The sequence below is a fragment of the Pseudopodoces humilis genome, chromosome 4 (genome assembly GCF_049639895.1).
Source record: "Pseudopodoces humilis isolate 2021_Gansu_Grassland_sample_001 chromosome 4, ASM4963989v1, whole genome shotgun sequence".
In the NCBI taxonomy this organism is placed as follows: domain Eukaryota; kingdom Metazoa; phylum Chordata; class Aves; order Passeriformes; family Paridae; genus Pseudopodoces; species Pseudopodoces humilis.
The window spans coordinates 36,347,683-36,491,861 of record NC_142203.1 but is presented as its reverse complement, the minus strand read 5'-3'; the positions used below and the strand labels follow the sequence as shown (position 1 = coordinate 36,491,861).

The window sequence follows — 144,179 nt, the reverse complement described above, 5'->3', positions numbered from 1 at the left end:
TGTAAAATGAGTTGATAAAGCACATATTCCTTTTGCAAACAGTTTTTGAGTCAGGACTGAAGAGACTTCCTGTTAAAGGCTTTGTTATGTTTTATTACTGTTGTTTGAATGAGTTGTTTCAGCTCTTGAGAATAGATGGTCTGAATTTCCACTGAGAGATTTCTGCTGTTTATGGAAGTAGTTTAAAATTTATTTATTTAAAATTTGTCCTCTCCTAATTACCTTGGTCCTAATAATGTGCTGCCAGATACATTCAATGTTTCACCACTCCAATGAAATACTCTATTTCCCAGCACTTATTCTCTTAATCACTTATTCACTTATTACAACAATAGCTGGAATTAAATACCAGCATTAGAATCAACCAAGCTTTTGTACAGAAAATTTTGTCCAACAAATATGCAAACTTAAAAGCCAGTTCTTTTTTCCTTCATTACTTTGAGTTCAGTTGTTTAACCTCTTTTCTAGAGTTCTTACATGTTTCTTCTCTATTCTTCTTTTAACCAACGACAGCCAAGTAAAAGACGGGCCTCCATACTTTTGCCTGAATGACTCCACCAATAAACGCCAACTAAGAATGCATACAGAGTTTGTAAGAAGAAGCAAGAAAAAAATGATCTTTCACTAGCTGCAGAGTCACAATAAATATCCAACAATTTAACAGTATTTGTACGTGAATCACGGTCAGATTCAGCTTAGCTCATCTTAGCTGTATTAAGTCCGTAAGATTTATAAGAATAAGCAGTAGAGGACCTGCTTACGAGGACAAGCTCAAAGCTCATTCCACTACTAGAAGAGAATATCCAATTAGAAATTTAATCTAGTTTTACTTAAATTCTTTGACTGCTTATGGTTAGTTAATTCTTTAGTTGATTCAGGTCTGTTCCTGACCTTTTCAGCTTGGAGGTGTATCTTAGTGAATGTAGCACGTTACATACATTTTCTAAGATGCCACTTTCTATAATTGCTTGATGATTAATCCCTCAACACATATCTAAGACTCCAAACTGCCTCCGAGTGGTCAGGAAAAAAAATTAATTGTAAAAACTGCAAACAAATCCTTGTAATAGTCTTATCATAAATAAACATCTATTTCAGAATAGCAAATTGAGTAACTTTCAGGGTAAATATGGACTTCAGCAAAGTATGTAAACAGCTCTGATGCAGAGATTTCAATAAATATTAAAATTAATATTTTTAGAACTTGGTCTATATTTAAAGCGAATACAGTATCAATAATCATATACTTGTGATATGATACCATTTACAGATTCTGTCTGTATTGTTCATTAACTTAACCTCAGCAAGTACATTTCCATGGCTCTATACCCTTCTTGTGGGCTTTTTTGTACACATACATTGTGGTACAATTTCTAACCACTTTTCCCATATCCTAACTTGCTAGTTTGGCGGTTTCTTAATTCACATTTGCAATTTTTCTATTAATTTGTGAACAATTTCGTTCAAGCAACATTGTTAGGCCATTAGCTATACACTCATCAATGCTGGAGTTCAATTTTCAGACCACATTTACAAAAATAACCCTTACTTGTGCAGCTTCAGACTTGCATTGGATCTGTTCTGGGAACCCCCTGCCAATGATCTGAAATGTGGTTATGTCTCTTCCTTGGGATATCAAAAGACATTCAGTGCAGCAATAGAAGAAAGAGGTTTTCGATTTCCCTCAGAAGTTCAACTCTTCAGGTACAAACATTCACTGATTACCATACACCACACAAGAAAAACTTAGCCAAATTAATGTGGACTGGGATACTTAGGACCAGATATTCAAATAGGAAATGCCTACACTTTACAGCGTTTCTTGCTGCCTACTAAACAGAAAAGTAAGTGGAATACAATGTAGAGAAAGACATCAACTCAAATGGGAATCTGCTTCCAAGACATTTCATCAGAAAAGTGACATTTCTCAGACATGGACTATGTTTTCATCTGCTAAATCATGGGCAGAACTATTAAACTAAATAGATACTAGGCTGTTTATTAATTTTTGCAATCTTTTATTTTTAAAACATGAATTGCACAGGATCCTCAGAAAGAAAAAAAAATCCAAAACAAAGCCTGGCTCAAAGCCAAGTTGAAGAATGACAAGAAAAAAAGAGAGCAAAATCCATAAACTAAGGGTAAACTTTTTCCAAACGAGGTTGTACAGCTGTGGGTATAACTGCACATTCCACTTGAATCCTTTTCATATGTGTTTTGAACACAGTTCTTACTGTAAAACAATTTTCTTTTTTTCTTGAACACTGCATACCAACATGATACACAGCCTCTATTATCTAAATACTCCAGGGAACTGTTAGAACAATTTACTGACTGCTTGTTCTGAGTAACAGTTTTAATTGTTTTCAAATATTACACTTGGGTTTTTATTCAACTTCTTAGCTATGTTTTGTGGACATGGAGGAATGGAACAGTTGCATAAATACTAAGCACATTTTTTTTCACCATAGCTTTACTTGAGGCCTAATTTATTATTATGAAACTCCCACACTAGGAACTGAACCAAAACCAAGTTTGTTTTGTAGAAAGATAAGAACCCCCTTTTTCTTCTATCGCTTTATTAGTTGCATATATTCAAAATATTTGAATTGGCCCATGTGAAGTGAGGCTTCCGTATCATTACTAAGACACCTTTCTTTTATCACAGTAAAGGCAGACACAGCCTTCTGCATTTATAATGAGGAAAGGCACTTCAAGATGAGACTTGGGTGGTTCCCCTTCTCACAAGATCAGCAAATGAAGAAATGGTCTTTTTTTCAGACAGAAGCAGAACTTGGGCTAGAGGAGAGGGTTGGCAGTGCCATCATAGCTGCTGTCCTTCACCACTCCCTGATGGGTCTCAGATGCTACACCACCCACCTATAGATTTCTGCAAACCCTTCTTCAGCCTTTTGGGTTTTGGCATGAGAGGCATCTGGTGAAAGAAAAAAGCTTCCTGAGAGTCAAGTGCATTCTGAAGGAGCATCCTCTCTTTGACAGTGGGTTTACACACAGGAACTTAAACTGAGACAGTACCGTTCCCATCACCAAGATGTCATGCTGATCCACAAATAAGTCTCCTTCTGAGTTTCTTCAGATGTGACTGATTTACTGGATCTGTGATTCAACAGAAAACAAGGACAAAATACACTGGCTGACACTTTAGATTGCAAGGAGAGTCACAATTACAAACTCATATTCCAGCATAAACAAAGAGAGTCTTTAGGTTAACTGCTCTGTCCTGAATTACAAAAACAGTGCATAGGACAAACAACCACATGCCTACGGTCTTGAATCCTTCCCAGCCTCCCTCATTCAGTCTTTCAACAGTGGGAAGTCACAACCCTCCCCTAGGAGACAGCAGGGGAGGAGTAAAGACCTGGTTGTGTTTGGCCTGACAAGTGCCTGTACTTTCTGGTGACAGGAGACAGGATTGTTCCCATCCTGTAAACACAGCTGTCTCATGATGGTGAGCTATCTGCTTCTGAAGATGAGGAAGCGCTCTTTCTTGGCAAGCCTGAATGTACCTGGGTGGTTGAGCGGGGCTGGACAGAAAAGGAGCTATCCGTACATTTATTGTCCCGTTACAGTATGCAACCTGGAACACTGTGCAACACTGGTAGGGAAAGAAAAGGACTGCAATCTTCTCAGCTCCTGGTAAATCCACTGTGAGTCCTGGTAATCACACTAAAGTAAACTAATCACCCTAAGGTAAAATTTTCTGTCTCTCAAAGGCACATGAGGAAAGACTGCTCCCCTGCAAAACCAGAACTGAATTATCCATTCTTTTGTGTTTCTTTGCACAGGGCATGCTCAACATTACAACTCTGCCACTTGACTGTGTAGGTTAATTTTGTGAAGTTCTGTCTCTGGGTATTTTTGAGGCTTTTTCTTTGGGTTTGTTGCAGTGCAGGGCACACTCTGCATGTGCTTCAGCTTACCAGACAGGTATCTAGAACTTGTAAGGATAGGGTGGAAGATGACTGGGTAGTGAGTTATAAATAATTCTCCATGTTAATTGCTCTATCTGACTGCTTCATCTAAAGCTTCACAACCAGTTTCCCTGCAGGAGGAGGTTCTCCATGCTGAGGAGAGGCCAGAAAAAGAGCAGCAGTGTATTCAGCAGCATGTTCAGCAACTGGTTTCTATTATGCAAGAGTTTAAGGGAGTGTGAACTGTCTGCTGAAATTCTCCTCATGTGACCAGGATCAGCAACAATCCAGAGCCAAATGAACAACCCAGCTCTGATGTGCTAGTACAGAGACCCAGCTAGAAGACCATGGTGGAAGTCTAGGTTCAAATACGGTGAATAGGAATTTAATCTCAGCAGGTTGCTCAGATGGCTGCTTTTCCACTATGGAACAATATTTTAATTAAATTTCCACATCACCCTATTTAGCACATTTTTCCTTTTCACTCAATATTTGTCATCATATCCTTGAAAATTAACCTCTTTGCCCTCTTTGAGATTTAAAAAACAGAAGGGAAAAATGCTTATCTGCCCTGTGAAATCTGTGACTGTTGGTTGTTACTTGTATGTTAGTTCCATGATTTTGTGTTGCCGGGTTAGGATAGGAAAGGATCTCATATACAACAAAACAGGTGGGTATTTGAGCTGAATCATCATAAAATTAAAATTCATAGTAATTGTCTGCAATGGAGAGATTTTGGAAAGGCAAAGGATATAATTATAGCTTCACATAGAAGGGTCCAGATATAAATTATGTTGCAATATTTTGGTAACAGGTGAATAATTTCTGTTTCTTTTGTAGAGAAGAAGTGGTATTCTGTTGCAGGGCCTCTTAGTTTTTTGACACTCGAATTCATAAGGACAGGCATCTCAGTCACCTGTTCCTCTGCATTAAGCTATGTCTCCCTTTTGGATATAAATAGGTTGCTTTATACCATCAGCTGTCAAACCAACTCACTACTGTTTTAAATCTGGCCTTGAAAAGAAATGGTGTCCGGAATACCCCTATTAATTAAAAATATATTTTAGTAGAGAGTTTCCAATGTTTGTAATGGAGAAGCTATTTATTACATTATGTGTTTATTATCCATCATGAAGGGGGAAGTCCTGTTTATGAATTAAACATTTTAATTGTTCAAGTTTTTAATATGTGTATTTTATGCTAGTATTTATTTGCACACTAACATAATATAACACAATGCAATGCAATGCAATACAATACAATACAATATAATATATAATTTCATACTTAACCATGGTAGTTATGCAAAAATAGAAAAAAAATCTTCTGTGTTGGGCATAGTAAAGAATTAAAGTATACCTAATAGTCTGAGGATCACAAGGACTTAAGGGGACTATATCTGTATGCCCTCTTCTCTGAAGGCATAATTGCAATGTAACAGCTCCCCTTTGAGAATTAAAAGCTTTTTTCTGATACCCCCACCATCTGGTCAGCAGGAATAATGAGCAAAATCAATAAACAGTATCCTTAAATAAGACAGATAAAGTGCTTACAAATTCTTAAAGTAAAAACCACCATTTTCAGGAAAATGTTCACAAAGTTCTTTATACTTTGCGGTTTGTTGCAACCAAAACAACAGTTTTCTCTAAGCCAGGGAAAAACTCCATTTCACTTTGTTGCAAGCAGAAAGGAGTTCCTGAACTTTTTTAGCAATGGATGTCAGCACAGGATAGCAAGGATTTTCCTGGGCAATGATAGAGTAAACTGGGAACAGGAAGAGCTAACCTCCAAGAGTGTCTTTTTCTGCTGGCTGCCTGCCTTTGCAATTCAGATTTTATCTGTCCTCAGACTGTGCTGTGTTCAACAAGGCAGAAACAAAACACAGAAGAGGACTACAGTTCAAAGAAATCATATAATAGATATTTAAATTAAGATTGTAAATGTTATCTTGCTGCAGGAAAAGTAAATTATTTAGTTCCCTTTAGGAAAAGGGTTATACCTTACTCTGAGATGGTAAAAAGAGTTCAAGTGTCTTGTCAGCAACTGATTACAAAACAGTAAAATATAATCCTAGCAGCATGGTAACTAATTAGCTATTTAAAGAACTGCTTACAATTTTAAACAAATTGCTCTATAAAAGCAGTGTAAGTTGTGAGATAATAGTATAGAAAACCTTATTACAGGTTTGTTTTTTTTCCAACAAACATGGGTTTTTAATAAAATATTGCTATTTGTCTGCATAAAACTATATTCATTTTTGGACTGAGCAGGCCAGAAGGCTGCCCTCCCAAGTATGAGTCAGACCATAGTAATTTTAAAAGTTATCATAGGCTCAAATAGGAAAAGTTTCAGATGACTGTTATTTTCAGACACTTGTTTATGCAATATATAAAGGTAATTTTAAATTTTAATTACCCTTTGTAAGGTGGTGTGTTTTTAATTATTATTGTTGTTATTCCCTTGGACAAAGTATAATGGTAGATGAATACTGGAGGCTAGATGATATGTAGGGCTCCTCCCAAATCTGGACTGGTGACCACTAGTTTTGCTTCAGGTCTGTATGGTCACTTTGATAATTTCTTCTTCCTTGTTGTGTGGGTTTGGTCAGCCTGATGATTCAGAAATTAACAAACACACACCCTTGCTTCAGCTCCTTTCTCACTGTTTTTTGTAAGCTTTCTGATTCCAGGGCAGGCACACAAGAGGACTTAAAGCATCTGATCATGGGTATGAAAAAGTAGGTTGTTATATCAGAAAAATTAATTAGGAATTGGAGGGGAGAGGGGGAGGTTTGGTATTTTGAATCTTGTAGCTAACAGTACTCTTAGTACCTACCATATGAATTATCAGTATGTCTCAATAGTTGGACCTAACCTCAATTAACTATACTAAGGCAGGTACAACAGCATATTTTTACTAGAATTGTGTGTTGCAATAGCTACTTTCATAGTAGTGCAAGCTTTTAAAAATTAATTTGCAGCTACAAATTATTTTCTTCTCAGCAAATGAGTACACTCATAGCTGGGCTACTTCTGTTTTCTATAGAAAACTTGTACTTCTAACATGCCTAACCTGCATTGTAGTTGGCTTTTAATTGTGCTGGAAGTGCTGTGGTTCCACTGGTGTTAGTGAGAATGACAGAATTAGGCAATGTGAGACAATGTGAGAGGCTGACCTTGACTGCCAGACTCCCACACTGCTGTGTCCCACTCCCCCTACTCAACAGGACAGGTGAACAACATATCAAGAAAAAGACCACGGGTTGACATAACCTCAGGGAGATCAGTCACCAATTAACAGCATGGCCAAAACTTAACCAACTTGTGGAAAATTAATTTAATGTATTGCCAATTAGGAGGAGGGTTACAAGGAATAAAAACAAGACTACAACCATGTACCCCTCACCTTCCTCTTCTTTGGGGGCTCATCTCCATTCCTTCATTCCTGGCTCCTTTAGTCCTATACACACATACACAAAAAAAATAAAAAAAATAGCCATGTACAGAATAAAAGAAGCTGTGGTCTGCTCATGACAATTTATCTCTGCCACTTCTTTCTCATCATGCTACTTTCTTGTGTTATAAATGCAATGGCAAAATAGGGTTAATATACAAAGCGATTTATTATAAAACAATTTCAATCACAAACAACGAGAGAAAAAACCACAATAAAATAAACCAGCGCAGCGCTGGGTGGACAGGGAGATGTCTATACCCAGAGGTACAGATTTACCCAAATCCACGAAGTAGGCACTGCAGTCCGGGGTTCTTATAGGGGTTTTCGTATCCTGGGGCAAAATCTGGAGTAAGCACCGTCCAACAAAAGAGTTTGAATAGACTTCCCGGATCCGTTGAGCTGAGTCAATGGTCGGTGGAGCAGAGTCCTTTCACATGGGAGAGGCTCTGAGTGTCCTCCAATTGCATTTCCCGGAATGGAGTGGCCAGTTTGGGTGCAGAGGAGATGGATATCTCGATGGAGCCACTCTCATTCTCTGGTTTGATTGCTTGTGTCCTGCTTTTTATTTTGTGTTGATAAGCATTGCTGCCGGTCGTTACTGCCCAGGGAAGGTATCTCTGGATTATTTTACATTTTGCATCTTTACAGTATTACAAATATAACATATAATTCTTTATTCTCTTTCACGAATTTTTATCCAATGTTATATTTATCACACTTGCTACAAGGAGTGGTCCCTTCCAAGGAGTACAGTCCTGCACAAACTTCTTCAAGGTGGGTCCAAGACTGATGAAAAGGATATTCCATACCATAGAACACCATGCCCAGTATATGGGGGGTATTGGCTGAAGGTGCTGATTGCTTCTGGGGGACAGTCTGGGCATAATTAAATTTTATTTTGTTTCAATTATTAAAACGTTTTAATCTGAACTCATGAATTTTAGTATGCTCCTCGTTTTCCCCGCCAAGCAACAGAGAGTGGTGTAGGGGAGAGGGAAGTGAGGAAGCACCTGCAGAACCATAACAGGTGTCCTCCAAGGTCTGCAGCATGAATATCTGCTCCAGCATGCTCCTCAGGGAGCTGCAGTGGGAGAATCTGCACCACCACCACAGTCCTGTTCTTTAGGTATCAGCAGAGTCTCACATTTTTCTCCATCTTCTCTCTCTGAGCTGCTGAGTATCATTTTTAACTCTACAATAAGCATGTCATCACAGAGGTGCCAAACACCAGTGCTGCTGATGATATCAGCTTTAGGCAGTTGTGGGTCTGTTTTGGAGCCAGCTAGTGCTTGCTCTGTCCCAACACCTTGGCAGGTCCTGCTCTTTTCTCACAAAGACCACTCCTGAAGCCTCCCTGCTGCCAGCACCTTGCCATGAAAACCCAATATAGATCAACTCTTCTGGCTTCAGGCACTGACACCACCAGGGGCCACCAAAGTTACTCCAGAAAAGTTCTAGAAAACTATCAGAATAACTAAGGACTTTAACTCCCTACATAAAAAGTAATAGCATGTTTCTTAATTTCTCTAGTAATGATGAGAATAACCCTTGCAATAGCATTCATCAGAGGGATATTCATGACTTATTAAGGGAAAAATAATAAAAATCAATGCAACTGCATAGCAACTGAGTTCATCTGATATTTAAAATGAATATCTTTTACCCAAACAGTTGCATATAGTCTACCCAGCTATGTGATACTCTTCCAGCCTTTAGCTTTCTTTTAAATTTTCCCTTCCTTCCTGCCTTCCTGCCTTCCTATAAATCAGGCTAGTTTTAGTCTTCATAATAAAACTATGCTATACCAACACTGATTAAAAATACACTTTGCCAATGGCTAGCTTTTATTTGCTCTCCATCAATACCACTGCATTTTCAAAATTAGTTCTCAATAATCTTGTCTGAAAGCAGCTATAAATGGAGAGCTGATGCCATGCTGCAGCACTGATGACCATAGTTCTCCACTGTGCTAGTAATCAAGGTTCAGCTGCTCAGGCTTGAAAGCCCTTTGATGAGGAGAGAAGCTGAAATCAAAAGGCGACAACATGCTTCATTTTTATTTTAACACCTTTGGTGGTGTTGTGCTCCTTGATCCTTCCAGCACAAAAATAAAAAGTTGAGGAGTCTCATCTTCACCCAGGATTGTTTATCTGATTTTGGAAGATAGGTCTGTCTCATCATCTATGTTTCCTCTTTATTCTACAGAATTTTTCTGTATTTCTGTTTGGTGTCCAGATGTTCATCTCCCAGATTTTCTACCTGAACTACTGTTCAGGTGCACCTTGGCTCTGCAACTCTATTTCAAGTCTCTTTGTAGCTTAGTATTGTTTATGTTCTACTTCATGGCATTACAAGACACTTGCATGTTGGTACCAGTTATGTCATTAGCAATATTACAGTGCTAGAAAATGCCTACATATTGCTATAATTTACCCTATTTGGATGTGTTTATGGCTAGGTTCAAGGCATGCAAATACTAATTATATTCTTTTTCATGTAATTCTACTTTATGGGAAGCAACAGCCTTCTGCTTTTGCAAAAATTTATTTCCTATTAAAGATTTGGCTGTCTTGCACTCAAAAATCAGGAAAGGCTAAAGAACTGTTCGCTGATTTCCATGTGAAGTTGACTCCCAAGGATTATGAATCCTTTAATATAAAATTTACTTGAGAAATGTTCTCAGGCACTTACACTCTAACTTATAATTTGGGACCTTTAACATCAAGGTGATCTTCATCTTGATCATCAAGATGATCAAGAGCATAATTTTGCTCTGTTGAAGCTCTTGCTTATGCCTCAAGGCTACCCAAAGCTGTAGCATTCAATTTCCATTTATTTTAAAATACAAGTTGTATTCAGTTGGGTTCCCACTATGCACGTTTATTTTAACAGCACCTTGACTCCTCTCTGTGATTACTAAGACATTTAAATCCAAAGTATTTTACTGAAAGTAGTTTCATACCATCTATCAGTAACATGATATTCCTTCAGCCTTCATATTTCCTTTGAATTTCCTTTATACTATTAGGATATATAGGAGAACAACTAGATTCCATCACTAGAATTGACTTCCAAACATGAAAGTCTGTCTTACTTGTTTATCTATTTGTCTGTATAGCCAGCATCTTATCTTCAAACTCAAAGCTCTTGGTAACTGCTTTGTTGCACATTTCATAGTAGGCAGAGCATGTAATTTTGTATGTCTTGTTTATCACCTGCATGTGATATGTGGCCTTCTGTATTTTTTACTGAGACCAAAGCATTAAACATCATCACAGAATCACAAAACACACTCAGTTGGAAGGGTTACACCAGGATCATCAAGTCCAGCTCCTGGCCCTGCACAGGACAACCCCAAGAGTCATACTGTCACCAAAATAGTGAGAAAAACATAAACTCTCCAACAACATCTCTTCAGTGTTAGAGAATTTAGGCATTACTTTATTCTGGTCAGGATGTTAATCTGGTCAAGTTGCGCAATAGAAATTATTTCATCCACACATGCCCAGCTTGTGCAGAAAATCATTGCATTACACAGGGTTTTTTTACCTAATTTTTCACAAACTTATACATACAAAACCCAAAGAAATTCTCATTCATTGTTCCAAACTACACAATTCTTAGTATTCAATCTTCTATTGGTTATTGATCCTTTCTGCTTCCATGCTAATTTGGAACCATTCTTTGGTTCTCTTATCTGTCTTCTCCCAGACCAGGTGACTGCTCCAGGGGATAATGTTCGACAATGTTCACTTCTCTCCTGTGTATCTTCTGGCTACTCCCAATCTGTAGGCAATTTCAAACTTGTCAGACCTCACCCAGGCTGGGTGAATGGAGTCTTTTGAAGAGAAACTTCAATTCCCCTCCTCCCAGTCAAAGGCAAGCAAAGCCCTGACTAAAGTTACATTAAAAAAAGATACATCATTTGTAACAACATCGTGTGCCTGACAGCATTGCCCAAACACTTCTTGAACTTTTTCAGACTGGTGCTGTGACCGCTTTCCTGCAGAGGCCATTATGGTTGGCATCCATCTAACATCATAAACTGTGGGATAATTAACTAGGCAAGTCCACAATACACCAGGTGAACAAATGGCTGACAGGCCATGCGATAAATGGAGATGATTCGTGCTAACTAAACTGTAACTATTTACAAAGTTATTATTATAAAGCAATAAAGGGAATTAGTGTTACAAGGCAGATAAACCCCTTTACAGATGTTATGTATTAAAGATAGGATACAGGATGTAGTTTTAAGATAAGTAATGTCTCAAGACAGAATCGACCTTGAGATGGACAAAGTTGGAATGACTTTAGGCATAGGGACTGAAATTATGAAATGTAAGACTAATTAGTGGAACTCAATGCTTACTTACATAACACAACACTTGGCACACACATGCAGCCTGTAAGGCTATCCAGATGACAACGAGGGTAAGCCTTCAACCAAAGCCCACCAAAAGGAGTCTGAAGACCCCCTAGCAACAAGTGAGGCATGTGCCATGAAGAATAGTGACATAAAATTAAAGAATTGAAAGTGGGAGGAAACTTACAGGAAACATTAATGAATATGTATAAACATATAGTTTATGAGTTTAGTTTGAATTACTTTGTTTTGTAGGTGAGGTAGGGTGAGAAGCCCTCTCCTTACCCAGTTGATTTTGCTTCTGCTTTAATCAAACGTAATTAATGGTAAATTATATATATATATATATGAATATATTCACTAAATTGCACTCTTTTACTAAATTGTATTCCTTTTATACCAAATTGCTAATCAATTCACTAAATTGTATAATTTCTTTTTTTTGTTATTAAATTGCTGTTAACTCAATAGACCTAGTTGTCTAATTTCATTATAACAGGCCAGATTCACCAAGTTTTAGTAAATGGGGTTACAACAGGCTGGTGCTCAGGCACCAGCAGGGTTCTACAGGGCTCAATAATAGGGTCAGTGTTTTTCAGTGTTTTTATAAATAGCCTGGCTGCAGAAGGCAAATGTACATACCTAAGTTTGCCAGTGATACTAAAATAGGAGGAGCCATGGACTCCCTCCAGGGCCGAGAGGTTGTACAGAGAGACCCACCCGGAGAGTTGGGCAATCACCAACCATTTGAAATTTAACAGGAGCTAGTGCCAGATTCTCCCCCTGGGGCTAGGTAATCCTGTTTATACATACAAATTAGGGGACTGGACCCTGGAGGGCAGCCCTGCAGAAAGAGATGGGAGTGGGAGATGTTGGGCTGATGGCAAATCCAATCTGAGCCAGCAGTGCCCTGTCAGCCAGGAGGGCCAACCCTGTCCTGGGAGGCATCAGGCACAGCATCACCAGCTGGGCAAGGGAGGGGATTGATCCTGCTCTGCTCTGACCTGGGGCAGCCTCACCTCCAGTGCTCTGGGCAGTTCTGGGTGCCACAATGTGAGAAGGACATTAAGCTACTAAGGAGCGCAGAGGAGAATTACCAAGGTGGTGGGAGGTCTCAAGGGCAAGATTTACTAGGAGCAGCTGAGGTTACTTGGTTTGATTAGCCTGGAGAAGAGAAGGCAGAGGGGTGGTCCCATAGCCATCTACAACTTCCTCAAGGTGGGCAGTGCAGGGGCTGTGCTGATCTCCCCTCTCTGGTGAGCAGCAGTAGAACCTCAAGAAATGGAAGCTGCATTTATGATCTAGTCTTGGATCGTCCTGTGGAGAACAGGGATTTAATGAGCTTTATGGGTCCATTCTAAATAGAGATTCTCTATTATTCTACGGTCCTATAAGCTTCTCACAGGTTTTCAAATTTAAATCCTGGAAGACTAACACTTCTTTACAAACTGTCAGTTTTGAAAAAAAGGATGTGTCTGGGCTCTTTCCAATTTAAGCCCCCTTAAATCTTGCCTCATGTTTATCACTGTTGCAAACAGTACTGTTTCAGAAAAGACACCAGACTGATAAACCACACATTTAGAAACATAGACACAACAGAAACATTTAAACATGTTTCTATGTTTCTGCCTACACGCCAAGAGCTTCTTAAAAAAAGTCTGAGAAAGCCGCTTCATGTGATGACACAAAAAATGCAAGTGACAAATCTTTTGAACTGAGGGGTGAGAGTAGCATTAATTTTATCAAGTAATCTGCTTCTCAGCCAAAGATCCATTGTTTCTCTAAGACCTCCAATACTAAGAAACACATTTGAACATAATTGAGTAATTATAATTTCACAACATTCAAATACCATGCATCAGCTCATTTCTCTTGTCAATTTTGTCCCCACATCAAGTCTGAAGGTTGGAGCAAGAGCTAGCTGATTCCTTTTTCCAGAAGAATATCTCTCAAAGAAATGAGGGGTTTTCAGCTGAATTATTTTTTCATAGCCAAAAAAGCGATCACATGAGGTGATTTTTTAATGATTATCTATGGAAACCATACTTACTAATTAGTCTGTATACTTTTTTACAAGCCCATCTGTCTATCTTGTTACCACAAATTTTGGACCCACTGGCTTATTCAAATTGTGAAAAACAATGTTCACTTTCCTGGTAAATTTTAAAGGACTTAATAAAAAAGACAATAGGAGACAAAGACAATAAAGCAAAGGTTTAAAAGGGCCAGGTGCTTGACATTCAGCCAAGAGCACACCTGCTGTTTTGCAAACAGCCTCTATATACCATTTCCATTGCATCAGCCTGTTGCATATTCATAAACAATTATGCATATCCAAACTATTCCAAGAACTGTTTTGCATGGCCACTCCTTGAGTCCCCCTGTTTTAGAGCAGAGGGTGTGTCTATCTTCTTTACCACCTTCAGCTTGGGCCTTGGTCCATTCTCTCCACAGATGCTAGGTGTTGATAACTGGCATGCCATCAGTGGGGTCATCATATTTTCATTGGATGTTGTCTCAGCCAAGCAGACAGTTCAAGCATACTGTATCAGCTATTTCCACTATGTCTAATTTTGGCTAACAGTAGAAATAAAAACTATATCTATACAACAAAGCGATTTTAATATTATACATGTAACATTCATCTTAATATTTGTAAAAGCCAATATTATACTATGTATCTATAACAAAATTAAGTTTTTATTAACATTTTAAAAACTAATTTTCAAAAAAATTTTGTGAAAGCAATGATTGAAAACAGCAGAAGCAGCAGAAAAAGTTTATTAGTCCTTCATCCAGATAAGACTCTGCCATAATAAAGAATCTCAATGACCCAGCTTTCCTTCTGTTAGGACAATGACAGAAACTTGAGTCAGAGCTCCTGATTAACTGCAGTTTCAAATAAAATCCACACATCCATTCATCAGATACAATTCTTCTAAGATACAATTCTTCTAAGCAGTAAAAAAAAAAAAAAGCAGCTACTTTTTTTTTTTGGGGTTTTTTTTTTTGGGGGGGAGGTTGGGTTGTTGTTTGTTTCTTTTATTTTAAAGTATTTTCATTTTTGAAAGAAAAAAAGGCTAAACCATTCCCGCTTTTAAAAAAGTAAGGAGAAAAATTGTTGAAGCACAGGATGTAAAAGACTATGGGGTTTATTTATAGTTTTTATAAAAAACTACATTTTTATAAAAAGTATTGTATTTTTGAAGTAGATAGGGAGGTTTTTTCCTGCATTCAGAACTGTATTTGGAAATCTTATTTCTGTATTTCTTATGAACACTGAGACATATAATGAGATTATGATTCTGCCAGTTAACAAGGGGCCTTAACACAGTCAACATAAAGACTAATTTAGTTCTCACAGTTAAATTAAACTGATTTGAGGGAGCAGAAAATCTGGTTTTGTTTAACTTAGATAACTAAAATGATGTTAATAATTTAAATGAGGTTTCTTTCATTGACTACAGTGGTACAGGACTTGGTACTAGTTGAAGACATTAGATTGGTTTAATTTTGTATATGTAAGTGTGAAATTTTGTCATGTATAATTTTGAAATTCTCTTTAATCCTTCAACTGTATGACAAACTGCTATAATACTCATATATTACTTATGTATCAGTAGTTGTCAGCTGTATTTAGCTCTTTTTTACTTCTGTCCACACTGATTCTTACAGTCACATTTAATCCATGAATTAGAAGATAAAGAGAAGGAATGTATGTGCATTTGCACAGGAGCATACACTGCTATCACTTTTCAGGTAACAGTCATGATCTCCCTTTGTTTCACAAAGGGAGAAGCAGGAGACCCTTCCCTGGACTGGAGTGTGACTAATCAGGGAAGAATTCTCAGGAATTAAGTGGGATTATGTTGGCCTGTCATCTCTCCCCATTCCCCTGCAGAAAATGATCATGAAACAAAACATCCTCTCCAGAAGTCTTCAATCTTCCTTTTCTCAGACATCTTAAAATCCTCCAGATGACCCTACTTGATAGCTCTTTCTTAAGATATGTCAGTTTGGGACATATCCCATAACAGGGAGTTGGTACAAAGTGGAGCTATGTAGTTTGAGAACCCCAAACTGATATTTTGGGGTTCATTGTAATAACTTCTCAGGAATCTTGTTTCCATCGAAACCCCAGTTTTCCAGAATCTGATTAAAATTTTCTGTTTAGAGACAAAAATTCTGTATTTCCTCTAATTTCAATGCATTTGTTCTGGAGACACTTGCAAACTAGGGTGGCCAGTGTCTTGTCCATGAAAACCCCTTCCTTGGGTCACAGTGACAGAAACATCTCAGCTGTGGTCAAGATGCAAGGCTCACTATGGCCCATGAATCAACCAACCTCAAAACAAACCAACCAACCAAACAAACCACTGGGAGGTACAGGAATGATGCACTATCTTTGGAATCTCAGCTTCCCTGGTGGTCTCCACTTGGTTTATGGCTCTCTTTCTGTAGCTCACCAATGTATACCAGAGCAGCAGAGTGCATACAGACAGGATTCAGGTCCTTGATTTACGTATTTTTAGCAAACAATTTTTCTGCAGACTCCTCTATGGCTGTGTTTTCTTTCCTGGCTTTTCTGAGGAGTTTATTGTTTCCTTCTTTTGTTTGTTTGGGTTTTTCTTTGTTTTTGTTTTGGTTTTGTTTTGGTTTTGTTTTACTTTTGTTTTCATGTGCCAAAGAGCAACAGTACACTCACTTAAAATATCAGAATTAATTAATCAGCAATTAGGCTGACTCACTGAATCAAGCAAGCCAGAGGCTCCACATAGTGAGTCCTGCATCTAACCTTGAAATGAGTTATTATGTCTTCAGATGTGTGTTGTCTCATATTTGTTCCAATGTTTAATTTTATATCCCATTAAAACAGTGGCTTCAGCATGAACTTCCCTGTGCTGACAGGCACTGTATCTCATTACACCTTCACCTCCAAGACAAAAGAGGCACAGCTGTGAGAGTCAGTAACATCCCCATGAATTCACACTCATCCTCCTCTCGGGGCTTTCTTTTGCTCACAGGACTCCAGCATTCCTGCAAAAGCGTTTGCTGCTGAATGTTTATTCCATGCTCTTGCAAAAGTGATGCTCTATTTCCTCATATTTGCATGACTCATTCTGAAGAATCATTAAATTTGCACACTGAAGACGCGTAGGAAGTGGAGAAATAACTGTTCTGCAGAAGTAACTTTGCCTCTGTCTAATGAGAACACTTTTCTATTAGATAGGCTCCTCAAGTCTGCTGGGTGCCTGTTGCCATTATATCCACTTGTAACTTTACCTTTCAAGATTGCAATTTTTCCTACTGTTGCTGTAATGAGACCCAGCCTTTACTGCTTCTGTGTGGAAAGAGGCTCTTCCACAGAGGTGTGATGATGACTAACACTACACGCTCGCTTTTCCTTGCAGTATTCTCCGCTAAATGTTTCTGTACCCAGCAACTCAGAACTTTGTCTGTCCCTCTCACTTCTATTCTGCTTTTCTCCAGCACCCTATTCCAGTATTTGAGCTTTATCAATGTGACAATCTCATGCTTCACAGGTACTTTCTTGATAGTTCAAAGTGGTCTCTGAGCTATTTTCCAAACACTGCTGTTCCTTAACTTGTAAAAGTCATAGATACTTTATAAATTAAAGGTGAGAAAAATATATAAATTGGAAATTAAAAGTTAACAAATCTATGTATTTATTCAAGACAATAATAAACTTTTGGAGCTAAGGATCAGGCATGTTTAATATGTAATTTTTACATCTCTTTAGGTTGTAACTAAAACATGGAAGATTACTGCTACTAAGACCTTCTCATAAATGTAGACAGAAGAGAAAAGAAATATTTAAACAGACTTCTCCTGAGTTTGAAAAGTTCCTTATATGCTAATGACTTATTACCCAGATTTATTGCAATGATTTCTAGAATATGATAACTTTTTAAAAAGATACTCATTCATTTTTTATGAATCATGAACGTACTGTGTATATATGCTCCACTTGGCTTCCCTTCTTTTTTATCCCCAAGGCTTTTATTTTTCTCAAGTATTCTTGTTTGTTTGTTTGTTTGTTTGCATGTTGCTTGTTTATTTGTTTTGTTGATGCTTTGTTTCCAGTTGTGCTGGTGCTCAAGGGAGCAAAGAACCAGTCTAACAATGAAGAATCATGAATCCTCATGGTCCTCTCCTAGAAGAAGTGTGCTGGCTGTCCTTCAGCCAGGAGAATTGGTTTAGAAGCAAAAGATCACAAAGGAACCAAGTCACTGGGCAAGCAGTGATGTGGATGAAGTCACCCCAGGCACACAGCTGGGTGTTGCTGTAGATGCCAAGCAGAATGAGGATAGTCTGATCTCAGGTGTCTCTCTACAGCACATTCAGGAAGGAGCCTGAGTCAGAGCAGGGGATTCTTCAGTTTACTGGGTGTTTCACCAGTAATCTATGTTTGACCGCTCCTAATGTTTTAAGTAAAATGCAATCATCATTGTAAAGCTATGGGAAGCCTACTTCAGTGATGCGAACTATGTCCGTGGCATGATCTTGGGAAGAAAAGAGTGGAAATCCTACTTAAATTGGTGGAATACTAAGCTGCCCTCCATTACTAGTCCAGCACCTGAAATCATTGCTAGAAGGTCCAAAAAAAGGCAAGGTGTGATATAAGAATGCTGTCTAGCTCTGCCAAGGGGGAAGCACGCTCTATTAACTCATGAGAACAAGGAGAAAGCAAGTAAGTCACTTGCAACAACACACGCTCATTGTAGTGTTTCTGCTTGGGGGGGGTCTGTGGTACTGCTCAGGAAGCTGGCCAAAATGGAGCTGGTACCTCCCTCTCCTCTTTTACAGGCCTCACATATGGATTCCTTGGCTTCCACCTCTTTAGTCTCCTTTCCTGACAAGGCAGTGGATGAGGTCTCCTTTTCTTCCTAATACTTCCTAGCTCATTAGGAACTCTTGGGGTTGAAGTAGGGGGGTTGTTGTTGTTGTTCTAGCTAAATTCTAAGCTAAATAATTTTCTTTTTCTTTGCCAAAGATGAAACTGTCCTTTTTTAAGGACCACTGAATCATTGTGGACAAATAAATCACTCTTTCTCTGAAGTTTTTATGTTGAAGGATAATGGCATATTGTCAAAACAATAGCAGATTAAAGAAAATAAACTCTTAGGGAAGGAACAGTGTAGCTAGGAAGAAAATTTGTGTGTTCTGCTCATGCTGTCATCATCCTGCAGCTAGTAAACTAGTAGCCATTTGTGAATCATGTACAAGGACTCTATTCACATTGAAAAAATGTCTTAAAATGGGCAGATTATTTAAATGAATAATTTTCCAGGGCTTGACAGAAGCATACTCAAGCACAATATCCATCCACTTAGACAAAAATTACTCGCTATGATATTCTATTCACATCTGCACATGTGTTCCTTACGAAAAGCATCCTTGAATACAAAGGGTGATTATCAGAATTCCTGCTACATTTCCTTTCAATATTAATCCTTGTTCAATCTCCAGACTCTCATACCACACTTGAAACAAACTGTTGCCACAGAAAGTCATCAACCCGAGTTTGCTTTGGTTTTATCCCCTAAATATGGGTATAAAATAAGATAAAATACACATAAATCTACAGCTTCATTAATTTTTTTATTATTCTGATAAATGATAATACATGTTTATTATTCTAATTATTTTAATAATTCATTATATATTCACTATAATTATTATGTATAATATAATAATATATTTAATATATTATTACATTATTATGTGATTTTATTGTATTGTAATTAATATGTTATATTAATATATTATTATTTAATATACATTAAATCATAGCCATCTGAATTTACATGTGAGCTGAATATGTGTATAAGTATCCTTTCTTTCATTAAATTTAATCTTATTTCACTTTCTCTTCTACCATAGAATGCAAATAGTGAAATTTTCAACTCATTAAAATCTTAGGCAAAATTCCCAAATCTAACACTGAGCCAGGATTTTACTCAGTAAATCTGGTTGACTACTTTCTTCATTTTAATAGTATTACATTGTATCTTATTTCTGTGTTGTTTTCGTGCTATATATATATGTATTTTATGAAAGCTTGTATTTGAATTAGCATGCAGCCGTGAGTACTTGCTTATAAAAAAAAAAAAAACTGAATATTATTTTCCCAGCTTTAAAATAGAAGACATGAGCTGCAGTTGTCCTTTGTGCTCCTTGGTTGATATTCAAAAGCATCTGAAACCTCTTGATTTCTCACAACAATGTGAAATGTGTGTCTACTACTTTCAGCATATTTCATGCAAAATATTCTCAGCAACTTCCACCTAAATCCTGTGCCTTACTTTCATTTATAAGGATGCTTCTTGTTAGGGCTTTTCAATTTCTCCACAATCCCTAGACGTGCTTTGATCACTCTGGAGTTAGTGACAAGGTATACTCAAACTCTTCTCATGAAAAAGAATGGGCAAGGCTGTAATTAGATAAAGAACACCACAAAAGCATTGATAGAGTTGTTCTGCTCAACAGCATGTATATACCACAGAAAAGGCAGAACAGCTGTAGGACCTGTGAAACAAATAGGAATATTTTAAGGTTCTAATATTTTTAAACGCGAAAGATGTCATTGGATCAAAGAGCAGGTAATTTAGATCAGCATATACATATATGAATCTGTATCTCCCTGTGTCTCTGATGGCTTTCCAGATTTAATGACTAACCCAAAGAATAATATTTGAATGGAGGATTGATAATTTGGTCCTTTTGCTGTATGTTTTTTCACAACAAATCTGGATTCAAGTGGTAAATATTGCTTCTCTTCCAATTTATAACAGAAGTTGTATATTTGGGTTCTTCTGTTTTCTGATGTTTGTGTAAAAACTTACAAGGATTTCATTTTTATACTAGGCCCTCCTTTTTTTCAAACAGCCAGCTGGCTTCCAGCATACATATAGACACAGATATATATAAATAAAAAAAATAAAAATATATGTGTATGTATATATATATAAAATCTAATTTTATCTGGCATTTGGGACCACTATTGTATCCATTCCTAACAAGGACAACTATTTCAGTTATGTAAAATAAAACACTCCAAAAAAGCTTCACCATGAAGTTCATCGATACTTTTGCCGTCAAGCCACAATACCTGTAGATATTTTTGCCTGAATCATGGTGAAAGCAGTCAAAGAGTTAGACAAACAAAAGCCCCTCTGAAAATTTCAGTGATAGAGAAGCTCTCTCCAGTGATTACCAATGGAAATCTGCTTGACAGTCACCTAAAACTTGATCTCCCTAGAGCTACCCTTTACTACTTCACTCATGCCATTTCAGAATAGTCTAAAATACACTTCAGTATCACTTTGTTAGTAGTTTAAATCACTTGGATCACTTTTCTGTTGTGTTACAACATTAATTTTTTTTTTCTCTATTTTTCTAAATGTTTTTCACTGAACTGCAGAAAATTTGTCTGAGAAAAAACATTATGCTGTAACTAGCTTGTTCTTGGCAGACACATTTTTCTTTTGCAGCCTTCTTTAGTTTTTATGTCATTCCACCACCTTTTTAATCAAGTTATTTCTGTGTTTACCTATATCTGAGTCTTTAATACTTCCCAAATAATACCTCATCTGCTGCCATCTAAGTAAACTACATCTTGATTTCTCACTTGTTTCTTCCACAGTGGCACTTGGCCCTTTAGGCCCTGTGTGAGACCAATCAGGAAGGAATTTGCATTCATATATCTACTTAAGCATTAAAACAAAATGCGTCCATCACCCTAAGCTACACCTAGCTATGTTTGTAGCTTTTGCTAGATTTCGCACTTGGTTTCTCAAGTGGTAGAAATGGAATAAAGCAAAACTTTGTTTACAAATGTTTGACAGGAAAAGCAGAAGGTGGCACAAAGAGTGTGCAATATGAATAGCTGAATTTTGCAAATTGATCTTCAGGTGTAGGTAGCCATTTTCATGGAAAGCTGAATACATTAATAATAATGTAGGAGAGAAAGTCTGATATAACAATAGAGGAAAAAAATGACAAGTTTTAGCCTTGACTAACAGACTATTATGTTCATAGAATCAGTTAGGATTTCAGGGACATCTTATTGTTTGACACTGGAAATTATATCATTTCTTTATCATTATTTCTGTCAGTCCTTTTAATAAATTCAAATTTTACTACAAAGTTAATTTCTCAATACTGATACGTAAGTAACTTGCTGACATAAACATATCCTATCCAGAATAAAATTACATGGCAAGTAGTTTTATTGTTTGAGAAAAATTGTCCTTTTAGCTGGAAAAGGGACTGTGAAGTTGAGAGTTCTGGGTTGTCTATACTTATTTAACTTATTTAATAAGTTAAATTATGAAAGTTAACTAAGTTAACTATGAGTTAACTTATTTCATAAAGCTGGAATTTTCATCTTACTTTTGATGTTACACATTTCTCAGTAACACCAAAGACTTCAAATTTTACACATCTGTAAACAGTATTTATGCACTATTCAAAACACGTAATTTTTCAAGTACACTACACAAATATACAAATATACTACACAAATATACACTGAATAATATATATATATTTCAAATCAAACTTTGTCTATGTAGACACTTAAAATGTAGGACAGAAGGAAAAGGAAGAGTATGTATGTACAATGTCTGGATGAGATGGAGCTGTTTTTCTCAGAGCAGCCTTTATAGTGCTAAGCTTTGCTTTTGCGGTAAGAACAGTATGCTGATCAGTGCTTGAGCAGCACCAAGGTTGTCTCTCTAACAGCCTTCAAGTACCACAGAAGGAGGGAAAGCTGCAGAGGGGCAAGAATTTCAGGGACAACAGTCTCCAGCTTATGGAAGTTGGACTCCTCTCACTCAGCAATCAAACTGTGGAAAAGGAGAAGCAGAGGGTGTTATGGTGCTGGTCTTCCCAAGCAACCCTACATAAGCTGAGGCCTAGCTTCCAAGGCAATGGACAGACATCTGCCTGATAATGGGAAGTAGTGAACAATTCCTCTTTTCTGCTTTGTTTCCATGTGCAGCTTTTAGTTTTCTGGTTAAACTGCCTTTATCTCAGACAATGAACTTTTCCCTCTTCTTTCCTCCTGCTGTCCGGTTGAGGAGGAGTGAGAGAGCAGCAGAGAGGGCCTCTGGCAGCCATACAAGACAAAGTACAGTGTATTACCTCTTGATCCCATTTATCCTTTTTTTGCAGTACTTGGAAAAGACATTGTATTTGTAACTCTTAATACTAATGTTTTACGAAAATGTTCCATGTTGAGTACAGCACAGTGCTATTAGGATAAAGGAGCAAGAGATTTGATACTTTGCTTATCACATCACCTGAACTGTTATTTATTTTCTGGGCCATTAAAGTAATTACACACCAGAAGCAATCCTGACATGTTTCAAGGCAGGATGGTTTATCTGCAAGTTTTTGAATCATTTGCTTTTAGCATTAATTAATTTGAACAGACAAAATATAAACATGAGTTCTGCAGTAAATGAAAATCCGACTATCTTGATAGATTTCTGGTGTGGTTATAAAATCTGTTCCCCAGTGTGGTAAATAATCAGAATTGTACAATATTGCTTTAAGACAGGTGAAGAATTGATGAGGCTGGTTGAGGAAAACCTGAGCTGGGCCATTTGCTTATCTTGCACATCTGGCTCAAGCTAAGCTTAACAATAGAATGATCTCTGGAGTGGAGCCTCCTGCTCGATGTTGTTTCAGTGAGGCACGGAAAAATACCACACCCGTGTACCAGCTAATTGTCACACTCCCTTCACCAGGAAAGAAAAGCCCTGGTTCATTAAGGAGATAAGGATAAGCACACAGACTCTCTGAAGAGGGTCAGTCAGCCTTTGCTGCAATCTCAGTATGTGAAGGTGGACCGAAGTGTTTGTTCTACCTCTTTTGTCAGCTATTAATCCTGACTAAAAGTAACCGAGGCTCTCATCAGGCCCCATTAACAGATTAACTTAAACATCCTTTGCGATGCAAATGAAGAACATGAGCTGTACAATGCATGTATGACCAAAGCCAACAAACCCAACCCAAAATATGTGATTGTTCCATCCCTTTGGGATAGGCCAAAATTTATAGTACACAAGGTGGGCTTCAGGGCAGAAAAGGCTGGACTTGGGAAAACGTGTGGAGGGGAAGAAAACCTCTGGAGGAAGAAGATACCAGTCGAGGGGAAAAGTACCTCTGTCTGCTTGGCAGCAATTGAAAGATTGTGTGTCTCCTCTTTCTCCTCTCCTGAAGGAATGCCTTGAGGTGAGCTTTATTATATTGTATTGTATTGTTGCACACCGAGAATATTAATTTTCATATATATACACATCACTATTAGAATATCTCTTACGATAATTTCAGATGTGACATATATTAACACTCAGTGTTCTCAGTGCTTTTATCACTGGCAATCCTCAGCGTGTTCTTCTGTTGCTTCAATAAACCTTATTATTGTGAATCTGAATTGTGCACATCAATTTTTTGAGTGCAACCAGACCTATAGTGATGGACTGGTAAACTGCACCTATGCTTCAAATTCTTCTTTTGAACTCGACCTAACTTGCAGTGCTAAATTGGTTATAATCAGGCCACACCCAGGCCCTCTGATCTCTGAAGGCCAGCTGGAACTCAAGGGGTATTATTTCCTTCTGAAATCCCATACCCTTAATGTGAGACCCGACAGTTTGGTATGTGGGGTCTTAATTTATTTGTTTTGAAATATGTGTATGTTTATCTAGGTGCAATTACAAAATTATAATAGCATTTAGATTAGATTATACCATGCTGGATTGATGTGCTAGGTAAATTAAATAACCAAGCAAATAAATATTCAAAAATTGTGTACTTTTCCTTTATATTATGTTTTTCCTAGTGCAACTGTTGAAAACATCAAAAACAGGCATTTTTGTATTCAGATAGATGTAATTCCTTAGAATCTTGTCTGAAGCAACTATATTTTAGATATGTCTACATCTTGGAACTTGGAATTTACAAATTGTGCAGATCAGTTTTTAAATTAGGTTAAATGTCTAAGAGCTAATAACAATTCTTTACAGATAAACAAGGTTAATCCAATCCAAGAAAAACATAAGTCTCATTATTCACCACCTTGATTCATCTCTTAGGCTTCTTATCCAGAGTGGACTGATCATAATTAGGTCAAGTTACTTATATGGTTTTTTGCAGCACTCTATACTGTTAAGAATATTTGCTCTGGGACACAAATACTTTTTTCTCCTTTAAACTCAGCATACTGTAATAAAAGACACATTGGTGAATATATATTTATTCAAAATATTGACTAAAAAGATTTTTTTTTCATTCTTCTCTTCGTGCAGTTTTGGAGTTAAATGAACCAGCTACACAGCTGCTGTCAGAAGGAGCAGTCCAACCATTTGTTTTTCTTTTTATCTCCTCCCCACCCTTGCCAGTATGCTGACCCAAATAAAAAATCCCATTTTGTATTTTGTACAGATATATTTTCAGTGGAAAGGCAGCTCCCACTCACCACACAACTTTGCTGTCACTAGATCCAACACAGGCTAATCAGTAGGAGTGCACATCAAAAGGGTAAAAAAAGGCAGGACCAGTTAGCAACAGCACTGCTTCAACTTAATTTGAACCAGACCTGAAGCATCTTCCGAGAATGAAAGATGTGAATAGGATATTTGCCATTTGTTTTTTTTATTTTTTTTCAAGTTCAGATTAATTTTTGACTGCCTAGCAAAGTGACAGCCTGTAGACTTGTCATATTTATTGAATTTACCAATAGTCTGTGGACATCTTGAGTGTAGAAGCTGTGCAATTTCACTGGTCACAAACTTTCATTGTTGTGTAAGCCCTTTCCAGGCCTTTAGGCCCTTCCTGAGAAAATGGAGTATGAGTTGAATCCAAACACCTTTCCAGTCCTTCTCATTGCATTTTTACTGAATAATTTACTGAAATTTCAACAGTTCTTTTTCATGTTATCATCGAACAACTGCTGAATACAAAAATGGAATCAAGTAGTAGTAATTGAGACCTTGTTTTTCAAATAAACTAAACTTCTCAGATCTCCCCATATTATAGATAGGCTGTTCCTTACTTGAGTCTTGATGATTGATTCAAGCAACTAACCCTCTGTAATTCAATAACAGTGCAACTCTACAATTATCTCTACAGTTATTACACTTTTAAAAAAGAGGCACAAAAAATAACTGTGAACTGACAAAATTGTTTCTCATTAATACAATTATAAGAGTAGTTCTCTATTCTAGGGGTAAGAAGATTACTTTCCTGCAACATATGAATTTGTTGGCCACATTACTCAGCTTGTAGATCGAAAATTATTAATTATTAAAAGACACATTGATATAAAACTTACATTCGTTTGAAAAGGGGGTAGAAGTTCAGTATGTCAGCCACGGAAATAGTACATCTTCTTACTACTGTGGTGAAAATCCAATAAACCTGGCCAGATAGTTCTGTATTTTGTTCTGGGAAGCAATGAGACAATGAGGATGTGTTTGCAGTGAGTACTCTTACACAACACAAATAATGATGCTATCCCATGCCAACACCTACTTTTAAAAAAATTTTTCTAAGATGAAGTACTGATCTGCTACTAATGGAAGGGATTGGATACTATTGTTAACTCAAAGTACCCTATTGACTACATAGTATAGATTACAAATGGCATGTAAATGAAGGTAAGTTTAAGAGACAGAGGTGTATTTGAAGCTTTTGTTTTTAAAGCTGTTATCAAAGATACGATCTCTCAACTATAATTTAGAATCATAGAAGCATTTAGGTCAGAAAAGATCTTTAAGATCATTCAGTTCAACCATCAATGTGACACTAACAAGTTCACTACAAAAGCACATCCTTAACTGCCACATCTACATGTCTTTTAAATACCTCCAGAGATGGTGACAACCATTTTCCTGGGCAGCCTGTACCAGTGCTTGATAACTCTCAGTGAAGAAATTTTTCCAAATATCCCGTCTAAATATTCCCTGGCACAACTTGAGGCCATTTCCTCCTGTTTTGTTACTTGTTACCTGGCAGAAGAGACCAACCCCCACTGAATTACAACCTCCTTTCAGAAAGCAGAAAGATGATGCTTGAGTCTCCTTTCCTCCAGGATAAACACCCTCAGCTGCCTCAGCTGCCCTCACAGGATTTGTGCTCCAGACCCTTCCCCAGCTCTGCTGCCCTTCTCTGAACATGCTGCAGACCCTCAGTGTTTTTCCTGGACGGAGGGGCCCAGAACTAAACACAAGATTCAAGGTGTGGTCTCACCAGTGCCAAGTTCAGGGGGACAATCACTGCCCTGGGTCTTCTTGGCCACTGTTGCTGATACAGGCCAGGATGCCATTGGCCAATTGGTCATAGCTGGCTCATGTTCAGCCACTGTTCACCAGCACCCCCAGGTCCTTTTCCACTGAGCTGCTTTCCAGTCACTCTGACCCCAGCCAGTAGCACTGCCTGGAGTTGTTGTGACCCAAGGGCAGGACCCATCACTCCACCTTTTTGAACCTCTCCTGCTATAACTTTGACTTCTAGAATGCTTAAACTACCTACTAAGTCACCTGAGCTTATTACACAGGTATTAGTATATTAGTTATGTACATGGAAATTACATAGCTATGATACGAATATTATATACTAATAAATGTATCAGTTCATGCTAGTTAATATATCTATTTCCAACGTGCTGAAAAGTTCAGCAAAGCTTTATATTGTATAGATGTAGTTTGTCTTTTCTAGGCTAACTAGAAATAAAAGGACCAGAAGACACTGGGAGAGTATCCGAGAAATAAGCAAAGGTTTTCTGAAAGCAGGAGTCAGCAGATAGCTTAAAAGAGAAAAAAAAACAACTTTGCTTCACACAGATTATTAATTCGCTATTAATAATGTCCACATACATATTAAAGTTTAGATACTTGTATGTAAATAATATGCAGATCACACATATTAGGATGATATTTCTCTGTCACTAAACTCTGTTCTTCAGAGGTATTCATCTGCAAGAGCCTCAAGTTTTCTCTAGAATTTAGTATTGCAATTTAAATATACCCAGTGAAATTATCTCCCCAATAGGCTGACTCACTGTCATATAACCATAGAATAATTCAGACTAGAAGAGATTCCAAGATAAATTCCCTACCTTAACAGTAAAATTTTCAGTATTGAATTTACATATTTATTTCACATTGTATGTAGTGACTGTCTATTGCTGTTATATGTGACTTTCATATGTTTTCTTGGCTATTAATGAATCTTTATTTATATACTGTTCCTCAGAAGTCCCCAAGAAAATGTTTCTGGTAAAACCTTGTTTACGTAGCTTTCTGCTCTAGGTCTCATCCTATGTCCAAGAATCAGTTAGTTATTGTTAATTTTTTAAAAAAAATTAGCTTAAGATATTATAAAGAAAGAAATGTTAGTTTTTATTTTTATTTCTGATGCACAAACATATAATATTTATAATGACTCTCTAACTGGGAAATGAACAATCAACATATTTCATAATATCTCACAATTAGATTAATGGCAATGAACCCATCTTTGATCATCAGATAATATGAACTGGAATTGAACAGAGACAAGATTTTGAATCACTTCAAGAATGATTTAAACAAGCCCATTATCCATGCTTTCTGAAAACAAATCTTGAATTAATATTTGCCAAGTAACTTCAGCTTCTTACACTACAGAAAAATCCACTTACTGCAAGGCACAACATATTTCCTTTCTGTTTTCCTCAAAGTAATCTGGTAATAGCAGGAACAGAAAACAACACACAAATAAACAAAGATACAATATCCCCCTCCCTCCCCGCATCCACGACCTGGAAGTTTAATCAAAAATAATGATATCCATAGAATGCATCCATTCACAAACCATCTGACCCACCTGGTTAAAGTAGAGTAAAAGAAAAATTATTTTTGCCTCAGATTTTCAAAATGGGCTGCTTCAGCACTATAGAAGTACCTTAAATAAATTTAAACCTTTCTGCACTGATGGCAACAGGTACATAATGAAAATCTGAAATTATTCAGGCTTACATGACAATTCTCTGACTTCATGCATTTACTAAAACCTGTTTATCACAGGACTGTGATGCTTTTGAAGTCAAGGATTTGAGGAAAATATAATTCCTTTGTGGCAGTCAGAAAGTACTTTGGACCTGATTAGCATTACAGACTTGATAATCAGGATGCCTTGGCAAAAAACAAATAGAGCTTTGAAGATTGCAAGAAGATTGGATCAGTCTGGTGACAGAGAAGAAGATTGAATCAAGTAGAAGAGATGTTTCAAAATTACGAAGTTTGTATGTTTGTATGGTGTTTAACCAATCATTGTAGTAAAAAATTACTAACCTTCCTAGCGTGGTATATAAGCTTATGAAACCCACAGTAAAATCGCATTATGGTCACCACTCGGTGACCGGTCCCGGAGTTGTCCCGGTCTCTCTCCATCAGCGATAATTGGTGCCTGCCGTATAAGGAAAAGCACAGCCTACCTGGCGGCAGTGGGAGCACCCTCGGAACTGATCGTGGCGGTGAAAGAACTGCACCTGGGCCCACCATCACCTCATCAGCTGCGATGTGACAGGCCAGACGGGGGAACTGAACCTTATGTGGGACAGAACGTGCCCAAGGAGAGAGACGTCTATGAAACCGTGCTCACTCTTTTAGGTAAGCATCGCTCCCCCATCTTAAACCACGACTTTTACCGTGGGCGTCATGCATATTTCCCGATGCCACCCCTTCTTCTCTTTTCACCCTCCACTTCTGGGACAAGGTCGGCGTTGAGCTCTACGACCTGGGCACCCTCCCTGGCCATGAGCCAGAGCTGCGAATGCTCCCTGCTTGGAGGGCGGTCATGGACACGATTAAAAGAGAGGGGGGCGGTGAGGCTGCTTGTGAGGCTGCCTCTGAGACGGCCTCGGGGTCTGTGCCAGACCGAAACCTGCCCCGATCCCACTCCCATCCTCCGACAAGCACCAGGGATAGAGCCCGGTCACCCCCTCCAGCCCCACCGCCAGAGATCCCAGAGCACCGAAGGCTTACTGCTTATGCGGCGGACACTGACTCTGGCAGTGCGGAGGAGCTGCAGCCTTTGCACTCTGGTCTCGAAAAAGATCCGGTCTTCAGATGCGCATAACTGCTTAGGGATGAAAAGGAAAGCCCTTAAAGACACCCTATCTGCACCCAGACAGCTGAACAGAAGGGAGGCAGGTTTGGTTCCACAGGGGTCCGGCAAATTTTGTGGACACAACATATTACATCTTAACATGCCAATGCAAAGTGACTCTAACAAAGACTCATTAATTCTGCAGCCGATGTGACTGTTATCTCAAAAAGTCAATGGCCCAGTGATGGGCCATCAACAGCTGTGCCTCAGATGTTCTCGGTGTGGGTGGGAATATCTAAAGCCTGCAGAGCCAACACTTAGTGCAAATTACAGAACCTGAGGGCCAAATCGCTATACTTAACCCTTTTGTACTGTCAGTTCCCCATGTTCTGTGGGGCAGATGCTTTGCTCGGATCTCTTTAGAGAAAGGACCACGCTGGACCCCTGCCCGAAATGTGAAACCATTCCGAGAACCCCTACAAGCAAATAACAGAGGCCAGGACATTACCAAGATCTCAGAGGAGGAGGAGGCGCCGCACGGAAACCACAGTTCATGACTAACATCTTTTATCCCACCTGTAAACGAAACTGTGAACCTTGGGTTCTATGTCAGTACAGAAAGCGTGGAAATCGGTGGTATCGCAGAGCCCTTTTGGCAAAAACATGGTGTGGATCACGTTATGATGTGGAGTTACAAATAAGGTATAAAGCCATTGAATTTTTAGTTATAGTAGGCCACGAGGAAAAGCCTCCCTATTCTTAGGAGAGAAGTTTTGAGGGAATCCAAAAATAGCTATATTTGCAAAGTAGAATGCAAACAAAACAGCTTAGTGCCTTATATTTGGCTAGTCCCTGAATGAGCTTGGGAAAAGACAAAAAGGGAGTGTGCTAAAAGATATGCTTGTAAACTAAAATCCAAAGAGAAGTGTTTGCTGCAACATAGTTAAGAAAAAAGCATGGAATTAATCGAATGCTATACTTAAGCTTATTAGAATTGCTTGCTTTTACTAGCAGAGCTTAGCCTGTTGACCAATCCAAAACAAATGTTTGGATAACTCTACCTAATTTAACAAAACAAGATAACCTATGCTTAGCTACTGCATTCCCAGAAAATCCATTTCCAGCCTGTCTAGTCGACTTGCCATTAGATGATTGGCCAACACCAAAAATACCAGAAGCATTGCACAGAGCTCAAATCCCGTTGCTGCATGGGATCAATGGATCCCCTACCTTCCTGAAGCGTCCTTGGAGCCCCAAGAATTAGAGCTCCTGGGTTCTGTGAAAATGGATTTTGTGTTAAATTTAAATACACAGGAAGGAATCAGTCTAAAGCTTGAGATGTTTCTCCCTATCACCCTGTGTACAAGAATCAAACCTTTTGGTGTAACTAAACTGTTGGAAGTCTTTCTAAATCTAGCAATGGCCCCCTGCAGCTGCCCTCAGGACTATTTTTGGTTTGTGGAGGTCGGGCCTGGGCTGCTATCCCTTCACACATAAAAAGGGGTCCCTGCAGTCTGGGATGATTGACTGTGCTGACACCTAATGCATCCATGATTTTACAGCACAAATATCCCTGCAGAACAAAGCAGTTTACATGCATTTGATGAATACTGCGATGATAAATTGTCTTTGTGGACTGAGGTGAATTTGACCTCTTTGCTTTTGCCAGGACTGGCTGCAAAAAAAGGCTTTAAGTCAATTAAATAAAGTAGCTTGTTGGCTTGCAAAATAGAGGAATGCCACCAGCTCTGCCTTATCAAACTTATTAATAGATCTTGACAGTGTAAGGCACCCTACTTTGCAAAATAGAGCAGCAATAGATTTCTTGTTTCTAGCACAAGGTCATGGGTGTAAAGACTTTGATGGAATGTGTTGTATGAATCTGACAGATAATTCTGAGTCTATTCATAGAAGCATACAGCAACTAAAGGATAGTGTGTGTAAATTAAGAATAGAATCTGGATCTTGACTAGATAACATGTTTAGTGGCTGGGGTTTGACACCCTTGGCTAAAGGATTTTTTTAGGATAGGTATGCATGTGTCGATAATAATTTTATTAATCATGATACTTTGCTTGCTTCAACGTGTGCAGAAATTAATTAATAAAGGCATTAAGGGAATATTTTTGGTAGAAAAGGAAGGGGGAGATATGGCAAAGTCAGAAAGTAGTTTGGACATGATTAGCATAAGAGATAATCAGGACTGGCAAAAATAAACAGAGCTTTGAAGATTGCAAGAAGATTGGATCAATCTGGTGACAGAGAAGATTGTATCAAGTAGAAGAGATGTTTCAAAATGGATAAGTTTGTATGTATGCATGATGTTTAACCCAATAATTGTAGTAAAAATTTACTAGCCTTCCTAGTATGGTATATAAGCTCATGAAACCCACAGTAAAATTGGATTTTGATCACCACTCAGTTGTCCCTGTCTCTCTCCATTGCCGATATTCCTTATATTCTGTAATGATTAATAACAGGTTCTGGATGAAATTCACAGATAATTACAAACTCTAATTTAGATATTGTGTCTTCAATAAGCTTGTGCAGCAACTTGAAATTATATGCTACCAGTAGCAAGATAATTACTTAACATATGCAAATTGACTGCATTAGTACTGTATCTTTTAAAATGTCTGTATATTTAATTGTGTTACTTCTTATTTTCCTCTGTATCTCATGTTCCTTGATCAGTTGAGGTGCACCCAAGCCTTTGGTTTCAGGCAGCTCAGAGCAGAAGGATGAAACTGTTCCTGCACTTATAATTAAAGAGTTGGTACAGAAGGCAAGACATATTTTCTCTTCAACTAATCTGGTTGCCTACAGTTCAATGCCTCATCCTCCTTGCTCCTAGAGTTTGTTGGTGTGAACACTTTCCTACAAGGATGCAGAAGAAAGGAGCAGCTGTCTACAGAGCAAAAGTTATGTATTATTTGAATTTATGGGAGACACTAGCTTAATGATCTGAAATATCTCTGAACAATATTTGTCTTTTTACACTGTGTTTTTTTCTAATATTAGTACTGTTTTGACTTTATTAGAAAATTGTAAGGTGGCACTTCCCTGATATTTCTTATTTATAGGAAAATCATGTTTCTGTGTCAAGCATTTATATGAACAGTTTTCAGAAGTTGTTTAAGAAAGCTCAGAATTGCCTCCACAGAGAAGGATGCTCAGCCCTGGAGCAGAATGGAGACATTAAGGGACTAGAATTTTCTTAACAGGATCGTAGAGAAATTCTTAACATGTTCATAGAGAAAATTACACAGGAGGGGACGTCTGAAGCACTCAAAGCAGAGCTAACTCCAGATTTAGACAGGGCTGCTCATGGACTTGTCCAGTTTTGAAAATCTCTGAAGATAGAAATTCCACAGTTTCTGGGCCCCTCATTCCATGGTCTGATCCCTTTAACAGAAACAAGCTGTTGTTTATAATGAGTCAGAATTTTCACTGCTCTAATTTATGACTATCATCTCTTGACCTTTCATTGTGTACCTCTGAGAAGTATTTGGGTAGTTAAAACTACAACACACCCAATCACCTTGAAGAAACTGCATACAAGCACAGGTTTAGATATCACATAATTAAAACAAAGCACATGCATATGGGAAAAAAGACCTCATTTTGAAGGAAAACAACGGATTCCCTGAAAATCATGTTGAATTTACCTTACCTGCTAAAAGTGACTTCAACTGTTCTTCCATTTTTCCATTTCCATTATGAACAGCCAAAGCAAATTTTCAAGAAGGTGGTTACACTGCAATAGGCATAGAATAGCATCAATAATCTTCACAGACCTTATCTAAGTAAACAGGTATCTTGGAGATAGATTATGGGACCTGCCTCTGTGTGGTGAAATGAGAGGCTTTAACCTCAACATCCCTTTCATGCTCGTTCAGCACTGCCATTTTACACAGCGCCACTGTTGGTCAGACAATTTTAATTAATTATGCTAGAATGTGCATTTGTGTTTCAACTGCACTTTCACTGCAATTCAGACGTAATGGAGGAGCCTTAAGGGAGCTGTGTTCCAGTCAAGTGAAGTAAAAGACACTCTCATAAGAGGCCGTAGTTTATCTATTTGCAGTCTCATTTCCTCTTTTATTCTTTCCTTTTTCAACATTCCCTTTCCTACATAGATCTCTGTATTTGAAATAATATTGCAACCCTGTCAGCAAAGCTCAAGATGAGACCTTATAAGAAGAAAAGGTTTATTTATTTTACAATAAAATCAATTTCACCCACACTGTCATATTCATGCACTCACAAGCACACTCAGGAAGTGTATGTCCATGAGCTGTGTCATCTGTCAAGCGTCAGGTGCTGCCACATGTCTTTACAGGACTCAGATGATGATGCAAAGGGCAAGGTACATAAGACTATCAAGCCTCCTTGCTACAAAAGCCACTACACTCCTCATGATCTGTTTATCCACTGGTTCCAGCTATGTTTAGCATCTGTGTCTACTTTAAAATTCCTTTATCTCTTTTGCCAGTTACTCTTTAAGCTCTCTTTAGCAACTGCAAGAGGAGCAGAAAATTTCTATTCTATGTATTGTCTGTGTTGTCTGTCAGTGAACATGAAGACAGAGGTAGCAATCGCTTTAGCCCCACTGATACATATGAAGCTGCAATCTAAATCCCCAGCTGCCACCTCCACCTCCCAAGCAGTTTGTATGATGATGTTCCTATTGAACAATCCATGTTACTTGTTTTCTCTGATTTATAAGTTGTCTACATAAGTAACAAAGATTTATTTCCATCCTATGTGAACAAAAATGGTATCTTTGGATTCTTTGGAACCACAGGTAAATAACTCCAAGGATCACCTTCCTCAAACCTGTTACAGTACATTAAAATAATGTCTTAAACTCCAAGATATTTAGACACTATCCTGTTGCAAAGATTGATGATTTTTGCAAACAATTAAGACTTCGTTGAAACACAAGCGTTTTTGAGAGTTAACTCTGAACATCTCCTAACAGCAGGAGCTTATAAATTATTCTTCTTTCTTAATTAAAGCAAATGCACTCCAGATCAAAACCAGGAATACTGGCAATTGAGAGACAGAGACATCCAAGTCGAGATCAGAGCCAATTTTATCGAGTATACAAGTGTATATACAGGGTTTTACTTGTATGGCACTAATACAGGACTCTATTTTTGGTAACAATTTCCCATTGGTTACACATTCTTCATTACATCAGTCACCTGGTAATCATTACAAAGTTTTACCATATATCTCTTGGTCACTTTTACCCCAGGGAGTAGTTATCTGTGTCTGTCTCTCCCATGGCCTAAGATACTAGGCTCCTTTATCAGTTTCATTGTGCTCTCTGTTTCATTCCCCATACAGGAAACCTTTACCTCAGTATTTTTCTGAATGATTTTCTCTCTGCAGTATCCTTGCTGGTAAGCTGGCTAGCTTATTTCAGATCCATTTGATTCTTTAGCACCTCAAACCAGAACACTTTGAAGCAACTTTCTTACGTTTTTTAATATTAATTTAATTTCCATGGCATATTGTTTATTCTTCCCAATGGTTGCAAATTTCAAATTGTATATTTTTTTTATCACTATGAATGAGAGCCAAAGCAGAACTTAAAAAAAGGTGAAAATATAACTCTGGTTAGACAGGAATATGTTTTCCATGATGAAATATTTGAATTACAATCCTTTGCGCTAGTTTAACACATGATGGATTGCTTTGTAACCATCTGTACTATAGATTCTGCGGGGTATAGAAAACAGTATAAAGAGTAAACTATTTAACTCTGGTACCAAGAGTTATGTTCTGAGATCATAAATTCATATGTTAGATCTGAAACAACACAAGAGTGAAATCTTGTCAGTCATTGTTCAGCATATTATAAAATTGCATATTCATGGAAGGCTGAGAGAAAAAGCATTTTAGAGAGATCTACTCACCTGTGAGATGTTCATGTGAATTTTGATTTTTAATGTATATAGTACATAGATATATTCAAGATGTTTAAAAGCACAGGTAAGCCACAGGAAAAAAAAACAAAAAAAAACACCAAAAAAAACGAAACTGGAAGAAACAAACTGTTCTGCAATTATAACGATTACTAAATACTATCACTTGGAGATTTTGGTGATCATTAACTATCTGCTTTCTGGAATTAACCTAGATGTTAGTTCCAGATGTTAACCATCATTTTGATGGTTTCCTTTCTAGTTAAGAAAGAAGGAAAATATTTAAAATGAAGGTGCTGAGAATCTCTGTAAGTTAATGAACTCCCTTAAATCTTCACCAGATTTAAAAATTAACTGTGTAGTAGAAATACATGTAGTCTGACTGCTACACTTTGGCTCTAGAAAATAGAAGACTGCTCAGGCTGACTGCTCCTTTATTATTAATTAAACATATTGATACCAATTATTTTTAGACTAGACTACAAAATTTCATTATATGAACAGTCAGTATACACCATAGTTTGGTTTAGTCTGGCACAGAAGCACAGGAAAATCTTAAGAATCTATATCTCGGCACTTGTGCCCACAAAAATGTTCGTTCACAGTACCACTAACTTATGTACAAATTTCTTTTACTGCATCTACCAGTGCAAGAGGAAGTTGTGGCAGAAATTGTGGGGGTCAATCAGACCACAAGCATCAATTTAAAATCATTGGAGTCCAGTCTGTAAACCTTCGCTCAATGCAGAGTGAGCTGAACTCCACCAGTGTTGCCCCCTGGGTCCCAATATATAAAAAAGTTGTATAAGGATTGGTACTGGAAAGTTCTCTGTTCCTCTTGCTGTTATTGCTTAAGAATTGCTGCAGTAATTTAAATATTCCTAACCTTTGTTCCTCATTGGACCCTCACCTTCAGATTCTGCCCCCAACCTACCCTTTATACACTTTGTATCCAAGCTGGCCCCGGCTTTCTGGAGTATCCCCATACCGCTGATATATAATAACAGATTATCTTGTTTGTTGTGTTTACCATTTATGAAAGATACTTTTGTTTCAGGTTACTCCATTGAACCTGCCCTTTTATTCTATTGCCACGTCACTCTGATGCAGCCCTGAGATGGCAGCAGGCTGGGCTGTCATAGGAGCAGGCTGACACAAGAAATCAAACCAGATAAAGATCTTTTAAGCAACCAAACAAAAATTGCACATATTGTGCTAAGAACATTCACGCTGAATTTAACTGAATTGTACACATCAACATAAAAAACTTGAGAAAAAGCAATGCGCTGCACCAAGAGTGTAGCAAACAATAGCAAGTGATAGAGGAAAGTAAGTGCTAGTAGGAAGTATTTGAAGTGAACTTTTAGACTACTCATATAGAAAGAAACATATTAGGAACAATTTCTTGACCAGAAGGGCTCTCAGGCTGTGGAACAGGCTACCCAGGGAAGTGGTTGAGTCACTATCATTAGGTGCATTTAGCAGACATGTAGGTGTGACACAGAGAGATGCAGTTAATGGGGGACTTGGTTGTGCTAGGCTAGTGCCTCGATCTGATCTTAAAGGACTTTTCCAACCAAAGTAATTCTATGATACTCTGTCAAAATCCAGTATTTTTATTAAATTCACTTAGGAACTTTTAGTCCCCTTTTATGAATGTTTGCTCCCATGTGTGGTTTAGAAGATTTTTTTTTTAATCTCCCCAGAAGAAGAATATTAAAGCACAAAGGACAGTTATTTTGTGAAAATACTACTACTAGAAAATGGATGTCTCTGCCATTTATCAACTGAGGATGAGCAGTATTTGTCCAGTGCAACACTACATTGTTTCCATGAAGACATAAGATGGATGCAATGGAGTGGATCACATTCTGCTAAGTGCATATATAGAATTATTATACTTTGATATTTCTGTGCTGGAAGATACCTATTGAAATAGCTGTGAAGTTCTGTGGATAAGCCTTCTATCCATTGCTCTGGTGCAATTTGGTTCCATTTGCTGTATGGTCTCCAGGAAACCTGACCCAAATGAGTCTCCCAGTGCCATGGGGAAATGAAGTTCCTGCTTTAACTATATTTTATGAATTCTTATGGAATTTTCAAAGCAGAGCGGTATAAAATAACTGTATGAGTTATGACTTCATATTGTACTAATTCTACATAGGTTTTCCTTAATTTTTTTCTCGCCATGCTGAGCCCCACCAACTACTTTTTCCTTGTATTACTCTTACTTTGTTAATTTCTTTTCAGGTTCTGTTGCAAGTGCAGTTGAGTATAAGGTAATTGAGACTTTTATGTAAGCATATGTTTTAGCTTGTTGCAGGTTTTATGAAGGTGGATGTGTTATGTGCACCTAGTAGTCTGCTAGGTTGTTATTTCTTTTCGTGTTTATAATACTACTCAAAGCTTACTGGATAAATATCACTGTAAAAACAGACTAATTTGTATCCATAGACCATCACAGCTGAGACCATTAAACTGTTCATCCTACCAAGTTTTGTACAGTATCTTCAGTATGAATACAGAACAGGGTAAAGCCTACTTTCCTTTTTATACAATCCATGCATAAGAATTAGCAAATACATCTGAACTGGAAATGACATGGCTGTAATTAAAGCAAAAAAAAAAAAAAAGTAATGAAGATAGTACACATAAAAAGTGAACGAATAAATTAAAATAATAAATACAAAATACAAGTTACATAATACTATGAAAAATTGAAAGAGAATGAGGTATTATTCTCATAATGCAACTTGAAAATACCTTTTAAGTCCTAATCAATCCAACACTACTGGCAGGAAAATCATGCAAGATTATATAAATCATATTTCTATCTTGCATAGAAATACATTTCCCTTTCTTAAAAATAGATCAATATTTCATAATTTTTCTTCTCCTTTCAGTACCAAATCTTTGAAAGAACAGTCTTCCTATCTTCTTTGAAAGCTATTAATAAGTTGGATAACATGCCTTTTTTTCCAAGATTTGTCACAGTGGTTTTCTTTCTTTTTCTTCCTGCTGTGTACTTTTTCAATATTATTGTTTGGTTCTCCTGGAACCTGGTCTTTAAAGAACATTACACATAGACCACATGTATCTCAAGTGGTTGTGTACCTCCTCTAAAGCAAAAATTATCTGAATGATTGTCATATATTTGCAAAATAGGTTGTTCATCAAACTTCTCATGTTTCAAAGCCCATATAATGGAAATCATGAAGAAAAAGGTGTATTTTGGAGTAAGTACGTTCCTCTTCTGTCATTGGGATTTATTTCTTCTACCTATATAGAAATTATAAAGAGAAAAAAATGCTATACTTTGTCCTGCAAAAGGCTGACAACTACTTATTTCATATATATGTGTGTGAATGTGAGGAGGGAAGATAAAACAGTGAAAGGAGAAGGGTTTACATTTCTGCAAAAGCAGTATGATCCATTTGGCATTCTCTCTGGCTGTGACCAAAGTAAGTCTGTGAAGCAGGGTCTCATCTCATGTGACAGAAATATTTATCTGATTTAAAAGAATGTCAGTTAATATCTGCGATTCTTCTCTCCAAACACATTTATTAGACTCTTTCCCCTTCACTATTTTATCATTTCTTGACAGTAACAGTTCATTCACTTATAAAAGGGATGTAACTACACCAGTAAAAATGAAGACTTTTGCTAATAGTAAGAAAAATGTAATCATTAATTGAGACTGAGCTATAAGAAAAATAATGAATTTAGCTGCTTCCCTAACTCTAAAATATCAGTCAGTTTTTGAATTTTCTTTCAAACTGAAGTTCTGATTTAGTTTATTTTAAACATTTCTCTTTTTTTACTTTTTGTATGTAAATTTCATATTATAAAAATAATAAAATAAAACTATAAATTGATTAAAATATAAAATAATAAAATAAAATTATAATAATATAAATTTTTTTATTTCAGTTCTAAGCAGATTCATTGTAAGCCAGTCCCAGAAATTAAACACATTGATCAGAAAGTCACTCTCTCTGTTAGCACACAATAGAAACCTCTGATAGATTCTGAGCTTCAGTTCTGCAGTAGCTGGAGAATCTCTTTAGGCTGAGCTTTATTCACCATGTTCTGATGTATGCAGAGATTAATTTTAAAAAAAGACAAGTTTTAATACAAATCACCAATATGAACCTTATGGTTGTTTTACTTAAATTATTAGAAGACAGGTATTTGGTTCCTGTAGACATGATATTACACAAATGTTGCAACTATGTTATTCAGTACACACAAGGAGCCCTCTGTTTCCTTTAATTTTAAATAACTTCTGTATCAGTTTCATAACAACTTGCTTGGAACAGACAAATTTACCAGAGAGTCAGTTATAGCTACCTTTTAATACAGCAATTAAGTCCCCTTAGTCCCTTAAAGAATATTAAAACAACAGGCTGACTGATCCCAGTATTTAAGGATGTGGATTGAAAATCATGCTCAGAGACAAGGTGCCATTCCCCTCTCAAATTCACAACAGGCAAAGGCTTTCCCACTTGGATTCAAAGAGTCCTTGATTCTACCATCAAGTCAATAGTCAGTCTGTTTATTCAGGACTTGAAGCTGATTCTTTATAGGCTAGGAGGATGTCGGAAAACTAAATGTTTCTGGAACTGGAGGGAACCTGGTTTCTACCCAGAGCATCCCAACAGCATTCAAAGCTTGTGGGAGTTTTCAGTCATTCTGTTCCCAGAGAAGTTAGGCAGCATTTAGAGCATTACAAAATCCTAAGAGGTTTTTGTACAATGCTTTGTAAAAAACCAGGATAGCAAAAACTGGATTAAGCTTCTTTTTGAGTTCACAATATGATGGCCTCAAATTGAACTCTTCATAAGTCTTAAGGTACTCATAAGGAAGCTAAATGAAGAGTGTTTTATGGGTCACCAGGAATTAAAGTTTCTTTGTCTTATGTTGTAACAAAAGAAGTCACATTATGTGATGTTATACTCGCCAAGCTCCAATGGAAGGTTTTTCCAGCCTAATGGAACCAAAAAGCTAGGAGCACAAACAGCAGTTCACCAAGGCCATCAAGGCTGTGTAAAGAGCTTGCAAACTGTGCTTTTTTTAGCAGGGAATTTTCAAATGTTCTCCCATCCTCTTTTGTGTTTCCCTGGTTCATAGATGACAAGAAGATAACAATTTTAAAAGAATAGCTCAGAAGGAACTACTGCATTTGAAGAAATACTGTTGTGTCTCTTCCATAAGGCAGACTATTTAGTACAAAACTGAGTATTTGGAATTGCTTTTGTCAGCATCTGAGGGCCTGTATTTGTCACAAACACTTTGCATAGCCACATGAAATGCTAATTACTTGTCAGGTAGCTGCACAGTCTTGAGCTTCTCTGTATAGATATGACCACCACCAATTCCTCAGAAAACCTGAATGGACAAAAGAGCGCCAAGCTTGTGCCAAGGAATCCACAGATTCATAGTCTGGCTGAAGATGAAGGTCAGATCCAAAGCTGCAAGGGTTACACAATTCAATTTGCACTGTCATGCCTACAGTCAGGCAGGAGCTCTTAGCAATTCAGAAGGAAGAACAAATGGCCTTGATGGGCAGTGAGTTCCAAGAGCTTCTCAATCAAGTGATCTCCCATGCCTCAGGGATCATCACACCTCAGATGGTGGAGCAAGGAATGGGCTGATAGCACTGAGGATCCTTTTCTAGGAGGGTTTTCCAAGGCAATGGCTCTCCCATTGTTCCCAAGAGAAGAAAACAACTACAACAACCCTGACACAGCTCAGGATTAACAGTAGTTACAGTTTTCCTTTTAAATTGTTCCTTCCCTCTCCAACAGCATAGCAAAACTACAATGTCAGCAGTTGTGTGCAGGACTGAATGCAGTTCTTGCACCTGGGACCACAGAAATTACTTTGTTGATTTCACATGTGGTCTGATGACTTCACGAACAAGACCACGTTGGACTCAAACATTATTTCATTCGAAAAGCAGCTACATCCCATTTATCCCATTCTGTGGCCCATAAACTGAGAAACAAGCCCTGTGGTACAATGTGAAGGCTTCTACGTGGGCATGGTAACTGGAGTTATTTGGCAATGCACATTTTGGTCTGGCTTCCTGGGTACTTAGAAACATCTGAATTGACAAAGGGTGGGAGGTCTGGAATTGGTTCTTATGTATTGTGGTCTGAATTGAAGCTTCAGACCAAATTTAACAGAGAAACTTTTCCATTGTGACAAAGGGCTCAGAAAAGACCCCCTTGCCTTCTGAACTGCTTCTAAGAGGTACTTCTAAGAGTCTAGGTGCGTCTGGATCCAATCCTAGTCACAGACTTAATCAATAATCATGTCTAAAGGACTACACAGGTGTGACTCTGTATGACTTTGTCCTGAAGATTAAGGATGGCAAACCAAACACGAACAAAGTTTCATATGAACAAAGTAAATAAGTTGTTTTTATTGATTATAGTGATGAGACTAAAAAACTTCAGTCAGAGAGTGCACTGTTAGTTAAATCAATAATTTTGAAGCTAGCTTGATAGTTATTAAATGGAGATAGATGTTACTTATCCATACCAATGACCACGGGCAAAGTAACCCTGAGGGGGATTGTCACCTAAGGAAGGAATCTCCACATGCACTCCTGGAATGACTGTGTTGCAAGTCCCTGCTGTAAGAAGAGGGACTAGGCTTTCATAGTATAAAGTCATTGACTGTCAAATACATTCTAGGCCAGCTGCATCAGCTCAGCAGCCTTTAGCTCAGCACCTTTAAATTGATTACAGCATAATTACTTGCTGGTTTTTTTATCAGGATCTTTGTCTGCAGCCTCCTCAGTAATGTCAGTTGCTGTCAGAACACTGTTTTCACATCCTCGGAATGTTTAGTTTTGGGAGTAAAGACTCAGGCTGGTTTCAGTGCTCTTCAAAACCAAAAGCAGCATGAACCTCTTCTCTAACCATTACTCATAACTTTTACAAATAGGGTAAGGTTTGAGCTGCTTTACCCCCACTTAGGCAGAGTATCCTACAGTCAATGACAGCTCAAAAGAACAAATATATCCTAGTACCATTAAATCCTTTCAGAAAAATAACACTGCAGCCAGTACTGCAAAGCTGTAACTTAATATTCTTCCATGATAGAGTATGCCCCACACCATATATTCAAATCTCTGTATTCTTGCTGAACAGTCATGCATTATTTGATGGGTGGACTGTTCAGCAGATGAAGAATTGACTCTGCTGGCATCCAGAGAATAGCGTTCAGCAGCCCGGTGTCCAGATGGAGATTGGTGACAAGTGGTGTCCCTCAAGGATCTGCAGGGGAATGAGTACTGTTTAATGTCTTCATCAATGTCACAGAAAGTGAGATCAAGTGCACTCTCAGCTTATCTGCAGACAACATCAAGCTGAGTGGTGCAACTGACATAACTAAGGGATAAGATACCATCCTTAAGGACCTGGACAAGCTCAACAAGCAGGCCCATGCGAATTTCATGAGGTTTAACAAGAACAAGATCCAGGTGCTGTACCACGCAACCCCCAGTATCAATCTAGGCTGGGAATGAACAGATCAAAAGCAGCTCTGGGGAGAAGGATTTGGGGGTGCTGGTGGGTGAGAGGCTGGACATGACCCAGCCATGGGCACACCTAGCCCAGAGAGCCAAACGTATCCTGAGCTGTATCCAAAGCAGTGTGGGCAGCAGGGGAGGGAGGGGATTCTGTCCCTCTGCTCTGCTCTGCTCTGGTGAGAGCCCACCTGGAACCCTGCATCCAGCTCTGGGTGCCCAGTACATGAATGACATTGATCTGTTGGAGTGAGTACAGAGGAGGGACACAGAAATTATTAAGGATGAAGCACCTCTGCTGTGAAGGAAGGCTGAAAGATTTGGGATGGTTCAGCCTGAGGAAGAGAAGGCACTTAGGGAGGCCATACTGTGGCCTTTCAGTACTTAAGCAAAGGTTGTAAGAAAGACAGGGACAGACCTTTTTAGCTGTATCTGTAACAGCTGAACAAGGAACAATGATTATACACTAAATGAGTGGAGATTTAGAGATGGTAAGAAGCAATTTTTTACAATGAGGGTGGTGAAACACTGGCACAGGTTGCCCAGAGAGATAGAGATAGATTTCTGATCCCTGGGAACACTCATGGTCAGATTGGATGGGGCTTTGAGCAACCTGACCTAGTTGAAGATGTCCCTGCTCATTGCAGGGGCATTGGACTACATGACTTCTGAAGGTCCCTTCCAAGCCACACCATTCTATGACTCTATGTCTATTTTAATTTCAGGAAAATTTAACCAATGATTACTTATCTCAACAACTGTCTTGTAATATCTCAGTGATATATAAAGAGCTGGTTGTGGATTTCACAATCCTACTTGGATTGAACAGCACTATTAACCTGTAACCTCATCTTTACCTCAATCTTTGTCACCTACTTCATTGTTTCTCTCTCTCAGAAATTTCTTTCCTTAAATTGCAAATGAATAATCTCTCAGAATCTCTGGACTCTTTTATCATAGGAATTACTGGGGATACAGTTCCTTTGATGAAATTTAAGAAATGTGAAAACAACAATGGAAAAACAGAAAATATGATTCTTCTGTTCTGCAAATAAGAGTTTTAAGAAAAGTTATGTATGTCTGCACCTTCACATACCTGTATTTTAGTTTCTGTCACAGGCATAGAATTCACGAATGATGCGATCTGCAGGTGTGAGTTAGGAATTTGGATATTACCCTGTGGATTTGCTACTGCTGAACTAAGAAATCCCACATGTCCATTCTTTGAACCAAATCTTTCCTTCCCAAGCTGACTTAATTTCTTGCCAAGCCTTGCTTCAGAAAAAGGTACCAGCTTGATTTCTTATGGCAGATCAGCTGTTTACCTGTTTCCATTATTAAACATATTTGTCAGAAGGTAACAACCTTACTGATGTTTCCCATTTTGTTGTCAGCATGACAGTATAAATGGATGTTAGAGGTCTGTGCTTTAATGATTTACCGAAGTGATGGACTAGGATTTGATGACACTGTATCATATGTTCATCAATACATTTCCTGATGATTTTTTGTTCCACTCTAATTAATGCCTTAGACACTGTTTCATCTGAAAACTTCTGGTAAAGAATTTCTTCATTGTGTCCCACTCCATCTAGATCATGCATGCTTCATGAATTAGAAAATACTCCCCATTAGGATTAAGAAACCTACTACCTTTCTCCTAGATGTCCTGGCATCTAATGCTAACAGTTGAAAAGATGACTCTTACCTATGGACTGCCAATTCCTGACCAAGTCTTGATTACTTGCAGGTTTTCCATTACTGCTCCCTGAAGTACTGTCTCTCAGCCTGCCAGGGACAGCCCTTCAAAAGAGGGTAAGAAATTTTAACTACTGCTTTTGTTCAGCACAGACTTTTGAAGGCTTCCTCGCCATTTTTTCATGTTCTTATTGCATAGACCAACATATTTTCAGGGAACTCAATTTTAAGTTTTGAAGGAACTATTCCTTCTTTCTCCCAATAATGTTATCTCTCCTGAAATGAGAAGACAATTTCATACAAAATACGGTTGTTTGTTTTATTCTTTTTGTTTTTGTTTGTTATATTCTTTACAAATACTTTCCCTACTCAGGTGAAGTGCTAGTCGGCCTTCTGGCATCTGCACTACACCCTTGACCTTCTTCAGCACCAAACCCGACAGAATTCAAGAAGCGTTTGGACAATGTTCTTAGGCACACGGTGCGACTCCTGGGGATGTCCTGTGCAGGGCTGGGAGTTGGACTCGGTCCCTCCCAGCACAGGACATTCAGAGATGGTTCGGTGACTCTGTGCACACGCAGAGGGCCCAGGATGACCTGGGGCACGCCAGGAACACGCCGTGCCTCAGCAGCACTCCGAAGGCCGCGCCGCCGGCCCATGGCGGGGTGGGGCTGCCCCGGCGCCCGCCGCAGTCGGGGCGGCGCAGTGCGCCTGCGCGCCGGCAGGGGGGGCCAGCGCGGGGGAGGAGGGCGGGCCCCGGCCCTGTGTTTTGAACGGCGCGATGCGGGTGGCTCACTATTTGGCAGGAAGGTGAGGAGGCCTCTATCCTGGCGGCGGAGCTCGCGTAGGGAGAGGGGGATCCAAATGTGGCAGAGGCGAGCTGGAGGCAGCGGCGGCGGAGGGGGACAAGCGAGACGAGGAGAGCGGCCGTGCCCGCCGCCGCTGCTGCCGCCGCCGCAGAGAAGCTGAGCGGCCCGGCCGGGAGGGGCTGAGCGGCAGCCCTGGCACCCCCGGGCGCCCGCCCCGCCGGCAGGTGGGCGACCGGGGCGAGGGAGGGGACGGGGGGAGCGCAGCCCGTCGCGCCGCCCTTGGCCTGGCCCGGCCCAGTACCGGGCAGAGCCGGAGGGAGTCGCTGTGGGGGGACCGGCGCTCCCAGCCCGGCCGCGCCTCGTCTCCCTCGGGGTTCTCACATCGTGGATCCCCCGCCCTCCCCGCCCGGAAGCCGCGGGCGGCATCGGGGCCGCGGGGGCTCCGGTCTGGAGGTGTCGTCTCTGCTCTCCCTTCCCCCGCAAGCTCCCCGGCTGCTTGGCAACCCCCCCGCCCTTCCGGGCTCCGGGGCTCTGCCGCCCTCCCCCGGCACGGCCCCGCGCCGCATCCACCCGTAGGGGAGCGGTGCCCTCCCCTTTTCCCCGCTGCGGAGCTATTGTGTGCGGGCTGGGGCCCGCCGAGGGGCTGCTGGCGGATAAGCCTTTCCCGGGGGAGGTGGAGGCGGGAAAGCGGGACGAGGGGGGCGTGAGGGCGGCGGGGGAGCCGGGGCCGCGGGAGACAGCGCCGGCGCGGTGTGTGTGTGTGCCCCGCTCGCTCTGCGCTGCTGCGATCCTTTGTCTGCTGTGCCGCTTTCCCCTCCTCCCTCTCTCCTTTCCTCCCTCCTCCCTTCCCTCTCCCTCCCTGCGTTCCCCTCTCTCTCCCAGGCTTCAAGCGCTGCTGCAGCTGCAGGTTTGTAAATACTGGACCGACACACACACACACAACATGGCTGACGCTCGCCCTGCTCCTCCACCAGGGTCTCCGCCTTCTCCCTCAGTCTCCGCTGCTTAGCCGCTCCTCCGTGTAGGCTTTTGTTTCTTCCCCCCTCCCCCTTCATCGCCCATCCAAAAAAAAAAAAAAAAAAAAAAAAAAAAAGGAAAAACAATTCACCCTCCTTATTTGCGGGCATGGCGGGATTTCAAGGGTAAGGATCCTCGCTTTGGAAGCTTTCTCCTTTCGTTTTGCTGTTAACAACAAAATGAAACCTAAAATAAGAGGTGATTTGGGAACCTGGCAAGGCCTGGGGCAAGGGAGGAAGGGAGGGAAGGAGGGGGGAACTGGGTGAGCCCCGCTGAGAGAGGCTTGATTGGAATGTGCGTATCTTTTTCTCGTGTTGGGTGGGGGGAGGCTGATGCACCAAAGTGCTGGCAGAGATGAAATACTGTGTTACACTTGGCAGAATGAACTAGGGCCTTTTCTTTCATTTCAGGACATAATTCGGTATAAGGGGTCAACTCTGGAAAATCACATTAAAAAGATCTGTACTAGTTATGTCAGAATAGACATTGTGCGGGTAAAACCCGTAGCATAGACGTTTTGGCTTTTTTGCGTTTCCTGTATCTCCTTGTTAGTATCTTAGACAGCTTTCAAAGCATGGAATACAAAACCGGAATTTACACTTGTCAGGTCTTCGTGTTGCTAGCTTTCTGTCACAGATTAATTTGCCCTTGTGATGACAGTAGTACAAACTGAAGCATTGCCTTTTTTCTAAAAGCAGTGCTTTCAGATTTTTTATTGTTGTGGGTTTTTCTGATGGTTTTTTTGGTTGGTTTGGTTTTTTTTTTTTTGGTTGCTTGCTTATTTGTTTTTTTGTAAAAAAGGCATGTTAAGTGAGCTCCCAAATGAAAACAAGACAGCATGCTTTTGACCTCTTTACTAGTGCAAGGCAAATGCTTAGTTCAGTACCCTCCACCTCAGTTATTCAGAGCACCCCCTTCCGGCTTTGATAAATATGGCTTATTTTTTTGCTGCTTGTGACGTAAAACCAAAACACTTGAAGGTAGTTCAAGCATATCTAAAGTGATCTGCCATTAAACGTTTTTATTTCTAGCTTGTAAATTAAGGGTGAATGCTGAAGGTGTGAAGACGTGATACTTCATATTTGCTTTCTTACTGTAATTCGAAGTAAGTGTTTCATTTTTCAAGGATCACACTTACAGATATGGTCTTTATTTATACACATGGATAGCAATATATGCTATATATGCTATATATATATGCTATATATGCTATATAATATGGAGAGCAATACTGCTCTTAAGTAACAAATGTCCTAGCTATGTCGTATTTTGTCTGGCTTGATTTAGAAGCTTTTAGTGGAGAAGCATTGGAATGGCATAATCTTGCAGCTTTTACTGAGATAGAAATATGCGAATTAACTATTGTATATGAATACTTCTTTCTGCTGCTTTTTCCATCCCCATTAATAAGCATTGATTAGCAAGCATTGATTATGGAGCAAATAATGCATAGAAAGAGTTTACAACGACATAAAACTTAAAAGAAGTAATCCAAGTTACAGTATCATTTTGGAATGCATTTTACGTCATGGCTTCTAAGGCAACTGTGTTACTTCTAGATGGAAAAGTCAGACCAAAAGTCTGTAGCCTTACACATTAGTAGATTACTGCAGCATGTAGTTAATTTTTTTGGCATTTTTCAGTCTGAAGGCAATATTGCCTAAACTAGAATGGTTTTACCAGTTGTAGTTAATTTTTCATTTATTGGGATAACTACCACATTTTGAAATTATGCTCACCTACTAAGTTTGAAGTATGCAGTTCCTCTCTCAGAATAGGCCTTCAGATAATTAAGACAATTCTTTGGCTGAAGAGCAAAATAAAATAAAAATTAGACATGCACAATACTTCTGTTGAAATACTGGTTCACTTAAAAGTAGTCACGTTTAAGTCTGTTACATTGCAGTTTTGTTGCTAGAGCTAAATTTTATTCTGTAAAATTTTACTCTGTTTCATCATCTTTGTGAAGTTTCTTGTCTATAGATAGAAATCTTTACTTTAGCTTGTCAGTGTATTCTTTTTTGTGACGCTCCGAAGATTTTTCTTTCTGTGTTGATTTAGTCAAAAATCGGTATTGTAGGCCTTCATATCCCAAAAGGAGCAAATGTATTTGAAGAACTTACCAAATCTTCTGCATCTTCACTTAGTGAAGGTACTCCAGTATTTTTGCCATTATGAGTTATGCTAGGCTGTATTTTACCAAATTAAAAACCTGAGACTAGTAAAACTTCCTTTTTAGAAACTGTTTGGCAAATGAGACTGAGGAGAAAGAAGACTGCAAGAAATGCAGTCTCAGTTATCAGCTTGCTAGAAGAAGTTAGAAATTAATTTTTTTTTAAACCAGGTTTGCTTTTCAATAGATCTTTAATCAAGTAAATCATGACTCAATGTAGTTCTAAATATTTATGAAATTACCAAGTAATATACAGGCCTAAAGGTGGTAAACATTTAGTACATTCTTATTCAATACTTCGTATTTTCTCAGTTTGAGTATTCTTTCATCCTCTTCTTATCCAGTATCTTTCCTTGCTGTTGCCAGGCTGCACTCTTTGACATGTTCAGATCTGTACACCTCTAGCTGATGCAAGAGCTGTGTGTTAATGTAATGCAGGATTTGCTTAATGTTTGACAAATATTTTTAGAAGGATTCTATTTACTGAAGCAAAACACCATTTTTTAACCTTTTTTTTTTCTTTTCCAAAAAATGTAGCCGTTTGCTGCACATTTCTTCCATTTTGTTTTTCTTGTCTCCTTTCCCTTTTTTTCACCAGGTAATAGAGATCAAACTTGATTTCTTGATGGTATAGCATGAGAATGTATTTTCATAGGTGACTAAAACCAATTCAACAAACTGGTTTAGAAAACCATCTTCGAAAGCGGTTCATTGAAGCTGAACTGAAAGAGCTCTTACAGAAAGTTATTTCCTGTTGTGTGGTTAGATAGCTAGGTTCTCGTGACGTGTGTGAGAGAATGTTTTGGTTTGTTGTTTTTCATGTGTTCCTTTTCAAACTGCTCTTCAGAGGTCAGTGATTTTAAGATGGAAGGGTGAATGCTGATCTTTCTTGACACTGATTCTTCTTCTGAGTATCTCCTGTATATCAATCAACATGTGTCTCGCTGTCCAGATGCTATCTAGATGTCATCGTGCCACCTGCCTTAAAAGAATGGGGAATCTGACTTTGCTTTATGAATAAATATGAAGCATAGACTTGCTTCCATCTACATCTCCGACGCAAATATATACTGAGATCCTTAAAACAGTGCAGTTAACTGGTTTGTATTTACCTATGAACAGTTGATTCTAGAGACAAAAGGGCCTCATCACTGATCCATTTCAAACAGTGGTGAAATATAATTTCAACTAACTGCTTTCACCATGTGACGGCTGAAGTTAACTTTCTGTTATAAAATGTGAATTTGCTAAACACACACAGAGTTCAGGAGGTGAATGGATTTGGCTTTCAGGTTGTAGAGGATGGTTCTACAAATCCAGGTTATATTTTTTTTATTTCTTTCCTGTAATGTGTGTTGTGAAGCTGCTGTAAATCTATTTTATGAGATCTTGAATGGCTGACTTGGAAACTTCACTACTGTAATGGTTCCACATGATTACCTGTGGTGTCTAGCTGTAACTGTTACCTAATCATATTTTAATTTTTGCAGTTATTGCTCTTTAGTTGAGATGTTTTGAAATATTTTGATGAATTTATACTCTTTTTGATAAGGCTTAAAAATCCCTAAATCTTGATTAGCTCTTTGACTGGGTTTGGTTTGGGGTTTTTTTGGTTGGTTGGAGGGGTTTTTTGGTTTTTTTAATGTTATTGTGTATATAATGTATTATAGTGTTATTGTGGAATACTCCAATACAGTATTCATGTTCTGGTGAGAGAAGGTGCTTATTTCAAAAGCAATTCTGTGGATTCCAGTGATTTAGTAAATACTTGACTTTCACAGAATGCGTGCTGAACTTAAGACCTTCTGTTCCATATGGTATTTTGAACAAAATGGAGTTCTATCAGTCAGTTACTACTTTGTGATATAGAAAGCTGTTCTAGCTGGTCTGTGCTATGATTCTAAGGTCTGTAATATGTCACCAACATAGACTGAAAAAAAACCATAATAACAAAACAAGCAAAACCCAACTGCCCAACTTCTTTTCCCATGAACTTCTTTAAATTCGATTTAAATGTAAAAGAGAACTTGGCTAGATTATGATTTCTTACCTTAGGTGGATAATGACAGAAAGTCGTGTCAGACCTTTGGTCTATTTGATTTATTAAAATCAAATAATTATGTCTTTCAGAACTGTTCCAATTTTTCCTAATTTAGTGTTTATGTTTCATATGTGGGAGTCATTGCTAATTATGCAGAGCAAAGGCAGCTCAGGTCCAGTAAGTCCATATTATCTTGTGATTTCAGTTGAAATTTTTGAATAAGGGAATTTTCACCTTTCTAGATTTAATGTTTTATGAGCTGAGTAGCACAAGAAAAACCGTGATCTAGATTAGTTCTCCAGCAAAAGTTCTTTAAAGTTTTATGCGTAGGCTTTTCTATATACCATGGCAAACACAATGTTTGCTGAAGTCTAGAGCTGTGTCTAGGGCTCTTCTTGTAAACAAAGGTTAAGCCCTGCCTTGGACTGGTAGTATTATATGTATTCTGCTGCATGTCTGTAACTTATTTCTGGTTTTAATTGTGCACTTAAAAGCAGATTAGACTGTCTTTCTTCAGTTTTCTAGGAATGATAAAAATCAGTAAAAATAATATTTCAGATATGGAGTTTGGGTAACTCATAAAATTGTACTTCAAAAAGAATTGACTGATTCTGGACAATTGCTTGCCTGTCATGCTTAATAACCATGTGTGTTGTAGACAATGAGCTAAACCTCACAGTGAAGCTAGAATAGGGGCAAACAAGTTAGAGATCAATTTACTTCTTTCTCAAAACATTCTGTTGCCTCTGCCACTTTGTTGAATGGGTGTAATTACTTTTTTCTTCAGAAATCACCTTCAGAAGTTTTTTGTCTTATTGGTGAAAGATGGCCTACAAACCCATTAACTGTTTGTTCAGGTGCCAGTGGTACTACAAATGAGATATTGTGGTGCTGAGGTTTTGTGAGAGATAATAGGCCAAAATCCGTAGTCGGACAGGTGTGCCTTCAAAAGCAGCAGTAGATTCTGACTCCCATGCGACTTGGCAGAAATCTGTTCTTGAGTGTTTTTAAGGTTAAGGGATATGCAGGTGAACACCTGCATACACTTCCAGTTTACTTGGAGACCACAGACTGTTGCATATTCTTACAGTTTTGTGTTGATAGGCAGAGCAGCTGGCCTCTGGGTCATCTCTCCCTAGTGCTGAAGGGAGGAGTGAATAAGCAGAGATCTTCAGTTCCTAGACTGCAGGAGTAATCTCCGGTGAATTACATCTGTCTTCTGCACCTCCATTTTGTCAGTAAAGCATACATACTGTTAGGTACCAGATAAGATGAGAGACCAAGCAGACTTTCCTGTCTGTTAGAGTTGGGGGGAGTTTCACTCCTGCCTTCAGTTACACCTCTGTGTCTTGGTTTAAAGACACGTGCCTGTCTGCTAAAGAGGGCATGAGCCTCCATTGGAATGCGAAATATGACACCTTTCCCTCAGAATTGTTAGTTTTGAATTTAAGGGGCTTTCAGGGAAAGATATGAGAAACGGAGTAGGAGTTCTTTACTAGTGTGTGTAAAAAGGTTAACAAATGACAGCAGTGCCGACACAGCAAACGGGAGCAGAGCCCAGCGCAGCTCTTCCCGCTCTTGGGGCGCTTTCCCCGTCGGGGCGGTTCCGCTCGCAGCCGGCAGGGGGCGCTGGTGGCTCCCGGCGGGCAGGGCGGGGCGGTGATTCCCCGCGCCTGCAGGGGGCGCTGTGGCGCGGCTCCCTCACGCCGTCATGGCGGCCGGGCTGGGCGGCAGGGATGGAGAAGGGAGCTCCTGTAGGAACCCCAATGGGCAGCCGATCCTGGTGCCACTCTGTATGGCAAAAGGAGCTCTAGCAGGGACCTCGGAGTAGCAATCTGGGCAGGCAGGGATGAGCAAAGTCCCGGAGTGGTGGATGAGATGCATCAGAAACTTCACATCTGTAGCTGGAACCACGAGGCGTTCTGGCAGGCAGGGGCTGCAGAGCTACAATGTAGCGAAAACTCGGAGCATGGCAAAAAAAATACGGCGGGGGCGGGGAAGCAGCAGCCCCGCTCTGAGAAGGGCAGAGAAAAGGGTCCCTGTGCGAGGAAAAGGGATTTGGATCCTGGGGGCTTTCTCCTGAGGCACCCCAGCAGATGGTGAAGTCCCTCTTTTAGTGAGGTAGGTGTTAATAAGGTCCCGGTTCAGTGGCTGCTCTCACGAATAGAGGTTCGTCCCCCGGCAGAAGAAGCAGGACCGGGCTGGGCTCCGGCGGCAGCAGTGAAATCCCTCCCCCAAGCAGCAGCTCCGACCATCCTCCTCCAAAGCCAAGTGCAAGAGAGCTAGGAGCTGCCCCAGCCCCTTTTTGCAGCACAATTCTCACAGCGTTTCTGCCCTTCCCAGAGAAACCTCAGAGAGAGTAGCTAGCTGGACCCCTCCCCTGAGCTGCGGCCACTTTTCTTATCTCTCGTAAGAACCCGGTCGTTATTGTCTCCTAGCAACCCATATGGGAGAAGATTCCCTGAGAGAAGGAAACAAAAGGCAGAATCTTAAACCCCAGCACTGTGCTTACAGTGTTCACACCTGTGGCTTGTATGGAAAGAGATCAGACAGGTTAATGTTGCTTCATGCCACTAGGTATATTAACAGTGGATGAAAAGTACATTTTCAAATGCTGTAAACGTAGTGGCTAACCAGCAGTGAAATAGTCATTGCATTACAGATAGTTTTGGGCTGGAGACTTGAAGAACTGAATTTACATTAATTTCTTTGAGGCAGGTTTTTTCTTTTGCTCTTAGGTTTAATTTAATTGAAGAAGGAAAAGTGATGGTGCGAATAAACATCACAGGTTCTGATTGTACTTAGGCCTCTAATCACATTTCTAGGAGAGTTTATGTTTGGGTGGGTGTGGCGCAATATGGTGCTGGCATGAGCAAAAAAGGGAAAGCTGTATTTGTTGTAGTGTGTACTTTTACTATCTTCAGGACAGACTTGTAGAAAGCCTCACCTGGTTATATGGGGAATGATATCCTGCTTCCTAAGAACCTGCTCGCTGGAAGATACCTCACTTTTTCTCTTCTTCAATTTCTGTATTTCATCTTTTCTCCTGCCCAACTGAGTAGACTCAACTTTGTTTCAAGGACCACAAGACAGTTTAGTCCTCCCTGCAGATAAGCATGTACATTTTCAAAAGCAAAGAGGGATATGTGTTTTTTGGGGAGGATTGTTGTTATTACCAATACTTAGGTTGATGCAGAATCTCAGGAAATACACTTAATGTTTATTGGTGAATCTAGTTCAGATCAGATATAAAACTATACAGAGAGAAAATGAGATTATAAAGCAAAAAAAGAAAGAAAAAAATATTCCATTTGCCTGTTGCTGCTGCTGGAAGTTCAACCTCCAAGTTCTATCATAATTAATTTACTTTCTCATTTCATTTCCATTTGTGCTGCATGCACAGGGGAGTCGTTTCAGAGCAGTGTTTTGAATACAACTTACCACCAAAGCTGAAGAAAGGAAAGCGGTTTACTGTGGGTCAGACATGGTATGGTAGATCACAAGTAATTCCAAGATGATTGTCATTCTGGAAGCCTTGACTTTCTTCTTGCCATCTTTTTGCTACCTTTGTGCAACTGGAGAATGAGGACAACGTAGTGTTTTAATTGAGCTATACTCAAACACATGCAGATGTTGTCTTAAAGTTTAGTTTTTCAGAGTCCAGTAAATAACTTCCAGAATAACTTGAAATGGTTTGTTTTCTGCTTAAATACTTCAGATCTACTAATTAGTTTCATGAGTATACAGATACCATACTAAAATAAGAACTAATATTTTGTGCATTTTCCTTCTGTGCTTTTTAAGAAACACTAGTGATACGAGGATTTGTGCTTTCCAACGTCTCAGCAGCTTTTAGGGAAAGTCACTGGTTTCACAGTTGAACTTTTTTCTCTGTTGTCTTGCTCCTTAGCACCACACACATGCACACGCACACACACACACACACACACACACACACACACACACACACACTTATGCAGGATGTGTTGTGTTTTTTCACCAAAAATGTGAAAGAACTGTATTCGAGCAAAGATACCATGTTATGTCACAATGCTGATGGTTCTCATCTTAGAGAAGAGTGTATGATTGGTGGTTTAATAAGGTACCATTGTTGTTGTTGCATACTGCATTATTTAATTTAATATTGCAAATATCTGATACAAATTTTCTACAGCTGATTTTTCTTTTTTTAAAGGAACAGTTTTTCTTTCGCTGACCCTCCAGACTTACAGAAATGTGTAGTTAGCTGCAATTAGAGCTCATGTAACACATTGCTGAATTTTATTTTCAGTGACTTGATGTTATGCAGATTGCAACTTTGACATCTATTGCAGCTATTCACCATTTAAATGTGATAATCTCTTTAGGCCAAGATTTCTAGACAGTGACTGAATATGCTGTAGTTGATCTGGGAAAACTAACATCTCATTTTTCATTAGTAGCCATGGCAAGAGTCTACCATTCTTAACAGCAAGTGTTTTCATTTAAGTGGTTTATGATTCCACTGTAGACAGTTATATGAATGCATTTGAGAACTGATTTAATATAAGCTGAAATGACTGAACGAGAAGAAAATAGGTAAGACAAATTCAGTCTTGTTGAGGACTGAATTCAATCTAGTTCAGCCAGTTTAGGATTGGCTGATCAGGTATTTCAAACTGTAGATTAAACTCAAGAGATCATTTTCTCTGAATACTTTTTTCAGTTTAATTTCTTTTGGGGTTTTTTTCCTTTGGTCATTGCAAAGCTAGGATGAAAAATGCTATTGATTTGAATTGTCTGACTATATCTATAAGCTTTTTTTTAGAAGGTGTGTAGTAAGAAATTTTCTTGCACTTGGAATATGAGTTTAGTATCTATCAGTGTGATCATGCTTCAGTTTGCAAAAATGGTGTTGTTTGCTCCTTCATTGCAGTAATTTCTAAAGAATTTTTCCATTTTCTTCTGACTAGAAGAGGTCAAAGTTTATCAACATTTTCACTCTAATTCCTCTTCCTGCTGTCTGCTGATTTAAGAAAGAAAGCTGTATTTTTATTAAAAAAGGGGCAATCAGTGTTTGTGTCCAGTGGAAATCCAAGTTAATATTTGATTTATTAAAAACCATCTGTTATGGTTGTAGCTACTGTGATGTTGGTTGTGGGAGAAGTTTGGATACATGTGTCTCAAATCTATGAATAAATGATCTTGTGGCAAGTCTTGACATAGTTTTGGTTGTATAGAAAGCTGATGTAGGTAACTGTTTTCTGGTTTCTTATCCATTTTTGTGGCCCTGCTTTTTTTGTTTCTTTTTAAGTGCTGATTTACTACTTGTGTGTCAATATCCTCACCAGTTACTTAAGTTGGGGTTCATAACAATTAAAATTTTGAGTTTCTAATCAATTCTGTGAATAATAGCTTGTTCTTATAAGAATTTTTAATGTTTATGTGCTTTGTCTGCATTAAAAGTTGGTAGTTGCTGTGTTGCACAAGTATTTTATTTGCACGAGTATTTGTGTCACAAATTACTGCATTTGGTTTATGATTTTTTTATTATTATGCCTAGGTTTAATTTAGTTTTGCAGTGACATATTCTCAGGATGCTCAAAAACAGATCAAAGAAAGATTTGGTACTTATGATGCGCAGACTAAAAAGCTTGCAAGTGGTCCATCTAATGGAGATTGTCCCCTGCCCCTAAAAACTATATGCTGCTTATGTTTCCTCCATGTTTGAAGGTGTCTGTAGCAGCACTGCTGGATTTGTTGAAAAGTGGTTATTATGCACTTAAAATGACACTTAGAAAGATCAGCCAGCCTTCTCAAGAGTTGTAAACGCAAGAGTTTGATTTGCCATGATTACTCAACCTGACAGACTTGTAAGTGCACTAACTTACCACTCCATTACTTTCTAACAGCAAGGGTAGGAATCTTTGCCCTAGGCTTGCTCTTCCAGAATGTGGAGTGATCCTTTTGTCTTTGGAGCAGTCCTTCTCTGACTAGCACAATAGAAGTTAAACCTAGTCTTCTGACAAAGGCTGACCTAAGTATACACTTTGAGGAGACTCAAGCAGAGGGCAGAGTGCCTTGCTTTTTTAAATAGATATTTTCCTCCATTTTTATGGATCTGGATTTTATGGATCTGGATTTTATGGATTCCAGAGATCTGTTGTAAATGTTTCCAAATCGAGTAAACTTGGTTAGAGTTGTAATAAACTACTGGGGTTACTTCTGTCTGTAAGGGCATGACTAAGAACAAAATAATTGTAAAGCCTAAAGTTCACTTGTGTATACCATAGAGTCATAGCAAGCACAGTGATTGTGCAGTGCTGCTGTCATATCCTGGACAGCTGTTATTTTTGTGCATAGGTTTTTGGTTGTTTTTTTTTTTTTTTTATTATTTGAGGTAGGGAGGGATAGTTGCCTACCAGGAAGGAAAGTTCTGGAACCACAGAGTGGTTTGGTTTGGAATGGACCTTTAAGATCATCTAGTTACAACTCTCCTGCCATGGGCAGAGACACCTTCCACTAGACCAGGATGCTCAAAAGCTCATTCAGCCAGATTTCAGAACACTTCCAGAAGAGAGGAGGCATCCACAGTTTCTCTAGGCAGCCTGCTCCAGTGCCTCACCAGCACAGTAAAGAATTTCTTCCTAATACCTAACCTAAACCTATTCTCTCTTACTTTGAAGCCACTCCCTCATGTCTTGTTGCTACTTGACCTGGTAAAAAGTCTTCCTTGAGCCTTCTTGTAGGTCCTCTTCAGGTACTGAAAGGCTGCTGTTTTCCAGGCAGAACAACCCCACTTCACAACCTGACTTCGTAGAAATGTGTTCTTGCCCTGTGATCATCAACTGAGAAGCTAATCTGGTTCATATTTGCCATGATGCAAAAGAGTGCTGCTTTGGGTGCTTACGCAAGCCTGTGGCAACTTCTTGTTGTGCTGTCTTTGCAGGTTTTTGACCTGTGGTTAAATGCAGATTTATTTGCAGTAGACTGAACAATTAGGAGCGGGTTAAAATTTGCCTTTGGATAAAGCGATTGCAAGGGAGGTTATCCTGACTTTGAATAAGTACTAGATAGATCTCTTCTTTACATTTTTCTTAAAAAAGCCTTATCTTATAAGATTACCTTAAGCATGGAGGACCATGTTAGTATCAGGTGGCCAGGCTGTATGTTAGAACATACATGGGGTTAAATCAAGTATTTTTGCATTGCCTGTAAGAGGATGCTTTAAAAAGAAATTACTGTGCTTCACAGTCTTGGTATATTGTGCAAAGTCATAGGAAGAATTGAAGAAATATAGTGAAAACAAATAATATCTTCATGTTACTAAGTATATTGTAAATGTTAATGTTTTTAAAGCCGTTTGGTAAAACTTTGGTAGCCAATGATGATTCCATGGGAGGAGGACAGAATAACACTGAATCTGAGCTCTGTCTTCTCTTAGCATAAGCAAATCATTCAATAATAAAAGAGGATGTGCTTGTCCATGCTGCTTGAGAGTAGACAAGAGCTGTAAGAAAAGTCTTAAAATACACTATATGTGTCTTTATTGTTCTTGTACCTAAGGTGTGCCTAAGGTTGCAGTAGTGGGAAAATGGTTTTGTTTTCAAAATTAGTTCTGCTCTGCCATCTGTATGTATAGGAAAACAGATACACTTGTTCTTAGACATTAGAAAATAGACTAGGAACTTACTTATTTAAAAAACACTATATGATTTAGTGTGGAACTTGAAAGTTTATGTTGATGTGCATATTTAATTTGCTAAATTTTTGATTGTCTTTTTTTAAGGAAGCTCTTGTAAGCTCATTTGGCAGGAGTCAGTTCTCTTACCCCTTCATTAGCTTCATTCCTATTCAGTAGAACAGCCAAAATGTGTGTTTTTAATACTGGATTTAAGAATTTTTTTTTTTTGCTATTTTGTGTTCAATTTTTTTAATTTATTTTTTGAACCAAGAGAGAAGCAAGGAATTCTTCAAAGGGCCAACACATGTAAAAATGTCAGTGAGTCCTTAGCCAAATATTTAATCTGGTTGTAATACTGCCTATGTGGGAAACGGATCAAATAAGAAATGATTACATTTTAATCAGTTTAATTTTAGTAAAAAGCTCCACTTTTGCACAGCTTCACTTGTGATAACTTATAATAAAGCCAGACTAAGCCTGCAAGGTTTTCTGAAATGAATTTCTGGAGAACTTCACTTTCCTTTGTTTTCTGGGTTATTTATTTATGGATGCTTGAAGTGGCAGTCCTGCACCTTTCCTTTACCCTGAAAGTTTGTGTGAATTTCAGAAACAATTGTATTTAGTGTGAGAGTAAACTTGGAAACTGGAGTTAATTGACATTTTTTATTTTGTTTCTGCATTCTGGATCTGGCATTTGTATGTCATTTTCTACTTTCTTTTTCCTCATTAATCTTATCTTTCTTCATCACTGTTTTTTTTAGTGGGTTGTTTTTTTGTTGTTTTTTTTTTAATTTCAGCTGTGCATGTTGATAACTAGCAGTTCCTTTTCAGGTAAAACTCTGTGCCTGTTTTTAATTGCAATCAACAGCTGATGTCTGGCTTAGTGACTATGAAGTGTTAATGCCACTTCTTACTTGTAATCAAGCTATATGACTTGAGGTTTGGCATTTAAAAATTAGTGCTTTTTGGATGTAAACAAATAACCACTGATGTATGATGCCTTTAGTAATGTCATTGCATAGATGTTTTCTGTCCCTTTTTCTTTCTTTGAAGAATTTCAGGACCATATAGAGCAGCACATAAATAAAATTTAGACATTTTGGTCAGAAGTTCCCAGTCTCTTTCCAGCTGAATCAGAGCCCCAGATAATGGAAGAAACCTTGGTCTGTGAACTATTGAGATGGGCCAAGATGATCATCCCTTGCAGTTGCAACTGCCTTCTTTATAGGAAGATTGAGAATTTTTAAAACCTCTGGACAGAGGTGGACGAATTCACACACAACAATACTGGGCTGGATGTTCCATTAGTTTCACTAGTGCCTTTTTTATGGAAAAAATAGAATGAAAAATAAATAAAGCATGACTAAAGTACGCCTTTATTCTCTTGAAAGTGAAGTAATTTTCTTTGTCCTTCTGTGTACGTTTTCTAAAATCCACAAGTGGAAAGACCAGCTGGTCTTTGGTTTGTTTATTTGCTAGGAGAGGGGGATGATAACATGATTATGTACCTCTGCACTTTTAGTGCTGTTGCAAAAATCACTCAGTGTATCATGTACATACAGGTGTTACGGATGCTAAGCAAGTTCCTGAGTTCAGAGAACTGGTAAAAATTTGCTGGTTTTGTGCTACATGAAACCAAGTATAAATGTGATTTTTATGTTGCTTTCAGTCTAGTGACTTCTATTCCTAATAGTTAAATAAGGATGCAGGTCAAAAGGTTGTGGAGCTGTGGACAATTAAATAGTATGTCTGATTATTTACAGAATTTTCTGCTAAAGGGTGATTTTCCAAGCAGAAATATCTGCCACTAATGGGTTGGAATGATGAAAATTAGTCTATAATTATTTATAGGGGATTTCTCACTTTATTTGATGCTAATGTAAGTTTAGTAGAACTGGTGACCTTTTACTGCACTTTAGGAAATGGATTTTAAAAACTATAGTGAATTATCCCCCATCTTGGATTGTTTTGCTTATTAGAAGTGACAAGGCACATTTTACTGCTGATTGCCTCAGGGTTGAGAGGTGTCCACTCTATCACTGCTATTAAAATTTGTGAAGGCAAAATGGAGAAATCATTCTTGTTGAACGTCATTGAGTTAATTTTTCTGTGTTGATGATGCAGGTAATGAGATATACTTGTAAAATGTGGTGAGTTCATAGGTGCTTGTGTATACCAGATTGTCAGTCTGGAAATTTGTTGTTACTTCATCATTTATTCATTGTGTTTTAAAAAAAAAACTTTTTATTTTTGCTCCATAGGGATCTGTAACTGTAGACAAAACCCTTAATATCTTAGCAGATTTTTTCTTAAATAATAGTGAAGTATTGTGAGAGAGTTTTTTCAGAGAAAACATTGTTTTCATCGGTCAGCTGAATTTCTTCAGATGAAAACATGACTTAATTTAACCTATACTATGGGAGCTGTAAATATAAGTAATAAGTTGGAGGTGTGTGCTCAGAGGTAGTTTTTGTTAGGAAGATGACTTTCTTGAGCTGTAGAAGGTGTTTATACCTAATGACTTTTTGCATGATCTCCTGAGTTCTAAAAAACTATGCTTAGTATGTCCTTGGGTTAGCTTTCATGAAAGTTCCATTAATAATATGAAATATGAAATAAAAGCATGCTTACAGAGAATAATTTTAGGCAGTATATTTTAAAAATAAAAGTAGAAAATCTAGATAAATGATAAATAGAAAATACAAGAATTGGAAATTTCCTCTAGCTATATTAAATTTAACCTACCATCAAGTAAACAACAGAAAGATATGATAATTTTGATGACTTTCAAGGCCTAATTCTCTAAGGTTATATTTCAGTATGCATGTTACAGGAAGGGGGAAAAGACCTTGCTATCTGTCTTTGAAGCTTTCACTGTACAGAGTAACACAAGAGTAGTTGGAAAAGCTCTAGATTAATAAGGTAGAAATAATTTAGGAAAACTGTTGTTTTGGTTTAAGTTGGTAACTTGTTTTTTAAACAAAAGAAAATGCTGATAAAACTAAATCACAGAACTCTAGAATATGCTGAGCTGGAAGGGATCCATCAGGATCATCACATCCAACTCCTGGCCCTCCACAGGACCATCTCTAAGAATCACACAGTGTGCGTGCCCCAGAGAGAGAGTTGTCCAAATGCTTATTGAACTAGACAGACTTGGTGCTGTGATCCCTTCCCTGGAGAGTCTGTTCCAGTGCCCAGCCACCCTCTGGGTGAAAAACCTCCTGGTATCCATCCTAAGCCTCCCCTGACCGAGCTTCGTACCGTTTGCTCAAGGTCTGTCACTGGTCATGAGAATGAAAAGGTTGGTACATTCTCCTCCATTCGCCTCATGAGGAAGTTATAGACTGCAATGAGGTCTCCCCTCAGTCTCCTCCAGGCTGAACAGACCAAGTGACCTCAGCCACTTGTCATAAAGCTTCCCCTCCAAACCCTTCACCATCCTTGTTGCTCCTTTTGGATGTTCTCTAGTAGCTTAATGTCTTTTTTTCAATATTGTGGCACCCAAAACTACACACAGCACTTAAGGTGAGGCTGAACCAGAACAGTGCAGAGCAGAGTGGGACAGTCCTCTTCCTTTTCTGGTTGTCGATGCCATGCCTGACACACACCAGGACAGGGTTGGCCCTCCTGGCTGCCAGGAGACTGCTGGCTTACATTCAATTTTGTTTTGATCAGGGCCCCCAGGTCCCATTCCATAGTGCTGCTGTCCAGTCTCTGGTTCCTCAGTCTGTACACATGTCCGGGGTTGCCCCAGGTGCAGAAGTCAGCACTTGCCCTTGTTAAACTTCATAAGGGTTGGTGATTACCCTCCTCTCCAATTTGTCAAGATATTGACAAATATTGACTGTCTCTCAGTCCTTGAGGGAATCAACATCTCCTCCTAATTTAGTGTCCTTCTCAAACTTACTTAATATCCATTTGCGTCATGCATCCAGGTCTTTAATGAAGATGTTGAAGAGAACTGGACTGAGGATAAAGCCTTGAATTCAGTTTGTTTAGTTAAGAGGGGGTTTGATGAGGGTATTTTTGGCATAGCAGTTTTTTTTATGGTATAAGGCTATATGGATCTTAAAAATCACAGAATTTGAAGGGATCTTAAAGATCATCTTGTTCCAACCCCTCTGCCATGGGCAGATACACCTTTCACTAGACCAGGGTGCTCAAAGCATCATACAGCCTGGCCTTGAACACTTTCAAAGATAGAGAATCCACAACTTTTCTGGGCAGCTTGTTCCAGTGCCTCACCACTTGCAGAGTAAAGATTTCTTCCTTATCTAAACTTACTCTGTCTCACTTTGAAGCCACTCCCTCTTGTCCTGTTGCTACTTGTCTTGATAAGTCTTTCTCCAGCCTTCCTGTAGGTCCTCTGCAGGGACTGGCAGGCTGCAGTAAAGTTGCCCCAAAGCTTCTCTTTTCCAGGTGGGACGACCCAACTCTCGCAACCTGACCTTGCAGCTTAGTGGCCCTCCTCTGGACTTGTTCCAACAGGTCATGTCTGTCTTGTCTCTGCTGGGGGCCAGAGATCTGGATGCACTATTCCAGTGTGGTCTCTTGAGAGTGAACTAGGGAGGCATTACCACCTTCCTGGACTTGCTGGTCATACTACTGCACGATGCAGCCCAGGATGTAATTGGTTTTCTGGACTGCACACATTATTGAGTCATGTTGATCTACTTCTCATCCACCAACATCCCCAAGTCTTTCTCTTCTGTGGCTGCTCTTCTGGGATTGTCTGCCCCAATGTCTGTATTTGTGCTTGAGATTCCCTCAACCCAAGTAGAGCACCTTGCACATGGTCCTCTTGAACTTTGTAAGTTTCCCACAGACCCACCTGTTAAGCCTGTCTAGGTCCCTCTGGATGGCAGCACTTCCGTCCACTGTGTGAACTGCACCACACAGCTTGGTATCTTCATCAAACTTGATGAGGGTGTACTTGATCCCACTAGCTGTGTTGCTGACAAAGATGATGAACAATTCAGGTCCCAGTATTGACCCCTGAGGACACCACTCGTCACTGCTCTCTACTTGGATATTGAGCTGTTGACCACAACTTTTGTGAGTGCAACCTTCCTACCAATTTCTTACTCATTAAATTGCTCTGTTAAATCATGTCTCTTCTTGTGACTTTAGAGACAAGGGTGTTGTACAGTATAGTATCTAATACTTTGCAGAAGTCCAGGTAGATGACATTAGTCACTCTTCCTTCATCCACCAACACTGTAGAAGGCCGTTAGATTTGTCAGTGATGATTTGCCCTTGGTTATTGTCTGCTGTTGAAGTGAAAATTATCCTCTACTGTTATCCAGAAAAGCCAGTATAATATTTTTCTTAAGCCATCAATGAAGACGTTGAAGAGAACTGGACCTTGTGAAGTGATAAATTTATTATGGTGTGATAATTTCATCTTGCATTGAGGGCCTGGATTATTTTCCTGTATTAGGTCACTGAACTACCTACACATTAGTAGAACTAAGTGTTAAAGCTTGTGGTATGGGTAAACCCAGCTGGCAGCCAATTCCCATGCAGCCGCTTGCTCACTCCCACACCAGCAGGGTCAGGGAGAGAAATGGAAAGGTAAAAGCCAGAAAACTCATGGGTTGAGAGAAAGGCAGTTTTATAGGGAAAGCAAATGCCATGCAAACAAACAAAGCAAAACAAGGAATTTATTACTGTTTCTGATAAAACAGGTAGGTGTTCAGCCTTCCCCAGGGGAGCAGGGCCCCATCACACATGATGGTTATTTGGGAAAACAAATTACATCACTCCTAGTGTCCCCCAAGCCTTCCTTCTTCCTCCCACTTTTACATCATACATTTGCATGATGTCACAGGGTATGGAATATCCTTTTGGTCAGTTGGGGTCATCTGTCCTGGCTGTGTCCCACCCCAGCCTCCCATGTACCCCTAGTCTCCTCAACAGTATGGCAGTACAAAAAGTATAAAAGGCCTTGGCTGTGTGTAAGCTTGCTCAACAATAACAAAACCAATGCTGTATTATCAACCCTCTGTTCAGCAGAAATCCAAAACACAGCCCCATACCAGCCACTTTGAAGAAAATTTTAACTCTAGCCTAGCCAAACCTAGCACAGGGTGTAATAGAGGAAATCAGATTCATCAACTTGTCAGGAAAGTTGTGATTTCATAGCCAGTGTCCTGGGAAATTAGAGAAAGAGAAGTCAGGTTTCTTTTCAACCACATCTTTCTTTTGGAGCAGGGACATTTGCTAAATCTTCAGATCTTAACAATACAGAAAACCATCAGGAAAATGCTGAGTTGCAGGAAAATTGGGCCAAACCTGTAGTGCATTATTCAGAGCTGGAATATTTGGCCTCTGAAATGATACTGAAAATATCTGAAGCATTTCTAATATCAGTAGATTTTATTGTCACAGATTACATCTCTACAGAGTAGAAGAAGTCTTGGTTTTGGTTTAACTATGATAAAAGATACTTTTGGTAATAAAAAACCATGAGAATGACAGTTGTTTCTTCTCTGAAACTTCTTTAGCTGCAAAAAACCAGCAAAGAAACTCCTGTGTAGTTAGTCGTAGTATAGATATGTAACTATATTTCAATAAAACAATGAGTAGTAAGCAAGTCAGAAAGAGGAATTTTTTATGATTGCTTCCTGTAGAAGGGAAACTATCCCCTGTGTACATAGGAGGGGAATGGATTTCCTGTAGATCTAAAGCTCATAATCGTCTTTAAATATTCTGCTGGCTTTAACAGCAAAATAACTTTGTGCTCTTTCTCTAGAAGTATTGTTTGTCTTACTATTTTTGTGTATCTTCAGACTGCCTCTTGCTTAATGTATGCGAAGTGTGTAATTTTTCACATGCGATTAATGGCATTTTGGGGTCAGCTATAGTAGATGAGTTTTGCCGGGCTTGAAAAACTTCTACCTTTTAAAGCCATCAGGCGAAGAGATCACTTGAATTAACCAGTGTGCATTTCTTCCTCCTGCTGTACACTGCATGGATGCATGTGCTTGCATTGCATTCTAATTCAGTATTAGTTTTAATTAGCTGTATTCCTGAAAGGTGATGAATAGTTATGAAAATCACAACTGTTTTTGATTGCATGTTAACTCATCAAAAGAAAGGCTGGTGAAGCTAGACATGCTGAAGTGTTTAGTAGGATTTTGTCTCTTAACAATATTAATAATTCCAGTTGATTTCCAGATTTTGGTAAAATTATTTACTTTAAATGGCAAGGAAATTTGAAAAATTCATTTAGGTCCTTCTCTTAAAGTTGTGACTAGTAATATAACATCAGGCATATAATCTGTTGAGCTTTATGTACTGCAATGGAAAATACTGTTTTCATATAAAGTACAAAAGCAGAACAGCTTAAGTAATACTTCAAATAATATCTAAAAGACATTTTTTCTTTTAGACTTTAGGAAATTGTAGTGTATGCACCTATGTGTGCCCTGCATGTTGCTGTTGACTGGCTAAAATTTCTGAATACATAACTGAAAATGATGTATGACATGACTTATCAGATATCAATTTTCTTACAAATATGTTTGATTCAGTACTTCACTATGATGAGTGTTATATTTTTGTGTTTAAGTGTTTGAGTTATATTTTTGAAAGTACAGTCGCAGGCTGCCCAGGGAAGTGTGAAAGAAATGACTGGATGTAGCACTTAGTGCTGGAGTCTAGTTGACAAACAGGATGGTGTTCTGTCAAAGGACAGTTAATTTTGGGGGTCTTTTCTGACCGTAATGATTCTGTGGGGATTTTTCATTATTAGCTGATGAACTGAATATTTGCTATAGCCCTTTTATTAATTTGGATGCATAATTAATTTTAAATCAGACATATTTGGGTGAAAGGCAGAAAGGGATCATTGGTTCTGAGATTCTGTAATTAAACATCAGTCTTCTAACAAAATGGTGAAAAGAGCAGTGTGTAGCTGGTCAAAACATGGTGTAAACTGAGGGATTGAAATGGCTTCCTTTTATTGCATTTTGAATTAGTAAGATTAGTGTATTTGGGGAGTGTTTCTAAGAAGACATTTAAGAATTTTGTAGTACTACTTATTTGCAGTTCCTTCACACTGCTTGTGGTTGCCATTAGTACCTCTTACTCTGGATGTGTGCTTTAAAATCTTTAAAGAAAATTTATAAAAAAACTTCAGTAAAAATTTCTGAAGTTTCTTTATGATAGTACAGTTAGGAAAAACAGTGATTTTTTTTTTCTGCAGAAAGAAACTATTATTCTTGGTTAAGTATGTCAAACTTTGTATCAAAGATGTGAAACTGATTTGTATGAAGAGTATATCTTTGTTAAGGACATAGTTTTAAGTGGAAAAAAAAATCAGTGAACTGCTAATAGATCTCTTCAACTTAAAAGAAAAAAGCATTTAACAGTTCTTGTTTATGCATACTTAATCAAAGACCCACTGCAACAGAGCTTTATGAATCCTCATGTTTTCTATCCAGCATTGTGTGGCCTATATAGGATTGCAACTGTAATTCGTAGCGTTACTTGTTGCGCTGTTGAAGACAAGCGCAGAGACTTTATTGGTTGTGTTTGTCAATGTGCTTTATGTTTTTTAATGGTTCTGATGTTGGCTGAAATATAGAGTTTTTCAGAGGTGATAGCTGTAAGTTTTATATGTGACAAGTAGCCCTCAGTGAGAAAAGGGAAACCACAGAGAAGTGTGTACTGTTAGTTTTGGTTGGTTTTGCAAACAATCTAGGACAGAAAAAAATGCTGCAGCGATCCCAAGATTGTTGGTATGAGGAACTACATAAAAAAAGCGGAGCAACTGATTGAACTCGTCATGGTCAAATGACTGAAGGACTTTTTCTGTGAAGCAATGGTAGAATGATTTAAAAGCAAGAAAGATTAAAGGAGAGAGGGATAAAGCAGAAAGAGTGTAAGGCACTGCTTGAGAAGTAAGGTATTTTAAAAGAAGTGAGAGAATTCTTGGCTTACTTGGTTCAGTATTTCTGAAATATACTGAAATACTAAGTGTTTCAGTATATCTGCCACAGACTGGCAGATAGCTTTAGAAACTATAGAGTGACAGGTGGTTTTGAGAGCTAAAGAGACCCTGCCAGTCTGGAAGGGTAACCCATTGTATGGTAAATGTGGGCAGCCAGGCCAAGCCTAGATGCTGCCCGTGGCACAGTCTTGTTAACCTGATACCCTCGATAGAAGCATTTGAATGTGCATATGTGGTCTCACTAGCCATTGCTGTTGTGTGCCTATTAAGGCTTACCTCTTCTCTTAAATGGTCATTATGCTTGTAATCAAAATGTTGTGAAATGTGAGGAGAACATGGAATTAATGTATTCTGCTTTTATAAAAAAGCTATGCAATTAGAATGAAGGAAGTGTTAAGGGTTGCTCAACTTTGCCTTTAGTAGTTGTTGAACTCTTATTAAATAGCAATGCATCACGGCAAGTTTAAAAGTTCCTACTAGGAAAGTTGCTAATACTTTAATAATTGCTAATAATAATGCTAATAATTTACACAATTTAGAGAAATAGAAAAATTTCCTTGAGTTGTCTAGAACAAATCTTCAAAATGTTAAAGTAGTTTAGAAGCCTGCTTTAACTTATCAAGCAGAGTCTGTCAGGAAAAGCTTGAGTTTTTATAGGGATTTGATCTCTGAATTGTATTTTCCTCAAATGTAATCTTTAGAGCAGATTCAAGTATTTTAGAATGTTTTCAGGATGCACTGTATAGTACACTGCTGCTTTGTTTTGTGTTTAGTTTTTATATTCTTTGAATCATTTTTTTTTGATTGCTCTGAAATAAGAAATCTAAAATCAAAACATTGCTATCTTGGAGTTTCAACAGCTTGGGCAACAGCAGTTCCTTTTTCAGATCTGATTTATGATTGTGGGCTGTGTTTTATTTACAGTGTTCTTAGCACAGAGTGTGCTGAAATAAGATCAGGGAGAAACTGGCTCTTAGTTTTAACATACATCTTGTGAAGCAAGGTTCTTTATGTGTTACTTGATCAAAAACATGCTATTGGGTTTCTACTTCCATTTAACAAACAACCCATGCTTTCTTAAAAGAATCCAAAGTCATAACATTAGATAATTTTTAACGTACAAAATTATTCTGACGCCAGATGAAGGACTTAAAGAGCACAGTTGCCTGTCCAGGCCTCAGAATGAACTTGCTATAAGATAAGCTTGCACAGCAGTAACTTTAGATAGCAGAAAAGTTGTGACTGGAAAGATGCTAATTCTAGGCCTGGAGGAGGGAAAATCTGGTTAGTGCATCCTGATAAATGCATCCAGACAAAGATTCCTACTGCAGCAAAGTGTATGAAAGGAAGCAACTGCTCATACAGTTATCACCGGTCAAACACAGTTAAGGGGTTGTGCTGCCATGGATACGTGGCAGCATGGACTGTATAGGTGGTACCCCTGGAAGAATGACTTGGGGATGCCTACCACCAAGCCCAGTGTAAATAAGGACCCATGGGACACCCTCTCTTCATCTTTCTCTGTCCCCTGGAGCAATAGCGTATGGGCCCAATGGACTGATGTGTTTGCATGAGAACCTTTTGTATGAGAGGTTTTTTGAGTTTTATATGAGAACTTTTTATGGTGAAGGTACATACCTGCAGTAACTGGATCAGGTGTATGTTCAGAGACCTTAACTTACAAGTCCAAAAAAGTGTCAAAAAGGGCTTTAGATATGTTATTATTAAATGAACAAGGGGTATGTGGAATATTAAATCTTAGTAAAACTGCATGTTGTGTCACTGTTCACAATGCAGTGGCAGCAATTGAAGAAACCCAAGGCAGAAATAAAGAAATTGCTGAAAGTCACTGAAATTGTCTCCAAGCCTAAGACAGTCCTCTAGGAGTTAGCCCAAATTCCTTGGGGCTTCCTTTAATCCTTGGGACTCAGATGGTAGGAGAAGTGGCTAATGAGACTTTGTGTGATGATTGCCATTGGATTTGCATTTTTAATGATTGGAATAGCTGTTGTACAGTGTCTGGTTGCTCAAGTTACTGCTTCTGTCTTTTCTCCTATTGTTTCATCCATCACCCTTGTGGCCAACTTATGAGCTGAGGAACAGAGTCCCTGAAGGACAGTATTAGAGCCATGGGGTGGTGCAAGGACTTAAAGAGCACAGTTTCCTGTCTCAAACTGTCAAGTACCTTCATCACAGAAAGTACTTGCCTTTAAGATAAGGCATCACAGTGGAAACTTGAGGTGTGGGACAGAAGGGAGGAAGTGCTGACAGGAAGGTGCTAATTCTAGGCCCGGCAGAGGTGAGGTCTGGTTAGTACATCCTGGTTAATGCATCGGGACAAAAACTCCCACTGTAGCTGCAGGAAGCAGCTGCTTATATACATATCACCAGTCAAAGAAAGATCACCCCAAATTAGGGAAATACTCCTCTGTATTCTTCCTCACTCCCTCCCTTGTTAACAGTTAAGGCACATTTAAACTTCTGATCTTTAGTTCTTCATCCTTAATGATCTTAATTTTACACTTGTCCTGATTTTTGGCTAGGACAGAGTTAATTTCACAGTTGCCAGGATGGAGATGGAGCCTGCAGGTGTGTGGGCAGGGCAAGGTTATTTTATACTACCCACATCATCACTAGAGGGCATGGCTTTAAACTGGAGAAAAAGGGAGCATGATGCAGAATGGCCATTATTTTGTTCTGTTTTTCCAGGAGAGCAAAGCAGCCAACTGAGTAGTGTGTGGGCAGTCCAGCTGGAGGATATGTACATTGTTGTTTTTGTCTCAGGCCTGGGTAAGGAGCATGGATGCAGGCAGAATCACAGAATGAACTGTGTTGGAAAAGACCTTTTAAGATAATGAAGTCCAACCTATGACCTAACACCTCCTCATCAACTAAACCATGGCACAGAGTGCCACATGTCCAGTCTTCTTTTAAGCATGCCCAGGGATGGTAACTCCACCACTTCCCTGGCAGACAATTCCAGTGCCTAATCACTCTTTCTGTGAATAATTTTTTTCTAACGTCTAACCTAAACTTCCCTTGGCACAGCTTAAGACTGTGTCCTCTTGTTCTGTCAGTTATTGCCTGGGAGAGGAGACCAACCCCTACCTAACTACAGCCACCTTTCAGGAAGTTGTCAAGAGTGATAAGGTCACCCCTGAGCCACCTTTTCTCCAGGCTAAACACCCCCGGCTCCCTCAGCCATTCTTCGTAGGCCTTGTGTTCCAAGCTCTTGACCAGCTTTGTTGCCCTCCTCTGGGCAATAGAATGTTGTGTTCAAGTGTCTCAGCATCCTTCCTAAACTAGGGGGCCCAAGAAAATTTGTCTGCCTTCGTTTTTCATTGTTTCGGTCTCAGGGAAGAAGGTAGTGGCTATGGTAATGTCTGCAATATTCTCCTTTGTTTCAGGAATCTGTGTGTCTGGACACAGTAACACTGTGTCAGTTGGACTTCTACAAGCATTTTTTGCATGTGATAATCCTCTTTTATACACTGTTGTTATTAGTATTGTTGCTACTACTGTTGGTGTTCCTTAGCTCATTGCTGTTTTTCTAGTGAATTGTTGTCTCAATCCATAATCTCTGCCTTTTTGTCCCTTTCTCAATGGATCAGTTGGGGCAAAGGAAGTGGCAAATAGGAGCTTAATTTCCAGATGGGTTTGAGCTGCATAAGAGCCCTTCTAAAGAAATCTTTTTATGAGAATTTCTGTGAACTTCTGGAGTAGGGTTTCCTTACAATAACTGCATATTAAAGCTTCCTACATAGTGATTTCTTCAAGTACATGGACAGATAATGTCAAGTTAATAACGGAGCTTTTTACAGGTTATGTTGAGGTTCTTACCTGTGTGCATGGAACTGGTAATTCCAGGTCTCTAATGGATCAGGCTTTGACTGCTGGTTTTGTTTGCTAGTATGCTTTAGGTAATTTGTAGTAAGGGCCTTTTTTCCACCCTGCCCCATTATAAAAAAACAACAACAAAACCCCCTAGGCTGGTACAGCAAGGGCCTTTGTAACTCTGAAGCTAAAAAGTAGTTCTTTTACATAATCATACATACTTACTATTTTGAATTGTGTTCAAGTATGTTGAAAATGTTAACTTCCTCACAAAAGCATCCACAAAGGAAGCAAGCCAGATGTTCTTTCTAAGGAGTACCTAAAAGGCAGGTGAAAACATTAGTATTTTTGATGCCAGAATTCCATATTCATGTTGGATAGAGAATTCCTACTATATCCGAAGGGGTGGCATAAAATATCAAACCAATCAGATGAGAATCAAGATGACAAAATCCTAACTTATAATTGCCTAGAAAGTCTGAAATAATCTTTTGTATGCAGTAGGATTTAGACACACTTTAGAAAGTGACCCCTTGGTATATTTCAGAAGGATAGGCATTGGGTTCTAGATACCTAAACTTTCAGGAAAGTACTTCTTGCTATCTCGAAGGACCTTGACTCTTAAATCTGAATGTGAATAATGAGTTTCAGTGGTGTGGCACTAGTTAGGTCTATTGACTCCTATCTTGGGCTGGAGAACTTATAGAAAGTCTCACATTTCACAAACTTTTTCACTTTTTCACCTATGGAATTTAGTAATTTTAAACTAAAATACATATTTACATGTGAATATTTTAAGACAAAGACCCTATCCTTCTTTGCATAGTGCTTAGAATTCTGAAATTGATTCTTCTCCCAGGAATCCAGGGCTTTTCAAGGAACATCCACTCCTGCCATCACATTTGATATGATCCATCCTGTAATTTTAAGCAGTTGTCCTGCATGGCAGGTCTGACGTGATTACTCTGTGTTTTGGATGTTTGGTGTTTCTCAGTAGACAGTGAAAGGTCCTATTTCCTTGGGTTTTTTGGGTTTTCATGATATTGATGGATGGGTGTTCTAATGCAGACAAGAAGACACTAATTTTTAGTATCTTGAATCGCCCACAATGATGGGAGGTATTGAAAATGCATGTGCATACAAATATATGTAAACGTAAGGGTCATGTGGACACTAAAAATTATTTATAATCCTGGAGAAAGCAACGTCATTTTATCATTTAGCCTATAACACTTTTTTTTTTAAAATCAGAACTAGCTGCATTCTAACATGGGGACTGAGAATCCTGTGCCCTCATGACCTCTTCACAGGTGCTTTTTTTGCAATTTAGAACTGCAGTGAGGGAGTTCTGAAAATTAGTCTTGCAAGGTAATACTCTGATCCTATAAAGGTGTTAATTAAGTCTCTGAAATTAAAAAAGATAAGTAAGTTTGTTTAAAGTATTGCTTCATAGTACCAGCTCTAATGATGCTTTTACTGCTGCCTTTACAAAGTTGCTCAAATAGAAACTGTCAGAGTTTATTTCAAATTCCAGAGTTTATTTCAAATTACACCCACTGTAAATCTTAAATGCTGAATTGCGTTTAGTGTGAGACAGGCTGCTTTAATAAAAGTAAAGCACTTTCTGGGTTCTCACTGGGTTCTTTTTGGGTTCAGCACTGTACTGGGTTCTCTAACCGCTACATTTTGCTAACTCAGAAAGTAAAAAACAAGCCTCAATAGGAAATAATGGAAATTACACTTTCAGGATTTTTCTCTGACTGTTCTTTCCATTCATCTTCATTTTTTCATGTGTGTAAGAACTTTTGAATGCAGTATCCACAGGTTGCCATTTACATGTGATCTTTTAAGACTATACTAATGTTTAAAGTTAATGAAATTAAACTAAAACAAAATAAATCCACCTTTCACCTTGATCACTGTTTCTAACTTTAAGAGAGCTATGATAAGGACGTGTGCTAAAAGATGACACGTTTAATGAAACTGGCTCCTACTGTGGCCTGAGATAGCAGCTTTCTGAAAGAGTAGTATCCTTTTTAAAGCTACCCATCTAATTCTGAACCTTTGGGATAATTCTTTAACATAATTACTATCAATAGTTACTGTTCTACTGTAGTGTTACAAAATTTTTTTAGGATTCCTAAGTTATGTCTGTCACACTATATTAGGAACGGCGAAGCATGACACTGACTCTCTTAGCTGGGTTGCACAAGAGAGCAAGTTTTGTTATTCCAGATCTTCTTTTATAGACAGGTCTGAGAGGTAAAACTCTCATGGGTCATTACACTGACACATCACCATCACTGGACAATTGGGGAATACCCCTTGACTGTTTCTTGCAACAAGGATCTAAACAACACATGCAAAGGTTGTTGTTCTTCTCCAACGACTGTTTAGATTCTTCCTTATGCTTTCTCAGGCCAGAGTGAGAACCTTGTGTGACCTAGTTTCACACAGTGCTCCCTGCCTGCTTTCAGCATCCATATATGTCAGCTTTCCTGATATCACTCTTGTCTTCATAACTGCAGTGGTTTAACACCAGCTGGAAATCATACTCCAAATGAGCCTTGTTTCTTCGCCCTGCCCTTCTGGTAAGAGAGGCGGGACGAAGGCAGACACTATGGGTTGAGATAACAATTACTGAAAGCAAATGGGAGTGGAATAAAAAACACAGTAACAGCAGTGATGTTGATAACAAATGTATAGAAAATGAGAAGGCTTTACACAGAAAAACAGGTGTTCACCACCATGACTTAGCTTTGCCCTGTTCCTGCACTCGGTGCCATGTGGTTTCCCCAGAAGACAATGTGGCAGGTGCTCCTCACAGCTGTCTCTCTCTCCCTATCTGCAAGCCCAAGACAACAGAAAACAGTGACAGACAAACCCCCAAAAGCAAGACCATCCATGTCAGACTGCACCATTCCTGATGGCTGCTTCTTGAACCAGTGACACTACTTTTGACATCTCCACTCAGCTTCTCTGGGCTCCACTGTGCTTAGTCTCCTGAGGGATTAAGAGCCACAGTCTCCTGATGGACTGTTTTGCCATTCATTTCCACTTGTGCTCACTGCAGTTTTCAGCTTAATGGCATCAGGGTACATGGTGTATTGGTGCCAAAAAGCCTTATATTCTTATGGGTCTAATGTGCCAGGTCATCAGATCCACATTCTGGTAAACCTGATTATTCCTTTCCCCCTCCTGTTCAGAGGCAGGGCGTGTCTCGGTCTGGTCATGGTACTTGTTACTTCTTGTAAATAGGACACGAAGGTCTCTTCAGGAGGATCAGAAATACCATCTTTTTTAATCTCTGAAAACTTGCCCAAGGAAAACTGAAGCAGCATTTATTATTAAAGAGTTTCATGTAGTGCTTATCCTTCCTCTAAAACAGGTAGTGCTAGAGCAGAGGTGGGTTTTCCATCCCACTTCCTCACGTATTCTTGGTGGTCATGCAGGTGGAATCACAGATTGTGGTGTGTATCCTCTCTCTCTAGCTGGGGAGCATGTGCTGCATGTGATAGCAGAAACTCCGATTTGTACTGGTAGGGCATGGGACACTTCCTTCTTAAACTTTTGGTAGTCTTTTTTAAATCGCTGTTGGTCCTCTTCAATTTCCCCGTTAAACTGTTGTAAGTACTTGGACAGTCATTTCACAGAGGATATGCAGTCCTGTATTGGGATGGAGATAGTTTCCTCATATATCTGGAGTTGGTAGCCAAGCAGTTCACTTTTTTTTTCTCCTTCCTTCTATGACTTCACTGCCAGTGAGTTGGCATGTGACACTGGTGTACTCTGTGGGAACTTCACCACGTATTTTGTGTATATTGGATGTCATCTGTATTTATAGGGGACTGCTCATTATTTGAATTCTTACAGATTACCTCCAGCACAACTAATTCTATCAGATACTGGATACCTTGCCTCCATGGTGCTCCACTTGTGTTGGTGCACTAAAAATTCATTCATGAAAAGATACCTCTCCATCAGACTTGACAGAAGTTACTTCCAGAGGCTGAGAGTTTCTGGTCTGTTTTAAATTCCTTGATCAATGCCTGCATTCCAGGACAGGGATCCTAATTGCTTGGCTTCATTGCCATCTAGTGTTGCACCATTCACTGTGATATTCCAGCATGAAGCAGCAAGATCAGTAGGGCTCACTAGGCTGTCAGCTGTAATAATTTTGTGTGTCTCAGAGCTCACCCATGGATAGAGATCAGGATTATGTCTGGCCCTGTCTCTTCCTCTGGTTTTGAGGGTCCTGTTTCTTCTTCATCCCTCACCATGCAAATTAATTTGTTCTTGAATTTTTTCTTCTAAACAGGGGCAGCTGCTACTGGCATGGGTTGTTCCTGTGGTTCAGTTTGAGTGGCCGTGCTGTCTGTTGCTCTGCTTCACTCTCCTCCCCCTGAGGGTGCTGTATAGTAACAAGCAGTGACTAATAAGTAATAGCCACTGTCTAGAAAGTTGCATAACTTTGCACCTCTCTGGAGCTGTCACAGCATTTTTCTTTCAAAATGTTTCAAATATTTCAAATATTTTGCCACTTTATCTAGGCCTTGTATTTTTTAGGGGAGAGCTTCCAGACTGCTGGAGCAGCTTACTCCTTAAAAATCTGGCTCATTTTCTCCACCATCCCACGCTACTCATGACTGTTCGGTTCCAGGGCAGTTTTCTGAACAACTTCCCTGATGTCTCTCTATCCTGACTCAAAACATTGTGTAGACTTCACTTACTCTAAATTTCACTTACTCTAGACTGCACTGAAGAAATTTGGCTGACATAGCAATTAGAATATGCATTCTTTGACATCCAAATGTTATTCAAGATTCTCGAAAACTGTTGTAGCAGGCCCAAAGGAGGAAAAAGGGGTGAAAGACTGGGAAAAACCATTGTTCTCTGGCCCCGCTACAGGCTGGGTACTATTATGAATGAACTCCGAGGTACCAGCCAAGGTCAGAACAGGTGAACAGCGCTGAACACACATCCCAAATGACTTTCATTGCTGTTGATGTTACCAAGTCATAAACATACCACACAATGCTGCAACAAGGCAATCCTGGTCCTTCTCCCTACTCCGAAAAAATAGCATCATGGAGGAGCATGTGTGGGAGGGAATGTATACGGGGTTAAATATCACACCTCTGTGTGACAGAGCAGCTGTAACTAGGGAGTTCTGTACCTAATACACAGATTCTTAGATCAAAGTTATCTCTATCCCTTTGTGGCTCATAGTGGGTACCAATGAATGTAGTGGTTTGACACTAGCCACAAATTAAACTCCAAATAAGCCTCTCCCCTTCTTCCTGACAGAGACTGTGGCTTGAGATCACAGTTTAGTGAAAGTGAACAGAATAAAAAATGCACAGTAATAGCAATGTTAATAACAAAAGCATACGAGAAGGGAAGGTGCATTATACACAAAAACGGGTGTTCACCACCTCCATGTAGTGCTCTGTGGCAGCTGGGACAAAGACAAGATGGCAGGCACTCCCCACAGTTGGCTCTCACTGTCCTGCAGGCCTGAGACAATGGAAAAGAATGACAGACAAGGTCATTCATATTGTGCCATGCCACTACTTTGTTTCCTATGGCTGTTTCCCACCCCAGTGCTGCTACTTTTGCCCTTTTCATTCTGCTAGGGTTGGTTCCCAGCAGCACCATGGCTTTTAACCACTCTGTTGGGCTCAGCTGTGTTCACCACCCAGAGCCGCACTCTCCTGAGGGACAGGAGAGGATAGTGGCAAGAGGGGGCAGGGTCCACTCAGCTGATTACAGCAACCTCTCTGAGGAAGAGGTAAACAAAGTGATGTAATTTCTGCAGGGTACTCACCTTTTCTTTCCCCCAAGGCTGTGCCGTGCAGGGCTGATGTAGATGCTATAGAATAGCAATATAAGCCATGCCCATGCAGTTCTGAGTTCCACCCTCTCCCTACAACTGGAAGAACTTATTAGCAGACCTTTTTATGTTGTTTTTCATGATAGTTAATATTAGTATATAGGTAAATAGTCTGCCTGTTTGTTTATGCTAAAATATTTTAGTAAATAATGAGAAATTGCAGTGTGCTTGAATTTTAAAGACACCTTGTCAACCAAAGACAGTGTGCTTGAATTTCAGATTCTTTTAATCTTCTGCTGAATAATCTGCAGCTTCATCACTGTGGCATTGCAATGTGGAGTTAACTTTGAATTTTGTGAGTTTATATCTGTGATGAGAGTGGTTTGTGTTGGAAGGGGCCTTTAAAGAACATCTAGTCTAATGGCCCTGCCACTGGCAGGCAGGGTCGTCTTTCCCTAGACGTGGTCAAAACCCCATACAGCAACCTATGTGTGTTGCTTATATATATGTGCACACAGTTGCACACCAGTGCTGCTTGTTTCTGTACAGTTGTAGACAACACCTCTCTGGGTGGAGGTAACTATGGTGGCAGAGGCCATCATAGTGGAGAGTTAGTTGTACTTGATTCGGGGCCTTTCAGTTCATAAATATGTTTCTGAAATGTGTTATTTCCATGGTTGTCAGCTGCAAATCACTTTTATCTTCAGACTTCATGTACTGTAACTGTACTTTCTTCTCAGACATCAAATCTTATTACCTACATGAAATCGTAGTATAGAATATCAGAAGTTCCTAATAACTAATATGCTGCTTAAGCCAATAGGATATTTCAAAAATTTGGAATATGAGTTGCTGAATTCTTGTACCACAGGAAAGTGTTTGGGATTTTTTTATTAGGGAATGAAAAAAAACCCCAACAGTACGAAGCTAAAACTGACGTATTTTTATTCCCCCCATTATTTAGGAGATATTCACTATATCACTCATTAGGTGTTGAGTCAGGCGCAGAAGAGTTGCATAGAATGATCCTTTCTGCAAATATAATAAGGATTAGGGAGTCTGAATAACAGACTAACATGCTCAATATCTTTCTTCATACAACTTGTTAGTGCTGGAATAAACTATACTACTGTGTCATCTGAAACATGTACCAGTAGCTCTGAGGTGATGTATGGAAATCATCACAATTACTTACCGAGGAATTTAGTTGATCCATTTTGGTTTAGAATAACTCCTTCCCCAGAGCATTCTTGTGAAGTACTGTTCTCCCCTGAGCATCTATGCAGTGGAAGTTCTCAGCGAGAACTGTTTTAGATAGTGAAGTAAAAATGTTGAAGCCCACCAGGTGGTGCCAGAAGGCCTGATCACTGGCAGCTGGAACAGACCTGAGAAGCCTGACACTTTTGTCAGAAATTGTATCAACCTAATACAAACAATGCGTGCTATTACCCTTCCTCTCCTTCCAAACTGCTCTACTCCAAATGCATTTCCCCAGCAAATACTTCCGTCTGTGTTCATAATGGCAAAATTTAATGCTGGTTAGGAGTGAGGTACTTAAAATTGTGGGCTTGGTGTCAGCATTAATTACTACTGGTTTTGTGCTGCTAACATCCCTCTTCAGTGGATAGCAGAGCCATGAAACTTTAACTAAAATGCTGTAAACAACATTGTGTCGTGTGTTGCAGTGAAATGTATGCAATTTTATGGAAATAGAGACATGAATGTTAACTAAAACTTAAACTAGGGAATTATTTTAGGTGGTTACGCTTATTTTCATGGAGTTAAAAGCTCATATGAGCATTTTAGTGTTTGTAAACAAGTTTATAGAGAAGGTTAAAATATTTCATAGTGAAAACTGAAGTCTGTGGATGTTGGGTTTTCCATAATTTCTCTTTATACTGCAAAAATTATTCTTCATTACTTCATTTTTTCTGTCTTTATGTCATGTCTTTCTGTCTATTTTGATAGTATGATTCCAGTATTCTTAAATAGAACTGGTATGATTGACAATTTGTAATGCTAGTGTTTTTAATCTAGCACTTAATAGTCTTTGAAGCACTCCTCAATAATTAGACTACTATCAGACAAAGTAGTCATCTAATTTCCACGTATTTTACTAAAGTATGCTTTTGTATGGGAAGGCTTGTGAAAAGAGATGAGCAGGACACCTGGGCTGGTTAGTAGCAGCTCATAAGTCAAAATAATGTCTGTCTTTTAAGTGAAACCTGCAGCTTCACTGAACATGACCTGTGCTGTTGGGTGTTGGGGAAATGGGTGTCTGACAAGTAGGCAGTGGCGCTTCGCTTCTGAAAGTTACTGGCACTCTGTAAAGTCTAGTGTAACTCACTTTACTCACTTTAGATATATCACTTTGTATAAAAAAAACCCCCTACTTATGTTGGATTTACTGCCACTATAGTCAGAATGACTCTAAAAAGTTGTTTGTTTCATAGATCATCTTACAGCCACCCAAGGGGTTATCTGCTCATTTTTAACAGCAAATTGTTGCAACTGAGTGCATCCGAGTGTGTTTTGGCTTTGTGTTTCCTAACATGGCATTTCTTAAGACTTGCAGTAAAAGAGTTTTCATTTTATGAGTCTTATAAATTAAAAGCTAGACTTGCCAATACATCAATCAATGAAGCCAGGTTATTAGTTTGCTCAATAAAAGGGTGAGCAGTGACAGCGCTGGATGTGTGGGGGTCTCCGCCCCAACCAATGCACAAATTCAGGTCTTGAATGGTAGTCTCTTATACCATTCTAGGCACTTCATTTCTTCAAATTTGTAGTTATTTTTTACTTGCTTTTCTTCATGATCAGCAGTTGTGCTTTTTGAATATCTGTTGGGGAGGTGGTCTGAAATGGTCTTCCAATGTCTCTCCAGCCTCCCATTCTTCTTTTTAAATATATTTTTTCTTACCATTAGTTTGGCTTATACAGTTTGTTTAAGCAAGCATATATATTCTGATAGCATACATTTTGCAAGCCTTCTTTCAGTCATTTCACAACCTACAGCTAGCATGTCTAAAAAATGTCTTCATTAGGGCCTCTTCCTCAGTTTTTACAAAACTCAGGGTCAGCATGTTTCAAAATGCCTTTGTAGAGCCTCTCAGTTCATGTTAGTCCTACTTCCCCTTTTTAATTGATTAAAAATTCTTCCATACTCAAAAAAAAAAAAAACAAGTTACAGCTTTTACAAAGGATAGTTTGAAATTTATACTACAAGGTAGTTTAAAGCTTATCTTAACGACTTGCAAGTAGTTACATTTTGTTGTTAAACTGTTAGCTAGAAGTTTACTGTTATATACTCTGATTCTTAAGTTTTCTTTATAATAATCCCATGGTCTCTGCATTACCTGCAGACACACATACATAGGTGGGTGCTATTCAATTGTCATGAATCACTGCCTGATTTCTCACAAGTTAATTTTCTTTTCTTTATGATTTTCCATATTACGAGATAAAGGTATTTGCATGTTGACCTTAAGTCTGATATTTTGTCATTTATCACATTTAAGAACCCTAAGTTTTACAGGGTTTAATTTATTTTTAATCAAATAAGTAAGACTTACTTACATATTCTTAAAAATTTCAAAATGTTCTTAAATTTCATCGATTTGTTTTCAGAAAAGCAGGTGTTATGCCTCCTTGTTTGTATCTTCAGAACTGTCACTATGTAACTGAAATATAAATTGAATTCAGAATCCTAGTGTTAGGAAAGCCCAAGTTTCACCTTCATCTACCAGGCTTTGGTAACAGTTACTGGCTTAGTTTCTAGAAAATTAGTTTGAACAGCTGGATTTTAATTTAGCTTCAGTAGCCTTTTGTCCATCCATGGGTTCAGGGAGCATAGTGAAGCACTTTATTAAATGCTAGCAAAAAAATTGTGGCTTTAAAAGGATTAGGAATAATTTTTTTGTCTCTGAAGCATTATTTCAGATTTGGGGCACAGTAATGATTTGGGATATTGTATTACAAAAAAAAACTTAACTGGTAGAAAGCCATGTCTTTTGTGGTGTTTTAGTTATTTTTCTACAAGTAACTGCACAAGCAGTGCAATCAAAATATTTAGTACTTCATAGTTTTACTATGAATTGGAAATCTTGTGAGGGGGAAGTGCATAACACAGATTTACAAAATAACTCCCTTGAATAACAGTTCAACAGCTTACTGTAAAAGGGTGTATTATTTTCTAAATCTGAAGAATTTCACATTTTGTGAATTTGTGGAGGTGGTGATGGTGACTTGGTATATGTTTTGGAGAGATTGTTTTTTAGTTTTGTGGGCCCTGTCTCTCACACATTAGCAGTGGCATTTCTTAAGGAAATGACCTGATCTCATTTGTGGCAACACTGAAGTTGTGAATTCTTACACATAAATGTTTCTGACCCAAAAATGTTACTCTGAAATAAGTTCACCTGTAATGCTTTGATTTTTTTCACATGGTCAAAAATGTCTGTAATCAAATCCTGAAAAAGGCGTTGAAAAGCTGTCCTCAGTTACCTCCCTTATCTAGAGGAATGTGATGACTAAATGCTTCAGGAATTTGATGATCTTAGGTGGAGAGAATTGCCAGAAACTTAAGCAGATCAGTGAATCATCAGATCTATGAGCTATCAACCTACTCAACAAATTGCTGCCATAAGCAGCCATTGCAATGAAATCAGTGTCTTTAAAACCTTTAATATTGCGTTTTTTTCAACAGACTTTTTAAAATTTCTTTGAAGCAAAATTATTCTGCTATGTGAGTGGGAACGTGTTATTTCTTACCAATGGAAAGAGCTGATTGGTGCTTTAACCCAGTAAAGGTAGTACAGTTACTTCTAAGTTAGTAGTCATACTTCCTTCCCTGTGTTAAGCTCAATGTCTTTTAAGAAGCTTTCCTTTCTCTGTGTAATTCACACAGTGGTGTGGGACTTTACTGTGATTAGGAGATAAAAGTAGTAGCCCTTGTACTTGTTTGGCTGTATATGTCTTGGTTTGCTGAAATTTTCAGAACAGAACATGAAGGAATATCCTTATTGCATGTGAAAACAAGCATTAAAATGAGACAGAAATTGGTTAAGACAGAATATTTTTGTTTCAAAATCAAGCTGCTTACACTTCACCTGTTTCGTTTTTCAGAGTACTGTAATTGCAAGTGCATCTTCTACATTTGAGGAAAGACAAGTTCTTGATTGCATGGTGGATTAGTAAGTGATTGTCTCATCCTAAGGCTAAAAAGAAGATAACCTGGAAGTTGGAAAGAACTGGATTTTCACCCTAGTCCAGCAGCTTTGCTGCTCACTTAAACACAGATGAATGAAGACCCCATTTGGAAAATCACCAGGTCAGCGGTCCAGAGCTGATGCAGGTGAGGTGTTCTTGCTGGATGGTTTTCTTTGCTTTTAGTGGATAAAAATGTTCTTACTTTATTGACTTTTAAAATATGTTAATGATTTTCTGCAGATGTTAATGATTTTAGATGCCATCATACCTGTTTTATAAGAAAATTTACTTTTATTCTAGATCATGGCTTGAAATGACAAACATAAATTTCGCAGTACAGATCTGACCTTCCTATTTTGTGTTGTGCCAAAAATTAGTAATCGGTGACCTGTGTGGGGAAAGCAATGTATTTTTTATCACCAGCCATTCTGAATTGTAGCTTTTATGAAATTCCCAAGAAACCAACTGACAAGTGTAATTGGGAAGCCTCAGTTAACTTACAAAATATCTAAGCAATAGATCATTTGGATGCTTCCAAATACACATTTGATTCATTGAAAACTGAAACTCATACTGGAGGATTTCTCAGTAACCCTTTGGAAACTTTCAGACTTGTATTCTGAGGCTGTGTTATGATTTGCTGTGACTTACTTGAATCGTGTACTGATTCCAAAGGTAATACAGTAACCTTTCAAGTAACAGCTACAGGTTTCAAAGGAGAGATCCAGTGGGAAGTCTTGAACACTTGGTTCAGTGAGGAAATGGAGACAGTGATGGGCAGAACTCCACAGGTGTCAGTATTGAGGGCAGCATTGTTCAACATCTTATTCAGTGTTAGGGATGGTAAGATTGGGTGCACTCTCAGCAGGTTTGCTGATGACACCAAGCTGTGTGTTGCAGTCAGCAAGTCAGCATGCTGGAGGGGAGGGATGCTATCCAGAGGAGCTGGACAGGACTGAGAGGTGGGTTTCTGCATGCCTTGTGGCATTCAACAAAGCCAAGTGCCAGGCATTTGCATCTGTGTTGGGCCAATTCCAAGCACAAATACATCCTGGATGAGAATGGTCTGAGAGCAGCCTTAATAAGAAGGACTTGAGGGCGTTGGCAAATGAGATGCTCAAGATGACCCATCAGGGTATACTCCAAGCTTCAATGGCCTCTCATGTCCGGAGCTGCATCAAAGGCAGCATGACCAGCAGGTTGAGTGAGGTGTTATTGCCTCTCTAGTCCACTCCAGTGAGACACTACCTGGAGTACTGAATCTAGCTCTGGGGCCCCTAATATGAGAATGATGTCAACCAGTTGGAGTGAGTCCAGAGGAGAGCCATGAAGATAATCTGAGGCCTGGAGCACCTCTCCCACAAGGACAGATTTCAGGAGCTGCGGCTGTTCAGCTTGGAGAGAGAAGGCTTCAGGATGAGCTAATTATGGCCTGGCGGTACCAGAAGGGGACTTAAAAAAAGTTGAAGAGGAGCTATTTACACACTCATGTAATGACAGGACAAGGGGAAATGGCTTCAAACTGAAAGAGAGTAGGTCCAGAGGATGGCTATGAGTGACCAAAGGGCTGGAGTGCCTCTCAGGAGAAAAGGCTGAGAGTTGTGGTTGTTCAGCCTTGTCTCAGGTTGCAATGCAAGATGTAACCAAAAGTATGTATTCTATTACCATCTGTTAAAACCAGGTGTGGCAGTGTTCTTTATCTCTTCCATGAGCCATCCTCCCTCCAGTGGGGTGTCTTCTCTTAATGGGCCATTGAGTCTCACTGTGGGACTGATAAAATTACATCATCCCATTGGGAGATGCTTCAGCTAGGGGAAGGAGCCAAGCATTCCTACCTGAATATAATTTGAGATTTGCAACACCACAGTCAGCCTTTCTCCACTGGATTCCCAGAGGAAGACTGGACCCATCTACACCACCACCAGACCTTCAGAGGAAAACTACACCCTTCTACAGGATCATTGCTTCAACAGAACCACATTGTCACTGCAGGAGGACTGCAGCCACCATTTAGTTAGACTGCTACAAACACCGTGCCCAACAGGGTGTCAGGTTGTATTCTGACTCTGTCAGTGGATAGGTTGGTTTTTTTTTTGTACTACTGCATTTTCTATTTTAATTTTTCTAGTAAAGAACTGTTGCTCCTATTCCCATATCTTTGCCTGAGAGGCCCTTAATTTCAAGATTATAATAATTCAGAGGGGGAGAGGTTTAAATTTTTCCATTTTAAGGGAGGTTCCTGCCTTCCTTAGCAGACGCCTGTCTTTCCAAACCAAGACAAGTCTGGAGAAGAGGAGGCTTCAGAGAGTGCAACCTTTTTGTTTTTAAGTGGGACTTAAAAGAAAGACAGAGGAAAGCTATTTGCCAAAGCATTCAGTGACAGTACATGGGGTAGTTGTTTTAAACAGAGTACAGTTATGATTGAGTATACAGAAAATATTTTTATGATGAATATGGTGAAATACAGAAATAGGTTACCCAAACGTGAGTGACTCCTCATTGGAAATGTTTAAGGTTAACGTTCAGAGGAATATTAAGCAACTTGATCTAATGAAAAGTCCATTCCCCCATCATAGGGCTGAACCTGGTGGACTTCATGATTGTCTTAAGATGGTAATATTCTATTGCCTAGAATAGCTGTAAAAAAGAAAAAAGTTGTACTTAAAGAGGTAACTTATAAATCAGATTTGCTGAGCTTTATAACCTTATGGGTACAATTATCTTATTTATTGTTTTCCAATTTTAATGGTGATTGCCACTTCCCAAGAAAATTTACAGACAGCACATAGTGTTCCAGAATAGCTAAGTTCCAGTTAGCTAAGTTAGTTTCTACTCTTAAATGGAAATTAGGATTTTAAGTCTTGCCTATGAAATTGCTGTCATTTGGGATTGGATAATAAAGCAGTAATATAGTCTTAATCAGGAAGAAAAAATAATAAAAGAAAAAGATACAGTGAAAGAGTGGAAATAGCCTATGTATTTTATATTTGATACATTAATCATGCAAAATAATAAAACTGCTGCGTTCTAGGAGACTTTTGGATCATTAATGAGTTACTAAAAAACAGTCTGGAGGTAGAGATACACCAATGTTACTGTCAGGTATTCATATAGGGCAAAATTCAATGCATTAACCAAACATTTTTCACCTAACTGATTTTGTCCTGTTGTAGAGACTTATCGATCAGTGCTACAGGTTGGTAGCATCTTTGAAAAAGCCAATTTTCAGCTATCTTGTCTGTCTGCTTAGGAAGGAAATGCTTTAATGTGTTGTAAGGTAGATGTAAAGGTGTAAAGGAAGAGGTACATGTGATTTACAATATCTAGGCGTTTGAAATCTCTCTCTCTGGGAAACATACTTTGTACATAGTTCCTTTTTGAGAAACAAAGGGTAGGATTGAAGGTGGAGAAAAGAAGGAAAGGCGAACGTTTTAATTTTTACACAACAGTAGAGTACATGGCTACAGACTCTAGGAGTTTGTCAAAATACAGAGTTCCTTTCTGTGATACAGTTTCCATGAATCAGACAGGTGCTCTTGGCGGTACACCTGCCTGTTCCTCTAATTAGTGTATTGCCACCCTAAATCCAGAAAAAACACAGCCTTTTAAAAAAAAATTAATATACAGTATAATTGATTGTAAAATAAGATGTGCTTACCCTGCATTAACACAATTGGCCCTTTTAAATCTAATGATCACCTTATAGTGAAAGGCACTTACACTTGCTGTATAAGTGAAAAGGCATTGTCCTCTGGAGTCTTTCTTGGTAGTGTTCTCCCAGAGATACAGAATCCTACCAAACTGCATGATGGTCAGGAGCAATTGTAAAGCCTTTGCTGGGTGCTTTGAAAACATAAAAGTAGTTTCTCTTAGTAAAGAAAACTTTAAACGCATATATGAGCATTTGTAGTTTCTCTTGTGTGAAAACAACTGTAAATTGTTTTAGTGTTGTCTTTATGCACTAAGAAAAGAGATCATGGATGTGAATTGCTTAGAATTGTGGTGGGATCTTCTCTGCAGAGCTAGGATTTTGTTAATGTCGGTACTTCTGACCTACTTCACTTAAAAGACAGCCCTTCTTCAAACTCTTGAGGTTGAGCAATACCAGGTGTGAATCAGCACACTGAATGGTTTCTTAGATCCCTGAAATTCTGAAATAGTTTCTGGATACAGAGTTTAATTACTGCTGTTCCCACAGATGATTCTGGAATACAAATTAAAGACATCTAGGTTTTGCTGCTTGTTGTAAACATAGGAGATATCTGGAGAAGTAAAATATGATTGCTGTATTCTGACGAGCCTGTCTGATTTTCATGGATTGCATGGAGGGTACCAATTCAATTCACAATAGCAAAACATTGCCAGTAGCTTTCTCCCATCCTTTTTCCTATTCTCCTATAGCCCCAGCTGAAATGACACGTGTATTTCCCTTGAAGCCAACATCCTGAACAATTATTTTTTTTTAGTCTTAATTGGTTTTTTTTTAGTCACACCCTTTATCTTTCTTTGGAGTAAAGTAGAAATAAGCAGAAATTGTTTCTAGTTTTGCTGTTGAATTTTAAGGGTTTACTGTAAGGAGCAGAATTAATGAGCCTCAGAAAACACAAGTATGACAAGTATGACAAAACACCATATGACAGTTGAATACTTAATTCTGTTGCTCGTCTGGAAGCTGGAGGTTGTGGTCACTTTCTATTACAAAAAATATGTTTCTGTGCTCTTAGTCATAAAAAAATAAAATAGTTTGATGTGAAAGGGACCTTTTAAAGGCCATCTTGTCCAATTCCTGCGGTTAGTGGGGACATCTTCAACTAGATCAGGTTGCTTTGTGCCCCATACAGCCTGGATTTAGACACTTCCAGGGATGGGGCAACCACCACCTCTGTCCAACCTGTGCTAGTATTTCACCACACTCAATATAAAATAGCTTATTTCTTACATGTAATCTTCTCCATTTTAAAATTGTTACCCTGTGTCCTGTTGTAACAGGTCCTGCTAAAAAGCTAAAAAGTCTGTCCCCATCTTTCTTATAGGCCTCTTTCACATACTGGAAGGCAGCAATAAGGTCTCCTCAGAGCTTTCTCTTCTCCAGGCCAAACAATCCCAACTCTCACCTTTCTTCATGCAGGAGGTGCTCTTGCCATCAGGTCATCTTCATGGCCTTTCTGTGACCTCATTCCAGCAAGTCTGCAGTGCTGGCATCCCAGAGCTGGATGCAGGGTTCCAGGTGGGGTCTGAGCAGAGCAGAGGGAGAGAATCCCCTCCCTCTCCTGCTGCCCACACTGCTTTGGATGCAGCCCAGGACATGTTTGGTTCTCTGTGCTGGGAGTTCCCATGGCTGGGTCATGTCCAGCTTGCTCCGTTCTTAGGGACCAAGAAAGATTCAGGAGGCAGATAAATCTGATTTTGACCTTCTTATGAAAATATATTAAACATCAGGATTCTATGCTATTCTGTCCCCATGTCCAGAGCTGCTGCAGAGGACAGAAATTACACAACTCCGTTGTTTCTACAGTTGTGGTGGCAAGCAATTTAATAGTGTAACCTCATGCATCCTTAAAAGGATTTTACATCTCCTTGAGATCTGTCTGAATTCAGATGATGCAGATTAGGAGGGCAAATTATGGCAAATCGGCATCTGGTTGGTATAAGGTTGTGTTTAACCTAGGATCTTCAAATACTTGCTATTGATATTTTATTAAACATCCTAATGTCATTACTTCATGTATTAGACTAGGACCTCTCTTAAGATACTGCCTGACTTAAGATGATGAGTAGTACTTAGTTGTTTGTGTTGTCTTTGGTATAGAGCTCATTACATCAGTGCACAAGTTGGATCGTACCAAAAATTTGAAGATCCCAAAATGAGAAATTAGCAAACTGCAAAATCCCATTCCCAGAGGTCAGCATAATTTTTCCTCTGTATTTATTGCAAATGCTGTAGTAAATCTTCCTTCTGTCAGTCTAGTGTTTCTGTTCTTGACTTTAGAAGATAAATGCTCCATACCTCCCTTCTTACTCACAGGTTCCAGAGTCCTTGAGAGGTGAACAGAAATCAAATCCTTGTGCTGCACCGTTCTGTTATCTTGTTGTGTTTTTATTTGAGCTACTTTAGCCAAAATCTTACTTTTCTCTCATTAGCTGAAAACATAAAATGTAAAGTATACATTTCATCTTCTGGTGAACTTCCGGTGAAGTTTCTCTGTTTTCTAAGAGCAGTTATTGAATTTTAAGAAATTACCTTTTTTTTTTTTTTAATAAAACACGACCATATTTTTAATAAAATGTGTTATATTATATATTGGTAGAACACAGCCACCACCACCACAGTAGAATACACCACACAGCCACCAGTTACAGAGACATAACTGAAATTATGCTTAGGAAGCTTTTTTTACAAGTTGTAATAAAGTCCTAAAGTCCTCATGGGTTTCTAATCAAACTTTTTGTAATGCGGTTTTTGTTTTTCCAGCTAAGTTCTTAAAATACTCAGTTTAATTATTTTGTTTTGTAGCAGTCAAAAATTGCAAATAGAATCTTTACTGCATTAATTGACAGACAAGGCCTAAGTTTTAAAAATTAGGACTATTTCAGATATCATTACTGTTGGAAATGCTGATTCCTGATGATCTGATGCAAGCTTGAATACACTAAACATAAGATTATTTTAATTATTAATTAATTATATTAATTCTGATGTTTTTGTAACTTTGTGTATGCCCTCTTAAATTTTTCATACAAAACTGAAAATAGTAAATTATTTATGAAGACTTTAAAGATTATTGGTACTGTCAGTGCATGACTCCTGTGTGATTCTCTTCAAAATGTATAGTTCCAGTTATGCTTGGAACATGCACATAGTGTAAATTTAAAATAATTGGTTTGTTTGGACCTATATAGAAATTAAAGCTTTTCTCTGTAAATGTTAATTCAAGCATTCCTAGTTAAAATTCTAGGTATGTTTGTACATAAACATGAGGTGTTAGAGTTACACATGGTTCATCCCATTGTTTTAGATATAGCAGACAAGAAGCAAAAAAATCCGAAACAAGCTAATATGAAAAAATTTTAACTCCATACCATTCAAAAGCAGTATAGTGAGGAAGACGGGGAATCAGGATCAAGCCAGATGTCTTCTGGCCTCATAATCACCATCAGCCATTGCTTTAACAGGGGCTATTTCAGTCAACCCTAGTAATCCCTGTGCAGGTGGCCACTGGCTGTAATCTGAGGCTGCAGTTTTCATTCTAAGAACTAATTTTGATTTTTCTACCTGTGCACGTCACCTTTTATATACAGTGTTCTTTTGAAAGTGTTTTTCTGTCATTTTGTTCTTGTGTATTTCCTCTACAGACTTCTTTGCTCATAACTAGCTTTTTAACAACCAGTAGAAGCCTGATTTCCCCTTTCTTCATTTAATCTTATTAAAAGCATTCAACTTTTCATTTTCATTCCAAATTATCACTGGGTTGAGTGCCGTGGTCTTCTATCTTTGCTTATATTTAAATTTTGTTTATTTTTAGTTTTTAATGTCCTCTATTAGGCACAGGTAGTGCTGTCTGGCTAACTCAGGATGATGTGTATTGGCATCTCTTTTTATTAACTCAGGGATTGTTGAGATGAAAAACAAGGGATGGGACCACCATGCTATTTAAGATGATTTATTGTTCAAGTGAGCTAGATAAGATATCAGTTTCGAAGGTGTGATTTTTGGAGAGAAGCAACAAGTCAGCCATAGCTCAAGGTAGTCAAGGGTTTCTTCCTCACACCGCAATATTGGACATTTTGGTCCAAAAGACAGTTAACACAAAACTTGTTTCTACTTAATGACCTAGCACCCTTGCTTAATTCTGCTGCACTGCGTCCGTCTTTTAGCCAATAAACGGATAGATCACATCCCCACAGACACCTCTTTTGTGGCTTCTAGATCCTTAGCCTGCCCTATAAGTCACATTATTACAGTTAAACCTCTCACTATTTTACCTAATTTCTTACTTACTCAAGGCATATTCTTTCTTACAACTATAGGAACATAAATTTATGATTTTTCTACCTAATGTCTGTGTACCTTTATCATTACATTAACCCAAGCTCTTTCTAAGGCTGCAGATTGAACCTTTCAGCATCTGTGGAAGTTTCTATCTTTCCATTTCCCACAAAGGATGAAAGCTTAAAACAGCTTGTTGATTCACTGTTGTTGATGATTGACCATTGCAACTATCGCCTGTGTTGTGTTTAGTTCAATTTTCATTTTAATAGTTGCTGTCGGTCACTCCTTACATTCATCATTGAGCTTCTGTGCTGTGTTTGCATGGCAATGTACCAGGAGGGTGCAATTCTGTGAGAGGGTGCTAGAAGCTTCTCCTGTGTCCAAGAAAGCCAGTGACAGCTGCCTCCAAGATGGACATGCCAGAGGTCAAAGATGAGCCCATCTGTAATGGTGCCATTGGGATATTGTATTTAAGAACAGGAGAAAGATTCTGCACCACAGCAATTGCTAAAGAGTGAAACTGTGTACTACTATGAGCATAACAGCCCTGGTGACAGCAAGGTCAGTGCAGAAGGAGAGGGAGGAGGTCCTCCAGGCACTGGAGCAGAGTGTCCCCATGCAGCCTGTGGTGAGGATCATGGTAAAGCAGCTGTGCTGCTGCAGTACATGGAGGACCCTACACTGGGGTAGGTGGATGTGACTGAAGGAGTCTGTGAGCCTGCAGGAAGTCTGCACTGGAACAGGTTTCCTGGCAGAACCTGTGGCCCCATGAGAGAGGAGCTCAAGCTAGAGCATGTCTGCTGGCAGGACTTGTGACCCTGTGGGGGTCCACTGAAGTAGCAGCCTGTTCCAGAAGGATGATACACTGTGGAAGAGATCCATGCTGGAGCTGTTTGTGAAGAACTGTAGCCCCTGAGACAGATTCACATTGGAGAAGCTTGGAGGACTGTTTCCTGTAGGAGGGACCCCACCCTGCAGTGAGGAAAGAGTGAGAGGAGTCCTTCTCCTGAGGAGGGAGAACTAACTCTAACCTTGAGGAAGAAGCAGCAGAGACAACATGTGATTAACTGATTGCGCCTCATTCCCTGTCCCCTTGTGCTACCTGGGAGAGAGGAGGTGGAAAAAAATTGGGAGTGAAGTTAGACCCAGGAAGAAGGGAGAGCTAGGAGGAAGGTATTTTTAAGATTTGGCTTTATTTCTTGTTATCTTACTCTCACTTGCTTGGTAATAAACTAGTATTCCCTGAGTCAAGCCTGGTTTGCCTGTGATGTAATTGGTGGTGCCTCTCTGTCCCTCTCTTGACCCGGGAACCTTTGGTATAGTATTTTCTCTCCGTTGTCTGGCTGAGAGACAAGAGAGAGCAACTTTGGTAGGCACCTGGCATCCAGCCAAGGTCAGCCCACCACAGCTTCATGTGCATGTAGCCAATGTCTAGCTCTCTAGAGCCTTTTCCCATTTTAGCAGGTCACTGATCAGTCATAGCATGAATTGTTTGGATTCTTTACATTTTGATATTTAATATGAAGGCTTTTAAGTAAGTTTTTAATTTTTTTTTCAGTAATTCCAACATATTTTATATTGTAGGTCATGCGGGAGTGTCTGCCAGCATGATGAAGAAAAGAACATCCCACAAGTAAGTTGTTAATATATTTACTAAAGAATAGCTCTCAGTAACTGGAAGTACTGTTCTAGAAATATATCTGTATTGTTCCACTCACTTCTTGAAAATCGTGGAATAATACTCAGTCTGTATATGCGTGTAGTCAGACTTTAAATTCTTTCTAGAAGGTAGTAGGAAGTAAAGTCCCACAGATAAAGTTTTAAACATTGTTCTGACTGTTAACGCTATAGTTTTCTTGAAAATAATTTTGAAATTCTTTCTGGAATCTGTAGAGAAGGATTTTCAAGCCTGAACTTAGCCATGTCTACTGTAGGATGTCTGTTCTCTGGCACAGAGTTCAAGCAGTTACCAGGTCAAAAAAATCTGCAAATCATGTTTACTAAGAACCTAGTTGGGAAGGAATCTCAGATATTTGTAATAATGTATGCACTCTAATTGTAGTGTTGGAAAAGATTTTTCATTTTTTAAAAATAAAGAATGTACTGAAATACTTCTGTAAGGAAGCTGCTATTAGTATGTGAAGGAAGGATACCTGCTTTTGCTATATTTTCATGGCATGTATTTTTCCATCTTCAACATTTTAAATAGTAGCAGCTGAACAGTGGTGAGTAGCTGTGTGAAAGTAAAGGTAACCTTCTGGATATAATTGGTGTTAGTGTCATGCAGCAAGATACCATATCTGGTGAGAGAAATCGAAGGGTAAGTGGGAAACTTAAACTGTTACTAGTTGTTTGTAAGTGTAAAGTCATATAGTGTGTATCAATCACAAGCAATTTGTTTGGCAGGTGTATTTTCCACAATTAATGTAGTTAATCACTGTTAACAGTGTTAACTATTTCCCAGAGACAACACCTGATGTTTAACTACTCTGATGCCTTCCACCAGCTCATCATTATCCATTCTTGTCTACCTTCATAGAAGGCAAAGAGAAACATTTATTTGTCTAGGGGCAGGTAGAGTTGGTTAAAATTTAATTTCTCTTGTTCTCTTTCAACCGCTCAGAGAAAGGAGTGTATGATGGGAAGACTATCAGAGGTGGGTTGCCTTTTGTACTTGAGGGTGGCTAGATTTGTCTTTATTGTTGTGTTAATATACACTTATTAAATAACTAAATAGGCTGTAAATTTGTTAGCACAAAGGCTTTTGTGGGACATAAGAAGTTTTGATCCTGAGTGACATGATTTTGAGGTACTTAAGCATCCAGCTTAGTTTTATGTTAATTTAGCCTAGTTCAATTGTTTATTATTTAGTTAGGGTTTTTTTGTACCAAGCTAAGATGACTTCTTGTGTGCTGCTTACTGACTTGTCTGAGAATGAGGTAGAGTAGTAGAATATTGTTTGTATTTATAGTTTGCCATAAATACTATACGCTGATACTACTCTGAGCCAATATGATAGACCATGAGTTAGTACTGTATACTTTGTCACATATTTAGCTATTTATTTAGTTACATCCCCATTTAAAGAAAAGAAAGCCTACTGGCACTCAAAGACCATTGAGATTTTAAAGGTTTGTTTCAGAAGGTTTGTGGCAGAGGAAGGAACAAGGCATGACTCAGTAACTGAGGTTGTGATAGAATGAGGAACATGGATGAGCCTTCTGAACTCTTTAAATGTTAGTTAACTGTTGAGCCTTTTGGAGATGGTTCCCGTTGTTACAGGACAGTTCTTCCAAGTACTCTGTCAGTGGGTGGTGGTGGTCTCTGCCAGTATGAAGCTGACCTCACTGGTATCAGATCAATCAGTAAACTCACAGATGTCATTCTTTCCACCCTTAGTGTACAAGGATAGTGCAAGATCTAGCACACATATGAAACAGTCCTTTCTTTATAGGCTCTCCAGATTTCTTGTAGTCGGCAATTCAGAGATTTCAAGGTGTAGGTTATAATTGCAATTTAACTATAAGTGAGTTTAGACACTATGAAATCTTGATACCACTTTAAAGTAACATACTCTCGGCTTCTTCAGCATCTAGAGCTGAAATTCACAACTGAATTATTTTTTTTACTTTTGAGGGAGTACAGAATGTACTTTAAAACTTCTGTCTTTAATTAACGTGCCTCACAATCTGAATATTTTGAAAAGTAGTTCATAGCAATTCTCTGATTGCCATTCTGTTATTAATCATAGACATTAATAAGATCACAGTTGTATTAAGAGTTGTATCCTACTTTCAATAACTTTTCTGTTTTGCACTGTGAAAGATTGAAAACATGCTGACTGCTGCTGCTGTACTGCTTCTATAATGTTTTATAGTTTTCATTCTAGTTTTTCACAGTTGTGCTTGTTTTGCATATCTGAGAGACAGGGTTTTCTTTCATCCTTCTGGGATTTATTTTTTTTTTTTTTCCTTGTGGTGTTTTTCTGAGGTGCCATGATCAGGATAAAATCAATCAACAACCAAACCTAAATGGGTAACTTTATGGATTACTGGGCATTGCCATTCCTGTTTTTCTAAATGCTAGTTTGTGTTTTAAGCACAACCCTCTGGTAATGGCTGATTTTTCTGCTACCCACTGCAGTTCTGCAGTATGTTGGCTTCCCTGGTAGCAGTTGCCAAATTAAAGTTTGTGCAAGGACCATATAAACACAGCTTTAACAACTGGGCAGATTTCCTTCTGGCTCTGTAGTATTTAGAACGCTTCCAAAGTTTCTGGTTCAGATAATGAAACTTTTTTGCACTAGGTTTTACTTAACAGCTTACAGCCTGCAAGATAAAGAAGAGGATCAGAAACTTCTGGGAATTGAAGGGCTGTTTACAGTGAGGATGTGTCTGATGTGTCAAGAAGTATTTCCAGGACTTGATATTTTCTGGTTTTCCTGGCTTCATGTCTTACATGTCTAATTGTTTTCAAATATTCAAGAGCAAATGTCTGTGGAAATTTTAAAGACTGTGTTAATTAATGAAAGAGAAAGAAAAATGATGTTGGATCTTCTGCATAGAGTATCATAGAAGGTTATTTATGTAACTTGATTTATTACAAAAATGCCACAATGTTGAGGAAAGGAGAGTTGGTTACTTGTTGTCTTACATGGAAGTACAATCATAACTTACTTTTTAATAGTTAAAATATTTTGCTTGTTTTCTTACCATGTTCAGATGCAAGAAGTAGGTTTTCCTTGATAATATACTAGTTTGAATATCTAATTTCTTACAGCATGAATCACTTCAAATGAGAAGTGAGCAGCTGTTCAATAATGCAACCTTAAAGCAAAAATTTGAACTGCAAGTACACCTAGTGAGTACTTGACTTGTAATTAAATTCCTAATGCTCTTTGCTCTATGAGGCATTTTAAATGTAGTTACCTGTTTGAACTTAGTTATGTTGTCTTCTTCCATAGAATGTGTGTAAAGCTTTTTGCCTTATTGTTCCAAATTAAAGTGCATAATGCTTTGTAGGCAAAAAGTAAAGTTGACCGTGAGGTTGAATATCAATAGCTTTGCAATCCTTTTCAAAGATGAAATTATGAGCAACATATACTGCTTACACTAGACAAAGCAACATCAGTTTAAGCTTATTTTATTTCTATTTGGTTTTATTCCCTTCAGAATGAAGCAGTGTTCCATTAGCACTAATTAAATAAATTGAATACAAAACAAACTCAATTTTATGTGCTGAGAACCAGATCTCTGATCTTATTTTGTAAAGTGAGCTATTACTGACACTTACTACAATTAGAAACATATATATATTCTTGTGCAGAACTAGAATTTGAAAATGCATTCTAGTTTTTTGCATAAAATTACAGACAGCTTAGTGGGAGAGTCTCTCTTTACAGGAACTCCAACCTGTTCCACTTATCTGTGCTATCAAGGTTGGGAATGCAAAACTGCAGTCTGATCTTTGAAAAACTCAAATGATAACATAAGTGAAATTTGAAAACACCCTTGCTAAGATCTTCATGGTTATTTAAAATCTGGAGGTGGGACAAGTATTGAAGTTAATTGTGTATTTTGTTCTTAATAGTTATGATTACAGTTATGATACAGCATTGAACATTCCAATATCATATTGCAAGTCTATTATTCTGAAATACTGCTTCCAAGATTTCAGTGGTATGATTGTTATCTGTATTTTTTTGATCATATAGAGACTTCCATGAGAGCATTCATCATACCCGGAGACCTTTATCTTTGATCACTATCTCTAATCTAAGGAAGAATATTGCCTTCTGCAACTGATCGTCTTTTAGATGTTACTTTTAAGCTAGTTGTGTACATATACTACTGCCATTGAAATGATGTGTACTACAAATAGTAGCCCAAAAATTTATTTTACAACTAGTTGATATCCAGAAGAATTTTGTATATTGTCATAATTCTGTTAGTTTCTTCCATTTGTGTTCAAAATTGTCAATTTGTGTTTTTAATAGCTGGATAAAACAAAACTTGTGTAACACTTTTGGGTGATTTGGAACTGTCAAATAGCTTACATTACAGTTCATCAAAATAGCAACTGTTACTTACCAGAAGGAATTTCTGTGCCAATTCCATATTCCATGAAAATATCAGAAGGACATAAAAATTACTTGATCTGTTTTCTGCATAAAGGAGTATCCCTTCTATGGCCATTTACATTACATGCAATTTTTCATTTTCCTTATTAAATACAGAAGTGTTGTTGCTGTCATGTGTCTTTAAAACTACTTGGAGTCAAAATTATCTGTAAATGAAGGAGCCTAAATTTTCTCTAGGTGAAAACAGGTCTGTTTTAGGGAAAACGAACATTTTGAAAGAGTTTCAGTCAGCCACATAATGTGCTTGCACTGACTTCTTCCTCCTGGGAAGGAGTTGTTTACTGTTCTGTAGAGAGCAGCAAGGTAGTAAAGTTGCAATACTGCCAGCTAACTATGTGCTTTGAGACTTGATCAGGTGAGTTTCACTTTTGACATTCAGTGTAGCAAGGAATAGAATGGTTATTTTGGCTCAAGCAAACTAGAATTTACTGCTAGGAAACTGACTTTATACAGCATGTCAAAAATGTGTCACTACTTTTAAGTGTGTTTTTCTTTTTTCCAATAAAGCGTGATAAGCTTTATGCTCTAATTTGAAAAAGGTGTGCTAAGCTATAAAATATATTGCCATGTAAAAGCATATAGCTATTTTTTAAAGTAGAATTTTGAATATGTATGTACTTGTTTAATATTAATGTTTGTATCTGTGTACAGAAAACATAGAAACAATGTGGGACCAAGCAAACCTATATCTCAGCCACGAAGAAATATTGTAGGCTGCAGGATACAGCACGGATGGAAAGAAGGGAGTGGACCTGTAACACAATGGAAGGGCACAGTTCTTGATCAAGTTCCTGTAAATCCCTCGCTCTATCTCATAAAGTATGATGGATTTGATTGTGTGTATGGACTAGAACTTCACAAAGATGAAAGAGTTTCAGCACTTGAAGTTCTTCCAGACAGAGTTGGTAAGTGTTTTGGGTTCTTCTGCTAAACAAATAAACGTATTGGCTGACATTTATCATTAAATGTTTTTCACTAATCCCTCCGTACTTCCCCCTAAGACAACCTGTGACCACTTAAATGTTACTGGTCAATTTAGTTTTTTCTCTCATGGCAGGTAATCTAAATCCTTTAAATTTTTTTCTATTCCACAAAATTTTGATGATGCTAGTGACTGCAGTTGCTGTCTTCTGTCTTTAAGTAGTATGTAGTACATTTTGTAGGTCTTAGATTAATATTGATATTTCTGTTAGAATTCCAACTCTAAGCCATCTAGACTATGTTGTCTCTCTTGTGTGTCTAACAGTAATAAAGTTACATTTTTTCTTGTGCTACCAACAGGAATTTATAATAATGACAGGAAGATATGGTCTTAGTGAATTAACCAGATTAGTAATAATGTTTTTTTGTTTTTCAGAATTAGAACTGGATTGTTAAACTGCAGGTTTTTCAATCCACCAAGTTTGATACCTACTCAAGTAAACACTAGTTGGTAAATAGAAAAGGCTGTTGCTTCTCCTAAATACAAAGAAATTGGTAGCAGTCTATAGGGTGGCGTTAGGAGGAATCAAACCCCAAAGCTAAATTAATAACATTGTATAACTGCTCTGAGATTAGGCCTTTTGTTTCTACCTCTCTCTGTCCAGTGTCTAGTTAAAGTTCAGAGTCTTTGCTGCTCAACTGATCTCTCCTTAGCTTGCATTATGATTGTTTTAATTCATGGTTATTTTAACAACATTATGAAGTTCTTAGTTCTACAGCACAAAACTCTGGGATGGACAGTGTTTGTTTTGTGTATGTACTAACTGCCAATTAGATTTGTGTATTAATCAGCATAAAGATTGTTTTTTTACAAGGATACATATCTATGCATTTCAATGAATTTGTGAAATGCTTTCATTTCAGCTTCGTCTCGAATTAGTGATGCCCACCTGGCAGACACAATGATTGGTAAAGCTGTGGAACATATGTTTGAGACAGAGGATGGCTCGAAAGATGAATGGAGGGGGATGGTTTTGGCTCGAGCTCCTATTATGAACACATGGTTTTATATTACCTACGAGAAAGATCCCGTCTTGTACATGTACCAGCTTTTAGATGATTATAAAGAAGGTGACCTTCGCATTATGCCTGATTCAAGTAAGTAGGCCAATTACTGTTTCCTTCTGGCTGCTTTTTGTGTTAAACATTTATCTGTGGTTTATTTATGAACAAGAAAGTTGACAAACAAGCATCATATTTGCTATTCCAATTTTTTTTAAGTATCACCGCTAACAAATATGGTAGTATAACAAAGAACATCTGTGTTAACTGCTGAAATATTTATGTTTTCTTAGCAGTGACATATGCTGGGTAGTACTTTTTCATAATTATTCATAATTCTGCTGAAAATATGGGTATACCACTGTGGAAGAGTTTGTTTCTGTTTTTTAGTGGAAACTGACAAACCAGAAGTCTTCCACTGCTGTTTTCTTACGGAAGTATCATGTCTTATGGAGTTGGCTCTTGATTTGTGTCTCTGAAGCAGTTCTTGTGGGAATGAATATTTTGGCTAAAACTAATATTACAGGAAGAATTTCACAGACCTGTGTGTCTTTGTTGTGAAAGACTTCTTGTTTTCCCACTTGCTTGTGGGAAAGAAGTACTTATTTTTTGAAAATTGATTTTCTCTCACATTTTGTAACACACTAGTGAGAAAAATATATCCTCTTATTTCCTCTTATTTTGCATGGGAAGTTGTCTTCTTCTTCAGGACTTCTATTAATTTAGGATTTTAACAGAATCAATATTGTTCTAGAGATTTAGATAGTCAGTACAAAAAAAGAGATTTTAAAGAATACTTTGGATTTACTTCTCCTGAGAAACAAAACCCTTTCTGACAGAAGCCATCTGAGATTTAAAGAAAATTAATTGTAACTAATACATATGCAAAGTACTATGTAGTCAGCCACTACAGTTCTCCAATTAGTAATTTGTGGAGTTTGAGAATATCTTCTTTCAAATGCACCAGTGGTAATGTTCTACTGGCAGAATAAAAAAGTGGCTCTTACTTGCATACCCTTTGTGTTAATGATCTCTGTTTAGGTTGTCCTCTCCTCCACCCCTAGCAAAAAACAGTATCTCTGATGCTTTTAAAGAATGAACCATAGATGTTAATGGAAAAAAAATGACCTTCCTCTTCTTAAAGAAACAAAGTCCTTAAGACTTGAATGTTAAAATAACTGGTTCTTTGTATTAACCACCAAAATGGACTAGGAATGTATTTTAAGTTTGCTTTACTTTCTTTCACCTTGAGAGTAGGAAAGGCTTATATGCTTTCTTTCCATTTAAATCTTATTTGCTTTTAGTGCACTTTACGCTCTGTGCTCACCAAGAGATTATTGCTTATGGATTTTCTAAACACATTGAAGTATTTACTTTCTTCCCTGAATGTGAATGCTTTCCAGATATTTTGAATCATGTCCTTCAGTCAACAATTAGATGTTAGTATTTTGTAATAGTATTTTTCATATCAGATTTTAGAATATTTGCAAATACTTCTGTAAATTTGGTGGAATTTACCATAATATCATAAATAAAATTTCTAAGGTACTGTCCCTTTTCAAATACAGGTTCTGCACATGTGAGGAGACCAAATAATAGATAATTTGTTTTAACCTTTTTTCTTTTTGTAAAGGGAAAATGTATTGCTGGATCTTTTGCTTTCTCTACACTTGTAAGTGAAAATGTAGAAACTTGCATCTTTGCCAATAAAGATTCCTCATATAAAACTAATATTAAGAGGATAATAACCGTGTGTGACAATGCATTTATAGAGGAACTGGAGCACAAGAAACTTCTGTTTGCAGAAGAATTTTTAAATGTAAATGAAAGCTAATCTATTCATTCCCTGTTGTGGTTTTTTTTTTTCCTCTTCTGAGAGTTCTTTCACAGCTCTCAAAACTGAAAATAAAATGGGTAGAATCTATAAGGAATTCCTAATGCAAACTTTTAAACAAGTTATTAATTTAAAAGCTTACAATTTACAGAATAAAAGCCACAGCAGATATAATTGCTTCAGAAAGTTTTTCAGTGGAATACAAGTTTATCTGAACTAGGAATCAAAGAGGAGCTGAGAAAGAAGATGGAGCTAGCTTCCAGTTCTTCATACGTCTCCATCCTTTATTATATTTGTTCTGTGATTGGCTTGTAGACAATCACTTGGCATGTTACAAATCACATCTCTCATTATCCAGATTTAGCACAGGTATTGGCTGGTGAGGTTGTGGAAGAGAGGAAAATAATACAATCAGACCATACCAAAAACATTCTTCAAATACAGAGTCAAAAGCCCCTTTTAGTAAGGAGTTTACACCTACTACCGTTTCAGAAAAGATGCTTTTGTTGCAGTTGAATGCACACATTGAACCTTCAAATAATGTGTGTGGGAAGAGGGAAGTTAAGTTAGACTACTTTTCTGCTAAGGAGGTCCAATGCCTCTTTCTGCTCATGGCTTAAATTCAGTTACCTACAGCCATTTTCTACAACTTGTGTATACACCTTCCTGTCAAAAATTTACTTCTCTTACCAACCAAAGTGCTATTTTTGTCTTAATAAAATGAAAGACATTCATTACTTGAAAATCTTTTCTTCAGCTACTTTCTACAAGCATGGCAATTGTTAGGTGCTTGTCTGAAAGAAATTAATTAATCTGTTTACAACTTTTAATTGTTATGTAAAAGTTTTAAGGAAGATTCTGCAGTTGTCTTCCGTTGTGCAAAATTTTATTAATGCCTACTAAAGCATATTGGGTTTATGTTGCAGATGATTCACCTCCTGCAGAACGGGAACCAGGTGAAGTTGTGGACAGCCTGGTAGGCAAACAAGTGGAATATGCCAAAGAAGATGGCTCGAAAAGGACTGGCATGGTCATTCATCAAGTTGAAGCCAAACCATCTGTCTATTTCATCAAGTTTGATGATGATTTCCATATTTATGTCTACGATTTGGTGAAGACATCCTAGACGTCATCATGAACTTTTGCCAAATTTGTGGAACTATTAAATGTAAAATTTGTAGACACAAAGACTTGACTGCTTTCCAGTTTAACGAAAGCTTAAATGTCCCTGCGAACCCACAATCTCTGCCAGCAAAACTGTTTTGTTCTGAGTAATACAAACATGACACATTTTGTGTAAGAGAACTCCTTTTCTTGAAGGAAGTCAGTATGTTTGGGCAGGAGGGAGTTAAAAGCAAAGAACAGCTGCAAATTCAAGCTGTGTAAAGTTGATCTAGTATTGTAATCATTAATCTAAATTTTTTCATACATTTTGACTTTTTCTTCAATCTTGCACTCACTTGTTCAACTGCCACATGCAAGTGTAGTTTGCTATTTTGATACGCCTTTTTTTGTAACATTAAATTTAATTTCTTGGATACTGGCAGTCCTTGTTTTCAGGGTTGGGACAGCGGTGACTTTTCTGAAAGGTTTAAACAGTTTGTGCAGTATCAAGGAGTGCCTAACCCAAGTAACATCATCATTCTGCTGTGTTTCTACACTTTATTTCAAATTTAGCTTTTTAAGAACTTGCAGTGCGTGGAAATGCTTGTGCATTTTTTACTAGTCACAGGGCAGTAGGATACCAAGTGTTTGGATTACGCACCTTTCAGTGAAAAGGCTTTAAACTATAAAATTACATTTAATCTGTATAACCACTTAATTAGAATATGCAGGTTAATGGCCCACATTTACAAGTTGTAGGAACCAGTAAAATACATGCAACAAGGCTGCCTTCAATCCTAAGTGTTGTACTTCTTTCTTTGTTATACACACTTCTTAGCAAAACCCAAGTGCTTGGTGCCACAACTTTAACAGTATATATGCTACTTCAGAAGACTTTAGACTACGCATTGGCATCAGTAGTCTCTCATTTAATATCAAAACCTAGCAACCTGAATGTTTGTGTGTGGACTTAGAAGCCTAACAGTAGTTAATATTTTACATGGTAAATACAATCTCACGCCAGGGGAGTGGGAGGGGGTGTCCTTTTACAGTGAAGATGTAACTTTAGAGAAGGAGAAGCGTTTGTTGCCTTCTGCTCAGTCTGTTGCATTCCTTTGTGTTGGTTTGCTTTTAATCATTTCAGTTCGAGAAGGCATCTTCCCAGTTTATTCTTTTTCTGGCTTTTCCACATAAGGAGTGTCTGGACAAATCTACAGTTTAAACCTGTTGTTGCCTTTTGTGGTGTACATTGTACTTGCTTTGAGGTATGCTGTTAACATGAATTTCATTCTATGAACACTAGAGTTCTGCATGCCAGTGGTGTACTATCTAATGGAAGCTATAGGCAGTCTCAGTGGTTCAGTCATCTGCATTAGATTGTGGATGTAAATAGCAGCCCACAACTGCAAAATTTTTTCATGGTTATAATCTTGCAAGATAGTTGTAAATGAAAATTAGGGTTTCTTAAGTGTGGCAGCTTTTAAAAATAATGGAATTGGAACAACAATCCAGCACAGCAACAAGGTTGTCATGTTACAATAAGGCAGAGCTCTGCAAGTTTCAAAAAACTGCTTCACAGAAGTACAGAATGTGAAGACAGTTAACACTGTTGATGGAAGGAACAAATACCCTGATATCCAACCGTGTGCCGTTAGTGGAAGAATGCAGGAGAGGTGCTGTTAATCAGAGGACAGAGGTGCAGATGACCTCTGTTGTGGGTATTCTTGATATTGAAGACTCAGTGGTTTAAGCCCCTTTCTGTCCATTTTTTTGCCTGATTTCATATTTTAGCCTTAAGGCTTGTGCCTCATTATGCTGTTGAATGGTAATAAATACTCTCCGTATAAATATGATACCTTAATTCTTTGTCCATTGCTACTATATTGCATTATGTCCAGTATTTCATCATGGGCAACCAAAGGCAGGCTATTGTCTTTCAGTGAATAGCTTCTTGATGCAGTCCTTATGCAGTAAGTACCTGAGTCGTAAATGTTTCTTGTGTTTGAACAAAGTGAGCAGATTTGCAACACAGTGTTTTCATCCTGCAGATCTGTTGTGTTTTCTATTGACTCTTAAGAGTCCTGCATGTAAATCTCAAAGCTGAGCCTGGCTCCATGAGCCCAAGTCGATATTTGTGGCACAGGAATGAGTGAGTATATTAATTACACACGAGATACATGAATAACCTAGTACACTGAACTTGGGGCTATATATCTGAGGAGTAAGAGGTTTGTTTTGAAATAATCTGAGGTTTAGGTCTACTGGAACACTTTTAGCATTAGGCTTGCATTTGTGGGTTTTCTGCAAGCCTATTGAATACACTATGTATTCTGACAATTAGGGTATAATCTACAAACTGTAAATTTCACAGTTGTTTTACAATGTCCCTGTTGTCTGTTGTGTGGGTATTTTCACCTTATTTTTTCTTCTTTTTTTTCTTTTTTTCTTTTTTTTTTTCTTTTTTTTTTGGATAGCTTAAACCACAGTTTTGAGGCTTGAGACTAATTCCACTCCCTGCCCATCTGCTTTGGGCTTTGTTTTAGGCTCATGTTTCAGATCTGCATGCAGTGCTTGCGTTACCCTGGTAACTAAATGTTGGTTCCTTGTTATAGGGGTTCAACATTACTTTCCAAAATCACATAGGGCTTGTGATGGCACAAGCCATGGATCTTTGTATAAAAGTTATTCACCTTTCACATTTACCTGCTGTAGTATTGTTGTATATTGTGTGTGTGCGTGTGTGTGATGTCAGGCTGCCATGTAAAACTTAAAAGGGAAAAAAAAAAATAAAAAAAACCAACTTAAATGCAGACCATCCTTTTTTGCATGCTTAGAGGGTTAGAACATTCAATGTAACAAACTAAAGTTGCATGTTAAAATGTTTAGGTTTTTGTTTTGTTCTGTTTTTATTTTGTGTTCAGTTTTTTGTGAATTTGCTTATTGTGCTGTTTTAATGGTTGTTAGTAGGATTAAATGCACCGGTGAGACGAGCATAGTGCCAACGGAAGGTAATTTTCCAGTTGTATATGTCATACAGCATTTGAAGGGACCATGTATTCTGTTAAAGAAAAGAATAAAATTTCAGTTGAATAGCAGAACCGCTACATTCTTCTTCTTTCTTTTGAGTGCCAAACCCTAAACTATGCTGGAGTAAAGATGGGGAAAACCCTTTTTGTTGGAATAGGTAGAAGCATTCTTTAAATGGATTGTTTAAACATAGGAGCTTTATCTTCAGATAGAATTTACTAGTTGTGTCAGGGAAAAGAATTATGGTAAAAACAGTTTCTGGTTCCTTGAAAATGCTGTGCTTTTTGTATTTTACATCATTAGTGCAATTTGGATGGTTCTTGGTATGTGTATAGTTCAGAGGTCTTCGTGTTCGCATTTTTAAATTAGGTAATGAATTCATCTTTAGAGCTTGGTTTCTTTATTTTTATTTTATTTTGAACAATGTAGACAGTTCCCTGTTCTCTGCATTTAGAAGTATAAACACTTTAAATTGTTACTTAATTCTGTAAGTAATTTTTATAATTATGATGTAACTCTATCCTTAAAACATTTAAAATAAACCCTTTATGTGCAACTTATGCCTGTAAACTTTGTTCTCACAAGCAAAACATAGTAATGTGATTTCAGGTTATGAAGAAGCAGTATCAATTTATTATTTTAATGTTGAGCCATGTATGCTGGTGTAATACTTGCCCTATGAAATACGTTTGCTTGCAAAGCCAAATTTTATTCTTTTTTTTCAAATAAGTATAAATGCTGGTAAGATGGAACTTGCCTAAGGAAGAGCATACTGTTAAATTGTATTTAACTAAACACAGAAAACTCTCCCCTCCAGGGGCTGTGTGGGTCTGTTAAGCAGTCTCTATTTCCAGAGTACACAAAATATCTTGGCAGTGGGGAACTGCAGAAGCATTTGGCAGTGTTTTGGTGATACATTAATTTGCTTTGAATTAAAACAATTTAAAATTTAATGAAGTGTATTTTACTGGTAATAAAAAACAAAGTTGATGCAAATTGGAGGTGATGAGCAGAGAAGATAACATCACCATGTTGTGGATTTTCTAAAGTCCTGTAAGTTGTTGTGAAGACTTTATGTGGTTAAATTACTAAGGCAGGCTTTCCATGTTGAACAGATTTTCTTTATTACTGCCTTTTTTCTGATAATAAAGGGTGCATGGCACTTAAAGGATGTGGTATAGTGGTGGACTTTGTAGTGTTAGGTTAACAGTTGGACTCAGTGATCTGAAGTATGTCTTCCAACCTAAATGAATCTGTGATTCTAAAACACACTTTTTGGCGCCAAGCTCATTTAGTCGTATACTGAAGAACATGGAGCATGCCAGCATGCATACCCAAGCCTCTTCCTGTAATTGGTATCCAGTTTATTGTATCCTGTTGCCTCTGGTACTGCTCCCAGTGAAGATTTATATGGTGTACATCTGTGATTAGAAAGAGCCTAAGACATTGCTGTAGCAAGCATTATCACCTGCAAAAAGCAGATGTTTATCTCTGTGACCAGGCTATTAAATTGTATTTAAAAATAGATACAGTAACACAGTGTGACTAATGCTGAACCTGTTCTGTATTACCACTAATAAACCCAGCCTCAGTTTGGTGGCATCTTCCTCTTTTCAGAGAGAAGAAAAAGCCTTACAGAAGCCAAGATACTTTTTTTGTCTATCACTGTAGTAATGAACTTGCCCCTGAGAGCTGGTTACTTTCAAGTAGCTTAAATGTCAGTGCTTTGTAGACAGTAATGTCCCTCAGATTTCAGAGAGTGGTAGGGGTACTACTCAGAGCTATTGCTTCAATGCTACTGTACAGTATTTTCACATGTCAGGTTCCTCCTTGTCCATATGAACATTTTTTTTAGGGAGGAAAAAAACCCAAGCCTGCTCTTTGCTCAGTGGGTTACTTACTTTGACATTATTTTTATTTTTATATTTATGCTGTAAGCAGTGGAGCCATTAATGACTTCAGGGGACTCTCTTGTTTTCTGGAAAGGGTGAAGTTCAGTAAGGATATCTGGGAGGAGGTTGGGCTGCTGCAATTTAAAATCATTAGGCTCTAAAATGAGAAGTAAGAATACATCAAAGAAATTATAGGTATGTTCTTTCATCATCAAGCACTGGATAATAAAAGATTTTTACTATTTTGCACACTTTAAAGCATTTTTTTTTCAATCTAACTAGTTTTTCTTTCTAAGTTCCTGTCTTTGCATGTTACATCACTTCACCTCTTTGCCAATATCAGTACCTTAGCATTTTAATTCCTATCGGGATTTGCAGCCTGGGAAAGTTACCAAGCTACTAGGCATTTTTTCAAGCTCTGCTCATCCCACTGCCTTGTGAGTTTCCTGATTTCCAAACAGGGTGCAGAGCTGTATATGCACAGTGTACACCTGCTTATGTACAACAGAAAGCAGCTGAGGTCTCAGCACTGTGAGGTGGTGTCAACACTTCCCTATTCTACATAGATGTTCATTACAGATCTCTGCACATTTTTCATCTGAAATCAGTTATGGTTTGTCTGACTTCATTTGTACACAACTTGTGTGAATGGTTTTACAGCCTCACAATTTAGAAACCTCTGTTTTGACACTGGTTGCACCCACCACAATTAATGTGGTGCAATGCAATTAATCCTTAAATTTGTTTATATTCAATGGAATCTGACTTTTACAGGCCCTTTTTGAATGTTTTGATGCTATTGTTCCTCAGGTCTATAGACCGATCTGTTCAAAGCTGACTTTAGTAATGATCATGGACATCTTAACACTTACTTTATTTTACATAATCTTGTTACTTCCTAAGGATGTTCCAACCCAGATCTGACAGATGAGAGGCGCTTTTTTTTTGTTCTTTTTAAATTAAAACAAAAATCAACACAACTTTATACTAGTTTAAAAACGCTTTCATGTTGATCAGAGTGAATCCCTGTAAACAGCCACTTAGGAGAGAGTGGTCTTATTTTTCTCTTTCTTTTATAGGAGATTGCTCAGTGTCAGAGCAGCACTCATCTGAGTTTTGGGCTCATGCATTTTAGTCCTGTGGCACTAACTAGCTACACATGATATATTCAGCTTTGAAATGGACTGGGGAATGACTGATTAAATTATCTTCATAAAGACCTTTACCACTTGATAAAAGCTGTCACTAATTTATTTGATTTTGCGATACTGTTCGCTAATTCCTAGCTATTTTTAGCCTACAGAGGCAGGTGTCTAACTTAAATTTTCTTTAATTTAATGAATTACAAAACATTAACTTTTTAAGCTGTAAGATCAAAAAAAAAATCTGCACTAACAGCAGAAGTGCTAGAGAAGATACAGTGATTCAAAGGTTATGCTTAAAGTGTTGGAAGAATGGCAATAGCAATTCTTACAAGAAACTTTTTTATATGATGCCACACATTTCATTATGGAGATTTGAAACTCTTATCTTGATGGGAATCCTCAATATTCTCCAGCATTTTTCATTTCATTCAGGTTTATGCCTTAAAAGGATGTCATTCTGCCGGATGAAAAATTCTCGTAGTGCAGCTCAGTATACTGTCTACTCAGTAGCTTGTAGACAAAAAACAAAAAAGGGCATTACAGTGCAATTTTCTTAAAAAGTGAGTCAGAAATGCTAACTACTCTGATTCAGAACTTCTGATGGTAGGTGGGAAAAAAATATAAATGATATAAAGACCCATCATCTACTGTCTGGGAACTTAGAATAAGATTTCATTCCAAAAAAACTGGAAGGAAGATTAAACAGGAGAATGCTCCTAATATATGAGAAATGCAATTTATTTAGTTTTACTGAGGAGAAAAGAAAATTACAATAAGTAGTGCTTTCTAATGCTGTAAATCCAGACATTATCCTGGCCTTTAACTTGATAAGACGAGCATAAGTACGTAGGAGAAGATTCTTAGCATTTTGGCTTCCACAGAGTTAGTTTAAAACATGAAAATTGTCGTATTTAAAATATAACCAAATTATGCAGGTTAATGGCCCAAAGTAACACCTATGTTCTCCAAATTCTGAATTTTTAGTTCAATGGATACTACTCTAGCAGATTACAAAACTACAACTACCTAAAATTACTACTAATTGTTACTGTCTAATTATACTCCTCCAGATAATACAAAAACATGAAATGGAAATCTGAATTGCTTCATATTTTTAAATAATACACTTGTGTGTGGAAGGAAGAAAATATCTGAAGAGTGCTAAAAACCTTACTGCAGAAAGCCTGTGATGCATTTCATGCATTTCATGCTTTGTTTTCATGCTCTTTCTGTGGAGAAAAAAAATTCTTTTCTACTCAATGTAGGTTCAAGATTGCAAAGATAAGTGATGCTGATACCTGTGTCCTTTTGAGTCAATTAATAGAAAAACAAAGTATACACTGTGCTGCCAGAGGCAAAAATTTGAATTCTTCAGACATCTCCTTTTCTGTAAACTACCTGATTATATCACTAAAAACATTTTGGAAATAACAAATGCAATTTCAAAGTTTGTTTTGGATTTTTTACTGGGATTAGTCAGTACTCTTGAATAGCAGAGTAAAGGTGCAGAGTAAGCATCAGAGAAAAGCATGCTAAGGAGTGAGAAAGTGACCTGGACAACTGACTGGAATCCTGAACTGCCTTTTGGGATGGCACTGAGGTAGGAAGTTCCTGCACAGAACTTGCTTTTTACTGGCCTTTGGACTAGAGCTGTAAGGGTATAAATACTTAGTTCTGAAGCAGTAATCCTTTGCTGACTGGACCAGATTAAGGCTGGTCCTGACCCATGCTCTAATGCTCTCTTTCCAATAGGATTAACAACATAAGGAAAGTTCTGTCTTGATGCTGCGGTACTGGGGGAGTCCTGCCTGACTCCAAGTCTGTTACTTCTATTCAAGATCCAGGGCCATCTCACAGGACTAATTTCTGTCACAGCCACTTGGAGATGCAGAATGAAATGTGGTCTTATTGTGAACATGGAAGACTTATGCTTTGAGGCTTTAATACTTAAGTCTCTGTTTATGGAGACAGCAAATGTAGCCGTCTAGTGGCAGGTGACGTGTAAAGCATTAAGGTCCTTGCATCCTGGACAATTGCAGGGAACTTTCTGCATCTTCACCATGTGCTGTTCACAGAGATCTCTTCCTGTGGCTTAGCCTCAGAAGTATCCCTGGAGCAGACATTTTTTCAGAGTTAACAGCCTTACACTTTCTTGAATATGAAGATGATTGTGTTCAAATAATTCCTCTTCTGAATTGTTTCAATCATAGAAAAAGTTTTGGGATGGAGTTACTGAGATGCAAGAAGGAAGGAAGGAAGTGCGGGAAGGGAAGGTGCGGGAAGGTGCGGGAAGGTGCGGGAAGGGAAGGTGCGGGAAGGGAAGGGAAGGTGCGGGAAGGGAAGGTGCGGGAAGGGAAGGTGCGGGAAGGGAAGGTGCGGGAAGGGAAGGGAAGGTGCGGGAAGGGAAGGGAAGGTGCGGGAAGGGAAGGGGTGGGAAGGGGAGGTGCGGGAAGGGAAGGGGCGGGAAGGGAAGGGAAGGTGCGGGAAGGTGCGGGAAGGTGCGGGAAGGGAAGGGAAGGTGCGGGAAGGGAAGGTGCGGGAAGGGAAGGGAAGGGAAGGTGCGGGAAGGGAAGGGAAGGGAAGGGAAGGGAAGGGAAGGGAAGGGAAGGGAAGGGAAGGGAAGGGAAGGGAAGGGAAGGGAAGGGAAGGGAAGGGAAGGGAAGGGAAGGGAAGGGAAGGGAAGGGAAGGGAAGGGAAGGGAAGGGAAGGGAAGGGAAGGGAAGGGAAGGTGCATGGGAGGACAGGCACACAATGACAGGGGTCACCCTTGCAAGGATCCCAAGAACCTCTTGTTGCTCCTTTCCATCTGGTCTTCTTGAGGGTCCCCTGCAGCTGCCATGCTGCCAATGCCACACCACACCATGCACTGCCACACCATGCCAAAAACTCTAGAATCCTGTGGATGGATATACCTTTGGGCCAGGTGGGAGAGCCCAGGTGCCTCCCTTGCAGGGACCAGTTTGACACTGTCCCTTTCAACACTGTGATCTGCTGCATGGAGCTGCGGTGCTCTGCTGCAGGGTCTGGGGACCCCTTTGGGAACCTCTGGCACCCGTGACACCCCTGTGTCCCTCATGTGGATGCGGCTTCTCCCGGGGGAAGGGCCCCGCAGCTGAGCTGCTCCGCGCAGCGAAGGATGGGCGCTCGCTGCCTCTCTCCAGAGCCTTTTCCCCACGCACCCAAAGCCTCTCTGCCCCCAGCCTTCGGTGTGAGGGTCTGTGTGGGCCTGGCAGCTGAGAGCCCTGGGGCTGTGCTCTCTGCTCTGAAGCTGTTAAACTTGTGCTCTGTGGATTTATTCTTCTCCCCCAGCCCTGAGTTGTTACTTTATTTTACCTTCATCAGCCAGCAGCATGAGGCCTCCTTCAGGGCCCACTCAGGGTGTTGTGGTCTTCTCTGCAGCCTTTGTAATACAGTTTTGCTGTAATATATAAATAATATTTGAATATATATATATATATATATATATATATATATAATATATATAATATAAAAATATATTCATGAAGCTATTTATGTCACAAACTATAATATTTCCATTTCTGACAAGCCTGTGGCCCAGTCCATGTTGAGGCAGCTGTGCCCCCACAGCCAGTGGAGTACTACTGAAGAGCAGAGATCCACACTTGTAGTCACCTTGTGCTGCAGCAGATGGACATGCCCTGAAGGAAGCTGCAGTCTGTGGAAAGTCTGTCCTGAAGCTAACTCAAGGCAGTACCCCTGGCACTGTGGAAAGGAGCCCACCCTGCAGCAGTTTTTCTGCAGCCCAGTAGGGACCCAATACTGGTGCAATCTGTTCCTGAAGGACTGCAGCCCATGGAATTGACCCATACTGGAGAAGAGAGGGAAAGTTGAAAAAGTGTGAGGAGGAACGAGAAACAATGGCCATCAACTAAAACTCTAGAATTTCCAGTTCAATGTGAGGAAGTTTATGTTGAAGATGGCTGAGCACTGCCACAGGTCGCCTAGGAATGTCATGGAGTGTCCCTCTCTGGAGAAGTTTTGAACCCACATGGATGCATTCCTGTCTCACCTGCTCTAGGTGACTGGCCTTTGCAGTCTGGACTGGATCATTTCCAGAGGTCCCTTCCAACTCAGTTTTGTGATTACATGAAGGAGCAGCAGAGATGGAGTGTTATGAACAGATCACAACCCCTACTTTCCAGTTCCCTGCACCAGCTGGGCAGGAGGAGGAGGAGGTAGAAAATCAGGAGCCAAGTTAAGCTTAGGAAAAAGAGGGGGTGAAAGCAAGTTATTTTTGGCTTGGTCTTTCTTTATTACCATCCTACTCCTACTTTTAATCTGAAAAAAAATAATTTTCCCTCGGTTAATTCTGTCCTACCTTCAATGATACTTAGTAAACAATCTTTGTGTCTTCATCTCAGCTGGTGGGCTTTCTCAACATTTTTCTCCCCCAGTTCTCTTGAGGAGGGGGACCGAGAGAGCAACTGAGTAGGCATCTGACAGTCATGCAGGGTTAACCTACCACAATAGCTTAAGTATTTATTCTACTCAACAACCTTGTGTATGATTTCTCTTTTCCTTGCCCAGGATAGTTTTCTATGTAACTGAAAATGATAGACTTATAAAATATCTTGGACTGGAAGAGATTGTAGATTCATCTAGTTCCAATCCCCCCCATAGGCAGGGATGCCTGTGAAAATTGCATGAAAGTCAATGTTCATGAGGCAGAGAAGTCAGCATGTGAAACACGGGTCTTTGACATTTGTCATTCTCTGAAGTTAACTGTCATTTCAGAACTCTAAAGTACAGTCACTGTTTTTTTTAACTCATGGTCAACCAAAGGAACAGGTCTTACCTTCTTAGGCTACTTTCTGGGGGGTTTTGTAGTGGAGTTTTCAGCCTACTTAGTGACATTGCTTTCTCAATTATTTCTGTGCTTCTAAGGATTTTAAAATCAGAGCACATGCTACTACAGGCCAGAGAATGTTATATATTCTGGATATGTCTAGGCAAGGGAAAGGTCTTTGGGATTTTACAGTGGCTAAATAAAACATGTACAATATAAATAAATGACAGTGAATCACAGTTTTAAAATAACATTTCCTTAATTCAAACAGCAAAACCAGAGATTTCTTATGGAAAGGAGCATGCTAGACAGAAAACTCTTAGGAGGCTCTCTGCAAACCCATGAGAAAAGTGACTGCAGTGAGGTCCATGTACTCTGCCAAAACTCTTATTAGAAGCTCCTGCTAGCAGCTGCAGCTTGGTTAATAGCAGAAAAGTATTCTAGTTTCAGCACTGTAAAAATTACATTGGCTTCCCTAGGACCTGGTCCTTTTTTTGCTAATTTTGCTAAATGCTCATCTGAAATACATGGTTTAATGAAATCATTCAGTCAATCTAGCTAGAAGAGAGACTGCCAACAGGGTGGGCAGGAGTAGATGCAGGCTGTCCTTTACAGGACTGAAGACTTTATTCAAGTTTTGCCAGAAGAAGTTGTGCAGATGCCAATTACTTTTGTATGCAGTTATCAAATTACTTAATGTAACTGAAACTGCTATTAAAATTCTGGTGTCCCTCCTTGTAGCAGAGTGCTTGTGTCAATCTGATGTTTTTCTTCAACCAAAAGGTCTGACAAAAAAAGTAGAATTAGGTGGCTGTTGCTAACAACTGTGGAGGACTGAGCTAGATTCTGCAGAAAGACTCAAAAGCAGCTTTACACTTCTCATAAGGCACATAAATGAGGGATCTAGTGTTGGATGGCTGTGACCGTGAAAGGAATGCATCTAGTCAGAGGTCTCTTCAGGCAAAAAAAACCCAACCCAAAACCCTAAATGTCCACTTTGTTACACTAAACTGCCAAAAGGCTAGAGTGAAGTGTGTCTGAACTCCAGTGAACTAGAGCAGAATTTTACCACAGTATTTTTCCATTTCTGCAGGTGCAAAAGTTGTTGCTTGTTGCCATGCAGCTGCTGCTGTATTAGATGACACTGCATTACTTCCCTGGCATACCTGTTTGGGAGTCAGAAATGTTGCAACAATGATATTTAGACGATCTAGCACTGGGTAATTTGAGATACACTACTCAGGATAAAGTTAGATGCAAAAGATCATTGAATCAGGCATTCTGTACTGCAAGGAGAAGTTCATACACCTTTGCTAATTACAAAATCTATAAAATTGAAAGTATATACCCATAGTTGCTGTATTTCTATAACAGACTTTATGCACAGTAGAAATCTGTTAATATGTTGCAGCATTTCCCGGTTAAAAGATTCCCGGTTTTGCATTCTTTGCAAACACTCAAATTCATTTTTAAAAATTCTTAAAATACTTTTAAGAGCATTCTTTCACCCTTTCCATATGTGCTATTTATTTACCCCAATAATGCTTATTAAACTGGGACCCAGAACTAATATTGCAAATATTTACTTAAAAATTTTTATTGCAGAACTGCAGAATATTCTGATTTGGATCATTGAGTCTATCTCCTGGCCCTGCACAGGACACCCTGTCCTGTGCCTGAGAGCATTGTCCAAATGCTTCATGAACTCCATCAGGCTGGTGCTGTGACCACTTCCCTGGGAGCCAGTTCCAGTACCCAACCACCCTCTGGGATAAGGAACTTTTCTTAATGTCCAGCCTAAATCTTCCCTGACACAACTTCACGCCATTCCTGCTGTGAGGTCTCCCCTCAGTCTCCTCCAGGTTGAACAGACCAAGTGGCCTCAGTTGCTCCCCATACAGCTTCCCCTCAAGGCCCTTCATTATCCTTGTTACCCTCCTTTGGATGCTCTCTAATAGCTTAATGTCTTTTTTATATTGTGGCATCCAAAACTGCACACAGGACTCAGCACAGTGTTCTCTGATAATTACTGCCTCTTATTGGTAGCAATCTGTTGCTTCTAAAAACAAAAAAAAGAAAAAAAAAGAAAAAAAGAAAAGAAAAAAAAAAGAAAAGGAGATAGATATACCTTACAGTATCTTCTGTACTAAAATATTTTGGTTACTTGGTAGCTGCTACAGCTCTCATTCAGTCCTGACGATGGTAGATGTCTTTGTGGTAAGAATGCTAAGCTTCGTCTCAGTATCTCTTATGGAGGAAAAGTAAGATCCCCTAACAGGTAACCCTTTATATCTACTGCAATAGGCACTAATAGGTTTAAAGAAAATTAATAAAATAGTAATTAAAAAAAAAGTGTGCTACTTATTTGGTTTATTGTCCTGCTTGAGAAAAGATAATGTTATTTCTTTCATGTTTGGAGGTTATGTAGGGGAAGTAGCTCCAAGAACAATCACAAAGGAACATTCACAAAATGTCTGTATCACTGCTGACTATGTCATATCGACCCTGAGCCCAGCTGAGGAAAAGGTGTTCCAAATGTGTCAGCTTTAAGGAATTCTATGAATATGCAATAACTACTTTAGTTGGCAGATTGTGTATGGTAAGATTTAATTTTTTTGGCTCAGTAATTCTTTGTGAACTGGCTTTCTTCCCCAGCTCATTGGTTAATGTGTGGGGTTGATACCAAGAAAATTGTTATTCCTTTTTTTCACTGTATACACTGTGGTAACTAACTTTGCCTGCTCTCTCACCAATAACTCAGATTATAACTCTCTCCTGTAAAACACATTTTTATGTATTATGAAAGTGAATTTTTAAAAAAACATCTATTTTATAAAATTTTATCAATGATTGCTACACATTTAACTCTTCAATTCACTGATGTGTTTACTTTATTCTGTATGTTCTGGTCTCCTTTGGGGTCTGATTTTCCATCTGAATAGTATTCACACAAAATGGGATTCACCAAGGCCAGTTGCTAATGTGACTTCTTCAGGGATTGCACTGCATATGGTATGGCCTAACCAGAGTTTATCTTGATTAATTTTGTCACTCACATGTTTCCATCAGGGTATAATTAAGTAGATGATGTGCTAATGATGAATTGAACACAGAGCCAACAAGCCCTCATACAGGTCACACTCTCCTTTGATTTAATTTAGTCACCTTTTGCCTTATGGCTTCCCACTGGATGGATATACAGCCTGCCAACATCAACTGTGTTATGATGGCATGCATTTCCTACAGCATGCTTAAGAGTTATAAGCAGATTGAAACTTGGTGGTTTTAAACCTTTTCTCTTAAAAATCCAGCATAAAGTATACAACACAAGTTTCAAGAGACCCTTTATTGCAAATGTTTATTGGATCAAATTCCTTACTACTCAGGCCAGTGCTGGCTATGAAGGTACATGAAAGAGAGGGCAATGGGTATGTTCCTTAGAGACTTAGACAGACTTTCAGAACCTTGTCACACTTTATCTTGTGTATAGCTTACAGAGACATTAGCTGTGCCACCATAGGTATATGGAATTACTTCACTTTGAGCACATATCGTATTTTCTTTGATTATTTAGCAGTCAGCAAGTCTGAACATTTTTTATTTCCAGTTAATTTCTTCTACAGCTCTTTCTCAGCATGTTGCCCTACATCACTAAAAACATGAGTTTATGATTTAGGGTCTTATTTTTTTTTATTTAAATTCTCAATTGTGTGTCAAAATCTGGATATGTAATTAACTTCAGTGTTAATTAAAGCAAAACTCACAAGGAAAGTAGGATAATCTTTGCAATGTGAGCACAAATAAACTAAAAGTCTTGGGCTTAGATTAAAGACAGCACTAAATACTGTTACCTTAAAATTGTATAGTAAATTCAATTATAAAAAGCTCTTTTCTAGAAAAAAATTATAAATAAATTTTTTTGTGGTAGCTTTTATTTAATTTTTGTCCTGAAATTCCCCAAAGCCTTCCACTGGATGAGAATTGTGTACAGATTTTTCTGATAGTGTCACATCAGAACTAACACACAACTTTAAGACAGGAGCACAGGATTTGTGTAAAGAAGCTCCGTTATTTTCCGTCCAAGTGGAGATTTGGGGATGGAATAAATCACCGTAGTGTTAACAGCTCTAATAGAACAGTCCTAGAAGACATTTCTAACTGGAACATGTCTTAGTCTTTGGTATGAATTATAAAGTGAGACATTTCTTATTGGTCCATGCTAGTGTCATGGAAAAATGTCTCTGTAGTCAAATCAAAGGCAGGTGCAAGACAACATTTTCCATGGTATAAAGCATTTTCAGTGAGTCTTTGATATCTTTACAGGGTTGACCACCTTAAGCTTCCCGAGGGAAGGTAACTGGTTCCTCATGCCTAGTAGCTCTTCCTCAAATAGCTTCAAGAAGTTTAGTATCACTGTTGTGTACATCCAACTCTTCTCCCTACGGAGATATATGTAGTTATGAATGTTTTTCTCCATGCCTAGAGGCCTCAAAGACAATCTCACAGTACATTCTTTTCTCATGGCACAGCCCTGTTTCTGGCTAACCAGCTTTCTAACCTGTACAGGTTGGAAGTTCCTCGGGTCACTGCTTCCACTCATAATACCTGAGAAAATACACTTTCACCACCAGTGGAAGGAGAAATTGGTAGGAGTATCAAGAATGTACTACTATGCTAGCCTGGACTTGTATGGAAACTTTTTTCCATTTTTTGGTAACTCTACAGTCTCCAAATGCCATGACTCCATCCTGTTTCACAATGGTCTCACAAAGGCAGACATCATTGCCAATCAAAGACTCAGGTGAGCCAAATTTCTCACTAGTGCTATTTTAAGAACAGGCAACCTTCACAGCTTCTACTTTTGACATCAGGAGGAATTCTGAAGTGGGGAACTGCACAAAACAACACTCAAAAGTTGGAGAAAGGATTGGTAGGAGATGTGACAAATGGGAGGACTACATTGTTTTAAATGTGACCTGATGAATATCTGGGTTTGAAACCAACGCAACTTAACACTCCATGAAAAATGGAGAAATACAGTATTTGAGTAAAAGCCACTTTTTAAACACCTAAGCAATTATTTTTGGTTTTCCAGTAGAATATCAGATTTGTAGTAACATACTAGCCCAGATGTACTTGGAAATAAATAAAAAGACATGCTTTGTAAAGATTATTGTAAAAGAATCTCTTAGAAAATAATGATGACTGAACTATTTTCTTTTAAAGGTGTGAACTTTTGCACAAGAAATAAGCAGTCTTTTAACTAGCAGTAAATCTTCATAATAAAAGGCAAACAGGGTAAGAGAAATGGCAGGAATGTATCTCCCAATCCAAATTGACCCTACAACCAGTTTTGATGAGCCTACTAAAAAATCCCCAAGATTGCTGTGTTACTTCTGAGGTTCATCTTCAAGCTTTCTCTCACATGTTCAAATATTTAAAATGATACCTTGTTCTTTTTCTCTCAGGACAGAATGGAGATAAACAAAAATTTTTTGTCACGTCAGTGGAAGAAAAGCACGTTTCAAAAAGACCTCAAAAAGAAATATATGTGGGGGAGAATACCTGTGCTCAGTTTATTCCTATACAAACTCAAATGGGAATTCTTGACTTGAAGTATCGCTGTTCATGCTATATGGTCAGAAGACGATAAGATGTAGAAAATGGACTTTAATTTCACTATAAACTTGGTTGCAATTTACCCAGCCAAGCACTCATCATAATTAACAACCATTCCATTCTCATGTTCAGCATTTGAATCATAATATATACTTTTTACACAATTTTATCTTTTCTCTAAGTAAAACTGACAGATTTTTGAGAGGCTGCAGATTAAAACAGGGAAACGACTGAAGAATAGAAGCCTAGAATGCATTTGTACACACAGTTTTAATGTGAAATATTCTTAAGCTAGCTTCATTAGACACTTGAAGTATCCATTATAAACACTAAGATTTATTTTGGGGGAATACTGATATTTTTTTTAAGATAAATTCTCTTTTAATTGGGTTTTGCGCAGTTAATGGAAAGGAGAAAATGTACCACGTTTGATTACCACCCTGTTGTGATCCTTTAATTAAACTGTAATTTAATACCCCTACCACCAAATCATCTTTCATTTCCGTTGTTGCAGGTTGGTTTAGGCAGAAAAAAAGACTGCATATTTGTAATACAATTTTTATTAATTTCTAACTCAATGTCAGCTGGAGGAAAAAAGTATTATTCAACCCAAACATATGATAAGTGCACTGGAATAAAAATGAGAATTCCTCTTATCTACTGGGACAGAGAATAGACAGCCCCTTTTACATCCAGAATTCAGATAATTCCCCGTGCTACAAAAAAAACGTGCTGGACGTCAGATAGTAAAAATTTTATTGCCAAAACTGACCAAGCCTTGTGATGAGACCTTCAGGGGGGAGGCGGTGAGCTCCAAGGCGAGCTGAAGGGGCCCGGCGCACGCGATTACTGTTTAAATTTATTGGAAGTTCGACATCTTCAGCGAGCCTTGGGCTGCACTTATCTCCCCTGAAAGCTGACTTGGAGCCCAGAGGAGCAGGGGAAAGGTGCCGCGTCTCCGTGGCTGCGCTGGGCGGGCCCGGGCGGTGGCGGGCCCGTGGGAGGTGCCGGTGTACCGGTGGGGAAGGACGGGGGAGCGCGCCCGGGGGAGCGCGCCCGGGGGAGCGCGCCCGGGGGAGCGCGCCCGGGGGAGCGCGCCCGGGGGAGCGCGCCCGGGGGAGCGCGCCCGGGGGAGCGCGCCCGGGGGAGCGCGCCCGGGGGAGCGCGCCCGGGGGAGCGCGCCCGGGGGAGCGCGCCCGGGGAGCGCGCCCGGGGGAGCGCGCCCGGTCTCGCAGCCGCCGCGGTGCCCGTCGCGAGACCGGCCGTGCCAGCATGGTGGATGTGTCCAGCGGGCGGCTCCTGGTCAGCAAGGATGGCCGGAGCGTGGACCCCGAGGAGGCCTTGCAGAACAAGGTCGTGGGCTTGTATTTCTCCGCCGGCTGGTGCTCGCCGTGCCGCGACTTCACCCCCGTCCTCTGCGACTTCTACACGGAGCTGCTGGAGGAGACGGAGCCCCCCGCCCCCTTCGAGGTCGTCTTCATCTCCTCCGACCACAGCGCCGAGGAGATGGTGGGCTACATGCGCTCCATGCATGGCGACTGGCTGGCCCTGCCCTTCCACGACCCCTACAAGCAGTGAGTACCCAGCGCGGTCCGGAGCCCCTGCCCCGAGGGCCGGGAGAGGGAGGGGGTTGCACCTGAACAGCCCTAACAGGGAAGTAAGTCCCTGAAACTCCTCGGAACCTCTACCTCTGCCCCCTTATCCCGCGCCTGCCTTCCTGCTGAAGTCCCTGGGTCCCAGGTTGGAGCGTCTCCCGGCCGCGCCCCCGCCCCGAGCCGCGGCTGCCGCTGGCTGTCACACACGGACACAGCCTGCTCGCTTGGTTTTAGCCCGTACCGTATGTAAAGAACGTTTTTCTTTTTAAAGTGTGGTTTTGCGCACTTCGTTTGGCAGCTGAAAGATCTTTGAACAAGAGTTAGTAAAGACCCCGTGTGTTAAAGATATGAGTGAGGTAGAAAGAAATGAACGGCAGGTGAGGATGCAGTGGATTGCTTTTCAGCACGGCGGTAGTTGTTACTAAGGTTGGTCTGCATTGTGTAGGTCAGCGCTCTGGGAAAAGCAAATGAAGAATCAGCAAAACTTGTAACTGAACTACATGAAGCAGAGCAGAGCAAACTGAAGAATTTCATACAGATACGGTATCAGCTGGAGTTTAGCGGTGGCACACTGCACCTGGTAACTGAGGCGTAAAATTCCTGTGCTATTCTGTTTCCAAAGGGACATTCCTGTAGGTAGCTTGCTAATGAAAACAGCAAAAGGAAAGGACATGACTGTGCGTAAGTAACGGAGTGTTTTGATGACCTAAGTCAAGAGTGGAGGCTCATTTGGATGACTTTCAGAAATCTGATTTAGCTACTTGTAAGTATAGACTGAGATTAGAGGAGCACAAGTAAGATGTTCAAGGTTACTGAAATGCCTGTAACTGGAGACTTGAAGTACATGTAAAATCTGATAAAGGGATTTTTTTTCCCCCCCCACTCTTTAAATGAGTAGATTGTGAAAATTTTTTTCCAGGTGGTGTCAAAGCCAAGAAGGTAATATGACTTTTAAAAGTAGTTTGGGTAATAAAACTTGCAGCCAAATTAATTCTTCTAGTAAATAACTCTTTCCTAGTGCTAGCTTCTAGAAACTTCTAGCTTTCATTTTAATTCTAAATCCATCCTAGTGTGCTACCTGGTGTGTAACACCCCTGCTACTCACTCAAGAGGGAACATGATTGCTAATCTTGCTTTTTCAGTGCAGTTTGACAAACTCAAGAGCAAATTACTTGAAGCCAGGAACTATTTCATCCTTTCTTGGCTCATTCCTGGATGCCAACTGCCAATTGATGTTAGGTCTTTTTAATGATAGGTCCCACTGGCTTAAATATTGTTTTCAATAGTTCTCCACAAGAACTTCTTCCCAGGCAGTAATTGTATTTGATATCTACTAATCATAATAGAATGCAGGCAAGTTTCCTGATAGAAAGGTAGCACTTGAAGCCCCTGTGCCCAGCAAGCTGTTCAGCATGGCCCATGGGAATGCGCTTACAGCTTCATCCTCTGTGGATTAGAGGCCTATTTCTGACAGCTCCTGCTCAAGTCACGCAGAGTGGAAGCAAAGAGAGAGTTTAATTGGCTTTTCTGTGGAATCCTGTGATGTCCTTCACAGTTCCGTAGAGAAGCATGGCTTGTCCTGCCAGATGACTGTGAGTTCTCAGTGGCTTACTGAAGAAAAAAGTGCAGAGGGATATGAACAAGCAATGTTTTTGAAGTTGCATATAACAATAAAGGACCACGTGGAGCTGTTCAAAGTGCTTAGGTTGGATTAACTGGTAGTCTGGTGTCAAGGGTAGTGGTGAATCATTTTTTGTAAACTAAGAGCAGATGTATATTCACTAAACCAAACTATAATTCTGGCTAGATACTAGTTCTAATTAAGAATCTAATTTTAAAAATTGATAAGATAATATTATTATTTTAAAATATATTAATGTTTTTAAAGTTTAATTGCAATTATTGAATAGGTTATTGGTTTTTTGACTGTGTAAAGAAGGCATTTAGTATCTTCAGTGAGGTTAAAATATCCTAGCTGGTTGCTTCAGTGTTTAAGATACATAATTGTAGAACAGACTGATGTTTCTTCTAGATGCAACAGATCCAATTTTAAGTATGACATCTAAAATACTTTTTAGCAACAGAAGCATGGAGTTTCTTGATGATGAATTTTGTCTTAAGAAATAGCCAGCATTCCTACTTGCAGTGTGTGAAGCCTAGCACTACAGTGTCAAGCCTACCTTCAGAGAAGCAAAACACTGAATTCAAAGCAGGATTGTCAGTCCTGACTATCCTCCCAGAAGTGGGACTGCACATTTGCTGCTTCATGTGGTCTGTGGCATGACTAATAGGAAATACTGTTCCTGATGCTTTTACTGCCTGCAAGTTAATGTACATTTTTTTTTATTTTTGCCTGAGGCACAGGATTTTGATTCTTGAAGTGGGGTGTGAAGACAGTCTGGTAGGAAGTGAGCACTTGGAAGAGAAAGAGAGTAGTCGAGAGGAAAAGCAGGTGTAGGACAGAACATGTCAACAACAAATGCTGTTAAATAGGACTGATGTTTTGATAATGGTACACAAAGACATACTGCTGTGCTTGTACTGAACTCTGCAGTGAAAAGCGTCATTTTTTGTGAGGGTGCCTAGTGTGTACAATGGTTCTTGCAGGCTTCCAGGTAGGCAGGTATTTACTGAGTTGGCCTGTACAGCTCAGTAAAAATTAGAATCATAAAGAATGCCGTAAAAGGAAAATGACAAGGTTGTATGTTCATTTTTTATTAGGAAGTTTTATGTATGAGGGTGGATTGGCACCTGCAGAAATACTGAGGAGGATGGGGTGTTAAAAATACAAAGGTAGAATAATGTTAAGTATCTGAACAGTTAGACTTTTTAGACTGCTCTTTCAAAATCTCAGCAGCCACTTTAAAATTGAATCCCAAGCATGTGACGTGCATGCTTATGACTAAGATTTAACAATGCAGAAATTTCACAGCTAAAAGAAAATCCTTACAGCTTTGTGTGATAGGGAATACTGCTAGAAGCAGATGAGCAAGGTGCCCATCATTTTCATGTGACAGCACTTCCAAGTGAAAGCTGTTTTAATTCAAGTGTTGTCAGATATCACGTTACACATCTGTATACAATTTACCATTTGTGTTCCCAAGACTATATTATATCTGACCAGTGTTGTCTGCATGTCAAGAACCCTCTTGCATATAGATCTTAAACCCTTACACAAACATACCCACCTGTGTTGTGACTCAGCCTGCATAGGCAGTCAGGCCCCAGAGAGCTGCTGGGTCACTCCCTACCCCCATGGGATGGGGGACAGAATGTGAAGGGTGAAAGTGAGAAAACTTAGGGGTTGAAATAAAGACAGTTTAATAGATAAAGCAAAAGTGAAGATACACAGGCAAAGCAAGATACGGAATTAATTCACTACTTCCCATTCACGGGCAGATATTTAACAGTTTCCAGCACAGGGAAGCCTCATCCTGTAATGATTGCATGGCAAGATAAATCTCCTGGCTCTGAATGTTGGTCCCCTCCCCCTTCTTCCATCATCTTTTACAGCTGATCATAGGCTCACATGGTATGGAACATCCTTTGGTCATCTGAGACCAGCTGTGCCTCCTCACAGATTCTTGTGCACCACCAGCCTACTCACTGGCATGGTAGCATGAGGAACAGGAAAGGCCCTGGTGCTGTATAAACATTGCTCAGCAATAGCTAAAACACTGGTGAGTTATCAGTGCTGTTTTGGTACTCACCATGTGAGCTGCTGTGAAGAAAATTAGCTCCCATCCAATGTCAATATTATCTAGAAATACAAAATCTGTGCTCTCAGAAACTTTCATCCAGCCTTCTCATAAGAATCAAGAAATCTAACATTGGCTATGACTTCCAGTTTGCCTCAGTCTTAATGTCATAGGTTTTTATTTCTATTTATGGTTTAATGATATTGTGAGTTGCCATTGGAGTTAGTCCCATGGCACGTATGTGGTTTGTGCAGGTGAGTCATGGGATTTGAGGTCCCTGTTGGAGAGAATGATCTTAATAAGTTTTAGAAGTCATTTTTGCAAGCACATGTACACAGTGATTAAGAAGCATTGTCTGCAGAACTCTTTCTGAGGCTTCTTCAGGTCCATCCATCTTGCAAGTTGCACACAAATGTAAGCAAAATCTGTGTGTGCTTCAGTCTGGTTTGATGCAGCCCTAAGGCTGTCTGATCAACATTAGATGCTGGGCTGGATATATGCATTCCCTTAGGAAAGTAAAGTGTAAGATTTAAGTATAAGTCTCCATACCAAATGACCTTCCATCTCCTAGTGCTCTGTCTCTGATTGCTACAATTGTGTTTTTCATCCACCAAACCAATAAGAAGTGTTTTCCACCCATCTCGTTTGTCATTCAGGTGGCATGAGGTGGTAGTAGTTTCACATGGCTTCTATGCACATTTGCTTTGGAATGTTTTTTTTCACCTGTTTTGGCAGATTTCAGAAAGGTCTGTAGGGACTGTTGGTTGATTGCTTGTATGTCACAATTTGCTGTGACAAAAGTGAAGTGTGAGAAAGCAAACCTGGTCCATACCTATTATTGCTGCTTCCGTAGTGTTCCCTGCATTATTGCTCAGCCAATATAACAGTAGAGCAGTGTCCTTAACCTATTGATTTTTCTCAAGGAAAAATACCGAAGGGAAGGCACGTTTCAGGAATGCCCTATCTGGCTCAGTATTGCACTTAAGTCTTATTTTTCGGCATATTTTCTTTTGGTCCCTGAGGAATTATCCCTGAGAATGTCTATAGATCAGTGTCAAGTATTTTTAAACAATGTCTACATTTATTTTCTACTCAAATTTCTTTGGCATTTGAACCTCATACAGAAAATGTTCTTGCTTGTGGTGATGGCACTCAGGCAGCATATTTCCATTTAGCAATTTAAGTATGTTTTGAGAGAGATGTTGCTAGTGCTCTGGAATTTGGGTATTTTATTATTGCTTGTTTTTTGTCAGTCCTCCAGTTATTCTAAAGGTGCAGAGGAGGAGTTGAAAATTTTTCTTTGGCAACACAGATAGGTGGCTCTTATTCAAAATATTTTGATTGCTCACTTTTCTGTATGTAGAAAGTTTGTTTCACTGAGGGAGTTAAAGGAACAGCTTCAATCTCTTCCATTTACACAAAATGGTGTAATGGTTTAATGGTGATTGCAGGAAGTGGCACTATGGCACACTTGAGCGTATTTGTAGGGGAATGAATATCAAATGCTAAGTGAGACCCTTCTCCTGTCCTGTCAAAAGGGCCCAGAATGACATCTGGTTTGGGCTAGTAAAAACAGGGTGGAAGAGTATGTCAGACTTTGCTTCTGTGGACATCTTTTACATCTCCAAGAGCCTCTGCTCCTGTGGAAACTGCAGGCAGCAGTGAGGAGCATTTACAGGAAGGATCCTGCAGCTCTCTGAACTCTAAGAGCTTGATATCACTGTGTAGGCTTCCAGCTGCAGCCTTGTTCATCCCCTTACTCTACCCAGTGCTCTGCCTCAAACTCTGAGGAAGCCCAGGCACTCATCACTTCTCTCCCACGTGTTCTGGACAGAGCAGCCTTCTTAAGAGACCAGGAGTTTTTGTAAAATGCTCCTAATGGTGTGTTTTATTTTCAATTTTTTTCCCCTCAGTGATCTGAAGAAGAAATACAACATAACAGCAATTCCTAAACTGGTGATTGTGAAACAAACTGGAGAAGTCATTACTGACAAGGGAAGAAAACAGATCAGAGACAAGGGGCTATCCTGTTTCCGGAACTGGCTTGAGGGTGCAGATATCTTTCAGAATTTTTCTAACTAAAATGTTGGCAAACGAAAGCAAGAAAACATTGTGGAAAACTTGGTAGAGCTCTGAAAAGACTCTTGCTTTGTTCAGAATGAGAAGGGTAAGGCTTATTTATTTATCTTTGCTTGTAAACAAATTTTGGGTTTGGCTTGAAGACCAGTTATTCCAGTGTCATAAAATGCAATTATTGTTATATTTGTATTGTTCTGTCTATGGTATTTGGTATGAACCACAAATAGTACTGAAGAACTTCAGAAGAATAGGCTGTTTGGACAGTAATAATAGAAACTTCTGAAATCTATGCAAATACTTACTTTGCAAAGTCAACACAGTAAAAATAAATGCAGAAAACCTATTTATTGATGACTTTTTTTTTTCCCCAGATGATTAGTACATTTTATTGAGAAAATCAAACTGTTTGTTTTAATAAATTACAGTTTATGAAATATGTCTCATGTATTTCCTTATCTACCTTAACAAGAATAATCAGAAAATGTAATGACTTTAAAATAAAACACACTTGTTTGTCAGTAGTGAAGAAATAGTCTACTTTATTTTACTTTTATAGGATTTGTTTATATTTATTTATAGTTGTGCTCAGTTTTCCTTATCCCTGGATTTTAAAACTTGGCCCTATAAGCTAAGCGTAGGATTGGAACTGCATGGTCTTTAAGGTCCTTTCTAACACAAGCCATTCTGTGGTTCTATGATATTAGCTCCCAAGTTAACATCAGGTCAAGTTAAGAAGAAACTGTTTTCTATCTTTTCTTTTGCCAAAATATGTAGAAGCAAACATTATAAAAAATTATACCAGGTCTCTCTGATGAACGCTCATGTTGGATCTAAAGCACAGCTTGATGTGCTGTCTCTTCATGGTTGAGGTCCCAGCCCACACATCCATGCAATTAATGAGCCAAAAAAGCCCACTTCTCGTGCAAGCCAAGTGTTTGTTGGTTAGAATTTAGAGACTTTAACAGAGTTATTATTGTTTCAATTGCAAGCACTTCGTTACTAACACTTGAAGTCTGGTTAACTCAGTTTGGAGCAAGAGAGCCTGTGTCCATCAATTGTAGCACTCCAGTTGTGTGGTGTCCCCAAAAGCTTTGTGACCCCCAAGGGGTCACAGTCCTTTAACTGCACCCAGAATTCTGACTTCCTGTCTGTCCCCTGGGCTGTGTGTGTAGGTGTAGAGACATTTCAGTGAGGCACCTGGGAGTGCTGATTCCTCAGAATGGGCTTGTTCTACAGACAATTCTTGGCATGGCTCTGCTGGAAGGGTTACCTCTTCAGCCTTGCTTTGCTGATTGTCCCATCTGCAGGCATTGGCTTACTGACCCCCTCCACAGCTGCATCCCTTGCCTTGCCATGGGAAAACTTAACCAAGAAGGTCCAAAATTTAATGTGTGTCATTTCAAATTGTATAATTTAATAATAAATCTGCATCATTTTCTTGCAACAGAGGGAAAAAGAATTCTCTGAAGAGTGGGAATGTAAAAAGTCACATGTACTTCACAGTAGATAAGAAGAAAGTACTCCAGAGAAACTGATTTGGAAATGAAAAAAGATAACTCTAGAAAATGTTCAGCACAGAGTTATGAGTTCTGAGCACCTTTTAGCCATTTTTAAAATTCCATCTGGGTATATACCAAAGATAATTTCTAATTCTTGCCATCTCACTGTATAAATACTATTTATGTTCTTTCCTAATGAATGCTAATCTCTTTAGTGAATTTTTTGTGCGAGATGCAAGCACTGCCTGCTGTTCTGAGACCACCTAATGGCAGATGTATTTCAAATATAAGATGAGAAAAAAATTAACAGAAGCTCTTCCAAAAGTTTTAAGATGGGTTACCTGAATGTGGAATAATTTATATATCAAAAGTATCCACTGCACCCTTTTATCAGGTATCAGGCATTACTTCAGCCAAGATATCTTGGTTCATTGCTTGTCTATATGCACATATATGAAAGAACTCAGTATTTTATAACAGAGATTGACTTAGGCCCTTTGGATAATTGAAACCAATTAAGTAACACAGGTTCCGAGTAAAACTCAGCTAGGAATTCATAATGATGAAACAAATATATATATATATATATACTGTACAAAAAGCTTGGTGTGACTTCAGTAAGGAGTGTTGGTTTTGCACATCAGTGTTTGGAATATCAGAAAACTGTTTTCCTTGTCAGTGCTAAAATAATCCATGTTTGACCTAGATGAAGTACAGAGTAGTGGAAAACATTTTCTTATTAGCAATATTTTGTGAAATTAGAGAAGCAAATCAGTGGGTCACCTGTAAGGCTTAATATTATTTGGAATGTGCTCTTCAGAGATGGAACTTTATAGTTCCATATACATATATATATAGTTTATATACTCATCTTAGAATGTACAGAATTGTCCCTTTAACTTTCTTAAATTATTTTTCAGTTCACTGATGACTTTCTACCCCCTATTTTTAGTCACAGTCACTTTGAATATTAGTGAATACTAGTACTTTTTCAGGGCAGTGGGGAAGAAAACCTCATTTTTTAAATACAACAATAGACAGTAGCATAGTGATTCTGGTTGATGCTGCACCTTCTTAAAGGGGTCAAATAAAAACCAAGTAAAGTTAAGAGGAGGAACATTCTTCCTAATTCCACTGGACAAGATATTGCCCATTATTAGTAAATTACTTATAGATCAATATATGCTAAGATTGCATAAGAACCAATGGTGCTGAATTTGTTGTAGATGTTATGGACTATTACATTACTATGAAAAATGGCAAGGATTGTAAGTTGATACTTTGTGAATTAATAAATAGCCTGGATCTTGCAGAGACTTGCTGCAGGTGAGTGCTGCAGGCTGTCTTGTGACTCTTTTATTTTAGGAAGGAGAAAAGAAGACTGGTGGCAGATTCAGACATGAAATAAACATCAAAAAGGCAATGAACATCTCTCTCTTTGTTAATTTTTCATTCCTTTACCCTGCTACCCAAAGAGCATTCCTTCTTCCTCCTCCAGAGCTGCTGTTGTCAAACTTTATTAGTATTATGATGTATTTAAATATATATGTGCATAAAAATGGAGGGGTGGGGACAGTATTTAATCTTTGTTTATTCACCTAAACTCTTCAATCATGAGACTTTGGGCTGAAGAAAATCGTTAAAGTAGGTACTTAGAAATTCCTTGAAATGCTGTAATGATATCTTGATATGTATTTTTAATACTAACTTAATCTTTCACTTTTCTTCTCAGCTGAGAGTACATACAAAATCTCAGTAGCTCTTCCTGCAGTATGAGTTAAATCTAGACTGCAAACAGGTGTTCTGCAGGACAAAAGTAGTGGTTGGTACTTTTCATTTCATTTCCACCCTGTGCACAACCTGGTTTTGCCTTTTGTACAGCTGAGTTTTCTGTTCAGACCAGACACCATTAACTGTCTCTGCAGGCAATATTCATAAAAGAGAATTTTTTTCCTAAAACATTTTTTTTCTGTCAGTTTCTGTGAAGATGGTCATATAAATGACCAAAACCAAACAGAAACACCTTTAAGCCTTCTACCTCCTCAATGTCATTTAAATTTCTCTAGTAGATGAAGTTCAGTGATCAATCTCCTGACCCTCAGATATTATGTATTATCCTATACCTTCAGTTAATGCTGCGAAAATGATTCTGGGTGAAGAAGTTGTTATGTTATGTTTCTATCCAAGAAAACACTGCATTTAAGCATAGCAGTACAGCCCCAAAGAAATACTTCAAAGAGAAGCTGAGGTAACTTGGCACAGGGGTGTTCTTACGTAGACTCTTCTCTGGGCAGAAACTGAGATGGGAGCCCTAAAAATTCAAACAGATAAATAAAACTTGTAGGCAGGTTGTAAATAGATACAAGCACTGTCCTGGAAATGTTTGTACTAGCTGTTCCAGTAACTCTGCCTACTTGGATTTGTAGGACATTGACAAATCAATAGATTCTTAGAACACTAAACAACCATTTTGCATAAGCAGTAGCCAAATCTCCCTGACCCTTCTTTGTACAAAGAACCTTAAATGCATGCACAGGACATCAAAGGACATACTTTTCAGAGATTACAGTTTTCCCAAGTATAACATGAGGGCACATTTCCCATGCAAACATAAAATTTACCAATATTGTTTGCTTGGATGAAAATTATTTTCAAAGGAAGTTATTTTACTCAAATAAGTGGGGATTTGTCCCAGAACAAGGCCATTTACTGAGATTCCCTTCTTTGGTAATAGGTTCAGTTTGGTTTTGTAAGGCAGTCAGGTTTCTAGCAGGAAAAGTCTTAAGCTCTCTTCAACAGATAGCATGCCTGCTTAAGCATAGAAGAGGATGTTTTTAGTAATTTTTCAGTAATGCAGCCATCTACTGGTTATGCTTATTTCTTACTTGGAAATTAATAGCAATATTGCCAGCCTCAAATGGTACATTTGGGCCCATAATCACTATTTAATTGTGCAAGTGACACCCACTCTCTGCCCTTGGTTTCTCCCAGTGTAATATATCATACCCCACTGAATGATGTCTGTGAAGACCAAGATGTTTGAAGCGTGTTCTGAAACTCCAGGTATGCTGATGCAATGCCAATGCATACACATTTTGTGACCCAGCACAGTCTACAGCTGTATCTTGTTGGCATCACCAAATCAGAATTCCATGATCTATATCTAGACATCTTCTCTCTACAAGTTCATAAAGCTGCTATCACATCTAGTCCTATCTGGAGAGGAGAGCAGAGAATGAAGGGCAGGCAAGGGGAATGAGCTGAGATCTTGATTGAATCCTGGGGCCCCAGTCCTGGCTTTGCTTATCAATGCTGAAAAACACATACTCTCTTCCCTGGATCTGTATTAAGTGCTGCAGCTAGTTGTGCTTATGAAGAGTGGTGCTTTTACTGATACCTTAGTTAATGCCTATCACTAGAAGAGTATTCACATTAGCAGTATCTCCATTTATATTTGAAGCTTTATCACCTTCTCCAAGAGAAATTCAAAAAATTGCACATTTAAGGCCACACAAGAACTTGAGTATATGGAGGATTTTAGTGTGTGTGATGCAGGGGGAGAGATCAGCTGCAGAGACAAAGGCAGAAGTGTTCCACATGTGAAAAGAAGAGATGCAGAACTACCTGCTTGAGGTTGAAGTAGTTCTAATGCCATGAAAAAAGCTTGAAGTTGGTGGGAGTTGGCTGGAACAAGCATGGGGTTGTGACAGTAAAATTCTACAGTATTTGTTCCAGACATCCTGCATTTAAGACAGCATGACTTTCTTTAAAAATTAACAAGATTGACCAAAACAAACCCCTCTCCAAACCCTCCAATTAGATAGCAATAAGTTACAAAACTTCAAACCTTTGACTTTCTGCTCAAGTTGAGAGAGTAAGTGCCAAGTTACTCTTAATCTTGTATCAATGTCCAAAACTAAAATACTTTCTGGCCTGTATGTGGAAGAGACCTTGATGTCATCAAAATTGGATGAAGGACACAGCAACATTGCAAGTGAAAGACAGAGAAGGTAGACAGAGGTCTGTGAGTTCACATGGATGCAGTTTCTGGGTTATCAGGAAGAAACTGGTGCATCTGCTGAAACACTGTTCCCTTCTACACAGATGCTGCTGCCCTGATGTATTAATCCCCTTCACAGAGCAGTTTGTTGTAAATGTAAACCATGGTAATGTTGTTCTATCATGTTTGTACTGATAGAGGATTGAACCTCTTTCTCCTTTCTTTCCTATAGCTGTTGAAATAACGTCCTGTTTGCAGTATGACAGGTTATTTTGTGTAAGAATGCACAAAAGTGCAGTAGCCTACGCCACCTCTTAGTGATTCATGTTCTGTTGTACTTTAAGCTTAGAAATTTCTCAACTCTGTGAGTCCATGCAGTATATTTCTTGCTCACAAATTCAGCTGTGGTTTGTAAATTGCTTACCAGATGTGTTTTAAAAAGTCATGATGTACTTGACCTTTGAAGGAAGACATTAGTTTGAAGTATTTATTTTCAGTCTCAACCTAGAACCTTGTTGTTTAGTGATCAGATGCCAAAACACAATCTGCAATATTTTTTTCTAGAGGGCTCTAGAAGCTATGTTAGAAAGTATTTGTTTTATCTGCAAGAGCATAAAAAAGAGAACTTGATGGGACCATTGAGTGCAGTCAGGTTATGCCACAGTATATTTTCAGCTGTACTTGTTGACAAACTGTACCTTTTGACAAATTTGTCGTAACAGTACAGCTGCACTTCATGAAGATAATCCAATATTGCTGGGCCTCCAGATGCATTCTCCTGTCTTTCAGAAGGGTGGTGTAATTATCATGCTGGATAGAGCTCAGGTGATTATTGAAGTGGAACATGGGTGGGTCTCTTCTACTTAAAATAGAAAGGGAGTGGGTGTTTGAGAGTTATGCAAGCTAGCAAGAGGCACAGCCATCTGCAGCTGCTCCAGGAGGAAGAGAGGAAAGGGGGAGTGTGTATTAACCTGGAGCTGCTATTAACCTGGCCTTCAGGCTGGTATCTGTTGCTGCAGCCCAAAGGCCAAGTGTAGCGCAAGCTACAAGCAGGGGCCAGACACACCCCTCTGTATTGGATGTGTTTTCTGTATGGAAAAGAAGAGCCAAGATCAAGCAACAGAGTCCAAACTTGACTCCTCATCAGATGGCAACAAAGAGACAGGCTTATTCCTTTTCTAGGGAAGGCGAAGGAGCAAAAGGATTGTAAACTGTATTTGTTACATCCTCTCACTCCTTACTCTGTGCTAAGGCCGGGTTAGGAAACCCTACCTGTTCAGATACTCAGATTCCTCTCTCAACACTTAAATGTTTTATCTAGAGAAGACTATCTCCTGAAGTTTCATGCATCAGTAAGAGAAAATCTAGCAGACTTTTATTTGTACTCACTGTGAGTTATAACGCATGTTAAAAGAAAAATGGATTCCCTTTTAAAAAATGAGTATATGAAGTTAGACCAGTGAGTTACAATCTGGAAATTAAGATGGAAAATTAAGTTAAAAATTTGAGATCTGTGTAAGTATATGATTTAAATAGGCAGAACTGTGATTTATATCACTCAATACTGAGCAACCTCCCCAGAAGGAGATCATCTTAAAGCATACAAAAACTAAGTTACCAACAGTATACTTCTTTTAGACTTATATTGCTGTTATAGGACCTCTAAAATAAATGTGAAACAACTGATGATTGACCATAAATAATTGAGAACTAAGAAAGCAAAGAGGCATTTTGATCAGGCAGGTATGCATTTCTAATTCAAATCAGTTACCCAGGATGGGACAGCAGCTAACAAATACAAGACTGCAAAAGGCAAAAAAAAACACAAAACAAAAAACCCAACAAAACATAAACCAAAGCAAACCAAAAAACAACTTGGTCATCTTTCTCCCATGCTGGTTTCATGACCCATTTATGACTTTATCAGTTTTTTTTAGCAAAGTTCCACTCTTACTGGTTTTATTCCTGACACACAACACACTAAGAATCCTTCTATCTTTGAACTTGTCTTGAAAAATGAACCTCTTACTTAATAATACATCTCATTCAAAAGAGAATATGGACTCACACAGCTTGCACCTTAGCTTTCTGAAATTTGAAAAAGGCACAAAAAACATGTTGCTAGGTTTTTAACAGCCTTGAAACACAAATATTTTTTTCCCCAACAGTGATTGTCCAGGATAAAATACCACTTCTTTAAAGAAATATTGTACTATATACCATGAGGTTGCAGGGAGCTCCAAATTTCTTTGGCTCACCTAAAACTGCTAATAAACTCAAGAATTGCTTGTCAGTCTTTATGGCTCTGGATGAAAACTATTTAAGCAATATGCCACTGACCTTATGCCCTACAAGGTAACTGTCTGATCCCAGTGCAAATACTTAAGGTTGCTCATCCTTCAGGTTTATCATAGCAGGAAATATGTTTCTGTGTGTGAAACCAAGGCAATGATAAAACAGTCCTTCTATTTAAAATTAATTTTACATTTAATATTTTTTATTCAGTCCCCTCTTTCCTTTCTAGTTCAGAGGGTGAGATAACACATTATTAGTTACAGGCATGTCTGAAACTGCAGAGACTACTCTGGAAGTAGTTCATCACCACTGTCTCAGGCAGGTGATTGTCTCCAGAGAAAAACTAAATCACATTCATACACATCCCTGCAATGCACAAATGTCCAAATGAGACCAGACAGATTCTTGAAGAGAAATTCTCCCTTATGCTAGAACAAGGTCCATTGCCCATTTAAATTGAATTTAGTTCTAAAAATAGGATTTAAGGGAGATTTAAATAATTGAAGAAAGATTTTCAGCACAGCACAGAAATTTATATTTCTCCCTCACACTGATCTCACCACAAGCATTACATTTATCTCCAGGGACACCATTTTCTCAGCTTATGCCCTGTTCTTCTTTGAGAACATTTCTACAATTTAAATAGACATTAACCATAGTTTTCGAATAAAATGCATTTTAAAGTAGGTCCTATCATGTAGCAAAGCAACTATTATTTCACATGTAAAATGTACTAGCATCAGCATTTTTATCTGCATGCTCAGAAATTATGATTATTTTAATTGAATATTGCAAGTGTGGAACAGCAATATTCCTGCATTATTTTGCACCAATGGGAAACCTTGAGCTGTGTTGCTGTAGCCTAAAATAACAGCAAACTGATGGAAGTAGCAATGATAAGAAGCAGAATGTTTTTTCTTTTAGGACTCGTAACATAACTTCAAAAATAAAGGGAATTGTTTCTAGTATGAAACCAGCAATTAGATTCACAAATAGAAACTAGTAAGCACAAGAAAAATCGCAGACTCCAGGTCAGATTTTTAAGTTTCATTTCCCAATTAAACAATAGGATTTTCCCACTAGGAAAAATGATCTGTTACAAGAAACAATGAAACAATTGATGTTTTAATTTAGTCTTGTAAAACAAGTCTTTTCTTCCAAATATTAGAATCTGAAAAGCTGTAAACTCGTCAGGGAGGTGTTCAAAATTTCACAAGCAAAACTGGCTGAGGCATTGTACTTTTTAAAACATTTTGACAGATTATGTCATTATCCAGCTCCAGGGAAGGCAAGGCAGTAGCTAAAGGCAGAATTGTTTTCTTCTGCATAACTCTTTGTTTTGACTTTTTTCCTCTTGCAGATGAATCTACTTGTTTTCTGTGACTGTTAAGCCAGGTAATTTTTTTAAACACTTTCTTTAACAAGCGATGATAAGTGTTCTTTGGTTATTGGCTGTTTTTAAGATTTCCTAATCTTCTTTCCTTGAATTCTGCTGAAATCTTACTCTGGAAGGGCTTATTTGATGGCAAAATCTAATAATGACACTTTGTGCCTCTCTGGTCACATCCACCCAGATTTCACCATTATCAAAACACCAGTCCTGGGAAGCAGCTGATATGATCTATATTAATTTTACTGAGAGAGAAAACAAGACATAATGAAAGTGTCTGGAAAAGCTTCCAGAATTTTGTAGCAATGCCAGGACCTGAACACAAATTGTGGTGTGATTTGATTCCTAAGCCAGTGGTTTCCAAACTACAGCTAGGAACTCATTGCACAATTGTGGTCAAGATTCTACAGATAATACACAAAGCTGCCTTTACAGTGCTTTCAGTTGGAGAAATTGATTGTAAGAGACTGTGAGAAGTTACACTCCCTTGATCTGAAATATTTGGAAAGAACCACATTTTCCTGTGAGTATGAAAAAATATAGTCAGAAGGCATGTAGCTTTAATTGCTAAATAAGTTTGAGTCTTCATACATCTGTATTTTTCTCTTCAGAGAAGTATGAATGAAAAGTGCCATCATAGCAAGTTGTGTTACATGCTTACACCAACAAGTGTATGTATATCCTAAAATAGAAAAAAGAGAGAAAATACTTACTCCAAGAAAAAATATGTAGTTGCAGTATAGGAAATGAACATTTACTTCAAGAAATATGGTGAAGTTCCATATATTATGTAGGACCCAGGAAGGATGCATAGTTACTTCAGGTACCTTCTACGTCCATTTAAAGAGATGGGAATACTGCATGGTTGTCTTAAAGGCATACTTAAATCCTCTTGTGCTGTGGCTACTGCATCCATTTTTCCAGGACATGTTCTCCTCTCCTGCTCTCAGTGTCTTGTCCAGGCAGATTTTTGGTAAAAGCAGTTCATGCCTGTGGTTTTTAACCCCTGAGAAAGAAGGAACCAGTGTGTGGGAGGGAGAGCAACAGTACCTGTGCCAGCACAGCAGGAGAAGCTGAGCAGGCAGCAACTGGCTTCTGGACAGAGACCTTAGGCTGGGGTGAAAAGACAAAAGAAGGTGGCCAGCTTAGGATGAGGAATGTAGGGAGACATGTGAAAGGAATGGGAGCATCCAGAGTGGGAGAAATAGGGTTTTTTTTCTTCTTGCAACCATATAATCCTGAGTTGGGATGCACTGGGAGTCTCAGGACAAGCCAGGACTGAAGCAGATGGGGCTGGGATCTGCATGTTGCATGAGGGATGGGGTTACACTGGAACAGCTCCTCTCTATTCACTCACACAACTAGGCATCCTGAGGTTTGTGGGCCAGAGACTTGAGAAAATACCCATTAAAGCCACAAGGCCAGCCACCACCTTAATTCCCTTTTTTGATACTGAAGCCTTCTGTCACCAGGAGACATATCAGAAGGAGCCACAAGGTAATTGCTGCACCAGGTAACAGCCACTGAGTACACAGAGGGTATTTTTCTGGCTGTTTGCCATGCTGTGAATGGACCCTGAGGACTCAGAAGAGATGTTGAGGGCCACTAGAGAGCTTGTGGGGCATCTCTGTTTTGGCAGCTGGAGCTGATCACAGCTCTGTGGTGCGAGGGTAGGTGGGGACCTGGGTGCTGCACTGCACTTTTGGGCTGGGGTTAGCACCACACCAAACCCAGGCACTTCTTTGCCCACTGCAGCACTACATCTTTGCTCTAGCTGAGCTCTGGCAATTGAATAGAAGTGGACCTGAAACATACTCTCCTGCTAGTAACTTTAACCAGCTGGCTTTGTCTAGAGGTACATTATTGCTACCATTTTTCTCTCTTTTAAACACTTTTTTAGTGAAATATCCACACAGTGAAGTTGGTGTAGTTAAAAAAAAAGTGCTCGCCTTCTTCTCTGTTGTATTATTCTGAAAGACAAGATGTCTGAATAGTTTATTTCTGCATGCACTGGTCATTTAGAGTCCTTTTATCGTCCACCTTTACAACAGCCAGCTGAATCTTCAAAGCACTATTTGGTATATGAGCAAGGTATATGAGCAAGCTTGTTCTCTCATCATGTGTCCTCCATCCCAAATAACTTGAAATTGAGACAGTTTGAACAAAGAATTTGAGAGAGTAAGATTTTACTTAGTCACTGCATTTCCTACCTGCATTTATACATACATGTATGCATATATACACACACATGTATATATACACACACACACATATATATATTATACACACATATATATATATATGGAGAATAGAAGAAAAACAAGCCATTCTAAAATCAGAACATACCTAGATTAATTTATTCCTGTGTAGTTTTGCTGTATTTCTTAACATCTGCTCCCCACAGTGGATGACAAGTGCTGGGAATATTTTTTTTGTGTTGAGAAGAGAATGTTTACTAATGATTAGTATTCTGGCAGCCATGCTTACTACAGCAATCCTGTATATGCTGTTAACAGTGACTCACCTGTAGGCCTGTGTGCCTCCTTCATAAAGATATTTTGAGACTGTCCTGCATTATTCATCATTGCAACCATTCAGACTTCAGAAACATACCTGGGCACCAGTAATAATGCTGCTTTCCTTAAGGCAAAACAAAGCTAGGCTGTCCTCAGTCTTCCTGTCTTCAACCTGTCCCCTCCTTGCTTTTGCTCACTCTCCTTCTTCCCAAGTTTACCAGTTGAATAGTTCATCTTTTACAAGGTTCTCTGGAGAGACCTGGGCAAAAATCAAAATCAGCTTTCTTCATAAAATGCAACTCCTCAGGAGAGCCCCTTTTTAAAGTCCACAATTATCATGGCTGGACAGTAACCCACTCTATAACATGTTTTTCAATAGAGTCCATAATAATTTATAAGGCCTCTGAAATTAACCCTAAATCGCCTCCATCCCACCACTGTGTACAATGTGAATTATACTTCTAGGAGACACAAACTGAACTGCTTGGTTACAGAACAGAGGGGATATTTTTAAAGCAAAGCAGTCTTTAGCCCCACAGTTATATCCCTAGCCTACACGCTGAATTTTTCAGTAAAGTTTTAATCCCGGTCCCGTAGCATGCCACACATTCTCAGCTCTGAATGACCTGAGTGTACGGAACGAAAATGTCAGGAGTTTTTAGCGCCTGCTGCAGTGAGACTCGCAGGATTAACAAAACATGCCGGCATCAGCCGGCTGCAGTTTAGCCGCTTTCCACTTCAGCAGTTTCCCACGAGAGGGCAATGTCATCCCTGTTTTCCATCCTTCTGGAGAACGCTCCACAGCTTTGTTAGCCTGCACATTGCCCCCTCTGCTGACCGGTCCACGCTCAGATTGCTGCGTTGTTCTTATATAAATGGGTCTATTTAACATTGTGGTTATTGGTCTTCAATAACTGCTCTACCATTTGCTGGCAAAGGAAATACTAGTAACTGCGAGACTGTTGGCAAAGGCACTGTAAGCTCCAAAATTATTTATCATTATGTGAGCCCTGAACGTGTGTGTTCCTTTGAAATATTATAATTTACTTTCTACAATGATTTATAAGAGGAAAGCAGTTTCAGACATCGGTGCCGGCTGGCTATCCTTACACAATACAATTATCAAGCAGGAGAGCAGGAGTTCTTTTCTTGTGTAACTGTTACTGACGGGGAACTGTAGGGGAAAAAAGTTGTGAGGAAGAAGAGGAGCATTACTGTTCGGTACACATCATCAGTGCCAAAGCTGTCCTGTAAACCTACCTCGTGTTTCAATAACCTGCTATGAGAGCTCTTCATATATCGGGAACAAACTATGTGTTTGCTGTTTCGAACCCAAGGTGAGTCGGTCATGCTCTTCCCCTTCCCCCTGTACCTGTCTGTTTAAAGAGTGCAGTTTTTATAGCTGGTTTTTGTTCTTTTTGCCTTTACAGGCAGAAAGGACAAACTAGCAACACCCTCCATCCCAGTGATACCGGTTGTTTTGCCATTTGGCCTGTCAGCAGTACAAGCACAACATTGCAACATCCAACTCCTCCACATCATTCTCTCTTCACCACAGCAGCAGGAAAGATAAATGGCATTCCAGAAGAAACATCTCAGCAGAAATCCATGCCAGTGCTACATCTCTGCGTCTCACAGGAAGCCTTTAATATCTTCCTGGATTGAGTCCACGTGAATTGCCCAAGTGAGTGTGCCGTGTCCAGGGCTAGGTATCAGAGCTTCCTGGCTCCAGGCCTTCTGTTTTGAAACAGCTCTTTCAAAAGGTGACTGTAGACACTGGTAAGTTTTCAGAATTGCTGAAGCTTACACAAATGCTTTTCTTTCCTCAAAGCATGCATGCTGCAAGTTTTAAACCCCTAGTACTAAGGGGGTGGGAAAACCATTCCAGTTTGAGAAGCAGCATTCTCATTTTTCTAATTGAATTATACCTTTTATTAATACCCAAAACCACCTGTCCAAAGCAGAGAAAACACTAAAATTGGACTATTTTATTTTTCTCTGAGGTACATTTTCAATTTGATATTTCAGGGGTCAGATGATGTTTTGAAAATGCTCCCACAGATGCCTTTTCTGCATTCCTCCTGCCACTGTGGATCATGTTCATTCAGTGCAGTCTTGGCTGGTGTGATTATTCATGTGCTGCAGTGGTGATGCTCTCTGGGGCATTCAGTTGCTGCTGGAGATGTGTGATGGAAAAGGAACTCTGCTGCCTAGTGTGAGCAATAAACACACTGCGGACTCCTTCGGCAGATTTGTGGTTTCCATTGTCTGAACATCCTTCTAGACTCATCCGGAGTCTCTTCTGCTACCTGAATGGTGTAAAAGGATTAGAAGAGAGTCATAAACATCCACACAGTTCATGTTACAATTGCCTCTCTTGAGATGATTTGTTAATCTAGAGATTATTTGTTACTTTAATTAAAAGAGACTGAACACATTTACAGAAACATTTTTTTTCTCCTTTTTCCCCCTTTGTTTAGTGGGGATTTTTTGTTTGTTTGGGGTTTTTTGGTTTTGTTTGTTGTTTGTTTTTGTTACTCATTTTGGGGGGTTTGTGTGGGTTTTTTTTGTTTTTGTTTTTGTTTTTTTTCCTTTTTCTGTTTCTTCTGGTTCAGTTTGGGGTGTCTGGTTTTTTTTTGTTCATTTTGTTTGTTTGTTTCTTTGGGTTTTGTTTTTTTGGGGTTTTGTTTTTTTGGGGCTTTTTTTTGAGTGTTACATGTATTTAAAAAATGCAAAGGCTATTTTTTTGCCACTTAAGTGCAGCTCCTCAGTTGCTTATTAGTTTAATGTTTTGTCTAGGTACAGCCTTAAAATTGTGGCAGTTAAATGCGATCCTAAGTGAACAAGCTAAACAGTCTCTCAGGAGTTACACCTATGGAATACAGCCAAAGTGAGTACAAACTGAGCTTGTACTGCATGGCACACAGCTGTGCAGCTGCAGGGCACCTTTGGCACAAATGTTATCCTGTGTTCACTGACCCTCACATCTCGCATTTGGAGTAAGCTTGATGGCAAGGAATAAGGATCACATTTCAAAGCTTTCTCAGTCCACATGAAATAAACCTTATCTCTAACACAGCTATCTTACTGTCCCTTGCAGTCTTGAAACTTTAACTGTTAAGTGCATGTTTGGGCATTAAAGCATGTTGTTTCCACAGAGCATGTACTCTAGTTTTTGGGGCCCTGGTTCAGAGGTTTGGGATGTGTGAGATATTTGGAACTGGTTTTCTTTTGCACATTTTAATTGTGAAAAATCTGTTTTAATAAATGTAGATTGCAATGCCTGCGTCATAAAAATATAAATCATGTCATATGTGATGACGAGAGTGTCTCAGCTAAATTTGGCAAGACATACTACTGTAAAAATATTTGAATAAGGTAACTGAACAGTCCAAATAGTGATATTGTGGTTTCGTTGAATGATTTTTAAACCGCTGCCATTTTTCTAGACTATATGGGTGTGCTTTGAAACAGAACCTTTTGAAATGAGCCCTAAATGTACTTTGGAAAATAAGGCAGTTGGAATCAAGTGATATTTATTTTTTAATTGGATCCTGGGATTATTAACCTCTTCGTTACTGGGAAAGAAATCTAGATAAAAATGACACACTGCACTATTATTTGCATTCAGCTGATAGAAACTGACATGTTTTCATTTTATCTTACATGGATTTCAGCAGAGAAATTCTAATGTGCAGGTTTTTCTTTTCTTTAAACAGAGAACCTGGGAAATAGTTTGAAAATTATGATTTAATAAGAGGTATATACATCAAAATGACAAATGCATTTGATAGGTCTGCAAATACTGTACATTGTTATAGTTCTACATTTCTGAAGTCTCTGAATTTTATTTTTGTTCCTTTTAATTACATCAGTATTTCTCTGAGGATTTAAAAGAGAAAACTCATGCACAGAATGAGAGAACATGACAGAAGTTTTGTTTCTTCAGCACATTTGCAGTAAAAAGCCCCAAAAGATCTGTAAAACAGATCACTTAGTCTGCAGTGATAAGCTGCTGTTACTTGTGCAATGATCCCTACAAATTGTGCCAATATCCTTCAAAAGCAGCATACCAAAAGATTAAAGCCTTGTGAAAACGTCGTAACTCACAGTATTCCTATTGTGACAAGGGAGATGAGTCTATTTCCCGCCAAACCCCAGCCCTGCCTGTCTCTTGTTTATCATGTCAGCTCCTAAAGCATCACCAATGGTTCCTTCCCATTTTTTTTTACCCACTACCCACTTCCTCTCCTTACAGTGGGCGGGTTTGGCTGTGCTACAGGATATGTTCATGATGACATGTCAGTGTCTGGGAGCTGGAACTGTGCGAGTTGGCATATGCCCTTTCTACTGGGTGTCAGATGAAAAACGTGGCAGCTGTAATCCCCAAAATGGTAAGCCACAGCACACCACTGGGCAAAAGTGGGTAGAGCACAACAGACAGTGCCTGTTAGTTCAAATTAGAAAGCAATTTTCAATTACTTGTTGTATTGACAATAAAAAAGAAGATGCTTGGTCATCAGAGGAATAGTCTTCTGCCATGTGTTCCAGAGGTTTCATGGTGGTGGCTTGGCCCCGATGAGTTTCTACCATTTGCTGGAGCATTACTTGAACCATGAGTACAGGCTGCTTTGCTCTCTACCTGGTGAATGCCTTTTCTGGAGAAGTGTAACAGAGCAATTCCCCTACAGAGAAACCAGAACTTGACAAATGAAGGGTGAGAACAGGCATCAGGTTCCTAAGGAAAAGAAAGCCCAGCAACATTAACCATGGTAAAGGAGCTCTGGGCTTTAGGGCTTTTTTGATGGAGTATCAAAACATCCATGCAGTAGGGTTAGCATCCAGGAGTGCACTCAAGAACCCCTCATCATGCAAGGTGTAGGACAATTCTTTAAAAAAAGCAGAGTTTGGGAGAGGACAATGCTTTGTAGTGTTTTGTGCACCAAGGACCACTTCTCTGATTAGAGCTTGCATCAGCAAATGCAATATGATGAGCCATCCAAAGTTCATTGCCAGCCTGTGGAAAACAGATCAGATGTATTACATTTAACAGATAAAATCAACAGTTGATTGTGATCAGGGTGACTAATCAGAGTACCTTAACAAGGAAAATGGCCTGCAAGATGAAGCCTCCACATTCTCATGGAGATTTGTTATTTTTGTGATCTGTGCTGTGCAAGCTCTTAAAATATATAGTGTGAATTCAAGAAAGCTGTGTCATGACCTTTACTTATAGTAATAAAGTGTTGTTTTTCTTTCTTGGGGATTTTTTACAGAAAGCAGTGAGTTCATCATCCTGTATGTTCTGCAGTGTGTGTGGCAGGTTTAAACTCTCAGGTTTAAAAGCTATGGCTGAAGTGGGATGAAAACAGAAAACTGTTTCCGTTATGTATTTTATACATATATATATAAATATATATATAAATAAATATATAGAGTCTGTCCCATGACTGAAGAGACAGTGAGGGTCATTGTCTCCTAAGGGAAAGCTGCATGAACCAGTGATGGGGGAGAGATACTCAAAGTCATACTCGTTTATTTTCTTTCCAGTTTCTGAAATAAATTTGCTCTGTGACCTTGATCAAACCTTACAGCTGCTGTTTACCACGAATCAAAACCAGACAATGTTCTTTTAACTGAAAAACACTTTTAAATGAGAGGATACCAAAATCCATGGAAACCATCTTAGAAATCAAAGATGACCAGTTGTACCCAGATAGGGTACTGTAGATGTAGGCCTTACCATTCCCCATAGTTTAACACAACTAAGACTACAATAGTGTTGTGAGGAGTTTAATTCGTTTCCCAGATTTTAACCCCTTCTCACTCCTCCAGAACTTTTTGAAGTGTCTGGCCACAATTTAAAATTAAATTGTACCACAATTTAAAATTAAAACAAGGAAGCTACAATAAACCACCCCTGTTTCAAAACACAGGCAGTAAGATCTGGACCCCATTGCCTTCTCTGCAACTGGAAACTCCTGAGGATGAGTCTGGGCAGTAAACATTTTCTTAGAGATGGATTCTCTAGACAGCCATAGCCATGCTGTGTGATCCCAACATCTATAAATATGATTTTCTTGCTGCGAAGTAGAGAGAAGGCTCTGTGCTCTACTCTTGCTCCTTGGTTCCTGTGGAAGTTATTCTCTAAGGCAAGGGGATGGTCCAGCTGCTCATGGCAGGAGTGACACTGACACCACACTTCCCGTTCTGCTTTCATTGATTCAGATGGTCAGGTGCTGGTAGAAGCCCCCAGGACTGCCAGCCACAGCAAGGGCAGACTTGTCCAGTCAGTGATTTATCTGCTCCATGGAGAGGTGACGAGGGATCAGGCCCTCTCCTGCAGCTGATTTGAACTTTGACAGCTGCCAGTAAATGTCTGTGTTGTGTCCCATGTTAAAAGTTCTCAGAGGATTTCATGATGCCTTGATGATTTAATGATGTCAGATCCTGTGCATACAGAATGAACAGGGATGAACTCCCCCTATACTGTGCAAGCAGGCTTAAGTATTCTCTGGGTAGCTTAAAGAAGCTTGCACCACGTTCACAGGATCAACCTTCTCACTTCTACTTACCTGACATCTAAGCCATTTCATTTTGTTCTTTTCTGAATTCCCGCAAAGTGAATACTCTCTAAAAGAGAAATCTTTTATTTCTCAGTGGCTCAGTAAAGTACAGAGTCTGAAGTAACACACTTCTGTTTTTTCTTTCTGCCCGACCACAGGTTGCAAAGCTTTCTTCCGTTATGGAAAGTCTGTTGGAGCAGCTATTCTGCTCCACTGTCATCTTCCCCCTTCCCTTATCCAGGTTACAGTTTTCTACTATCAGTCCCTCCCTGGTAAGGGCAGCCTGGTCTGTATTGTGGGAGATAGGGTGGAGCTGCACATACAATCTTCCCCTAGAAATCCTCAGAGAATTGAAAAACCAGCATCCTTAAGGAAGGTATGATTTCAGACCATCTCTACATCTCCACAGGAGTCCA

At 38.9% G+C, this 144,179-nt stretch overlaps 2 protein-coding genes and 1 pseudogene across 5 annotated transcripts; all 3 read left to right on the top strand.

Moving 5' to 3' along the window:
• Nucleotides 1–20,356: 20,356 nt before the first annotated feature.
• Nucleotides 20,357–32,148, top strand: LOC148184487 (uncharacterized; annotated as a pseudogene).
• A 13,636-nt stretch (nucleotides 32,149–45,784) lies between these two features.
• On the top strand, nucleotides 45,785–105,222 carry SPIN1 (spindlin 1). 4 transcript variants are annotated; one of them, XM_014258816.2, is made up of 6 exons: nucleotides 45,785–45,858; nucleotides 82,502–82,730; nucleotides 92,160–92,208; nucleotides 97,366–97,619; nucleotides 98,560–98,793; nucleotides 101,458–105,222. In XM_014258816.2, the coding sequence occupies exons 2-6, from the start codon at nucleotides 82,679–82,681 to the stop codon at nucleotides 101,655–101,657; spliced, it is 789 nt and encodes a 262-aa protein (XP_014114291.1). In that variant the 5' UTR covers nucleotides 45,785–45,858; nucleotides 82,502–82,678; the 3' UTR covers nucleotides 101,658–105,222. The 4 variants fall into 4 exon arrangements, with proteins under 4 accessions (XP_014114291.1, XP_014114292.1, XP_005530116.1 ...); XM_014258817.2 differs by lacking the exon at nucleotides 45,785–45,858 and adding an exon at nucleotides 45,877–46,081; XM_005530059.3 differs by lacking the exon at nucleotides 45,785–45,858 and adding an exon at nucleotides 46,265–46,999.
• Nucleotides 105,223–119,366: 14,144 nt separating this feature from the next.
• On the top strand, nucleotides 119,367–125,860 carry NXNL2 (nucleoredoxin like 2). The gene is made up of 2 exons (XM_005530058.2): nucleotides 119,367–119,699; nucleotides 125,332–125,860. The coding sequence occupies exons 1-2, from the start codon at nucleotides 119,398–119,400 to the stop codon at nucleotides 125,498–125,500; spliced, it is 471 nt and encodes a 156-aa protein (XP_005530115.2). The 5' UTR covers nucleotides 119,367–119,397; the 3' UTR covers nucleotides 125,501–125,860.
• The last annotated feature ends 18,319 nt before the right edge of the window (nucleotides 125,861–144,179 follow it).

Coding starts and splice junctions, on each gene's coding strand:
- SPIN1 (XM_014258816.2), top strand. CDS start 82,679: ATGAAGACCCCATTTGGAAAATCACCAGGTCAGCGGTCCAGAGCTGAT. Junction 82,731..92,159: donor GCGGTCCAGAGCTGATGCAG/GTGAGGTGTTCT, acceptor TTTATATTGTAG/GTCATGCGGGAGTGTCTGCC. Junction 92,209..97,365: donor AAGAAAAGAACATCCCACAA/GTAAGTTGTTAA, acceptor ATCTGTGTACAG/AAAACATAGAAACAATGTGG.
- NXNL2 (XM_005530058.2), top strand. CDS start 119,398: ATGGTGGATGTGTCCAGCGGGCGGCTCCTGGTCAGCAAGGATGGCCGG. Junction 119,700..125,331: donor TTCCACGACCCCTACAAGCA/GTGAGTACCCAG, acceptor TTTTCCCCTCAG/TGATCTGAAGAAGAAATACA.